This window comes from Culex pipiens, chromosome 1 (genome assembly GCF_016801865.2).
Source record: "Culex pipiens pallens isolate TS chromosome 1, TS_CPP_V2, whole genome shotgun sequence".
NCBI classification, from domain to species: Eukaryota; Metazoa; Arthropoda; class Insecta; order Diptera; family Culicidae; genus Culex; species Culex pipiens.
The window spans coordinates 121,485,087-121,627,246 of record NC_068937.1 but is presented as its reverse complement, the minus strand read 5'-3'; the positions used below and the strand labels follow the sequence as shown (position 1 = coordinate 121,627,246).

The 142,160-nt window shown below is 39.1% G+C and overlaps 11 protein-coding genes across 21 annotated transcripts in view; 5 read left to right on the top strand and 6 right to left on the bottom strand.

The window, feature by feature from the left end:
• The window catches only part of LOC120423834 (LIM and senescent cell antigen-like-containing domain protein 1), a 19,202-nt gene extending 3,585 nt beyond the window's left edge, over window positions 1–15,617 (top strand). For 2 of the 3 annotated variants that reach the window (XM_039587779.2, XM_039587778.2), the window contains 4 exons: window positions 14,086–14,202; window positions 14,263–14,827; window positions 14,889–15,030; window positions 15,091–15,617. In XM_039587779.2, coding sequence (XP_039443713.1) covers window positions 14,099–14,202; window positions 14,263–14,827; window positions 14,889–15,030; window positions 15,091–15,293 — 1,014 coding nt within the window. In that variant the 5' untranslated portion in view covers window positions 14,086–14,098 and the 3' untranslated portion in view covers window positions 15,294–15,617. Of the gene's footprint in view, window positions 1–2,642; window positions 3,262–14,085; window positions 14,203–14,262; window positions 14,828–14,888; window positions 15,031–15,090 lie in introns of those variants that run through there. The other variant, XM_039587777.2, reaches the window with a different exon arrangement.
• Window positions 15,618–15,661: 44 nt separating this feature from the next.
• Window positions 15,662–23,839, bottom strand: LOC120423835 (N-acetylglucosamine-6-phosphate deacetylase). The gene is made up of 5 exons (XM_039587780.2): window positions 23,676–23,839; window positions 23,165–23,548; window positions 18,979–19,472; window positions 18,596–18,917; window positions 15,662–15,987 (listed from the first exon to the last, which is right to left on the bottom strand). Exons 2-5 carry the CDS (start codon window positions 23,361–23,363, stop codon window positions 15,770–15,772), a joined length of 1,233 nt encoding a protein of 410 aa, XP_039443714.1. The 5' UTR covers window positions 23,364–23,548; window positions 23,676–23,839; the 3' UTR covers window positions 15,662–15,769.
• A 3,217-nt stretch (window positions 23,840–27,056) lies between these two features.
• Window positions 27,057–28,579, bottom strand: LOC120423851 (uncharacterized). Its single transcript, XM_039587802.2, has 2 exons — window positions 28,404–28,579; window positions 27,057–28,344 (listed from the first exon to the last, which is right to left on the bottom strand). The coding sequence occupies exons 1-2, from the start codon at window positions 28,467–28,469 to the stop codon at window positions 27,100–27,102; spliced, it is 1,311 nt and encodes a 436-aa protein (XP_039443736.1). The 5' UTR covers window positions 28,470–28,579; the 3' UTR covers window positions 27,057–27,099.
• A 7,808-nt stretch (window positions 28,580–36,387) lies between these two features.
• On the top strand, window positions 36,388–48,336 carry LOC120423829 (troponin T, skeletal muscle). 7 transcript variants are annotated; one of them, XM_039587758.2, is made up of 14 exons: window positions 36,400–36,499; window positions 39,738–39,781; window positions 40,593–40,640; window positions 43,322–43,339; window positions 45,063–45,213; window positions 45,365–45,580; window positions 45,643–45,861; window positions 45,927–46,019; window positions 46,091–46,171; window positions 46,272–46,350; window positions 47,136–47,260; window positions 47,395–47,430; window positions 47,674–47,703; window positions 47,896–48,336. In XM_039587758.2, exons 2-14 carry the CDS (start codon window positions 39,759–39,761, stop codon window positions 47,938–47,940), a joined length of 1,164 nt encoding a protein of 387 aa, XP_039443692.1. In that variant the 5' UTR covers window positions 36,400–36,499; window positions 39,738–39,758; the 3' UTR covers window positions 47,941–48,336. The 7 variants fall into 7 exon arrangements, with proteins under 7 accessions (XP_039443700.1, XP_039443701.1, XP_039443692.1 ...); XM_039587757.2 differs by lacking the exon at window positions 46,272–46,350 and adding an exon at window positions 46,877–46,955 and having other exon boundaries at window positions 36,405–36,499; XM_039587769.2 differs by lacking the exon at window positions 43,322–43,339.
• Window positions 48,337–55,190: 6,854 nt separating this feature from the next.
• LOC120423852 (peroxisomal membrane protein 11C) lies at window positions 55,191–59,963 on the top strand. Its single transcript, XM_039587803.2, has 5 exons — window positions 55,191–55,541; window positions 55,782–55,964; window positions 56,176–56,357; window positions 59,356–59,424; window positions 59,495–59,963. The coding sequence occupies exons 1-5, from the start codon at window positions 55,482–55,484 to the stop codon at window positions 59,715–59,717; spliced, it is 717 nt and encodes a 238-aa protein (XP_039443737.1). The 5' UTR covers window positions 55,191–55,481; the 3' UTR covers window positions 59,718–59,963.
• A 2,550-nt stretch (window positions 59,964–62,513) lies between these two features.
• Window positions 62,514–116,870, bottom strand: LOC120423819 (uncharacterized). 3 transcript variants are annotated; one of them, XM_039587741.2, is made up of 10 exons: window positions 116,248–116,870; window positions 108,159–108,695; window positions 92,274–92,412; window positions 78,947–79,341; window positions 75,260–76,051; window positions 73,062–73,179; window positions 72,769–72,922; window positions 71,989–72,702; window positions 65,754–71,917; window positions 62,514–64,528 (listed from the first exon to the last, which is right to left on the bottom strand). In XM_039587741.2, exons 2-9 carry the CDS (start codon window positions 108,174–108,176, stop codon window positions 71,464–71,466), a joined length of 2,784 nt encoding a protein of 927 aa, XP_039443675.1. In that variant the 5' UTR covers window positions 108,177–108,695; window positions 116,248–116,870; the 3' UTR covers window positions 62,514–64,528; window positions 65,754–71,463. The 3 variants fall into 3 exon arrangements, with proteins under 3 accessions (XP_039443675.1, XP_039443676.1, XP_039443677.1); XM_039587742.2 differs by having other exon boundaries at window positions 116,535–116,870; XM_039587743.2 differs by lacking the exon at window positions 116,248–116,870 and adding an exon at window positions 113,925–114,057.
• A 2,110-nt stretch (window positions 116,871–118,980) lies between these two features.
• LOC120423832 (endoplasmic reticulum metallopeptidase 1-like) lies at window positions 118,981–123,766 on the top strand. The gene is made up of 7 exons (XM_039587775.2): window positions 118,981–119,268; window positions 119,348–119,405; window positions 119,480–119,544; window positions 119,605–121,464; window positions 121,521–121,732; window positions 121,795–122,080; window positions 123,146–123,766. The coding sequence occupies exons 1-7, from the start codon at window positions 119,260–119,262 to the stop codon at window positions 123,311–123,313; spliced, it is 2,658 nt and encodes an 885-aa protein (XP_039443709.1). The 5' UTR covers window positions 118,981–119,259; the 3' UTR covers window positions 123,314–123,766.
• Window positions 123,767–123,919: 153 nt separating this feature from the next.
• On the bottom strand, window positions 123,920–127,026 carry LOC120423833 (endoplasmic reticulum metallopeptidase 1-like). The gene is made up of 4 exons (XM_039587776.2): window positions 126,870–127,026; window positions 125,294–126,793; window positions 124,704–125,228; window positions 123,920–124,647 (listed from the first exon to the last, which is right to left on the bottom strand). The coding sequence occupies exons 2-4, from the start codon at window positions 126,749–126,751 to the stop codon at window positions 123,982–123,984; spliced, it is 2,649 nt and encodes an 882-aa protein (XP_039443710.1). The 5' UTR covers window positions 126,752–126,793; window positions 126,870–127,026; the 3' UTR covers window positions 123,920–123,981.
• Window positions 127,027–127,820: 794 nt separating this feature from the next.
• LOC120423841 (50S ribosomal protein L27) lies at window positions 127,821–128,527 on the bottom strand. Its single transcript, XM_039587789.2, has 3 exons — window positions 128,368–128,527; window positions 128,138–128,301; window positions 127,821–128,076 (listed from the first exon to the last, which is right to left on the bottom strand). Exons 1-3 carry the CDS (start codon window positions 128,423–128,425, stop codon window positions 127,873–127,875), a joined length of 426 nt encoding a protein of 141 aa, XP_039443723.1. The 5' UTR covers window positions 128,426–128,527; the 3' UTR covers window positions 127,821–127,872.
• A 5,656-nt stretch (window positions 128,528–134,183) lies between these two features.
• On the bottom strand, window positions 134,184–141,521 carry LOC120423826 (DNA damage-binding protein 1). Its single transcript, XM_039587755.2, has 5 exons — window positions 141,322–141,521; window positions 140,805–140,953; window positions 135,189–137,727; window positions 134,934–135,123; window positions 134,184–134,869 (listed from the first exon to the last, which is right to left on the bottom strand). The coding sequence occupies exons 1-5, from the start codon at window positions 141,380–141,382 to the stop codon at window positions 134,392–134,394; spliced, it is 3,417 nt and encodes a 1,138-aa protein (XP_039443689.1). The 5' UTR covers window positions 141,383–141,521; the 3' UTR covers window positions 134,184–134,391.
• Window positions 141,522–141,589: 68 nt separating this feature from the next.
• Window positions 141,590–142,160, top strand: part of LOC120423828 (cysteine and histidine-rich domain-containing protein morgana) — a 2,189-nt gene continuing 1,618 nt past the window's right edge. Inside the window, exon 1 of the mRNA XM_052707592.1 lies at window positions 141,590–141,710. The gene's annotated coding sequence lies outside the window, so the exon portion shown is untranslated. The remainder of the gene's footprint in view (window positions 141,711–142,160) is intronic.

Sequence of the window (142,160 nt, the reverse complement as noted above, 5' to 3'; positions counted from 1 at the left end):
ACTGTAATATAGTATTTTAGGAAGTTCAGAGGCTTCTAGCGTTTTTTTTTCTAAAAAAATATTCTCCCTAAAAGAGCACTCAGCTAGCAAAATCTAAACTTAGAAATATGTACCCTCCCAGTAAAGGCTTATGAAATGATCTCAGTTGAAAGGTTCTCCAAATCTCTGAATTGCAAATGTGACATCCTGGAGCAGAACTGTTAATTTCTAATAAAACACTAATTGAGTTGAATTTAATGTTTAGAGGCATATTTTCACTAAATCCCACATAAACGAAAACCATTTGTATGTCATGAAAGCACTTCAATAAGACTTATCTATGCGCGTTTTAAGCACAGTAATATTTGTGTTAGTTTGGAAAGTTAAAAAATTGATAGTGTTATAATATTACCTCAATTAATCCACCACCAGTCGCGTATTTTGACGTCTCTTACAAAAATCCTTACAAAGTGAGTACAAAGAACACGCACGCGACTGCTGGTAGGTTAATGTTGGAAATTCTAAATTATGCTAAAATGAGGTGAAAATTCTACAAAGTGTGTACTATTGCAAATATTCTGGTAGTTTTGTACCCGACCCTCTCCAATGAAACTTTTAAGAAATGTTATCCTAGGCCTATATAAGCTATTTTTGTGCCATTGTACTAAAAAATGACGTTTGAGAAGGGCGTTAGTTATTTAAATATTTTTGTATTTTATAATTTAAAAATTACTGTATCTCGAAGCCGTTGCATCGTATCAAAAAGTGGTCAATGACAAACATGTAGGAAATTTGACGGGCTTTCTGAAAAAAATACACTGAAAGAAAAATACATGCCACTTCTATGACATTTTTTAATTTTCAAGTTTAATATGTAAATTTTAAGGTGATTTCACGATTTTTTTCGTCAAATTTTTTGAGGAAATAGCCTAAGATGTTAGAAAGAGACTCACGAAAAATACAGGATGGTATGTCTCTCCTAAAAAATACAAAAATCTTTTACTAAAACTGTTTTTTTTGAGTGGTCTAAACGTCAAAATTTTCAAAAACCGATAGTGGGAATCGATTCTCCAGACAATTTTACATAAAAGTCTCCATATTGACCATTGTCTTATGTCCAATCTTTGTGAAGATACAGCGGGTTTAAAAATAAAAATGCTGAAAAATTGTTTTTTTGGTGGTTTTCGGCTATTTCTTTATGACAGACTTTATTCTTCAGTCTCGAAAATATTTTTACCAGAAAAAAAAAACGAAGTTGACTTTATAGCTGTCGGCCACCATTGCTAGTACCAACCCCTAGTGTCTTTCTTTTTATCTACAAGGACTTCGCCGCCTATTTTCAATACTTTTCAGCAATTTTTAAAAAATAATTGAAATCGTATATATATATGAAACACGTGGGGTAAGACGGCCACCCATGTGGGGTAAGACGGTCAGTGCTATAAATTAACTTAATAACTTTGCTAAATCCACCCAAATACCTACATGGTTGGTTGAACAGACTTCTCTGAACATCATTACTATTTTGGTTGAAAAAATCAAGTTTCAAATGTGAAGAAAAATGCTGTTTTAAAATTCCATATTTTGGCTCAGTGAATTTCATATTATTGCGACTACATTTTATGAAAAACTGTGAATTTTTACTACAAAAAAAAAAAACACAATTTGATGCAAAATAATTGAATAATTTCGATTAGAATAAGTAAATCAAAATTATGTAACCAATTTTAAATTAGTGATTTTTATGAAAAGTTTGATAGGATTTCATACTATTCAATGAGTTTTGCTGTATCACAGTAAAGAATGTTTTCGAAACGATAGTCGTCTTACCCCCAGCTCCCCTACGCCTTAGTTTTGCCAAGGTTTAATACTAATAGATTTGGGCTCCCTGAACACGCTCCAATCGACAGGGTTGAATTTTAATGAATTTTCTGCCAATAAATAAAATCATAAATGCGCACCCCCTTGTTTTTGCTACCCCCACAGAAACACGTGAGTGCGCATAGTTGCTTCAGATAATTCCATAGCATTTATACCCAAAATTTAGTTTGTTATTTATTGCTACAAAATTCACTAAAATTTACATCTGTCGGTAGGAGCCTGTTCATGTAGCCCAAATCTATCATACTAAAGTAAATGAAGCGTTTACTGACATCAACTTCAAAAATGTGGAGTTGTGTAATTTTTCTCACACGTTTACAAAACGTTTTTTTACGAAAACAAATGTGCCCCCTGATTTAACAAAACATTTTCAAATGAGGTGTAAGCCTTAAAAAATATTTGCAGCAGCCTTATTTAAAATTTATTAATTTTTATAATTTTCAGAAAACTTTATTTTTGAAAGATACGTTTATATTTTGCACTCGAAAGATTGAAATTTGGAACTTTTTTGGTTGAAAACGCATGGCAATTATCCATAATGCCTCAAAAGTCAACCAAAATCACCCCATTCGACGATTCCCTGCAAGCCGTCATCGTATTTGCACAACGAGAATTCGTGCCTGCAGCTTTTTTTCCCTACCTTTATGATGCGCACCGCCTGAGCGCGCTTGATCCATCCGCCATCCCCAACCCCAGAGGGTAACGAGATAGAGAGCCCCAAGTGAAACCTTTCAGGTGACGACTCGCCACCGCCAGTTGGTCAGTGGCACTCGGTTCGATTGGTCACGATAATCCTCTCGAAAAATTTCGGTGAAAATGTTGGAATTGCGCGTCGCCACCGATGATAAGCAACAATTGATTTGGCAAACCGGTTTAAGTTACTTGTGGGGAAGGTCACGTGTTGAAGGTATTTAGGTGTAATTGGTCAAGTTTTGGACTACAGCAGACATGATCCGCTTCATGGTTTGAAGAAACGATCAACCGAGCAATGAGTGAGCTAAAGCTACAGTCGCTGGAAAACTCGAGCCTGTACAAACGTCGCACAACGTCCAGGGAGAACCTTCTGCAAGTCGCAGGCGGAGAACCCTTCCGTCGACCCACCACCCCCACGATGGCCGAGCGTCTCTACCAGAACGGACCGTCGATAAGAAATCCCAACGCGACGACGACTCCGCCGCTGTACAGCAACATTGCTGATAAGCACTTTTCGCCACAACAGCCGAGTTCCAGTGCACTTTTGGCGGCCGACGCCATCGTACGGGATTTGAGCAGTGTCAACTTGGGATCGGGAAGCAGTACAGGATACCAGAACGTTCCGTTGCCTTTGGCCAGTTCGACGCCGGTCCGCAGGAAGATGGAACTACGCGAGCAGTCCGGCCGGTCCAACGTGGAAGTGATTGGGTTAGTGTGGGGCGCTAAAGGGTTGTGGTTGGGTTGGGCTGGGTTTTTGTTTTTCTGCGAAGTGTGCTCGAAATGAGCAGTGAAAGTTTGCGCAAAGTCAGCAAAAAAGTGAATCAACGTTTTTGCATTTACCTATCGTGAAATATACCAATAAAAAAAAATCTAATTCGATTTGTGAAAAAGCCAACCCGTTAAACTACAGTGGCAAGTCCTTAGTCATTTAAAATGTTCACCACAATGATGAGTGATGCAGAGCGAAAAAGAAACTGGAAATATGGCGGATATACCAGAGAGCAAATAAGTTGCTAATGGTGTTTGATATTTGCTTACAAATGTGTTTTAGATATGAGGTCACCAACTGAATGTTAATGCTTTTCGATATAAATTGCCTTAGTAAATATTATTCATCCTTTATTTTAAGAGTATTTTCAGAAAATTTCTTCAAATGACTGCTGAATTTAAAACTTGTTTTATTTTCATTCTATCTTTAAAGTGATTTCAATGAGTCTCGGGGTCACACAAAAATGAAAAAAAAAACCCTTAAAAACCTGATACATTTAGGGTTTCAGTGGTGATGGTAGCACTCAGTGAACTTTCAAATTTTTTTATTTTTTTTTACAGACGGGTAAACACAGGATATTTTTAAAACTTCCAGATTTGTTTTTCCAGTTTTATGCAAACTAGTGGCAGTAACATTTCGACGATCATGTTGCAAGAAGTTACGAACAAGAAAATCGTTAAAATTTATAAATGTTGTTATGAGCCGTCATTTAAATATTTTTCAAAACTGTTTTGAGGGCTTAAGGACAAAAATTTTTTACTTTTAATTTTTATATTTATTGATCCAAACAAACTGAGTGCCTGTGTTGACTAAATCGTATCTGGGGTGGAAACTCGACAAGCGGGACCCGTGTACATGACTTAGAATGGTTTTCAAGACGTTGATTTTGAAAAGTTCTGGTCTATCAGGTGATGTTTTAGGCCATTTGTAGACTCTCGAGGTCGGTGGTTTTTGAAACCAGATTATTTCCGGATAGCTGCTGAACGAAATGTGGCGCTATAACCACGTATATGTACTTTTTAATCCGGCTGAAACTTTTTTGGTGCCTTCGGTATGCCCAAAGAAGCCATTTTGCACCATTTGTCCTAAAAATTTTCCATACAAATTTGGAAGCTGTCCATACAAAAATTATATTTGAAAATTCAAAAATCTGTATCTTTTGAAGGAATTTTTTGATCGATTGGTGTCTTCGGCAAAGTTGTAGATATGGATAAGGACTACACTGAAAAAAACGATACACGGTAATAGAAATTTTGGTGATTTTTCTTTTCACTTTTTGTCACTAAAACTTGATTTGCAAAAAATGCACCGTTTTCATGTTTTAGCCATTTTTAGGTAACTTTTTTTTTAATAGTAGCTGTTATTCATTTTTTTTAATTAGTGTCCATGTTTGCCCACCTTTAAAAAAAAAAAATAATTTAGAAAAGCTGAGAAATTATCTATATTTTGCTTTTTGAACTTTGTTGATATGACCCTTAGTTGCTGAGATATTGCCATGCAAAGGTTTAAAAACAGGAGGGCTTCGAAAACAGGAAATTTATGTTTTCTTAGCTTCATCCACACAAACCAACATTTTCTAATGTCGATATCTCAGCAACTAATAGCCCGATTTTCAATGTAAAAATATAGAACATTCGTGAAATTTTCCGATCTTTTAAAACACAATATTTTCATTTTTTTTAAATCAAGACTAACATTTCCAAAGGGCGTAATATTGAATGTTTGGCCCTTTTGAAATGTTAGCCTTGGTTTTAAACAAATATTTGCTGAGATATCGATTTTAGAAAATGTTGGGTTGTTTGGATGAGACTTAGAAAACATCAATTTTCTTGATTTTTAATCATTGCATGGCAATATCTCAGCAACTAAGGGTCGTATCAACAAAGTTCAAAAAAGCAAAATACAGAGAATTTTTTCAGCTCTTTTTTTTTATTTTTTTTTTTTTCAAGAGTGGGCAAACATGGGCACATATTTAAAAAAAGATAAATGCGACTATTTTCCAAAAATTTACTTAAAAATGGCAAAAACTTGAAAATGGTGCACTTAATCAAAATTTCACTGGAGCAATTTTAATTGCAAATTTAATTTTACATATTTTACATCGAAAAATGAAGTTGAACCATTTTTGCGACCAATATTTAGATTTATTGAAAAAATCAGTATTGATTCAAACATTTATAACTCGGTCAAAGATTTTATGCCCGTTTTGGAAATTTTTGAAAAGTTGGCATTTGATTTCCCCTAAAACCTCCAAAACCTCCCTACAAACATCTATACCACTAAGGTGACGCAGGGATCCTTGCGCACTTTAGATAGGTGTTTACTAACATTCCTTCCGTTCCCCAAAGGATAGCTTAGACCCGGCAAGGACGCCCTTATGCCCTGGGTAGTATTACACACTCATCAAAAGATGAAGACACAATTTTTTTTTACCGTGTAGTCCTTATCCATACCTACAACTTTGCCGAAGACAACCAATTTCTGTAATTCTGTAATTTTTCTGTAATTTCGGAATACATTCGTCCGGCTTCAGCTGAAGATTCATGCTGTCCCATGTTGCATGTTCGAGTTTAGACCTACGGAAAACCTTGCCGCGAGGAGAGGTGAGTGAACCTGTACACGAGCCACCTACGACATAATTCCTCGGGCGGCCCAGGTCAACTCGAAGTTACCCCAGGCACCCCCAGTGCAGGACACATTGGGGGTAGAAAGCGGATAGAATTTTCAGTGAATACAATAGTTATGACAATATAGGTTCATATAATCCTTTTTCCTTGATCTTACCTTTTGACAATACCAAACCTAGCAATATTACTATTGCATCTTACCATTTCCTTTTGATAGTGTCAACCTCAAACCTTCATCCACTGTACAATTAACGCAGAATTTCCACTATATCCTTCTTGTGGAATCGTCGTCTACTTTCTTCACCTTGTTATCACTTAACCACGACGCGATATTGTTCTCACATTTTATTGAGCTTCAACGATTGTTATTCACGCACTTATAAAAATACTTGTTCTGTTTTGCGGCTTTGTCCACTTTAATTTTGGACATGATTATCTTTTCACTGTGAAATACACACTGTTGGCTGATACAATGACTTTTTCGGTCATCGTATGCTCGCAAGGTACATGAAAGAGAAATAGAGAAAAAATGGGATTAGTACAATGTAAAATAAAATCGAACATTGAATAACAGACTAACACATAAAGAAAGAATAAAGAAACCTTTCTTATTGCAACTAGACAGAACTACCAACTACACAGAAAAAAATATGTAAATTTACACAGCACGTAATTACTGTTTCTTATGTAAACTCACTCAATGTAATGTTGAAATATGATGTAAAGAGTAAAAAGTCATGGAAATTACTCCAATGTAAATCTAAATCTAATGTAAATCATGAATCTAATGGAAACGTTGAGCATGGAAACTCAAATCTGATGAATTGCTACCCGTGTTCGGCTTCCTGTAAATTCCTATTTAATGTAAATCATATATCCAATGTATTTCTGCCAAACGTTGACTTCAAAACTACCCGAACTAAAAATAGTTATATTTGGTTCTCTTTCTATCGCTCTCATATTTCGCTTGCCCACTGCCTGAGCCTCGACCTGAACAAGTTGATGCTTTAGCCGCTCGTTAATAAAATGCGAAGATGGCTCAGTCGGCAGCGGGTAGCAGCAGTAACACCGAACATCCTACCCGTCGTCCCTTCGATTCCAGTCCAGTGTCATTCCACTTGTCCGTCGACAAGAATGCGTCCCCTACCTGTGAAACATCTTTTTAAAATCCGAATTTCCTTTTGCTGCCCACTTCAATCATTTTAAAATAGAACATAGGCCACACCCTTTTCCTACTGCAATCCAAGTCGAGCTTCTCATTCCCATTGACCAATCAGAATTAGTTGATTTGAACTAATGTAAATTCCAAAAGTAATGTAAATTCCAAAACAAATGTAAATTTTCAAAACTAATGTAAATTTCCAATGAATCTAATGTAAATTTCCAATGAACCTAATGTAAATATACATCATTTATCATGATACCTTTTGGTACATGATAAATAATGTAAATTTACAGAAATATTTTTTTCTGTGTATAACGAGAAGTTTACTAGAAAATAACTGAAGTTGTGAAATATGGGACAAGACAAACAAACTTGAATAGTTAACATATACATATATTAAAACAGATTGAACGTACCTTTAATCATATAAACAGTTATACCCAAATTTCTTACCAAATTATTTTCAGCAGTTACATTTCTACAATAATGTATTGCGATTCCAAGTTAGAATAATTGAGTAGTTATAGTTTGTGAGGTAAGAGACAAGTTATAGCAATAGCAAAATAAATAGATGGATTAAATTTTATCTTAAAAGAATAGGAAAAAATTAGCTTGTTTTTGAAAAAACCAATGCACCAAAAGCAAACATACAGCACGTCACGTTCACACCGTATGGAGTAAATGTGATAAACTATATGTCCACATTCGGGGCACCACCTTTTTCAAAATACAGGAAATGATAGAAGGAAGACCCCATTCAGTATAGTGGAAGATTTCTGCAACACCTTGGATTCGGACCAGACATTTTGTCTGAAATAAGAGAGAAAGACAAATATTAAATTGTGGTATTATCACTAAATCCTATCATCCTTTCACCCCCCAAGACATGGTCTATCCTTCGTGCCTTCGTGTCTTGGGTGATGGCGAATTCTACCTTCTTCAATGATCTTCGGACCACCTCCAACTAGAATTCACAACAGGACCTCCCTCGGCTCCAGTTTACAACATGACAGCGACGAGAACACAGCCGAATGGGAGTTGACAGTATCAAATGCATGCTATACCCTTTGCTTTGCTGGATACTTACTAATAGCAAAGGGCGAGAGTCCTGCGACTCTCAGCAATCATGAATACTGCCCATTTGCCACTACAACTTTGCCGAAGACAACCAATTTGTTCAAAAAATTCTTTCAAAAGACATAGATTTTTTAATTTTCATATATAATTTTTGTATGGACAGCTGCCCAATTTGTATGAAAATTATATGGACAAACTGTGAATACAAAGAGACGAGTTGTTCCTTTTAATTCCGCTATATATTTGTAATATCTTGACAGATACGTATTTCGTCTACTACTTGCAGACTTCATCAGTGTTCTGTTCTCGACTGAAGGTTCATCGCTGGTGTATCCGTATTTGTAGTTACTGTAGGTACTACCTCCTCGTTCTTCTTTTGTGCCTGTATAGGTAACAGCTTAAACAGCCACGTTGAGCCGTTACCTGAATCCTTGTTGAGTAAACGTTTGTTGCCTGCCTTGAAGATTTCCAAACTTTCGGCGACAGCCAGCTTCGATGGGTTTGTGATGTGTCTTAAGATGACCGCGTCGCTAGTTGTGATGTTATGTTTTTCCTCGATGATGTGTTCGGTTACTGCTGACTTGAAATGGGGGACAAATCCTTTCCGTATTTCCTCCTTGGCAATTCTGACATATGTGTTTATATGCTCATCCAACCTGGTTTGCAGCAATCTCTTAGTTTGTCCAATGTAGCTCATATCACAGTGGCCGCAGGATACCTCGTAGATGCCGGGTTTGCCTAAAGTCGGTATGGGGTCTTTCGTTGAACCTAAGATGGATTCCAACTGGCTGTTTCTACTGCTGAACACTAAATCGATGCCAAATTTAGCCAGTTTTTGTCGTAATGGGCGTGTTATCCTGTAGTCGAATTCTACTGCTGCTCTTCGTAGTGGCTCTACTGATGGCGTAAGGGTTGTGAGTGAGGTTCTGTGGAGTTTTCTTTCCTTCTTATCGATGATTGCTTGGATAGTTGTTCTGCTGTAACCGTTGATATCATCAAAACCAAACCTGGAAAACATTGTTATCGACATCGAAACTGTTATCAATGCTAAAAGCATCGACGAAAAACAGACAAAACCTCCACCGCTCCTTCCAGCACAAATCAACAGCGTCAGGATGACGGTATCCAAATTAATACGAGAAGCAACAACAAAACACCAGGACAACGCCGAAGTACGAGTAGTGAAGGAACTCAAGGAGAAACCCGTGTACTACCTAAAAGCGGACAAGGGAAACCGGGTAGTAATCATGGACCGGGACGAATACGACAAGGAACTTCTTGAGAAACTCGGAAACAGGGAAAAATATTCACTACAACGAGGATACCAGCTAAAAGATATGGTCAACAAAGTAGAGAACACCATCAAAGAATGTGCAGGCTTTTTGAAATCGGTTGGGAAAACTGCAAAATCGTTGAGAGTACCGAACCCAACTCTACCAAGGATTAAAGCACTACCTAAAGTGCATAAACCAGGCAACGAGATGCGAGAAATCATTTCAGCAGTGGATGCCCCAACCAGTCGGATCGCAAAGTGGCTTGTCGAGGAATTCAAGAGTATGCCGAAACCCTTCCCGAGCCGTTCGATCATCAGTTCGCAGGTGTTCACAAAGGAGCTCTTAGAGTCGGGACCGATAGCTGAGGATGAAATAATGGTTTCCTTCGACGTAACAGCATTGTTCCCAAGCATACCAGTAAACAACGCAATAGGAATTTTACGGGATTGGCTGCAATCACAATACGAGGGAGAACCATGGAGACAAAAAACGATCCAGTATATAACATTCGTCAAATTATGCATGGAACAGAGCTACTTCCAGTTCAGGGATTGCATCTATCAACAGAAGATGGGAGCATCGATGGGTAACCCACTGTCACCGTTCCTGAGCGATGTTTATATGGCAGCTTTGGAACACGAACTACAAACCAAAAACCTACTACCAGAACGTTGGTGGAGATACGTAGATGACGTCTTCTGCATCATCAAAAAGGATTCACTAACAACGGTACTGGACACCATAAACAGTGCACGCAGGAGCATCAAGTTCACTTACGAAATGGAAGTCGAAGGAAAGTTACCTTTCTTAGACATCCTGATCTTAAGAGAACCAGGTTGCCCATCTTCGTTTTCTTTCGAGATCTACAGGAAGCCAACAAACACCAGAAGAACAATCCCAGCCACGTCAAACCATTCATTCCAACATAAGATGGCAGCATATCATTATTTCATACATAGGATGACAACTTTACCCCTCAGCGAAGCAGGAAAACAGAAAGAATTGGAGTACATATTTGAAACAGCGGAAATCAACGGTTACAGCAGAACAACTATCCAAGCAATCATCGATAAGAAGGAAAGAAAACTCCACAGAACCTCACTCACAACCCTTACGCCATCAGTAGAGCCACTACGAAGAGCAGCAGTAGAATTCGACTACAGGATAACACGCCCATTACGACAAAAACTGGCTAAATTTGGCATCGATTTAGTGTTCAGCAGTAGAAACAGCCAGTTGGAATCCATCTTAGGTTCAACGAAAGACCCCATACCGACTTTAGGCAAACCCGGCATCTACGAGGTATCCTGCGGCCACTGTGATATGAGCTACATTGGACAAACTAAGAGATTGCTGCAAACCAGGTTGGATGAGCATATAAACACATATGTCAGAATTGCCAAGGAGGAAATACGGAAAGGATTTGTCCCCCATTTCAAGTCAGCAGTAACCGAACACATCATCGAGGAAAAACATAACATCACAACTAGCGACGCGGTCATCTTAAGACACATCACAAACCCATCGAAGCTGGCTGTCGCCGAAAGTTTGGAAATCTTCAAGGCAGGCAACAAACGTTTACTCAACAAGGATTCAGGTAACGGCTCAACGTGGCTGTTTAAGCTGTTACCTATACAGGCACAAAAGAAGAACGAGGAGGTAGTACCTACAGTAACTACAAATACGGATACACCAGCGATGAACCTTCAGTCGAGAACAGAACACTGATGAAGTCTGCAAGTAGTAGACGAAATACGTATCTGTCAAGATATTAAAAATATATAGCGGAATTAAAAGGAACAACTCGTCTCTTTGTATTCACAGTAATGCATTCTGCTAAAACGCTCAACCAAACCACAATATATGGACAAACTTATGATGCTAAATGGAATTGTTCCTTTAGCAAATTTCAAAAAAATCTTAGGGCAAACGAGTTGTTTATAATGTATTTTTGTTAGGTTTATTGGAAAATCTTGTTTGTTTTACTAATTCTTATAAAAAAATAGTTTTTCAACATTTTGTGTTCGAAATTTGTAATTGGGTTATTATGTTTGGTTCATTCTGTGAAACAATTTTCTGTGGAATGGAATTGTAGGGATGGTTACAAAATCCTTTATGCACTTTGTGCTCGCGATAAAGATGATCACTGATTAAAAGAAGTTTTTTTTTGTAGAGATGGCAACTTCTGCTGCAACATTTTGGATTTTGTTATGAAATTAACATTTATAAAAAAAATTAAACATAAGAAAAAAAAAACAATTTCGTGACTAGTTTTTCTCATAATCAAATCATAAAATCGCCTATCTACAAACTTGAGAAGTCAACGAAAAACCAAACCAGATGCCTTTATTAAGATTTAAGCTCTCTTTTTGAAGAAATTTATGATTTGCCTTAACGTTAAGACTTCAACAATTGCCATGATTTTTCGTTCAAAGAAATAAATTTGGCGCCCCTATCAATATTTGACAAAATTCCTTCTACAAGTTGTTTAGAATAGTGCCCTACACATGCTGATTCCTTTTGGTAACGATTAGGGGAGTTTGGGGTAATATGGACAGTGGGGGTAATTTGGACACCCCTTTAAAAATCACGTTTTCTTGGGATATAAAGTGAAAACGGCAATTTAAGTGATAAGGCTAGTACTAGTAATGACCTAGGAGTATGGACAAACCAAAAAAGTTGGAATAATTTAAGTAGTTTTGGTATAATGTGTAAAAGTTTCCAAAGGCCGGTTGGCACTGCCTTAAATTCTAATATTTGAAGGTTAGGAAATAAGGTTTTGCAGGGGTTATATGGCAAAAAAGTGGACATTTCTTGTTTAAGGGGGTTGCTTGGACGATGCCTGAGATATGTACGTATAAAAATTGTGCATTTTATCCATTTTTATCATCAAAAATCGCAATTTATGATAGAATATGCTATGGGGGTAATTTGGACATGGCTCGTGGGGTAATTTGGACATACCTGAAAGTCTACCTGTCAGGCAACAAAAAAGCAACTTTCATGGTTGGATGAGTTTTAAAGGGATTTAGATAAATTTAGAGGGATTTAATATGTCAAAACAATCAAAAATGAATGTGAGCAATGAGAACTTTCACAAAACCCCTATTTTTTTAATTTAGTTAAATTTATTCCAATATTCGAATTGATGAAAATCTGATTACTGTACATTTGACGTTCAACAAGACTCTAATGTTGATTGCTTTTAACTAATTTCTTTGACATTTCTAATTTCTATGCTGGTTCACAATAAAATTTAAAAAAATGAAATTTTTAGGCTAATAAATTCTATATAAAGATTAATTTATATAAACATAAACGATACCTTAATCACGAAAAACAAGTATAGTGTGCCTGATCCAGAATCAATGTTTAAATCATTTCAGTATTAATGATTAAATTATGTATACCGTCATCAGGGGTGACATTGGGTCTGGGGGGTAAGATTGGGTCATACAAATTTCAGCATTTTTGTATGACCCAATCTCACCCCACGACCCAATGTCACCCCCGATGACGGTACTACACTGAACTATTTGTTATCTTCCTATTGAATTATAGTTCTATCACAAAATCATTATTTAAACCTTTGATGAAATAATGTGAACAACACTTCAAAATATAAAGCAATTACAAAACCAGGTTGAAGGATAAAAAACATGCTCAAAAAATCAAATGTTAAACTTATTCTTCAACATGTGTCCAAATTACCCCACAAAAGGTGTTCATATTACCCCACAAGGTATGTCCGTATTACCCCACAAGGCATGTCCAAATTACCCCACAAGGCATGTCCAAATTACCCCATAGGGGTGTTCATATTACCCCCACACAAAAATGTGGGGGTAATTTGGACACCTTTTAATTTTTGCGATAAAAATGGGTTTTTCATCAAAATTTATCGAAATGAATGACATTTTTCCATCAAATATGGTCTCTATTATCCTCTGGTGTCATCCACATTCCTTTAAAATATCCATACAGCCCGTAACAGAGCAATTTCCTTAGGGTGTCCAAATTACCCCACACTCCCCTATCTCATTCCTTGCAAAGTTATGGAAATCGTCATTAAACAATGATTGCCAACTAGAACGTTAATGATTGTACCACTCAATTATATAAATTTTGATACACATTTGATTAAGACCAAAATCCTTTCAGTGGCTTCAAGAAGGCAACAACCGGCACATGCTGATTAATTTTGGTGCAGAAATTCGTTAAATTGAAATCAATACAGAGCATTTAGAGTGATGATCAATTTTCTTCGAAAATGATCAACGGCTTAAGCCTTAACCCTTTCAGGCCTGATGGGTCATATATGACCCAAAAATCAAAATTTCCTAAACTGGCCTATAATGTTGTATGGTCATTAGGATCATTTTCCCATCATTAACTATTTTTTTTTGAAAATTCAGGCCTGAAAGGGTACTTAGTGACATGATCATAGTCAAAAGTGTAGTTCATACTTCTGATTTTTTTTAAATTTTGATTTCAAGAAATATAAAACTGATAATACAATTTTAATCTTTTATGTTCGTCCCTCTAATCAATCGATAACAAATCCTAATCAATTACCTTAACAAATTCTAACCATGCCCTTAAAACAATGCTCCCTTTCAGAGTTTCCGCCAACATGTCGCTCGGCTCGATGATGTGCACCCGTTGCGACGAGGGCTTCGAACCTCACGAGCGGATCGTCAACTCCAACGGGCAGCTGTGGCACACTCAGTGCTTTGTGTAAGATAGTTGTTTTTCATTTTGTAAATAAGGTATCTTTAATGGTTAAGTCTGTTGCAGTTGTGCCCAGTGCTTCCGGCAGTTCCAGGATGGTATCTTCTACGAGTTCGAGGGTCGCAAGTACTGCGAGAAGGACTTCCACATCCTGTTTGCGCCGTGCTGCAACAAGTGCAACGACTTCGTGATTGGGCGCGTCATCAAGGCGATGGCCGCCAACTGGCATCCGGATTGCTTTACGTGCGAGCGGTGCAGCATTCCGCTGGCCGATTCGGGCTTCATCCGGAACCAGAACCGGGCGCTGTGCCACGACTGCAACCGGAAGGAGAAGGAGGTCGGGCTGGGCAAGCACGTGTGCAACAAGTGCCACGGAGTGATTGACGATGCGCCGTTGCGGTTCCGGGGTGAGGTCTACCACGGGTACCACTTTAACTGTACCTCGTGCGGGGTCGAGTTGGACTCGTCGGCCCGGGAGGTGAAGAACCGCACCGGGTACGCGGCCAACGATATGAACGAGCTGTATTGTTTGAGGTGCCACGATCGGATGGGAATTCCGATTTGCGGCGCGTGTCGGCGTCCGATCGAGGAGCGCGTCGTTACGGCGCTGGGAAAGCACTGGCATGTTGAGGTGGGTGGTTCGGTGATTTGAAGCTGTAAGGTTTTCTAATATTATTTTTTCCTCTCTGTAGCATTTTGTCTGCGCCAAGTGCGAGAAGCCGTTCCTCGGACATCGCCATTATGAGAAACGTGGTCTGGCTTACTGCGAGACCCACTACCATCAGCTGTTTGGAAATTTGTGCTTCGTTTGCAACCAGGTCATCGCCGGTGATGGTGAGTTCTTCATACATATTTGTATTTTTTCAACTTCCAAAAACTGTCTCCATTTTCCAGTCTTCACCGCGCTCAACAAGGCCTGGTGCGTGCACCACTTTTCCTGCTCGATCTGCGACAACAAGATGGACCAAAAGTCCAAGTTTTACGAGTACGACGAGAAGCCGGTGTGCAAAAAGTGCTACGAGCGCTTCCCGAACGAGCTGCGGCGCCGGCTGCGCATGGCGCACGAAAACACGCTGAAGAAGGTTCCGGTGGCTTAAGGGACGCGAAAAAACACACGATCGAAACATTTTTGAATTTCTACACTGGAATGCCTTACTAATCCACTGTCGAGACGAACGGAACTCACCAACATGCACAAGTCGTAGTTTTTAACCAATTGTAGATTAACTTGCAGTTACAGTGTCGTGCCTTGAATTTTTTTAATCTCGAAAAGAGTTTTTCTTAAACATATATTTATAGGACAATATATTAAACTTTCACCGAAGCGTTGTTCGAGTATTTTTGTGTAGGCTAAAAAATATTATTGTAACAAATGTGTCAAATGTTAGCTTCTAATACTAGAAATACATGATTTAAATTAACCCAAATCTACAAGCTGCTTATTAATGATAAGAACAAAAAGAACTACCTGTTTTAAAAAACTTTTATTTATAAAATGCATATTACATCAGATCTCTCACAACATTTGTTCGCAATTATTTTTAAAAGGCACACAAGACTAGACCTCTTCCCATCAAATGATGTCGTTGGTTCGGTAGTTGGACTTTAGGCTCGATCCGGACTCGTACACGCAGTCGCCGGCGATCCACGTCGACAGCACCGTCAGCGAATCGTCCAGCACGACAAAGTCCGCGTCCGCACCGTACTCGAGCGTTCCCTTTTGCTGCTCGATTCCGAGGCAGCGAGCCGGATGGAGGGAGGCCGCCTCCAGGGCGTACTCGATGGAGCAATCTTGTAGAAAAAGAAGCAAAACAAAGTTTTTTAAAAGTTACACCACAAAAATCCCGAAGGCATCGAACCGCTTTCTCGATATCCCGCCAGAAAATACTAATTCTTTACCAGAGCATTGCTCCACCAAAACCGGAAATGGATTTTATTTATATTTTTTTATTTGTCTCAAACTATGTGGAGGCCTTCCCTATGACCAAAGAAGCCATTTTGTGTCATTGGTTCATTGGCTGTTCATACAAAAATGGTACGTAAATATTCGAAAATCTGTAACAATTTCAGGAATTTTTTGATCGATTTGGTGTCTTCGGCAATGTTGTAGGTACTCATGAAACTATTGGCACTACGCCCCCCGGGGCATGGCCTTCCTCTAACGTGGGATTTCTGCTCCAGCGCCTCTGACGAGACAGGAGAAACCGGGACCGACGTTTTACTTCACCATCCGATAGAAGCTCAGTGGATAAGGCGGGAATCGAACCCGCGTCTCATAGCATCATCGGGATCGGCAGCCGAAGCCGCTACCCCTGCGCCACGAGAACCACCAGGTACTCATGAAGACTATTAAAAAAATGGTACGCGGAAAAAAATTGCCGATTTTTAAATTAACTATTTTTTTACAGAAAATCAATTTCCCAAACAATTTTTTTTCCTTCAGTTTTCAATGTAAAATCAAATTTGCAATCGAAAAGTTCTCTACAGATCTTTTGGTGTGCACCGTTTTTACAGCCAGATAGCCACTTAAAATTTAATTTTAAATGAAAAATCCCGTTTTTCGATTTTTTCAAATAGTGTCCTAATTGTTCATTCTTGAAAATATTTTTTTCGAAAAGTTAAATAAAAAGGCATATTAAGAGACATTGAAGGTTGGACCTCTGGTTGCTGAAAAACAGCGAAATAAAAAAGAAACGAGAAAATTTAAGTTTTTTAAGTCTCATCCAAATATTCCCACATTGGTCCAACATTGAATTGTTGGAAAATGATTTTTTTTATTAAAAAGGACCAATAAGCTAAAGTTTCAATTTTGAGTCAGGGGTATTCAAAACACCCAGAAAGCAACAATTAAATTTTGTTATGGGACCTTTAAAATAAAAACTCCAGATTTGTAAAATTTTATGATCTTTTTAAAAAAATATTTTAAGCATTTTGGAATCAAGACAAACATTAAAAAGGGGCCAAACATTCAATATTACGCCCATTTGAAATGTTAGTCTTGATCCCAAAATTTGTAAAAAAAAATTTTCGAAATGATCAGAAAATTTCAAAACAAAATCATTTTTTAACATTTTTGGATAAGACTTTAATAACATCAATCAATTATTTGCTGTTTTTCAGCAACCAGAGGTCCAATCGTCATTGTCTCTTAGTCAATTTTATTGGAAATTTTCTGAACTTTTCGAAAAAAAAAAAAATTTGGGTTGGACAATTATAGACACTATTTTTTAAATCAAAAAACGAGAATTTTTCAGTTAAAATTAAACTTTAAGTGGCTATATCTTGAAAACGGTGCACTTATTTCGATTGCAAATTGGATTTTACATTAAAAACTGAAGTCAAAAAAATGGTTGGAGTAAAATTTCTATTGTTCCAAAAAATCATAACCCGGCGGCAATTTTTTTGTCCATACTATCTCTGGCTTAAACGCTGCGGTTTTTTGTTCCCAAAGACAGGTTAAAAACATTTCAAAAGTAAAAAAACCTGATTTAGGGAAATTTTTTTTTTGTGAAATAAAGTTAATTTGAAAACCGGCATTTTTTTCCGTGTACCTATTTCCTTCTGAATAGTCTTCATCAATACCTACAACTTTGCCGAAGACACCAAATCGATCAGATAATTTCTGCAAAAGTTACAGATTTTCGAATATTTACGTATTTACAAAGTTTGAGCCAAATAAAAAAAAATACAGAAAATAAAAATGGTCGAAATCGGCGGATTTCGTATAGAGAACTGGTCATATGCTCAGAGAGGAGATAATCTAACGAAATATCAGCGCGGCACTCTTTTAACCTGCACTACCACAGTTTGTCGTCAATTTGAATTTGGAATGGTGGAACTTGCTGTGTCTTTAATGTTTTGTAAACAACAACATTGCAAAATATTGTTAACAACATTGATAAGCAGTTTAATAAATGATCAAAACAATGCCGATTGTGAGTCAGCTGATAGCGACAGTGCCATTCGCGGTACTAGCCGTCTCGAGTGAGAGGGAGAGCAAAATAGAGAGTATTCAGTAGCGATTGGCGTGAAAGTGACAAACGGTAGGAAACGGTCAGAGCAGTTTTGCGTCGCGTTCGATTTCTGCTCGGTGCAATCAGGGCCCATGAATATATTTTTTTTAGATCTTAAATTAAACGAAGTTTTTTTTTACTGAAAATGTGCCAACAACTAGTTTCAATTAATGTTTTGGAGTATTTTCAATGTCTCTCTTTGTTACTCTCTTAAGAACTAAATAGATGAGCGCTACTTGCTCCTCAAATGTGATGATTTTTCGAATTTCGAAAATATTTTTTACAGAATAACCATAAATTATCCCACAAGTTTCGTTTTTGCAAACAAATATAATAAATCCACCTGACAATTTTCAGAAAAAAAACAACTTCAACTCAATACTCACTCGACGCTTTCTTGAAGAACCGAATGCACTCATCCATGGGGGCAATGCTGCCGCACAGAGTGTCCGTTCCGGCGACATACGCCCGACCCGCGCGCACCTCAATGTCAAACTGTCCTATGCGGTGGCGACCATCATTAAGGCCCATAGCCGAGATGGCATCCGTAACGAGAATCAATCCCTCGGGGTGCGTTTTGTAGGCGATTCTAAGCGCCGCCGGGTGAGTGTGAACACCATCGGAGATGATGCCAAAGTAGACAAGGGCATTCGGCGGGATTTTATCGGTCGTGAGGAGGCCAACTAGTCCGGGATCGCGGTGATGGAACTGGTAGATAAAAAGCGTTTTTGTTTAGGGTGATTGGCACACAACACGTGAACAAACTTACCGGCAACATCGCGTTGAACAGGTGCGTAATGAGCCGGGCTCCGTGCTGAACTGCTACCTCACCATCGCACAGGTTTGCCATTGAGTGACCTACGGAAACGGTGATGCCTCGATTGCTCAACTCACGAATCACTTCCGAGGCTCGTTCCTTTTCCGGTGCCAGCGTAATGATGCTGATGTTTTCGAGCGATCCGTACACATCCAGCGCCGTTTGGAAACCCTGGTCAAACTCCTTGATGCACTCCGGGGGGTGGGCTCCCTTTTTGTTGGTGTTAATAAACGGTCCCTCCACGTGGCACCCCAGAATGGTCGCCCCATGAGGACCTCCGGCTCGTTTTGGGATTTTTGGCAGCACGGTGTGATAGGTTTCCGGCGGAGAAGTCACCAGAGTGGGACAAAATGAGGTGACACCGTGGGCCAGCAAACCCTTGGCCACCTTGCGGACGCCGGCCTCAACGGAATCGACGTCGTAGGAAAAATCTACGCCGTAGCCACCTGTGAAAAGAAGGAATTAGCATTTGGTGTTGTACAAATTATCACTAAAATATTTTACACATTTTATTAAATAACCTGGATTTTTTTTAATTCAGCTGAAGGCAATTGATACAGATACAGCAAGTATTGTGGTAGGATTATTCTTCAAAGTAAGATTGTGAGTAGGAGAGTGCTCCAGATTCCTACATATATTTCTACCTTTGCCTCTGCTTTGAAAGTTGCACACTTACTCACTGTCTTTCGTGAAGGGGATTTATAAAGCTCTTTGAATATTATTATAATTGTTAAGCCTAACTGAGAGGTCTAAGTTAAAGCTGTGTTATTTTAATAGTAACCTTTACTCAATTCACCTTGAAAATGTCATATTTTAGAGCCACGAGGTTTATGATGTGATTGAGATACAGAAAAGGAACAATTCATAGTTTTGTTGGTCCGTGCCGGGGATTCCATTCTCGATATTTCGCATACGAGGCGGAACATTAACCACTGACTGAGCTACATGGTTCTGTCTATTTTTTTAGAAGCTCTTAAGTTAAAACACAGCCAATTATGTTAAATTGAAAAATCAATTAAAAAAGTTATGTTAACATAAAGCACTTGACATTTTTGGGCCGAAGAAAAAAAAATCTTTAAATATATTTTTTTTTTCAAAACTCGCTCGCTCACTCATCGCCGATCAAATCATTGCCGAATGAAGCGCACAATCATTCGTGAGCAAACGCGACTCGCTAGCTGCCAGCGATCTAGTCAATCGCGTTACACAGCGATACAAACACTTTGTGAATTTATCTGTCTACTCAAGGCCTGCTCAACATTTTCGGCAAAATTTTTCAATAATAATTGTTATTGTCATTTTCCATTTTTTATGAATCGGTTATCAGATGACCAGTTAACATAAGTTTGATCAAAATAAAAACAAAAAATTACAAGTAGTACATTCATTCAAAAATCAATCTGACCCGCGAACCGGACCAGTTTTCACATTAAACTTACATACAAACGACTTCGGAAAATATTTTTCTAAATCATCAAAGTCCGTTGACCAGAGTAAGAGACGAATATGCTCAGAGAGGTGAGAATCTAACTAAATATGGCAGATAATGGCATGTAAGGCTACCAACTCTTGATGAGCAAAAATCCGTACACTTTGCCGATATGACACCATGGTATAACAAAAACTGTCAAGGAATTATTTAGTTGAATTTGGGATTTGGGAATTAAAAAAAATGTGTTGTCCCATTAGTCCCTATTGAAATTTATAACATAAAGTAAAGCACATCAAAAGTTATGCTTAAAAAAACTGCTGCATATCAATTTCACAATTTGCAAAAAAGAGTGGTTTTTGCATGAAAACCAATATTCGAAAAACACATCAAATTTCCCTTTAAATGACATGTTCTAAAAAAAATTACTGTTGAGTAACACAAAATGTCAGAGTTTTTAAAACTTTTTTGTGATTTTTTCGATGCAAAATACGTTTTTTTCGGAATTTGGGTACGCCATCAATTCGGGCGTCCAATGGTCCAATTTTACATAAAAGTCTCTTGGACACAAAATTTCTATCTCATCACTGTTTCATGCTGCAAATTATTGAAAAACACCTCTTTTTTTCGCATGTTCAAAAATTAAAGGGGTCGTTCCACCCCTCCGTCACGAGATATCAAAAAACGGACGTCGGATTCGTGACCGGGGCCCCTTAGGACAAAGTTTCACGCAAATCGAAGAGGGGTCGGGGCAACTTTTCCCAATTTCGTGTGAGTTGGTAGAAAATTACCCATTCACAACAAACTTTTTTTTGTAAATTAAAATTTTCACAAGCTTTAGAAAGCCTTTGGATCTTTTAGTATGTTAAATATGATTTGTAACGAATTTCTAAAGAACAGTTACACAGAAAAAAAAGTTGAATTTTGGAATGTTGAAAATTTGGTAGGTTGAATATTACCTCTTTTTTGAGTAATATTACATAAAAATGTGTAAAAATGTGAACCTGATAAATATTCACAAAAACTGATGAAAATTCATCATTTTCTGGGGTAAAATTTATCATTTATTTTGCCACAAAATCTGTCACCATTTCCTGATGAATATTACCATAATTTTTTTTCTGTGTATTGATAATCAAAAATCGATTAAAACTATCGAAGTTATCCATTTAAAATCAAACTGAAAGTTAAATCAAAATGTCTAGTTAGCAAAAGCTTTGGCCAAATCAAAAGTAATTCAATTTAAATAAAAGTTCTTAAAATTCCGTACAAATCCTTATTATGCGAAAAATTCCGTACAAAAACTCCGGCCTGTAAAAAATCCGCGAAGAGGGTCGAAAATCCGTACGGTACGGAAAAATCCGTACAGTTGGTACACAGAAAAAATAATGTAAATTTGGAAGCTGTAATTTTGGAAGGTTGAATATTACCTCTTTTATGATGTAATTTTACCTCAATTTAGACCGAAAAAGTGACATTACACCAGAAAAGTGGTAAAATTTCACATTTCCAGAGGTAAAATTACACCTTTTTTCTGACAAAAAAGATGTACCCCTTCCCAGATGTAATATTACCATGATTTTTTTTTCTGTGCTATAGCCTTAGCGCATGGAGCAAATTGATGTTGTGTTATCATCAAAATTGCAAAATATTTTTGATAACATTGATTTCAGCAATTTAATAAATGATCACAACAAAGCCGATCACAGACTATTTTGAGTCAGCTTTGAGCGACATATCGCACAGAAAAAAAAAATCATGGTAATATTACATCTGGGAAGAGGTACATCTTTTATGTCAGAAAAAAGGTGTAATTTTACCTCTGGAAATGTGTAATTTTACCACTTTTCTGGTGTAATGTCACTTTTTCAGTCAAAATTGAGGTAAAATTATATCATAAAAGAGGTAAAATTCAACCTTCCAAAATTACAGCTTCCAAATTTACCTTATTTTTTACTGTGCGCAATCGACCTCTCTGGAGAGCAAATGATCGAAAGTTAGAATGGAATGTCAATTAATAAAATTGATCAATTTTTAACTCTCTTCTAGAAAGTTTCCTCAACCCGATAAAATGTTCTTGTCGATAAGATATTTTATGGGTTTTGATTCAAGGAATAACTTTGTAGGACATCGCAAAGCGCTAGGAATTGATCTTGAAAAGATACAGGTTATTTTTTTGAGCATTTTATTAAATTTTTCCAAAAACGTAAACTCCAAAAAACATTTTGCATCTTTTTGGGATCAATTTCTAGCTCTTTGCAATGTTCTACAAAGTTGTTCCACGGAAACCTAAGAAACCAAAAAAATGGAAAACTTGATAGGGATTTGGGATTTTTTTTCCAGGAAGATGTAAAAAGTTACAATTCTTCACAGTAAATTTATTAAAGTTCCATGCTAACTTCAGATCAAAACAGGAGCAACTAAACCTTAACCAAACGAGCTCAAATTTTCAGGCTTCAGGGTTATAGTAATTTATTTTCAATTAAATTTGTGTTTTTATTAGAATTTAGCAGTTCTGTTCCAGGATGTTACATTTGCAATTCAGAGATTTGGAGAACCTTTCAACTGAGATCAATTTATAAGCCTTTGAGAAAAAACCCTATCTATGGTCATAGTAATTTAAAAATACGATTGAACCACGCTATTGTACATGTTCCCTTCTGAAACTTAAATGATTCCTTGAAAACAAAAAAAAAAAACCTCACATACCATTGATCTGCAAATCGATGAAACCCGGCGCCAGGATCGCTCCCCCGCAGTCCACCTGCACGTGCGCCTGCTGCTTCTCGTCGAAAAACACCTTCTCCGGGTCGATCACCTTCCCGGCCCGCACCCACAGATCGTCCACCACCAATTGATGGTTTCGCAGCAGGCGACAGTTCCGAAATTGGGTTAATTTTAAGGTCATGGCTTTCGCTTGCTGGCTTGCTCACTCACTCGCATTCACTTGAACAACTTTTGTTATTGCACTATCGTAAATGTGAAGATTAGTGATAAGATAACTTGGTTGTGATTCCTCTGTTTTTATTGGCGCTAATCGATAGCACTTCTGTATATTGTGTTCAATATCTCTTCACTCAACTCAATACCAAGCTGGAATGAACTCAGACGGAATTAACTACTGAACTGAAGGCGATGGCCAATTTTGCATTTGTTTTATATAAATTGGAAGGTCGCACTCGCATATGTATGCTCTCCTAGCCGACTGACTGGAGCTCACTCAATACTGTATTGCGAAGAGTAAGTCATCAAGTGCGATTCTCGTTCTCCTGCTGTTTTTCGAAGTATGTTAAAATGTTGATAACAAAAAGTGTGTCACTGTGCGATGATGGGAACGAAGAGCGATTCTGTTGCCGATAAGGAAACAAAAACTAGAATAGATAGGCCCACACTTTACGGTTTAGAACGAAAATCAGCTGATCGTGTTACGGAAGAACCGCACACAAAGTACGATAAGTTACGATTGATAAAACACGGCTCAATCCCGCAACAACAGCGGGGTGTAAATACTCTTTGTGTGTAAAGTGCTGGGAGGACTCGACGATTCTGTTTACCGACGAACGCTTCTCCTCATACCTACGACTTGTTCGAGGGGGTGAAACATCGTGCTCGGCTTCGTCACTGCTTTACAAATAAGGCTCTCACGAACACATGCACGAAAGCGTGGACTTTACTTGCATTATGCATTGCTGGTATTAGGACGCATAAGTACATGTTTTGGCTAAGATGTAAGCAGGTTAATATTAATATTATTGTATTTTAATATTAAAACAAAACAAAAAAAAAACAAGTAGGGGAAATATGCCCATTTTAAGCCTAATAAGCGATCGTGTTTGAATGATGCTGGATAATCTGGATTGTTCCTTGAAATTCACTAAAACCAAGTACACCAACCAGTAGAGAAACTTTTTGTGTATATTCCTGTTTATTTTTACTTTTGATCAAAGTTATGCTATTCCTTTTACAAGCATTTAAAAAAAATGTTTCAAAAATGCATTCTATTCAGTCGAGTGCATTGGGCCACGCCCATTTTTCTATTTTCAGCATAGTTCTTTTTTTCTTCCAGCGCTCTTTTGGGTCTGCTTAGTGCTGCCAAAATTGATGAAATTTTAAGCGAACACTCACGAAAAGTAGCATTTATAGCGAAAGTTTCCTGGCAGCACTTGCTCACTCCAACAGGCGCTGCACCAGCATGTTGGTGATGTTGGTGGCCACCCTTTGTTCTTTATTTGCCTTCGCTTCTCGCTCGGGTTTCTTCAGCCTTCGATTGGAATGGGTATTCAAAATTCAAACGTCAGAAGACTTAGCGCGTTTGTTTTTTTGATGGTGCTTGCTAATTATTTAGATTTTTCGGGATTATTTTTCAAGTGAGTGGCTAACTAATGTGCAATAGAACTTGTTGCCGGTAGTAGGAAGCAATTTTATATCTTAAGCGCTTTGAAATCGTTAGCGCAAGTGAAAAGATATTGATGGCGCCTTTCGATAAGGGGTTACATATTTGTAAATCGACAAAAAAGTCAGAGGTTGGTGTGAACACACACTTAATTTTATTTGAAATCTGTTTTCATGGCATTAAAATATACATTTTCATCTATTATCAAAACAAATTTGAAGACATTTGGTTGTATCATTGCCGAGATATTGCTATTTGAAATTAGCAGTTTCAAAAAACGGGGGCCACGATATCTCAACACTGCCTTGACTAAATAGGCTCCAAATTTTGGTGAAGACTCGTTAAACTGGTCCTGTTTGCATGACGAAGGCCGATTTTCAAAAAACTTATTTTAAAAAAAGATAAAAATATTTTTTTGTTTTTCATTTTAAAAATTGTTAGTTCTTGATTTTGTATTTTTTAGAAATGCAAAATTTCAAAAACGGGCTTCGTCATGCACACAAGCTAAGTCTTGAGAGTCTTCACCCTGAATTTCAGCCATTTTGGTGCATTCCATCTCGAGATATCGTGGCACCCGTAAATCAACTCGATGTTTCGAGAAAAACGCTCAGAATGTTTAGCAGTCCGCTTTGCGCACGCCAAAATGTTGATCTTAAAATCGTCTCTAACTCAGTTTAATCATGTAATATCTTCATGAAACTTTCAGGGGTAATTGAAAATCATCTTTTTAGTGGATTAATCAATTTTCTGTTATATGAAATTTTGTGATTTTCTAAATGTATATGAAATTTTGTGATTTTCTAAATGTATGTAACCCCTTAAGAAGTTAACCTCTCATCTTGCGTGTGGATGTGTGTGCCACCAAAATGATGAGAAATGGTCTCGCAAAATAGAAATTATGATCAAAAGTGCATTAAATTTGATCTTTTTGGCCAGTAAATGGCATAAATTTGCGTGCTTACTCGAGGCGGTGCTGTTGCTGGTAAGTTTATAGCCTAAATAGTATTTTTGGAGCTTTAATCGAGCATCAAACTCTCCATATGACGAAGATAGGTGTTTGATTAGAAAGGGTATATTTCCCCTATATTGTAGCAAAAGATAAATTTATCCCCTGTAACTCAACCTTCGGGTGCGATTAAAATATTCGTCAAAAATTAATTCAACAAAATTTTGATCTTACAAACCAATCAAAAAGGAAATAATCAATCCTGAGCCGTATTGTTCAACAGATTTTGAATTGTGGTAGAAAAAATCTACCGCGGTAAATCAAAATCACTTCCACAATACAGTTCTGGTTTATGCTTCTCCATTAATGGAGTACCTACCGGATTTGAGTAAGAGAAATGACAGTTCTGCCATTAAAAAAATACAATAAAATGCCAGTGTCCTAATGAAAATGTGCAGACAAATTGTTGGTCTGTGTCTTCAAAAATCATTGGAAAGAAGAACTCTTGTATTTTTTTTCTGTTTGAGTGCTATTTGCATTGAAAATCTATCTATAGTCTACAGGTGTAAAATTTTAATATACTCTACTGTCATTCTACGCCAGGACCAGGACCAAACCATGCCCCTTGACTGTTAAAATTATGAATAATATCACATTCGAAACATTTGGTCTTTTGAGCAAAATACAGTTGAGCAATTTTGAGGAAATCCCGAAAATACGGTCATTTTCAAACGGAAGTTTACGGATGCGGATGTGTATAAGTTTACCGCTGATGGCCAGCATTGGAATTATGTTCTTAAAATTAAAAAAAAAAAAGCTTTCTAGAACACCTGGAGCTCCACCTTCATTTTTATAAAGCTTTTGTTTTTATGGCACCACTTGAAGGCTGGAATCGAAAAAGCTTTTGCCGGGCGCCATCGATTGCTTAGACCCACAACCCCGTGCGAAATGTAAAGCCTGATCGGCCAAACTTTATTCAACAACTGATCGGGTCCTACATTTCTTACAGAGTTATTTCTAACGATCCAACAAATCTTTTTCAAATTATGAAATTATTTATTTTTCACACTTGCAAAACTGTAAAAAATGCAGGGATATTTTCCGGTTGCAATTCAATTTAAGATTTTTTGGCCAAATATGTGTAGAAGCTAGTTTTTCTCTGTTTAAAAATAGTGACATTGAAGGTAAGCAGCATAATGCTTTATCACATACAAGAAAAAAGGAGATGTTCGGATAAATTTACTTACAGTTTACTATTGGCAGACAACTTTTATTCAATCAGCTAAACCTTACCTTACACACTCCTTACCGATTGATATCTTCCGACGTCAGCGTCATCGTTTCCTCCTCGCTGTCACTGGACACCTGAACCACGTTCATCCGTTCCAACGCTTCCTTCGACTTCTTGTTCTTTTTGTTGCGATTTTTCTTCTTCTTAGCGGCCGACTTTTCCAGTTCCTCTACCGCATCATCCTCCGGAATCCACTGTTCTGCCCCGCTTGCGACCTTTGGCATGAGAACGGCCGAATTCTCCGCTAACTCAACAACACTTTCATCTTGCTCCATCGGTTCATCCGCCGGCTCGTCTCCATTCTCTTGCTGTTCATCTGCCTCGTCAATTTCACTCTCCACTTCCGGTGCTTCATCTTCTTCTTGGTCATCACCCTCGTCCTGGTTGGTTTTGTCGAGCTTAAATCGCTTCAACCGGATGTGCAGCCGATCCTGGGCTAGAGCGGTGATTTCGTTCAAGCGAATGCACTCGCTAAACCCAATGGGAATATTTTTCTTCCGCTTCTCGGTGTCCTCCTGGATGGCGTCCTTAATTTTTTGCACGATCGTTCGGGCCCGTTTAGCACCCTTGGCAGCCGTTTTCAGCAACAGATCAGAACTTGTAAGTGTGATCCCTCCCAGGTGAATTCCACAAAGTTCCCCGTACGAGTTCATTCCAAACACAATCTTCGCTTCCGCAACTCGCTCTTCCAAATACGTCGGATCGGCAACGGCCAGTTTGCCTTTGTTGAAAATTCCGTAACTGACGCAGATTGGAAAGTGGTTGATGCCGATCGGAATGGGATCCCGCTCGTAAATCGTATGAATCACGACTTCCTCACCATTGAGACTAACATCCGGCCGTTTAAAGTGGGCCAGCGCCGTCAAAGCCGCAATACTAGCGCAATCAATAACGTTCCCCTCGTGGTTCAACACATTTATGTCCACCCGCAGATTCCAGACCTTCTCGTCCGCCACCAAGCAGAGCGATTCCAAATCAACGCACCCCGAGTCCTTAATAGCTCGTTCCAGGATCCGATTCAGCTGCACACCGACCTCGGACATTCGGCCAGCCTCGAAGTGGGGCGCTGCCATCGGCCCAAGTTCTACGTTGATAAACAGCGTGCCCTCATTAGGTCGAGTTGCCCGCGGCGTAACAACCTCACAGCTGACCTGGGCCAGCACGCGAGTTTCTCCCAGCGACACATGTACGCTGCCCCACTCGGAACCGAAATTTAGCCGGAGCTTACGGAACTCGTCCAACGAACGACCGTCAACGCGCTGCAAAAACGACGAAGGTTAGTGATTGATTCAGAGGGATTTTCGGTCGAAGCAATTACCACTGACTCCAGTACCGCTTTTTGAACGAAGTTCTTTTCGCTGATAGATATGACGCGTTCTTTCATCGTAAATCCACAAAATTATAATAAAGTTTTAAGAAAAGATTCGATGGCCATACGAACGTGCAATATTTTTGTTTACATGAATCGCGCGTGTCGTAGAGAACTGTCAAAGATACGCCGAAAGGAAAGGGATTCCGACAGTTGACAGAACATCGACCAAATTACGTCAGAACGAGTCTCATACACTGTAACTGGAAATCGCACTTGGCTGAGTTTGTTTTCCCACTTTTTCGTACGTTTTTTTCAGTCCAAAGTTACTTCAGTTGCGAATTCACTCAAATCTGATAGATAACCCCTTTACTCATTTGATGGTATCAACAGCCCCACCAATTTAGTGTTTAAATTTCGCAAATGTTAGTGCGCGATTGAGGTGGAATGACCCATATACTAAAGCTTGCGCAGGAATCTGGTCAAGCTGGGAAAATAATCACGTTACTGAACAAAGTGCCCAAAATTCGACATTCTGGGTAAAATGTACGGTATTAGAGTGTAACAAAAATGATTTTTTGGCGGACATTCAAGGGCTGGTTCCGGTGGGCGTACTGATCCCAAATCCCAAATATGAGCTTGATTGGACGTAACAGGGAGCTGGCGCTCCGCCCTTTAATTTTAAATGGGATTTAAACCGTAAAAATATTTTTTTTTAAAAATGTTTATTTTTGTGGCTTTTTGGCCACCAATGCGTTTACCAAAAACATCACTGGCGTGTAGGCCAGATCCTGCACATGTTTTGATATACCTCAAGCCGTTTCTTGACCTCTTTTCTTGGGAGATGCGCTGGTTGGTCACTTTTTCGTTTGATACTTTTTTAGTTTGTATGTACCCCGTTGGTTGGTCAAAGTCAAATTACAAAGTGACGAACTGTCACTTTTGACACGGCGATCACGCACACTATTTAAACAAATGTTTGAGAGTGTGTGTGAAATCCGTGTAAAATGGATGTCAAACTAAAAAGTGACCCCATTCGTTTGACTACACATGGTGTCAAACCATCGGGGTTTAAGTGTATAGCAAAAGGGATACCCTATTCATTTGCGTCCAATTTACGCCGTTTTGAAAAGTTACAATGTAAATTCAAGGACGGAACGCCATCTCGTGTTACGTCCAATTAAGTTCATATTCGGGAATTGGGCTCAGTACGCCCGCCGTGAATGACGCAAAAAGTTATTTTATTTCAAACTAGTGCAAACAGTTTTATGCAAATCCAAATATCAAACGCGTAGTGAGTTAACAATGCAATGGCCATGATGAGTTTCCAATCGTTCAAATTAACCGTTCAATTGCTTATTGATGGACTTGAAAAGAGATTCACGTCTACTTGTCTGTGGTAAAATACACTCAAATGTAATAAATATTGCCTTAAAACCCATTCCTGAGTGTAGTCATGTTACTCTGTGGTAAAGTCGTTTTTGACGGAAACAGAGTGATTTTGGTTAAAGTTGTGCATGATTTTGGTACAAAGAAAACAAAGTCACCCCTACCAAGTAACGTTCAATTTTTTTTTCTGCCAATTTGTAAAACCCAATCTCACTCCACTTTCAAAAATATTATGATAATGAATCAATTTTACAGCGCAAAGTTTAAAAACGTGCAAAACAACGAAAAATTGTCTAAAAAATATGATAAAAAAAATAAGCATAGTAAGTAAAATATTAAAATTGTGGGTTTAAGAATAGACTTAGCACAATGAAATAAAATAAACAAGACAAATGTTTATAAAACGCTTAAAAATAAGAGAAGAAAAAAACGAAAGAATTTAAAAGCCGGGTAATCAATATCACCCCAGCTTACGGTACGGTCACTTTACAGTCCAGAATCCATTTAAGATTTAAATATTGAGCTAAACATGTCTAAAGTATTGGTCCAATCCGCACAAGACGATTTGTTTTTTGAACACATTAAAATTCAAAATAAAAGATGATGTCAAACCATCGGAGTATACACCAAAATGTGTCAATCGGTAAAGAGACCAACCACCGAGGTTTGAGTGAAATTGATTTTCCAATAAAAAAAGTTCTGTTTCATGTTTCATGGTAACAAAATAGTGAAATTGAAAACGTATTCAAAAAAAGCATGGCGCTCAAAAGCGCATGTTCTCAACAAGGCTGCCGAGCAAGAAAACGGAAAAATAAATAAAAAGTTGCTGTTTGTCTCTAAAAATAATCTTTCGCAGTTTTCTGGAAACTAAACGTTGCCTTCGCATATTGTGGACCCCATTTGCTGCTCACACTTTGAGGTTATGTACAGCGCCAGTGTGTTCCACAAAAAATGGACGACACCCACTTGTTTTTCCAATTCATTGGGGTTTTTTTTCCAAACGGAAATTCGACACACGTTGCGGCGCTACAAATTAGCAAACAACCTAGAAATGTTGGGCGAAATTTACTAGACCAGAGTGTGTCCCTTTTGGAGGAGGTTGATTTCTGGCTTATTTGAAAAGTGAATTACACGCCTCAACGGAGGGACATGACAAATTTTCGCTCGACTGCTGCAATGTGGGTAAATATTGTGTGGAAAATCTGATTTCAGTGTTCCAAATCGTCGAGAATATCCTCCCGATCTACGAACTTGCATAAATAAGCAGTGTAGAAACCCCTCTAATATATACAACACATCGAGTCGCGCACGTAAAACGCACGAAATTTCTCATTCCTTCACGGTGACTAAGAGCGAACGAGCGAATCTAAAATTAAAAATAGTACATAGAGCAGCCGCAGCCAAAAAGTTTTACAGAAATAATTTCGTTTTCTGGTTTGTGTGGACGTTTCATTCGCTGTGTGCATAAGGTGGGATCGTGTGTGCACTGAAAGCATTTTCAGTATGAATTTCATAAAAGATAACACAATTATTAAATTTTCAGTTTTTTTTGGAACAATTTATCTGATTTTTGTAACAATTCTGGATAAAAAAAAAAACAATATTATTTCTTCAGTGTGGCCAAATGCACATGAGTCGCACAAAATAAGATCACTTCAGATCGAGTGATTTGGTGGTTTGTCAGAGCCAAAATATTGGCTCAGGTTGGCCCCAGGTTCAGATGCTGATCAATCAAATCCTCACGTAACCTGTCTTAAGAAGATTATGCACTAGAGTGTAAGAAAAATGCCTTTTTGGCGGGCATTCAAGGGTTTGTTCCGGTGGGCATACTAAGCCCTAATCCAAAATATGAGCTTGATTGAACGTAACAGGAGCTGGCGCTCCGCCCTTCAATTTTAAATGGGATTTAACCCGTAAAAAAGATTTTAAAAAATTTACTTTTTGAGGCATTTTGGCCACTGAAGCGTTTATTTTCGACATCATTGGCGTGTAGGCCATTTGATTTTGCCGGGGCCGATGATAAACTTTGAAGGTCTGTACCGAGCTCCAGGGTGCTCCAAATTTCAATGTTATATATACCAAAAGATGCGCAAGGATCTGGCCTACACGCCAATGATATTGAAAATAAACACTTCAGTGGCCAAAATGCCTCAAAAAGTGACATTTTTGAAAAAAAAAATTACGGGTTAAATCCCATTTAAAATTGAATTGCGGAGCGCCAGCTCCTGTTACGTCCAATCAAGCTCATATTTTGGATTTGGGCTTAGTATGCCCACCGGAACAAACCCTTGGATGCCCGCCAAAAAGTAATTTTTGTTACATCCTATTATGCACCTTTACCAAAAATCATGAATTTCTGAGTTCAATATCCCACTTTACGATTTTTTGAGTTCAGGTACTACAAGCATAAAAATTGTTATATGGGTTGAACTACAAAATTCCTATGAAAAGTGAGATATTGAACTCAGAAAATCATGATTTTTGGTAAGGGTGTGCACGGAAAAGTGAGTGACCTGTAACTGAGCAACTCCTTCCGAAATCTGTATCTGTATCTCGAGAAAAAACTTTTTGATCGACTTGGCGCAATGATTTCAACCATCTACACATTTTCTGATATAAAATGGCATAGTCTGGGACACTACAAAAATTACTGCATACTTCTTTTTACTTAAAATATAGGAAATGTTGATAAAAAACACAGCCAAAGTTGACCCCTAAAAAAATTACATTTTTAAAAACATTGGCAAAGTCACATAAAACAAGTAAAACTTCCAATCCATAAATTTTCCAAAATTTTTAGAGTTCTTCTTTCCAATGCTTTTTAAAGATCAAAAATTGGTTGGAAATTGATTTTTGGCGATTTTTTAAATCGATGCCCGTCTAAAGGCGGGGTTGGGTTGTAGAGGGTTAATCAAAAAAGAATTACCCGCTTTTAAATTTGATTTTCACAAAAAAAAATCACAAACAAAAACAATTAAAAAAAAGAAAACATTTTAAAGCAAATTTAAACCAAAACTTTAATTTAGATTTGGTCCATGTGATGTGGCTTATCCTGAAAACAAAATTAAATAAACGAGAATTTTCTTTTCTGGACATAGATTTTTTTTAAGTTGCTGCAAAATGAAGGCGAATAAGAAAACACTTGCAAAATTTATTTTTTCTTAGTTTTAATTCTTTGCAACGCCACATTCAGCAACGTTTCAAGTTACACAATGTAAATGAAACAATGCTAAAGTGCAAGAAATCGGTGCATTTTATCGAAAAAACAATTGTACTTTTGATTACAAATTCAGTTTTTCTTTTAATAATATATTTTGGGTACATTTTCAATATTTCTAAAAAATTTAGTATTTTCAATAAAATCGTGTCCCTGTGAAAATTATTTGTCCATACTTATCTTCAACTCATAAGTTCCCCTTTTTAGTCAACTAAAACATATAAAAAATGCGGCTTTTGAGAATTTTTCTTTCAAAAAAAAACAATTATTAAAAGAATTGATTTGAACTAGTAGCAACGATATCTAATCTCTGGACTATCAAACATCACACCGTAATGTGCCAAAGGTTTCATGCATCGCATCGGTTTGGCACCATCAAGATGAGCAAATCTTTATTATCTTACCGCTATTTTTAACCCAACCGTTCCCAAAGAACGGATTGGACACCCACACTTCGTGGAAGCCGAAACGCGACCTGCTTGTGCGTTGACCATGTTCAAGATCCCCACTATAACCGATGTTTGCAGGAAAATAATGTTTCATGCCTCATCGTTCAATGTATTTTTTCACTGTTTCATATTGTCTAGCTTTAGATTTTTATGTTCATAAACTATTCTAATGAAAAATATTTTAAAAAAATCTTATAGCCAAAACCTGTGTTTCATACGTCCTTTTTCAATCTGCCTAGTTACCGGTATACAATCTTTTTGAAAAATAACCTTACAATTTGAGTTTTAAATATTGATATAATATTGGCTGGTGCTTGGATACCCTACATATAGTTTAATAATAAAATCTTTGAATATACTTAGTTTTTGTGAAGCCTTAGGAGGTTGCCTTCATCAGGTATACCACGACAAATTCAAGGATTTTACCCCTCTTTTTCTACAGCAATAATACAATAACTCAGAAACATCCCACCAATTGACCGATTATGCTTGGACGACCACAGCACTACATTCTATGTCATGCTACGTTGAAGATGAACATTTGTGATATTTTTAGTCCGAACAATTTGTATACAGTGGGAGGTTTTGTTGAAACTGCCCCAAAAACCTGAAGGTATCCCAAGCAGTTTGTTCGTGTGAAATTGAGTAAATGTGTAACACGCACACGTCACCAGTTTTTCTTTCCCCTTCGTTAATTCATTTGCCGTATCGTAGGATCAGACGAGTCGAGTCAAGACAACATTGAACCAAATAATATTAAATATTTTCTTCTATTTGACATCGAAATTGTGTGTTATTTTGGTTGTACATGAGCCACAATACCTAAGAGAAACGCACAATTGAAATTATTATTATCCACTACATGGGTATTCTAAAGATAAAAATAAATTTTCTGTTGAGATTTACCGCCATTAATCATCAAGTCCGAAAACAAACAGACATCCAAAAATTAACGACAAACGTAAGTTGCAACTGCACTTTCTGCGAAAGTCACACGGCAGCAGCAACTGACCGACATGAATCAATACATTGTCAAGAGTGACTTTCTTCATTTCACTTGCACTCAGCTGTTGGGCGGTGGGTGACCAAAGTACGAAGAACTTTAACATTTAAATGCTGGCCGCGGGGCAAAAAAAAAAAGTTTCACATTTCCAATACACCCACGCGCGTGGGTCCCTTCGGGCGTTGGTAACTTCCACCACGAAATACCGACTCTGTTTCCAATAAATAAATTGTGCAACCAAGACCTGGGTGTTGAGCCAGAAGCAGGGCTAGACGACAAACGCACCAAGGAGGTGTGAACATTGTACTTCTGATTGACGGCACCTTAAAATGGAGAATTTTTTTTAAAATTTTGTTTGGGAATTCAGTTGTTATCATTTAGTGTGTACTTGCCGGTTGAGATACTCAAATGTCATCAAAAATAACTTAATCAGAAATATTTATATTGAGCTCAAATCAAGCAGAATTTTAACACGCTTAACATTTTTAAATCGTTTCCAGCCCATGCATTGTTGCCTTTCATTACAGGCGTTTAAATGGGAAGAAAGGCCGTAAGAGCAATGCCGTACCGCCCCTATTAAATGTTGCTCCAGAAATCATCTGAAGTTTTTTTTTAAAGCGAAAACCGCAATGAATTACCTAGGTAACAAACAAACTCGCAAACTTGCATTCAAAGCAAAATACAGTCCAGACTCGATTATCCGAAGGCCTCGGAAAAATTTCACTTCGGACAATCGAAACTTCGGATAATCGAATCAGGAAAAAAAATGTTTTTCGTTGTCTAATTTTTGATTGTCAAGCTTAGGTATAACCCATAAACTATGCTAAAATGATTTAGAATATATAAATCCAAGATGGCAGCCAAAATGGCGGTGATGCAATATTGAAAAAATGTATTTTATTTTTTAATAGGCAATCAACAACTCAAATTTGACTAAAATTGGGTCGTAGAACTCAAATTTTATGTTAAAAAAAGAAAATGAAAAAAACGAAAACGATTTTTTTTGTTCGTGATTCGATTATCCGGAGTCCCATACAAACCTTCGGATAATCGAACTTCGGATAATCGAAACTTCGGGTAATCGAGGCTTCGGATAATCGAGTCTGGACTGTATATACAGGCCGACGCTTCTGCAAAAAAAGCAGGCAAACTATCAAACTGTCTGTTGTTTGTTTGTCAAAGTCTAATACCTCCTTAAGGCACTACTTAGATTTTTGATTACCACATCTTACACGCTCATTTTAAAAAAAACATTTTCGAGTTGTACATAGTTAATCATTATTGAACATGATACGTAATTAATTTGAAGTTGACACTTTGAGGTAAATTTTATCAAATTCTGAGTAAATTTCACCAGCACTGCGTGTGACTCGAAGAATATTTACCTAAATACAGATGAAAATTTGCCTATATCGAATTGAAAAGAAAACTTTAAAAACTCATTCCTAACTTTGTTCGATACGAAGGAATGTGAGTGAACAATTCTTGAAAACATCAAAATTTCGAATCAACTTGTAATTTTAACATTGAATTACAAAGGAAAAAATGAAAATAACCTGCAATGGTCAAATGCCACTATACCCAACAAACGGTTCAAGATGTATTCGATGCGTATTTTTTTTCAATAAACCACAAAACATGCACCCCGCTTTATGCACATGTTTAATCTACCACACCAGCAGCACCTTCAGGAAAATGGGGTAATCCGTTGGGGCAGCCACTGACCATTTCCATCTGATGAGTTTTCCTCGCTCAAAAATTTTCCCCAAAAAAAAAAAATCATTTCATCCTCACTCGAAAGCTTATGTACTCTCGTTAAGTCGCCCCCCGTTTCTTATGTACCTTCGAGATCTTTTTCTCCCGAGCACGATCCACAAATACACCGACCCAAGCGTGTACGTTGGTGTTGGTGTGCGAGGAAAATCGGGGAAAATTAAGACTTCAGAATCGGGCAGCTGGTTTTCCTCGATTCAGTCATTGCTGGTAGCAACACTGAGTTCGACGACGGCCGCCGGATCAGTGCGTTCTTCCATTTTCTTGTAGAGCAGTAAGTTGAAGTTGGATTTTTGCCTAACCGAGGGGGACCCCCTTTGGTGGGTCTCTTTGGAAGTGCCCTCCCCAAATAGTGAAAGTGTGTCATTTCTGGTCGACACAGATCGGGGGAAAACTGTCGTAAACTTCCCTTCTGTTTATGCCGGAATTCTGTTCAAAAGTTGTACCAGAAACCAGATGAAAAGATGAAAAGTTTTGCCAAAATCATGCCAATGAACAGTGAAAAGTTATATAACTTTAGAGATTCGAAAGTGCCGCCTGAAACCTGTTGATTTTTGTGGAAAAAAAAATACGCTTAAAGGACTGAAAAAAAGTTTTGTGAGTGAACTGAAATTCAACAAATGGACCGATGGACCAAATTTAGTCGCAGCCGCAGATCGTGTGCGCGAGATGCTAAAATTAGCATGCTTTCGGATTTCAGCAAGATTTTCTTCAAAGATATGCGACCGAAGCGCCACCCGTGTGCAAAGTTTTTCTGGTTGGAATCGTGAAAAAGTTTTTTTAACGCAAATTATAGCAATCTTCAAAACTTACTCAATAAACAATAACATTTTGTTGAGTTGAACAAGAAATCGTTTATATTCAGAATATTGATGCAACCAATGGAGCACTTCCATTCGAACAGTTTTTGCTTTTTTTACAATGTATTCCTTATGGAAGAACTGTCATTTCTACCACTCGAGTCCGATGTTCCATTGGTAACCTGCTTCAAAAGTTTACAGATTTTTAACACTGTTAATCGTTGGAATAGAACTCAAAGTAGTATAACGGCTGTCTTTAAAACATTCAATTAAATGTTTCCATATTGCTTAAAATTTAACGAGTTGAAATTTTCTATAACAGATAAGACACAAAAATAATTGCAACACCAATTGTATCATTTAAAATTTTATAAAACATTCAAGTCATATTTTTTCACTTTATGTTGTATTTCTTGCTATTTCTCTGTAAGCGTGTAGCAGTAAGTTTCTTTTTACCAAAAGTACACACTAAAATTTAAATACTTCAACAGTGATTGTTTACCTATTGAATTTCTTTATTTTGATTTAGCTAGACAAATTTAAGGGTGAATTTATATGAATTCTAGCTGTTGATGTTGTTTAGTATATATTCAAGACTAGCTAACTTTTTTATCAAAAGTTTATCAGCATAGAAAACCCATGGTTAAAAATCTTTATAAAAAGAACTCTAGAAATATTTAATTTTCTAATAAATTTGCAACATTATGACACATCTGGAAAATCTTGGAAATGCAATCCTGTTACTCAATTTCCAGATAACCAAATGGCCGTACATTCCTGCCCATTTCGCTTACGTGACACACACGCCGGATTAAGTAATACCCGATCTGATTAATGTTCGCAGGACGGTTGTCGCCAGCCATCGCCCACTCAAGTCCGACGTTGAAAAATTTTCCGAACGCAGCGAAAATCTCCTCGTCACGAACCGTGAATGTGGTAGTGAGCGATCGTGAATCGCATGAATGCCCCAATTTGGCTGGCAGCCCAGACCACAAATTGTTGGAAAATTTTGCTCTGCCTCTTGCATTGCAGATTCACGAAAAACGCCAATATTTATAGCCTAAATGGATCGTGAGTACAGTTTCACTCTCGAACACACGCAAACACTCTTGGGTACAACAAAAACCCGAAAATCTGGGAATCAGATTTCGGCCATTTTTCGGCCAACTCGTACAATTGAAATCAAAATACAATCGCACAGTTCGTTTGCTGTGAAAATTTGTGACCTATGAGTTTTGTTCGGCTAAAATTAGACCAAATCGCGCACACACACACAGTCACAGTCACGCCTTTGGGGAGCAAATTTTGCTCCACCTTTGAGCGCGACTGCAGCCAGGGCGCGTGCGCCGTTTTATGAAACCGGTGGTGGTGCGCTAAATTTAAATTTAAACTTTTAGCGAAAAAGCTGCTCACGCCGGTGGTGCGCGATCGTCAAATTTCGTACGTCGTCGTCTGGTTGTGGGCACGCAATCACATTAAAAATAGTATTTGTGAGTTTTTTTTCTCCTTCGTTGAAAATTTTAGTAGGACGAGGCAACGGTCTCGGTTTTTTTTTTCTTCAATTTCGAATGTTCCCTGTGAATGAAATTTCCGAGGATACACATTGCTTCGCCCACCAACCGTGTGTGCAACTTCGAGCGTGGGTGGAGTTTTATTAAGTAATAATTTGGCATCCTACACTGTCGACGATCGCCGTCATACAGATCGGATGGCGAGTATTTCAATGAATTTCAGGCTATTTAACGGATGTCATGTAGGCAAAACACTTAATCATAATTCACATTTGACATATTTCCATTATTCAGAAAAAAAAAATCTTCCCCATTATTTAACTGACTAAGCGTGAGCTCAGTTCATGTGCTAAACTACATGGACGAAGTTCTAGCAGGATTCTAGCAGGATTCTAGCAGAGTTCTAACAGAGCTGGATATTTTTACAGCTATCTAGCAGAAATGTTCCACCGTTCTAGCAGGATTCTGACAGAACCAGCTCTGCTAAAAATTTTCGCTTCTAATTCCAAAATTGTCAAACTTACGGACAAAACCCTGCAACAATCTGGTTATAAAAATAGTCAAATATTGTTGTAAATTATTTTGTAGACAGTACTTTATCAAATTAATCAAAAATTATGTCGATAGTTCCCGTAGTTTTGAAGATACCAAAACAGCACAAACAGTTTTCGTTTACGTTGGACCTATTCGTCAACAACAACAGTGGTAGTGTTGCTTTGACGTTATTACATCGGCACAAATCTGACAGTTTTCCCAGTTTCCATCAAATTCAGCAACCCTTACTATTGTTTTTTTGCAAGCAGTAACATAGCCAAACTGTTCGTCAGCAAACGTCAAATCGATACAAATTCAACAAATCACTTTGCAAGATTTGTGAATAAACCTGCTTGCCAACTTCTAAAGGATTAATTAATTATTTATCGAGCGTTCAATATTAGCCTTTCGGAAGTTGCGTGTTTTGGCGTTTCATAAAAGTGCCCTTACAAAGTGAACTAAGTACACGTATACGACTGCAAGTGGGTTAAATAACAGATGGGACCACATGTTTTCCCCCTATGCATAAAAAATAACATATTTTGAAAAATGATAAAAAAATACATTATTGTTTCTCCCGATCGGTTCTTTCGACTTTTGAACAGACACACTTTTCACTTTCCCACCTTCAGCACAAATTGTTTAACTTGCGTCCTCAATTTCCCAGGTTTAGCCACACCCCACCACCATGTCTGATGATGAAGAGTATTCGTAAGTATGGCGGTGCCCGTACAACTTCACCGCACCGATAACTTGAATCTTTTTTCACTTTTCCTGCGAAGACTGCGGAGTTGAAAGTCACGTTTTTGTTACACTCCACCCACTGTCTTATTACACCGTTGCGCTAAAAATCGTTCAACCGTTTCGTTGTTTTTTGTTCACCAGATTTTTGTCCTTACCTTTTTGTGTACCAACGTTTTGTCTTTTTGTACCAGAAAAAAAAAAGTCACTTCCCGTTCCCACTTTATCGCACATCCACACCTTTTTACATTATCTCTTTGTTATTTGTTTACCGTTTAAAATGTTTTGTTTAAAAATAGCTTCGATCCCAGAACCCCAAACAGGACACGCCCAAGTGCACAATACTAAAAATCGATTAAATTTTAAACAGTTTACCTTTTGTATGCCTTCATTTTTGCTGCTTCGTTACTTGGTTTTGAATAGCGTTAAGTACTTTATGGACACCCCTTTGTTTTTTTGCCTCTTGTTACAAAGCTTATATTATTTTAAGGTTTGTTTCCCCAAACGGAACTTTTTTTTTCGCGATGCTCATGCCAATTTAAGCAAAGTGTTTCAAGCAGGTTTAGGTTTTGTTTCGGTTCAACGAGAGAAGATTTTTTTTTTTGTTTAAAGGACCACTCCACCAACGAATGAAAAGAGTGCGAAAAAACTATTTTAGAAGCGATTATCTTGCCCCACCGTACCCGCCCCCCATTGGAGAAAAAAATAGATTGATTTGGATTCAAAATTCTAACTTGTCCCGGCCCCCACCATTTATAATCTGTTTCTAAACGTTTTTTAGCTCTGAAGAGGAGGAGGAGGTCGTCGTCGAGGAACAGCAGCAGGAAACGTAAGTGCAGCCGGCACGGTTACAGCTGGCTTGTTGTACAGAATTTACAAAACAAATACTAAACAGTGATTAGTTTAACTAGACGGACAATATTTATTAGGAAAAAACTAAGCGACGTAACCATTCTTAGCTGTACATATTTAGAGACCTTTAATCTTTTATCAATGTCTATATTCTACATTTTAATTGTTTCTAAAACACATGCTGCTAAATATGCGCTATTTTTCTTCTGATTGGCAAGTAGAATGACGTTTTGATTAGGATTAGATTGTAGTAGATCGCATCCATTCAATTTTAGTTGGGTAAATACGGCAGCTGGCAACACGGTTGGCACTTCAAATCAAGTGTAAATTTGCGTAGGTTTGAATATCTGTGTTGAAATCACTTTGGCTGTCAAAATGCACGCTAAAACAATCTAAAATAAGTAAGTTCGAATTCGATTAAATCTGATTCAAATAACTCTTAAATGAGTCTTTTTTCCTGAACAAAAATGACATTTAAGTTTATTGTTATGCCATTATTGGCTTATATTGCCAACTGTCGAGCACCTTTTTATGTATAACTAGATTAATGGATGTATAAGATCACGTCAGAATGCTTTCCTCAATTAGAATACCGTTCAGTAACAAGATAAATCGAGCGCTTACGTAAGTTATCGCAGTTGATATTTCTCGATTAAATTTTCAAAAGGTCCTATCTGCATAGGAAACCCATGAGGGATAGGTTGTTTTGAAAATTTAATCTAGATTTTAAAACCTTTCCTAGACTAACTAAACTCCAACTCCGACTTACTATTTAAAGATAAAATTGTAAAGGTTACCATATCCGTTAATGCTTAAAAAAAAAGCAGTTATAAAAACTAGCTTAATATAGCTTTCCACAAGACACCCACACAAAACTACTAATAACAACTTTTCCAGTACTTTACTGAGACCCTAATCCCACCGTACACCGAAACGGAATGAACTTTCTCTAAATGTAGCATATATTTTCTCTTCTTTTTGCAGGAAGTAAGTGCGAATTATAGCAAACATGTTTTGCCCCCGTTCTTTCCTCTTAGAATATTATGTGTGTGAACTACCGAAACAGAGAGACAGCATTGCAAAAATGTTTATTTTGATAATGTTAGGCCCTAGAATCAGTCCTTTAAATCTGCTAGAATCAAAGAAAAAAAATCGCTTACCATCGCTAAGGGACCACCTCAAGTGAAACAGTTTTTGACGGGTTTGCCAGAATGCGGTAGACACAGTTTTGTGAAACGAAGATTTTTGTCGGTAACATTTTTATATTTTTCCATAAGGTTTTTTTTATACGTATATCCTTTTTTGCGCGATCGTCATAGGTGGCGCTGGAAAATTACACCATTTATTGCTCAACTTTGCTTCGAAATTCAGTTAATGGTTCAAATAGTTAGTTTTCCAGAACGTCACCTAATCTTTTTTATTACGATCAGCTTTCTCGGCTTAAGAAAAAACCTCAAATAAAACCACCGAGCATTCCGCTTTCAATTAATTTTACCTTTAATTGTTATTTTTCGAGTCTGTTTATCATTTTGACAAGCAAATAATTTTCCAAAATGGTTTTCCAACACTGCTCAGTTTTTGCTTTTCACATTTTTAATTGGTCAAAGTTCGTTGAAATGGAACTTATTTTGGATTTGAACACCGCTTGTCCCTGCTTCACCAACACTTTTCTATTTTTTGCTTACTGTTTTTTCTACAGCCGTTTAATTTTTCATCGCAGCATAAAATGGACTATGCTGTAGGCTTTCAATTCTCTGTTTCCTTTTGGTTAAAAATCCTAAGTACATTCTTCTGTCGCTAGAGGTTGTGTAGGAAACCTGTCTGGTTTTTTTACACTAAAAAAAATCAATCATGTTTTGACGACATTTTAATGTTCTCCTGTAAAATTCAATCTTAAATGGTTCCTCTCTCCAATCTGCACTTATTTCTTCGAAGAAAATCTCTACTTGTACATATATTCGTACATAGAATACTTATTTTATAGCCAAATAACCCTAACCCATGTCTTTGTGTGTTTTGTAAATATAGGATAGCTAGTGTAAATAAAACTAATAACCATGGTACAATGCGTGACAGTGATCTATTGGACGCTTTTAACCCTCAAGCTTGCAGTAGAACTTGCCAATGATGATCAAATTGTTTCCTTATCCCAAAATCTTGGACATAGAAGGTGTCGATAAGATGAAGTCATAACTGAATGTGCTTGTTTTACCAGCAATAAGGGATAAATAACTCAAATCATCCATCACTGTCACGGGTTGATCGGTGTTCACTCATTTTAGTATGTAAGTTCCAACTGTACGGTTTCACACCATATTGTTCAAAGAGTACCTATACTATGCCAATTGTTTTTTGAATCAAGACACACTGTTAAAAAAATGTTTTTGATTTTTCCCCTTTTATCTATTTTTTGTGTTCGTTCGTCGTGCCAACCTTCAATACCGGACCCAACCCAACATTTTCACCAACCAAAAACGTGTGAAAAAAAAAAACATGATTTGTTACTACCACCTCACCACCTGTGCGATCGTGAATCCCCGGACATGTAAAAAAAAAACATCCATCAATAAAAAAAAATCACCACTACCCACTTCTATGTGTGTTTCGACCATAAACCACTATAAAAAAAAATATCAAAATCACTGTCCGTAACCGTAGGCCAGCAGCTGAAGCTAAGTAAGTGGAAACGACAGACGAATTTACACACACACATGCTCTCACAAACACACACACACAACTAAACCTACGCTGCATACAAGTACTCACACGTACATCATACACACATGTGGCCCACTTACAAAAGCCAGGCATGCAAACATTTGGTGCTTGACTAAACAATATTCTTTTAACTCAAAAGTGCGCACGCATCAACTAACTTCATTTTGCATAACAATCACTCATTATATAGGAAATAACCGAGATTGACAGATCGTCGCTTGTGTGCTATCTTGTGACACGTCTGCTCTGTAAATAGATAGGAATTGTCATAGGATAGCACACACGCGACGAGACACATACTGTGGCTTGGTCAGCTTTTGTCTGGTGTGTCGTCGTCCTTTCGATGGTTGTGTGGATCTATCAACTTCCGGAAAGCGGCCATCTTGTTCGTCTCTTTTAGCATACAAAAAAAAACTTACTTTTCATACAAATTTTGCTCTTCTGAGATTTTTATTTTTGTTAGGCGTTTAACTTTCTTTCGCATGTCCTTTTCAAAGGAATTGAATCTTCTGAATATGAATATCAAACACATTCATTTAGAATCACTCAAATTCAATCTAAAATTTCTTGAATTCAATGTCAAGCTATTTTGAAGCAAATTTAAGAAAGTAATTCATGAGATTAAAAAAATACGTTAAAACCAAATCAAAACTTTCCAAGTTATCACGCACAATCAACAAAGCTCAATGAAAATTGGGTGAAATTCACCCAAATCATATTTCTCAAAAATTCTCCGACTTCTCGTGAGAATGTCCGATTTTGACAAAATATGAGTGATTTTGGATGAAGGTGTTGAATGTTAGTTTAATAAAACAGAAAACAAAAACTCTTGATTCCTAGCTTTACTCGCGAGTTATAATCGCTTTTAAATATCTGCAAAGGTCTGTAAAGCGATACGATTGATAAGCTTCGTTTAAACCACAAAACATCTTTCTAGCATCCAAATATAATTTAAAAAAATCTGCATCTCTATCATTTAAAACAACCCCACCTATGACATTCATTTGATATCATTTAACCCTCGAGCATACAAAACTTGTCCTTTCCCATTCCCAACCCAAAAACCAAATCGCGTTTTTGTTATAGATCAATATCCCTGTTATCAAAAGGTGTAAAAATAAATAATTTTCATTTGCGCCCAAAACCAACCATCTGTTCGTTTCAAACTTTCCTATATCCGTTTTTTCCCCCGTTTCCGGCGGTTTTTGTTGTTGTGCTACTAATTTTTGTACGTACCTTTTTTGGTTTTCGAAGAAGAAAAATAAACATTCACAAACACAAGCGCTACGCTGGCAGTATGTCCGGAAGTGCGCCCATTTTTTTGTGTTCTTCTGTACATCTCTGCGTGTGTGTCTGTGGCTTTTTTTCTGGTTACACTGTAAATTGGATGCGGAAATGCAGCCATTTTTACTCCTAGTTTTTAACGCACGCTCATAAAAAGGCATGTGTCTGAGTTGTTTTGCTCTTATTTTATCAAAAAATGTCTGGGCTAATTTAAATAAAACTTGAGAATAACTCTGAACATGTTTTGTTGTGATCGAGCGGAACACGACAAATCGCTTATGAAAAAGACAAATTTTCCCACCATGTGGTAGTCCGAAAGAAAACTGTACTGACTTTGCTTTTTTCCTCTCGCTCCCTTTTTCTTTTCCACGAACCTTTTTGTGGCGTTGCTTTTCAGGGGAGATGATCCCGAATTCATCAAGCGCCAGGACCAGAAGCGCTCAGATCTGGACGAGCAGCTGAAGGACTACATCAATGAGTGGCGCAAGCAGCGAGCCAAGGAGGAGGATGAGCTCAAGAGGCTGAAGGACAAACAGGCTAAGCGCAAGGTGGGTTATTGTACCGATTGGGCTAGGAAGCAATCAGCGTGTAACGAGAACTGTCAAAGTTGGTGAAGGCTGTCATGTTTGCACGCTTATGCTTAATTGCTAAGACTCGTGGTATTCTTGAGCTATACTGAGTCCATGTTTCTAACCCTAGGTTTCTCGTGCCGAAGAGGAGCAGCGCATGGCTCAGCGCAAGAAGGAAGAGGAGGAGCGTCGTGTGCGCGAGATTGAGGAGAAGAAACAGCGCGAAATCGACGAGAAGAGGCGGCGTCTGGAGGAGGCCGAGAAGAAGCGTCAAGCGATGCTGCAGGCCATGAAGGACAAGGACAAGAAGGGCCCGAACTTCACCATCACCAAGAAGGACAGCAACGTAAGTTGGGCCTTACCGGTGACCACACTTGAAACTCAAAACATGCTTTCGTCTCCCAACAGTTCGGCATGTCCAATGCCCAGATGGAGCGTAACAAGACTAAGGAGCAGCTGGAGGAGGAGAAGAAGATCTCTCTGTCCTTCCGTATCAAGCCCCTTGAGCTGGACGGCTTGAGCGCCGATACCCTGCGCACCAAGGCCACCGAGCTGTGGGAAACCATTGTCAAGCTGGAGACCGAGAAGTACGATTTGGAGGAAAGGCAAAAGCGCCAGGACTACGATGTGAGTTACTCTTTAACACGTCCAACTTGGTCAGTACTGATCAGAACTCTCTTCCCCTACTTTAGCTTAAAGAGTTGAAAGAAAGACAGAAGCAGCAGCTGAGACACAAGGCCCTGAAGAAGGGTCTGGACCCAGAGGCTCTCACTGGCAAGTACCCGGTAAGGATCATCATAATCGACTCTACCAACAAAGCTGAATCAAACCTAACCATGAAATCTATCTTCAACAGCCCATGATCCAAGTCGCCTCCAAATACGAACGTCGTGTCGATACCCGCTCCTACGATGATAAGAAGAAGCTGTTCGAGGGTGTAAGTATCGTTCAAAGTTTTGCCAAACCTTTTATACAAACAAAAATCTCGGTGGCAATTATTATACTGATACCAATTCTTGCATCTTACAACCTAAAAGGGCTATAGTGCGTATTACCTTGAAAAGATGGACAAAAAGTGGGCGCAACGCCAAGAGCTCTGGATGGCACGAACCAAGTGTAAGATAGCTGTTCGAACCCACACCCGGAAGCAGATGTTGATCTTCGTCTTATGATTAATTGATTTGAATGATTTTTTGTAAGCAATGAAGCTTGTCTTTTAGCTGTCAAAGGCTACTCATGCTTACACTATAAGTTGAAATTAGTCAATTTTGATTTCATATAGAAATTATTAGAAATTTAATGGTCGTTATATCCTAATTTATTAAAACCTTAATATGTAGATCAACACCTGTTCTCCGGAACATCGTGTATCGTTGCCCTGTAAAAGTTGCTAAATCTATTCAATGTTCCACACGAAAAATGTCTCCTCCACGATTCTGTATCTAACTGCGCCAAGAAAAACAATGTCTCAAAATGTGCCACCACCACACGCCCACGTTACGTTACTGTACGAATCACGCAATTCTCACGCAACTCTCGTGTAATCTCTGTATTTTTCTGTCTATTTTCTATGTCTTAACAAAAAACAAACGTGCAAATTCACAAACACATTTCCACACCTCAACCGACTGTGCTCGTGCAGGGCTTTGACACTCTGAACAAGGAATCCCTCGAGAAGCAATGGTCCGAGAGAAAGGAACAGCATGTCGGTCGCCAGAAATGTAAGTATCCCCCAATCCCTGCCGAAACCTCTGAACGCACAACTCTCGCGACCTTCCGTGCACATTCATGTAAAACTACGTGTAACTTGTTGTACGTTTAATCGCCCGCTGTCAAGCTGTCTACGCAAGTGTAAATGTTTGAATTTGTTTTGAATCCCAACTTATTTTTCTCCCCAACAGCCAAACTGCCCAAGTGGTTCGGAGAGCGACCTGGCAAGCGGGCCGGAGACCCAGAAACCCCCGAGGGCGAGGACGAAGTCAAGCCCGACGATGAGGAGATCGAGGAGGTGGTCGTAGAGGAAGTCGTAAGTATTCGTTGTCAATTAAACTGCACGGTGAAGTAAAGTTGGTCAAATTTGATTGAACATGCTTTTGCGTGTAGATATTCCTAAGCAGATAACGGCAATTGACGGTAACTTTTTTTTACCTTTCCACACAGGTCGAGGAAGAGGAGGAAGAGGAGGAGGAGGAAGAAGTAAGTATGATGGGTTTTTTGAGTGTACTTGTGAAATTTGATTAAACCTTGAATTAGCGAGTGAAAAGGAGAAGGGGTTTATGATAGTTAAAGTTTGAAGTGTCCCCAAATGGCCACCGGTAACCGGTTCCGGAATGTTAACATTCTTTCGTGAACAAGTTCGTGGTCCAGCTTCAAATTTGCCCATTCTCCTATTAAACGACTTCAAGTAACGGTGTCCATTTTTATTCTTTCTTTCCACAGGAGGAGGAGGAAGAGGAGGAAGAAGAAGAGGTGAGTTACTCTAATACTCAATGTTTGTTTCAAACAGCTACATCTATGTAAATCGGCAAAAATCATGCGTCAAGAAAAGAGAAATTGCTAATTTTGAGCCTTTTTTAAAGACTCACCAATTTTGAGCTTGATTCAATGATTCAATATTTTGAACAACTTCTAATAACATTTTTTTCATCTCTTTTTCCACAGGAGGAGGAAGAAGAGGAGGAGGAGGAAGAAGAGGAAGAAGAATAAACTAAAATTTTCGATCATCAACGGTTTCCTTTTAGAGCTATTGATTAAGTCGGGAGCATTATTTTTCTACTACCATTTCCATACTCTATTCCTCCAATCAGCAAGAGTCCAGCAGGAAAAGAACAAGCAAGAACAAATGATAATCATGACGGTGATGATGATGACGATGTGAAAGTGAAAGGACACATGGTGGTGGGTGGTGGGTGGCGGCGGCTTTGGCCGTTGCTGTCCCTCCCACCGGAGGCGGCAATACCAGCAGCAACAGCTAAATCTACAACTTCTAATGATTGGAATCATCTCAATTAACATCTTTCATGAACTTTATTATTTTAATGATTATTTTATTATTTAAAATCTCATTATAAAAACAAAATAAAATTATTTATTATAAACTTATACTTTGCTGGACCAAACGGTGTACCGACAAAATTAAATGTCCGAAATTCCTTATATGACTTATATATGACTTTTTCGTTTGCAAGGGGAATTCTAATAAAATACAAATTGAATGGAATTGGTTTTTTTTATTTATTTTTTTGGTAAAATTTAGCGTTCTAAAATTATAGTAACTTTTGGGTGCATATATGTTTTCGCTTTCTTTTCTTTTTTATTCATTTAAAAAAAAAGATAAAGATGTCATTTTGAGTCCCATAAATATATCAAAAAATTTCGAAAAAATTAGAAAAAATGTATTTTGGGAATCCAACGTTTAGTAATAAAAAGTAAAATAAAAAAATCGAATTTATTTTGGCGTGTACCTTTTTTTCCGAAATGTCCTAATCATAACCCACAACTTTGCCGAAGACACCAAATCGATCAGAAAATTCCTTCTCAACAATGAAAACCCGACCATGGTAATTTTTGAGAACATTTGCTAAAATTGCGCCTTTTTAAATTGACTGTGGCTTTTTGCTGGAAGTAAACGCAAATATGATGCAAAATTACTTCTTTTGAGATATGGAATGTATGGACAAAGTTTCATCTAAATCAAAAAATACAAATTTAAAAATCGCGGCATAATTTGCGAAAATGTAGAGAACTACTCATTTTTATTTTTGTCTGCTTTTGGAATATTTTCAGTCAGAATCAGTATGCGATAAATTTGTGTATGTCCCACGACTATGAATGAACGTAATTTGTTACAAATAAAAATCTGATGAGTATGTGTAGATTTTACTCAAAGCTCTAGTATTGTTTATCCAACGAAGAATAAAATAATTCATTCAGAAATCGTCCGTATGTACGCTGATAGATAGGATATAATTAGCAAAAATGTGTTCAAATAAAACAAAAAAGTAATGCAGCTGTTTTATAAAACAAACTCGAAACTCAAAAGGCTGCGTACATAAGATATTATTGGCATTTTTCTCCGTGCACGACCCTCTGCTTTCTTTTGGTCGATGAGGCACATTCTGATCGCATGTACAACTCCAAGGAAAACGTCAAAGACACATGACTGGGGCGTCGAAAGGTTTTTCACGGTGGATGTCACGGTCATTTTCTTAAAGTTAAGTTACCCCTTATCAACTTTACCGAACCAAGTCAAGATGTTGGCTACATTGGACGGTTTATGTTGACATCTTCGGTCATCTACTAGACATATAACGGAAATTAATCACTTTTAGCTACTTTAAATTTGTCAACGAGATATCTATATACATCAACGAGCCAGTCGTGACTGGGAAACGGGTACACTGGAGTGACGATGGGTGGAGCTCACATGCCAGATTTGCAGATTTTCAATTCTCAATTCTCATCACTTTTGCCGTTTTCCGCTATTAAATCAACTTTTTCAGATGTATCAACAACAGGGTGGCCACCAATTTTGGATTTTAAATTTCCCGGTTTTTTCCCGGTTTTCTCCAGAGGCCTGAAGGATTTTTTCCATATAGTTTTCAATCAAATTACAATGTTTTTTTTATAGACTAACGTTAGTATCAAAATACTTTTTGAACGCATACACAACGTATACATTTGGTTCAATATTTTTATTTCTCAAGAAAGCTTCCAAATTGAGTACAAAATGTAAGAAGCCGTTTTTAACAGTTTTTAGTCCAAATCCTTAATTTCCATAATGCTTGTGATTTATCATCTCCATGCTCCACAATTTTTCTTAACTTAAAATCAATAAAAAAACATTTTGTATTATTTAATACAAAATGATTTTTTATTGATTCTTAAATTTTTAAGAATTACATAAATTATTACTGGAAAGCAGGAAATAGCATTTACAATGTTGGGTATGAGTATGGGTAGGAAATATTTGCAAAAGACAACAACATTTATGCAAATACTCTTCAGTTTTCTTTGAAAAAGCTTTTGTAAATTCAAGAAGAACGATTCTTCCAGAGAAAAAGTGCCATATATTTAAACAATCGTTAACTTTTTTTTTTTTTTTTTGGTAGGGTGGTCCAGCCGCACATCGTTGATGTTGAAACCTCTAAACTGGGCCCTCGTCCTGTCACGTCCGTCAGTAGTCTTGTCGTACATTACAACTAGAATCAGATCTGCCAATGAATTAGTACACTTCGACCAAATAAACACTGACGCTGTATGGATCTGACTCTAGAATAAATGCACAGTTGTGTGTTATTCATAAGTCCAAAATGTTCAATTATTCATATAAGTCCAAATATTCATTTGCTAGCTACTTTGGATTGAAAATCTAAATTTTAATCTAAAATCCTCTAAACTAAATGTTCAAAACTAAACGTTAACTGTTGCAGTACTACTTCTATCAAAAAACAATAAAAATTTGTGAACTGATATACAAATAGGATAGAAATCGCGATTTGAAAAAGAAATGACCATTTACGTCAAAAGATCCGTAGTTCCTCGATTCGCAACAATGGTCAATACAACCATAATCCGAAAACCGTTAGTTCAACAGATCAACGAATTTTGTCCGATATCATTACATTATTGATTGATCGAGACTCTATGGACAATTTGACATAAAAGAATGCCTAGTATTCAACATCAATCAAAGTTTATTGACAGCATTACTCTAACTTAACAATTGCAACTAAATTTATCATCAAATAGATTTGGAAAGCATACAGATTTATTTTAAATGCTAATGCTAAGCAACAAATCAATTGTACTATCCTGAAGACCCAACCTAAATCCCACATTGTGATAGTGAAAAAGTCACAGAAGCAGCGGTGTCTTGTGCAATTGTGATATTTTCACTATCGGAGAACTACCTAGTTCACGAAGACAGCTTATCGGTCAACGCTTAAGCCCTGGGGCTGCTGCTAATGCTAAGCAACAAATCAATTGTTCTATCCTGAAGACCCAACCTAAATCCCACCTTGTGATAGTGAAAAAGTCACAGAAGCAGCGGTGTCTTGTGCAATTGTGATATTTTCACTATCGGAGAACTACCTAGTTCACGAAGACAGCTTATCGGTCAACGCTTAAGCCCTGGGGCTGCGGCAAAGCGAGTTCTCGTAGCATGAAGTGGTGTCCATAGTGCTTATAAAAAAGAATGTATACCCAAATTTTAACTAATGCACTAGGATCAAATCATGCCCCTTGACTTTACAAGGCCCAGGGATTTAAACAATCGTTAACTTAAAACATTTTCTGCTAATCTGTTTAGTATCTTCGGCAAGGATTTAGGTATTGATGAGATGATTTCTAGAAAAAATGTAACTGTCAAAAAAAAACCCTCTGAGTTGGCCTGTACTTCAACCCCTCATCTTGACTCCCAGATCGCGCAAACATAAACATAATTCTCGATACATCCTTTGTATGAGCCGTGCCAAATTTATTGAAAAAAAAGAAAAAATAAACATGTTTGGATGTTTTTAGTGCGTCCATCCCGGGAATTCCCGGGACAAAAATCCCGGGATTTTTCCAAAACCGGGAATTCCCGAATCCCGGGATTTTCTATAATTTGTCCCGGGAATTCCCGAAATTGAAAAAAACATGTTTTGGTCTGGAAATTCAGATTTGGTTGTGAAAATAGTAGATCAGTGGAATACTAAGTAATCGATAAGATGCATTAAAATAGATGAACAGTTGAATACTTAGTAATCGATAAAAGAATTAAAAAGTGTATTAGGCAAATATCAGCATTAATTTGGCTTTTTGGGAAAAAATATTATAGTATGAATTAATAGGTCCGCAAAATGCCTAGCGCTTTAAATTTTTTCTCTTTTATTTTTTTTGAAAGACTGGATATATTTACGTATATTTTAGATTTTTAATTTGAAAAACCAATCTCATATTAAATTATTTTTAAATCAAACACCGGCAGCTGGGGCAAATGTAACGAATAAAGACAGCTATTTAAGTAAAAAATAATTGCATAATGAATTGGATGACTTCGGTTAAAACAGAAACAGAACAAAACAATCAACAAACACCGACTTCCAAATGTATTGCTCTAAAATCTCCTGTACCTATTCAGACTGTAGTCCTGATTTTCCCTCGGTTGGCGGTAGTAACTTGAAAATAATTTGTAAAATATGTTTTATATAAAACAATGATTTAAAAACTTATTAAAATTTTATATTGACTGGCATCATTTTATTTGCTGTCGTTTTTTGTTTTTTAGACATATAAAAGAATTTTTTAAGTTGTTTTAGTCATGTCATATAAAAATATATGTAAAAGAAAAAAAATATAAAAGACTTATGTAATTTGATAAGCAAATCAAAAAAATTGAATCACATTGGACTTAAAAATTGTACTTGATTTATAATCCAAATCACCACAAAGAACAAAAAAATACAATTAATAATATCTTTTTTAGGCTATTTAAAAACTGTCATCCTTGTTTAGATTGAAGTGCAGATTTAATATTAATTAGCTAATTCTATGATTTAGAGCTTGAAAACATAACAAATATAATGAAATCATAGATTTTATTACTGATGAAAAAATTTCCCGGGATCCCGGGAATTCCCGGGATTCCAAAAATATTTTTCCCGTTTCCCGGGAAATTCAAAACCCGGGAAAATTGGACGCCCTAGATGTTTTTAAATTTTTGAGTAACACAGAATGGTAAAAAATAAATTGACCGTGCTACGATTTTCTGAACAACACAACCGAAACAGTCAAAATTCAGTTAATCTTTTTTTACGGAATTTTTAGATGAGAATTAGGCCGTTGCAAATATTTTTCAAAGTTTATGTCTAATGATTGGAAAGCAACTGTACGCCTGTAAAAGGCATTTTAAAAAGCTTTTTTCATCCAAATGTTGAAACCTAGGCTTGTAAATTCAATTTGTATATTTTTTTATTATTTACAAGCACAAAGTTTCATAGCAATTTGTCCTTAATAATTTGTTTGACAGGTACAAATTTTATTTAAAGTTTTTTTCTCCCCGCTTCAAAATTGGCCCGAAAAATCAGGGGTCAAAATTTTTTTTTTCAAAAAACTTCAAAATTATAATGAAAATTTAAGTGGAACCAACTGAAATCAATTTTAAATCCATTTACCAGCGTTCAGAATCATTTTTAGCATGTTTGGGTTGATTTAAAAATCATTTGATTTTTTGAAAATTTTCGATGTTTATTATTTTTTTCGCTAAAATTTATGTTTTCGTCAAATTTTACATTATTCGAAAACTAATGATTGCAAAACAATTGAACTAGTGTAAAATGCATTTTAAAACACTTTTTCCATGCAAATGTTGAAACTGTGGCTTTTTATTTCAATATTTATATTTTTTTATTTTTTTCCGAGGCCTTCGGATAAAGTCGAGTCTGAACTATATTCTTATTTTTAACGGCGCACATCAAGCTAAGCTTTTTGCACCACGATTTTCGGTACGCAAATTTTAGTATCTTCGAAATTATGGGAACTATCGGTTATTTATTCCCTAAAGTTACTGCCTAGAAAAAAATAAGGCAGATTTTGACTCTATTTACAATCATATTGTTGAAGGGTTAAATCCTAGGTTAAATCCGTAAGTTTGACAATTTTGGAATAAAAAGACAACAACTTCCTTGGCTGCTGTGCACCCTCAAGTTGATATTGATAACATAATAAAACAAAAATAAATTGTTTATTGTGCTTATGAAATTCAATACTTATTGAAATAAGATTTCAAAAATCGTAGCGCTGAGTAAATTTTCTATTGAACCGCGATCTTGATCGGAAAAAATGTAGCTTATCAACATTTGTTTTTTAAACCGGGTCCGGTGGTATTCGTAGTTGCTTCTCCCCCCTCGCCAAAGAAATATATCATGGAATACTCAACAGAAGTAAAAAAAAAACCAAAGCGTAGTAGCTTGAGTCTATTACACAAATTCAAACATTATTTTCCCGAATTCTTCATTTAGAATAACTAGAATAATATTCTATTAGAGAAAAGTATACGTTGAAGTCATTTAAGAGGAATTTGTTGAATTTTAACTAAACTTAAAATATTTTCCCGGTTTGTCAGTCGAATTCCCGAGTTTTTCCCGGTTTTCTCCCGGTGGAATAAATTCCCGGGTATTTCCCGGTTTTCCCGGTTTTTTCCCGAGGTGGCCACCCTGATCAACAATGGAGAGTTGCTTGCTCGCTTTTATTTCGACGCCGTCGTGCTAACTTGTCGTACGTCGCTTTTTTACATTCCGAGAAAAACGCGTTTTAATGTTTGACCTTGAATAAACAAAAACGAGAGCACGCGAAGTAAACAATAACAAACACGTTTTGTGTGGTCGATCATTCTGTGCATCGTCCGGAAGTTTGGTTGAATTTGGTTGCCGGAGTCCCGAGTTATAATTACAAATGTTTACGGTAGTCGAGCTCGTACTTGTGTCAAACGCGTTCTGACCTGAAATCCCTTTGGCCAGTTGTCGCACTTACATCAATTTTCAGGCTGTGTCAAGATAGCACGACAAGATTGAAACTTTTTTCATATGAAAAGTGACAAAAATGCACGGAGTTTTTTACTGTTTTCGTTGAATATATCAGGATTGAAATCGAATTTTGGGGATCTGTGAAGGTCAAAAGGTGTGGCATTGTGAGCTGCACATTCTTAACTCAAAAAGTTTTTTAAACCATTGATATTGCTTCAAGTTAAATTTATTTGCGTTTTTGTGATGTTCCAAAATTTGCCATGTCTGGGTTGATGTTGAAATAGATTTTTTTTTTTGATTTTTTTTTTAATTTTTCAAGAATTTTCATATAAGTTTGCTTAAAATTTCACGGGTTGCGCGACATCGTGACTGATTCCCTCTGTTGAACGACACTCACTCACACCAGCTCGCACGGCTAATCCTTCATTGACAAGTAATATCCAACGGTACGTACCGTAACATTCGTGGTGGTGCATTTATTATCAATGAGGTGGTAAACATTTCTGGGCAAAGAAATGTGACTATTATCCTTTTGCCAAATCAGTCGTTTCGCGGTGGTCTTCAGGTTCTCAGGGTAGCTCGTAATTATATTCGCGGAATTATTTATGGTATGATTGTACGCAGAAAATAAGTTTTTTGTGTGTGCTCTGATGAAGTTGTGACCTTTTGATGCAATCATTGTTCAAACAAATAGAACTACACACTTGAGTGAGACTAGCGACAACAGAAAAGCTTGTCAAAATGGAAAAAGCAATGAACGAGATTTGTGATATGCTGGATACCTACACTGGACGGGACAAGGTACGTAGCACAGGTTCCACGTAGCCTGTCGAACCCATACGAGTGGGGGAACCACTTTCACTTTCGCTCAAATTCTACACACATCACTTACACAACAAAGCACAAACTCAACAATGCTGCAACACGTTAAACGAGATCAAGTTCAAACAAGACAACAACTAAAGAAAAAAAAAACTAGTTTTGTCGATGATCTTCGTCTTCCGGGTTCGAATTTAACCTTTATTTTTATAATAATTTCAGATCGTGCGAACACTATGCTACACAACCAAGCTGGCCGCCGGGCTGTACGTGAACAAGGATCCGGATTTTTCGAAAAAGTTGGCCATTTTCAGCTCCAAAATGTCCCAAACGAGGGCCACCCTCCGGTTGTTTGACGATTTGCCAATGCTGGCGTACTCGCTGAACTATGGAACCGGCGCGAAGGTTTGATTTTTTTTCTTAGCTTGGTTTGTTCTGCAAATCATCGCCTAAAGTTTTTAGCAAAAAACAAGCCTGTGGGTTGAGCATAGCTCAAATATTTTTAATTCTTTATAAACGTGTATATTGACAGTTCTGGCTATTAGCTGTCACTGCACGGAAAAATTAAAATACACATATTTTTACAAAATTACAAAATTCAATCTATTTTCTCTAGGAACCGGACCGCATTATGGGATTAATCGGGTTCATTACAAACATGATCGATCACGTCTACTACCCGGTGGACAAAATCTGCTGGATGATCGAGTACAAGCTGCTGCAGGTCAAAAATCCGGACCGGTGGGACACAATCAATTCCGTCTTCTGGGTCGCCTCAATCTATCTGAACCTGATGAAGTGAGTTTAATTAAACATTTTTGTTGTTGTTGTTGCCATTATCGGCTTTGGCGATTTTATTAGTAGCCGTTTATCTTAAAACCTGAAAGTCGGGTGCGGATAACAGTTCAAATCCGGGGACAGACATAATCTTATCTCGCGGGGTGTCTTAAGTGTCGTTTTGTCGGAAACGGAAAAAGAGCTGATGGAATTAGTGAGCACGCGCCGTTTCAGGCAAAAAATAGACGCTCGAAATGATTGCGGCTAGTGCGTCCATCCCGGGAATTCCCGGGACAAAAATCCCGGGATTTTTCCTAAACCGGGAATTCCCGAATCCCGGGATTTTCTATAATTTGTCCCGGGAATTCCCGAAATTGAAAAAAATATCATATTTTAGTCTGGAAATTCAGATTTGGTTGTGAAAATAGTAGAACAATAAAATGAATTAAAATTTGTATTCAGCAAATCTCAGCATTAAATTGGCATTTAAGGAAAAAATATTATAATTTGAATTACCAGGTCCGCAAAATGCCTAGTGCTTTACATTTTTTTCTCTATTATTTTATTTTTTTGAAAAACTGGATATATTTACGTATATTTTCGATTTTAAATTAAAAAAAAAACAATCTCATATCAAATTATTTATAATCAAACACCGGCATCTAGGGCAAATACGTACAAATGTAACGAATAAATACAGCTATTAAAGCAAAAAATATTTGCATGACGTTTTGGATTACTTCGGTTGAAACAGTAACAGAACAAAACAATTTGTACTTCTAAATGTATTGCTCTAAAATCTCCTGTACCTATTTAGACTGTAGTTCTGATTTTCCCTCGGTTGGCGGTAGTAACTTGAAGATAATTTGTAAAATATGTTTTATATAAAACAATGAATTCAAAACTTATCTAAAATTTTACATTGACTGGTATCATTTTATTTATTGTCGTTGTTTGTTTTCTAGCTGTTTTAGTCATGTCATATAAAATATATATAAAAGAAAAAAAATATGAAAGAATTCCAAAGTTTTTTTTGAATAGGTCCTATAAACATATGGAAAACAAAAGCTTATTGGACCTTTTCAAAAAAAAGAATTATGTAATTTGATTCGCAAATAAAAAAATGATTAATCATACTGGAATTAAAAATAGTAGTTGATATAAAATCCTAAACACCACAAAGACAAAAAAAAATTCTTTTAGGCTATTTTAAAACTGTCGTCTTTGTTTAGATTGAAGTGAGGATTATAACCATTTGATATTATTAAGCTAATTCAATGATGAAAACATAACAAATATAATGAAACATAGATTTTATTACTGATTCAAAAATTTCCCGGGATCCCGGGAAATCCCGGGATTCCAAAAATATTTTTCCCGTTTCCCGGGAAATTCAAAACCCGGGAAAATTGGACGCCCTAATTGCGGCTTGTTTGCTCAAACCACCTCAAACTCTGCACTCTGACGCGAGCTCAAACAAGAGTTGAGTATTTTGTTTGAACTGTTTGCCGAGGTGTAAATATTTGATGGTTACAAAATGGCAGTAGTTTCGTTTTACTATTTACATTAGATTCATTCATAAGAATCGACATCGGCTTCCGTTCCAGCGAACTTTGAACAGAACTGACTGAGACGAGGACCATATCGCAAGCAAACGACGCTACCAAAAAGTGTTGATAATTTCACGATAGATTAGAGCGTGGGTGATAATGATGAAAAGAATCTCGCAATGCAAAGGTCTGCTGACATTTGATATCGGACATTTCGACGCCAACATTTCAAAAAGCATCATGTACAAACCATGCGTTTTGAGAAAAACGCATTTGAATGTTGAGATCCGTTTTCAATTCCCATTTTAATATAAAAGCAAAATAAGATGTTCTGATAATAACAAACGATGAAAAACGTTGCTTTCATTGATACTTGATCATCCAAATTCAATAAAACATTATTTCCGTCGTTTTATTTAAGAAAAACAAACATAACTTCTTTTGAAATCACCAACGTCTATATCACCCTGCTGTCATTGAGGGGGACGCTTTGTTATGATTCGTTTTTCTTCGCCGAATGTACATGGCGCTTTGTTCATGATGCTTTTTTTTCGTCACGAGGTTTATGTAGTCTTTTGTTTGACAGGTTGACAGGGCTATATAAACAGGGACTGCTGATGGCAGAGATTTTGTTTATGTTACTTTATTTAAAATCATGATTAAACAGACTTTACTGAAGTAACTTTTGCTCATTTTTGGTGGAGAGGTAGCTTATTAGGAGTACTTTTAGAATATGCAATAACCCAGAAAGTGTCAAAATGTACATGATGCCTTTTGAAATGTTACCATCGATTTGTTACCAAGCGTGCCGCTTTATCGATTATTTTATATCACTTGATTAAGCTTCTCTAATTAAATTAATCACTGGAATGATAAGTTTTATCATAGATCAAATGAAGCTTCTAGGCCGAACAAAATCATTCAAACATAAAGGAGGTACTACACTATGACAAACAAACAAACTCGCACTTTTTCGTGATTGACAGTTTGCCAAACTCGCAAACTTGTTTGCGGCAAACTCGCGAGTCGCAAACAAAGCAAAATGTATGCATGCTGACGTTTCTGCAAACAAAGGCAGGCAAACTGTCAAAAAGTGCAATTTTGTTCGTTTGCCGTAGTCTAATACCTCCTAAAGGCTTTTAAGACGATGGTTTGTTTACATAAATAAATTAATTGAAATCATGTTTTTGTCGCGGTTTGCTTAAAAATGGCCCAGCACTTGGTTTTGAGCATGATACTGTGACAAGAAAATATTCCTTTTGAGCTTGATAACCATAATTTTAAGGGGGTCAAAAACTTCTATAACTCTTTCTTGGCCCGCTGCATAGTTTTGTTTTTTTTTTGGCTTCCTTTCTATCGTAATCGTTGTTCAAAAAAATTATCATTGTGCTCTAGGATCCTACTCAACTTTTCGTAGCCAGCTTCTTATTGAGCTTAGCGATTTTTTTAGCATAATTTTACTTTTTCAGAACGATTCGAAGTTACACGGTCATGGAGCAGCACAAAACGCACATCAACAAACCGGAAAATGAGTCTAGGTAGAAACTGCAATCTGGCACTAACTCGAAAATTAGCCATATTTATCAACAAAACATCTTTAAATTCCAGCCACGCCCTCCGGATGCTGCACGTGAAGCAACGCATGGAGCTCATCTCGATCGTGCGCCTCTCGCTTGACCTGGTGCACGCCGGAAGTACCCTCCCCTCGGGAATGCTCTGGGGTGGCCGGTTCGAGTCGTGGCAGGTCGGCCTCATCGGCACGGTTTCTTCGTTCATCGGACTGTACCAGTACTTTGCCAAGAAGCGAATCGCCGCGGCCAAGAGTTCGTAGTTTCTGGGGGCACGTACTTTCACAATCAGCATTTGCAACGAGTGATTACTAGGATAAGGATAGCTTTTGTACAGCTTTTATGTAGAACATAGCTTATGAAAGATAATTTTGTTGAATACGTTGGACATTTTATGTGCGGGGGACAAAATTAGCAGCAAATTGGGATAAGGGATAACGAAAATTGCTTCTATGAAATAAACGATTTTGTAAATAAATCAAATAAATTTAAATGCTTGTCTTTGTTTATTTTATTTTATTTATTTTGACGTTTCCAGCAAGGTGTAAAAATATTAACCACTTAAACAACGCTTTTTAAACAGCCGTAGCCCAGTTAAAAAGCAGACAAACATCAAAATACCAAAAACATTTTTCAAACTTTTATGTTATTTCAAGTCACAATTATAGAAATATGAAAAGTAAGCATTGTAAACAAATTTGATTAACTCGTTATTTTTCGTTCAGCCCAGTTAGCGAGCAGCATTCGGTGACTGGGCTACGTTCTCTGCCCAGTTACCGGACAAGTACTGTATCTCAATTTTTCATCACCTTAATTTTGGCTCTTCGGTTTAAAACTTCCAAATCATTTTAGAGCTTATTTGGGGTTGCTCAACGACTCGAAACAAGACAATCAAAATTTTTTTGTTGGTGATATTTCCAAGGACTTCGGATAATCGAGTCTGGACTGTATTTCATAAATTCTAGCAAAAGCCAAGTTCAAAATTCTCTGTTTGTGTTTGTTCCTGCTTTCCGTTTGGGACCAGATTGCGACTTCAAAAAACTGTCCACGTGGTTTATGGATGGTCCCTTTAAAAACTGAGAGTTAACCACTTTAAATAAGTATAGGTTCGTCCAAAACAGCTCGTTTCCAAGTTATTTTCCTTCATATTTCCTCAAAACCGAACATATTTTGAAATTGTGGTGCTCACCTAATGCGCCAACATCTTGGCGGATTGTCAAACTAAGACACACACAGACACACGGGTGGCAGCCACGCGAGGACGCGAGTGCAAAGGGCCGCAATAGCAATAGCGTCTGGAACCGGAATCGTGGCCAAGCAGGAGAGACCCCGAAAACCCGAAGTAGGTTCCCACAGAAATCAAATCGGGTTTGTTGAAATTTCAGTTAGCATCGTATGGAAATTGCAAGATTTGATTTGTGTGACGATTTTCAGTTCGATAGACGGCTAGAATAGTTCTGTTGTTCTCGAGCTGGTTCGGTTTTGAGAAAATCTGAATCATTTTTTGGTATTGTGGATTTAGCTCGTAGCTGGATTTTCTGGCATCTTCTCACGGTCATTGGAAACGGTCGTGGATAGACCTAGGGGTTCCCAGTTGGAGTGAAAAAAATCAATTTATAGAAAAATTATGGATTAAAATTTTGCTTTTTTATCACATCTCCGACATCAGGAATAATTGTTTGAACATGCTCGCAATTTTTTTATTCGGTCGGAAAAATATTATTTTTCTTGAAAAAACTTTCATTTTTAATCACATGATCACCCCTAATTCTGGCTCGATGCCGCCATCATGCGACCACGAGCTCCGTTTGTTTGTCAACAAAGCTACAGCTGGATGGTGAGACGAAGTGAGGGGGGAAGAGATTTTGACATTTTTATGCCCGCATCTGGCCCGCCGCCTATTTCGTCGGTCACTGAGCCGCCGGTCGTTTCCAGTGACCGAGTCCAGCTAGGTACTGATCGTACAATATGTGACATTTGTCAATCTGAATTTTACACGCTCGTCTAAAAATAGGCAAGTTAACCCTCTACAACCTAACCCCGCCTTTAGACGGTCTTCGATCTAAAAAATCGCCAAAAAACAATTTTCCAACCGATTTCTGATCTTTAAAAAGCATTGTAAAGAAGAACTTTGAAAATTTGTTTGGTTGGAAGTTTAACTTGTTTTATGTGACTTTGCCAATGTTTTCAAAAATGTCATTTTTTTAGGGGTGTGTTTTTTACTAACTTTTCCTATATTTTCAGTAAAAAGAAGTATGCAGTAATTTTCGTAGTGTTCCAGACAATGCTTCTACGCACTTTTTTGCAATTTAAATGATGATGGTGCCATTCTATAGCAGAAAATGTGAAAAACATACAAAAAATTTAAAAAGTGACTGTAAAAACGTGAAAAAATTAGATAGGCATAATGTAATTATATTAGATGGTAGAATAGGCCAAATACTAACAAAAACAAACATAAACTAAACAAGATAAATGCAAATTAAAATACTAAAAATAAAACAAGCAAAACATAAAACAAGAGAAGTAAAGTTTTTCGTAGAACAAAAGTAGCTCAAAATGACCTCCTGAACAAGGGAAAATAAAAATTTTCGGAAAAAAAATTTGGGCGATAGAGGGTTAATAAAAATGCAAACCGTTGAAAAGCGGAGGCTAACTAATGAAGGACCATGTGATATTTCAACAAAATAAAAGGCAACAACTTCCAAATTTGAGAGAGTAGCTTATAGAGCTGCTTAAATGTTCTGTCCGGTTTGTTTTATTAGTTTTCCAGTAATAATCATAGGCTCAGGTATAACAATGTCAATGTTGTCTTTCTAAATTTCCATTTTTATTTGATTGCACTTGCATCGGCCTATGGGCTGCGATATACAGTGTGTGTGTGTATTTGTTTGGGGGTGTGTGTGTAAAAAGTGAAGTTTGATTGTTATTGGTCTCTATCTCGGCCGCTATTGATTTCTTTTTTTTTTTTCGTAGCCTATCACTGGTCGATTTGGCCAGTCTATTTCAGCTTAAGTACGTTAGTTTGCAAGAGTTTTCTTGTTGTTTTTTCCTTCAAGGGGCCTATTGGCGTAAAAGATCCCCAGAGTTTAAGTTTTACTGCAATGCCTTTTTTTTATTGTCACACATGCAATTCTCCACAGCTGCACGGGAAGTCTCTTTTGTTTGAGTTCCGATTAAATTGAGTTTTAATGACAGTTTGGCGTTTCAAAACAAGAGAAAGTTAGTTTTTTTAATATGGAGGAATATTTTACTGTGGGTGTGTGCTATGTTGTTTTCTTCAAGTTTTTCTTACGTATGTCCGGTTGTTACGTTTACGGTTTGTCTTTGTTTTTGTTGTTGTTGAGTATTTGTTTGTTCTGTTTGTTTTGTGATAATTACGTGTTCGGCTATATATGAATGAATATAAATAGTTTTGTATATGTTTTTGCATTTGATTATCGAAGCTGAAACTCGTCTGTTTCGGTATTTTTATTCTTTTTTTTACTTTTCCATCGTCACAACTTTTCACACACCTGCTAAATAATGCATGCCTGGGTGTGTTGTAGAAAAAGTCTCTCTTACCCTTTTACTGGTAAAATGTTTCATTTAGCTTTCCTCCCTCGACTATTGGTCCTACGTGAATTTGTCGCACCCCTTTTGTGTGCACTCGTTCTATGTTTTATTCCCACTTTATATCTGCTATTGAGTTGTCCTTTCAGCAATAAGCATATTTTGATGTATACTAAAATTACGAAACGTGGCAATACTTGCAGAGTGCCACAACCATTGCGACGCTTCGTCAACTTACTTATAGCTTTAAACATTGGTTATATTGCTTTTATGTATAAAATATAATCTGTTCTATCTTTTTTACGCTACAACATCGCAAGTTATCCTTAACTCTGCTGAAGTGATTGGTGAGCCTTTCGTTAGGCATTCACACAGAAATTACCTAATTAAAACGATTTTCAAACGTTATAAAACGTTACATTTTAAAACAATCTAATCAATAATATTAGCACCACAAACGAAAAAAGAAATCTTAGCAATAAAATGTTACTTTCCCCACTTACAAAGCTAGTTACGTTTATAAAATAATAAATAAATTATTGCACAACAACACCGATGGAAAGAATGTGATAGTTTACACTTAACGTGTACAATTAAAACTAGGTATTTTATAAAAGTAATATATAAAACAATATCGTATGAAATCAATTCTGGTCGAAAAAAATCTTAGTAAAATGTACAAATCCTGCGGGATTGTTCTTATAATTGCTACAAACTACTATTAGTACGTATATTATGTATATTGCTCGGAATGGTATAAACATTTTGCTTTTTCTAAATATGTCAGTATTATTGCAGCCCTGTAAACCGAAATGAAGAATTCTTCATGTAAACTGATCGTAATAATAACCATTTTTGACATGCATGGTGATGTAGCGGTCAATCAAGCCAAACCACCACTCCTGTCAAAAAAGACAAATTGCACCGAACAAATGGTTGGGTTATAAGCTCCGGCATTGAAAACAAAGTTGGCATCGATTTGTGATGGTGTTTGAGCAGTTTGCGAGAGCGGTCATCTGACAGTGAATAAGGATTTTTTTTCAATTCAGGCAAAACAATTACAATGTATCAAAGACAAAGTCTCGACTTTTTTTTTGATAAGGTCCTATAACGAAATGTAAACATTGAGTGTATCCCTTTCACACCTTATGTCAATGTCCATCGGAATAAGCGGGATGCTCGATGTTTACATTTGTTTATAGGACCTAATAAATAAAAGTCTAGAAGTGTAAATTGACGTGTGCAAGATAGACGGTTTGTTCACCTTTAGCATTTGACCAATTGACATTGTTTTGCTTAATTTATTTTTTAATGGAATTATTTTTGACAGCTTGAACATAAGCTTAATTTCAATTTTTGGTCAAGGCCGAAGCTAATTAGAAATGAGTAAATGTGAAATCTGTGCGATTTGAGTAAATTTCACTCAAATCTGAACCGTTTACTCATTTTCGTGTAGGATCGATTTCGACGAAAACTGAGTGATTCGAAATAAGGGTGTAGAAAATTCAGTAAGTGTTACAACCTGGGAGGGAGAAGCGAAGAGGACTTCTTATTCTTATTCATTTTCTTGTTGTTGTTTTTGTTTTTTGTGCAAGATAATTTCTCTTCCCATATACATTTCCAGTCAGTCGTCATCTGCCTTTCTTGACAATTCAAATTTTCTTGCAGCACATTTCAAAACAGTGCTCAAGATCGTGCATGACTCATGTGATGCAACTTTCTCTGCCCTTTTTTTTTTTATTCATAACATATTTTTTTAGGTCCTCTTCCGTGCTGAGACCAGGTTAGGACCGGGAATCATGAAAGTTACATAAAAAATAATGATAATATTTTTTCAAACAAATGACAGCAACATGAAACCGATCTGAGTGGGTCTTGCTGAGTTTCAACTGGATGCTGAACTCGTTGAAGATCCTCCTCAGCTCAGCCGAACTGTAGAGTACCGCCTTGCCTTGTCCCTTCGTGACTCCACAGGCGTGGGGGAGGGAGTTAGTATTTTCTTTGCTGCTTCCTGCTTGTCGAGAGCGATCCTTCTGTTTTTAATCCGGAACCGCGCCCGACAGCGGAGGAACTGCCGAACTTTGTTTTCCATCTTTTCAATTCTGGTTGCAATAAAATGCAAAACCCGAGCTGTGGAGGAAGTTAAGTGAATTCGCTGTGACGTGATCATTCTTCCGAGATGCCGGTTTTGCAGAGTGATTTTTTTTGAAAAACGGTGGCTTACGAAAACGGTTCCGCTTCCTATCTATCCGTGTTAACCTCCAGCTCGCCGTTTTTCCCCTCTTTGTTCGCATTTTCGCCCAGAGAATTTGCGTCACTTCCCTCAAAGCTCGGGTTCTACTGAAGGAACGATTTATATATTTTAACACATTGACTACTACTACTACCAACTTAATAAGTCTTAGTTTAAGCACATGTATGTATGACATAACATTGTTTGATTTATGGTCATAAGGAAATATATCTCATGAAAACATATTTTAAACTGAATTTTAATAAAAATTAGCAAAAATCAAATAAACGTTTATTACATATTTTTGGCCTCTTTTGCATTTAATGAACGGTCTACGTCCAAAAATACATTTACAAATTAAAATACTTTTTTAAATTTATTTTCCTTCAAATACAATACTGCTCAAACCAAATAAGAACAGTAACAAAAAATGAAGGCGGCTCTCACTGACAGTTCGCAAGTGGATGACACTGACAACTAGGTGTATTCTTCTCCGCCCGACTCAGGTTACAACTTATGAGAAGGTTGCAAAAATAGTAAACATTGTGTTTGAATTTTCTGCGTACACTGAAACCCCGATGGTTTGACACCAATTGCTGTCAAACGAAAAAAAAACCGCCGGGGGTTAAGTGAACGCTTTTTGAATGAGCAGAAATATTCGATAGTTTAAATTTGTTTAGACAGGCGTCGACAGGCAAATGAAAACCTTGTAAAATTCAACAAATTATTAGTGAAATTGATGTTTGATTAAAATTCATTGAATACTTCAGTTCAAATGACCGCGGACAAACTCACCTTTAAAGATGTTTCTCTGATGATGGTTAAAATTTATGTTTTACTCTTTTTGCTTAAAATCAACATCTATGGTTTTTTTTTTGTAAAATAACATTCAATCGGAGTTTGAGTTTAAAATTTACATTTTTCCGTGTCGTTCTGTGTGCGAATTGCAGTGTTTTCATGTAAATTTATATGTAAAACAATGTTTATTTTTTCTGGTAAATTTGGAAGCATAACCGAACATGTTAAAATGAACCATTTGGAACCACTAACCAAATTTACCAATTATAATTTGGTTGTTATAATGAGAGCTATCTTTTCTTTTCCAAACATTCTATCTACGAAAAAAGGTCACATTTGGTATCAAACAAACAAGGCAAGTTTTGCTTTTTTATATAAAACCATTTTCAATTCACTTTTAGTTTACAAACTTACGGGTTTAATTTTAACGACCTTTAACCTTGCTGTCGTTTGGAAGTATTTTTTTGTTTTTTTTCTCCTTTTTTCACATCAACACCAATTTAGCGAATTACGCGTTGCAGTAAAATACATTCATCGTCGGTGCGCTCGACGCTGGTAATTAAAAACATCAGTCCCGGAAAAGCGATTTTGTTTAGGATTTATAAAATAATGCTATTCTCACCTTTCGTGTGCACAAATAGCCCCAACTGTGTTTAGTTTTTGATAGATAATGAGAGCGCGCGCGAGCGGTGTAATTTTTACTTTAGACTTAAAACAATTCACTTAAAACGGCATTTGCCTCGTGTTAGGTTTATTATCGTACTTGCAGAGTTAGTTTTTCCAATTCACGGAGTATTTTCCAGGGACTCTCCCTCTCCTGTCTGTGTTTGCTGAAACTATAAGGCTTTTTAGACGAAAATATACCAACACATTCAAACCTCGGTGTGCCACAGAAGTTGGTTTGTTTGCATCAGAAATCAGCTTTCTCTTTCTCCCAAAAGATGTTTATCATGCGACTTCCAGCTGTTTTTTGACTGAACGTCCGACGTCAGTCACCATTTGTCCAATGCACCAAGTGATTTTTCGGCACTTTTCGGCACCCTTCGCAAACTTCAAACCATACAAATTTGTTGTCGGATCTTTTCCGGAAGAGATCCGGAAAAAGATCCGGCATCAACTTTGTATTGGTTGGACGTTTGCGGAAGGTGCCTGAAAAATCCCATCAAGTGTCTAAAAGTGAACTGAAAAAAGTGTAATGCTGATGGAGCACCCGATTCGAGTGGTAGAAATGACAGTTCTTCCATAAGGAATACATTGTAGAAAAAAGCAAAAACTGCTCGAATGGAAGAACTCCATTCTCAGTGTATATTGGCTGGCAGCATATCGAGCGGTCAGTCAAAAAAAAAACAAAGAAACCAACTAGAAGTCGCACGACAAAAAACTTTTGCTAGAAAGAGAAAGCAGATCAGATGCAAACAAACCCGCAGCTGCCATGTAAACATACTTTGAATGTGTTGGTAAATTTCTGACTAGAAAGCCTTCTTGAGAAAGTCGGTCATATTAAAAAAAAAAGTCAAATGGGATTGACCCAGATCATTTTTTAACTCTTATTCAACTTTTGCTGGCTATGAAGGGGTTGGATAATTCTGCAAGTCCGGAAATAAATCCTTTTGACAATTGAAACAAGTGATGTGGAATAAATTCACTTTTTTTAAACATGGTTGTGTGTTTACGTCTTCTTGTAAGTGATGATGATTTGTGGAATGATATTAGAGAAACGTTGCAGTTAAATATGTAACGGTTATTTTTAAAGTTTTTAGTTTTCTATTTAGTGTTGTTCCTCGGATTAAATCCTTATCGAATAATTATTTTTTTCAGTATCTAGATCATTGCTCGATCATGTAATTGGTGTATTTTTTGAATAAATAGCTATAACTGTCATTTCATTGAAACAGGCTAGGCACATTTTCCTCTTTTTTACAATATATGTGTTTTTCATTGATAGTTATGACTGTTCTCTAATCAAATATTTCCACACGATCAAAGACCACGGTTTTTTGTTCTTCTGTTCGTAACGGTTGATCCAGTCGTGTGCGTATTTCGGTAAATCAAGCTCGATATTTTCAATGTGCCCAAATTTTTGAAAAATGGGCAATAAAAGCGCACTGGTTGTCTATTTTCTTCTGGTTTAAGATAAAAGGGAATGCTCGAGTAACTGGGTTGGGGTTTTTGAAAAATATATAAAATTCAAAGCGACCCTGTATTTAAAAAAGATTTTTTAAAGAGGAATGTAAAGAGATTTGCAGTTTGGAATTGTTAAGGTTAGTCAATAGAAACTCGAGATGAACCATTTTTGAATCAGTATGGCGCATAGCTTGTTGCGAACGATGGCAATAACACTGGAATGATGTGGGGATGATGCAGATGTCAACAGTGCGGTGAAATTTGCTGCTCAAGTCTTTGTGAAATTGTCATTAAGCTTATTGTCTTCATTTCTCAGTTATGGGCATTCTCTGTCCTTTTGTGTGTATTAGTTGTTTTCTTCTTTTTAGGTTATGGCTTAGTAGTAACCAATCAAGTGTAAACTCATTTATGATTGTTATATTTATATTTTTTATGTGTTTGAATCTGCTATAAATTACTGATCCACAGTGATTGTTGTTGTATATTATTATTGAATTCATATTTGTAACCTGCTTTATAAGGTTTCCTTACTTGTATTTGCTGTATAAAAATATAGACAAGTTTCTGTCGTATGGTCGTACAGAGTTATGTGTTTTTTTTATTGTTTAAATAGTTTTAAAATCAGTTTGAGTTGGGTCCCATAACAAGCTGTTCTATCTGTATTTGTTGGCAAATTTGCAACTAAACAGCAAATGTATGGTTGAAAAAAATAGTGCATTGCCACATTAAGCCCACTAAAAGAAGTACGGCTGATGTTAGATATATTAATTCAAATCGAATATTTTTCTGTCAGTTTATCGTTATCAAACCAAAGCGCTGTCAATGACATATCAGAGCGAAGTCTTCAAAGGGGTTAGTATCAGAATTATGCTTTTCCTTCTGTGATTTGCTTTTTCCTGAACCTACTTAAAAATGTGTTGGAAATCCATATGTCATATTTTGGGGATTTTTTTCTGATTTGGATGATTTTTACTAACAGTGAAGGAGGTTTCAGAATATCACAAACAAAGTCGCATTTTTCGTGTTCGACAGTTTGCGGCAAACTCGCAAACAGAGAAAAATGAATGCAGGCTGACGTTTCTGCAAACAAACAAAGCAGTCAAAATGTACGAGTTTGTTTGTTTGTTTGCCATAGCCTAATACCTCCTTAACAGTGAAATTGACCCAACTGTTCGGTTTTCACGAAACTGAGTGATTTTGTAAGTGCGTGTAGACTGACATTACCATACTTTTTTAAGTGGATTATGAACGGCTCAAAAATTGTTTGTTGACCAATGTTTGGACGACCTTCCTAAATGAGGCATTACAGTTTACTAATCTTTTTCAACCCGATTGTTTTTGCGCGATGAACACAACTACACTGAACCCCCGATGGTTTGACACCAACTTTACACAGAGCTCACACTTACTACCAAACGTTTGGTTTTTAAACGTATGTCCCGTGTTAGAAGTGACAGTTCGTCACTTTTAAGTTTGTAACCAACGGGGTACAAACTAAAAAGTGTAAAACTAAAAATTGACCAACCACCGGAGGTTAAGTGTATTGTGCTGAAATGATTTTACACGGTGCAACATATTGTTAACGCTAAGAGAACAATGGAAAACGATACATTTTCAAAGTAAAATTGCTGTGGTGAAAAATCTCTTGCACTTATAAAAAAAACACTCAAAACGTTACACGCTAAAATTGCTCTAGTTAAAATACGGATAAAATAGTTTCGGTAAAAGGTGATCAAAATAACGCAGTTTAAAAAAATACAAAACAAATACCATTAAAAAAACAGCCCCACAAAAAAGTGAATCGTGCCAAGATAAAACTCAAAATCAAAACGAGTAAAACAATGTGCGGATAAACAGATTTTTTTGTTTGAATAATATTTTAATAAATTATTACCGGAAGTGGTACACCGTTCCGGAAGTGTATCTTGTTACAAAAAAAGAGCGAAGCGATAAATGAGTATAATAAATAACATACAAAAAAACAAGCCAAACTAGTGTTTTTGCCCACGATTAACGATGGGTCATGATCCTTTGTGTTTAGATATAAATGCATTCTATATATATGTAATAGTGCTCACTAAATGCAATCGAAAACGAATATTTTTTTTCGTTACCCCTTCGGTGGTGGTAACTGTACAGAAACTATAAATCATACTACAAAGAAAAGATAATAACTAAGAGGCTCTTCAAGAGACTACCGATCTTCCCTATCGTTAAATAGTGCCTTCCTTAAACGCGCTGCCGATAAAGAAAAGTGTATAATAAATAAATAATAAATAAACGCCAAAAAAGGAGCAAAAAGTAACAAAAACAAAAGAAATGTGCGGAAATCGCTTACGCTGCTGCGGCATACAAAAATTTAACTTCATTTTTAAAAATCATTTTTAGCGACCTTTTGTCTCTTTCTCTCCTGTTGCGCTGCGCACCCGCGGTGGGAAGCGAACAGTATTTTGTTTCATCCTAACTAAAAACGGTATTGTTTCGCTTACAAGCCTGGCATTCCACGTTTAAAATCGTATATAAAAGGAGCCGTTCCTCACTTTTGGTTTTCTCTCTCTTTCTATCTGTGTTGGCTTGGCCGTTTTTTCTTCTTCTTCTTCTCGCGATTTTTAGGTTGGGTTTACTTACTTTTCGATACTCTTGTGTGTGTTTTTTAAGTTTCTTTCTCTAAACCAGGGAAGGTTTCCTTTAAAACAGCATTCCGCTTAAAAGTAATCAAAAATGGGTGCTTCCTCCTTTTGTGGCTTTGAACCTTGATCTTGTGAGAGCCGATGGCGTGGTTGCGTTCTTCCGAGGACCACGTTGGTCGCGGGGCACTTTCCCTTGACAATCCGTAACGATTTCCCTTTGGAGAATTTGTTTTACGGAGGTTTCTACTCTCTAAGCAAGGTTGGCACCGAAACTTGGCGCCAGTAGTCAAACGTGCTAATGTCGTCAAGCTGGTGCTTTGGTGGCTCCAGAGGGGATCGTCGCACGGATCTGCGGATGTGTCGATCGTTGCCTTCCCGGTGGAACTCTCTTTGTTGGGAGGACATTTCAGCGTCGGAAATGTCCCAAAAAGCTTCCACTAAAAAATTAACGGGATGTGTTTTTTGCGCCGAACGCAAGACCCGCCACTCTCGCGACTCTTTCGAGGTTAGGTGTTCAAAGCACTTGCTGCTTGTGGGAGGAAGCACGAACCGCGCAGGTTTCCAGCACTTGGGAATTTTGGACAGGGGGAGCGGGGAATGATTTAACGAACAAAACGCCTTCCGGCGACAATCAACAGTAACATTTAGGAAAAAGGATAACAACACACCTTCTTACAGGCCGCCGCCAAACTGTTGCTGCAGCTGCTGGTGCAGGTTCGCCGGGCCGTGGCAGTTGACCGGCGAGGAGTCGGCCGAGCTACCACTGGAGCTACTTGTGGTGCACGACGGCGAAGGCGACTGGGGAAGCGACAGCGACGAAGACGAGGACAGGTCCTGCAGGTGGCCAACGTTGTACAGCCGACGGTGCACGTCGGAGGTCGGCGGAGATTGTTGTTGCTGCTGCTGAGACTGGGACATGTGATGGTGGTACAGCATTTGCTGCTGCCGACGGTGAAGGCCGCTGGAATCGATGCTGGCCGGCGGAGACTGTTGCTGTGGCTGCTGCTGCTGCTGCGGTCCCACGCCGACGATGGTCGTCGACTTGGAGTTGCGTGTCAACGGTTTGTGGTTCTGGAGCGAAGCGTCCCGGTTATGCTGGAACTGCCAGCACGAGCGACAGAAGTATCTGTGTCAAAAAAAGGACATTTCGCGTTAGGAAAAAATAAAATTGAGAATAGCGTTTCGAACCCAACTCACCTGAAGCACACAATCTCTCGGCAAAAGTATGGTCCGTGTTGTACGCCGCACATCGAGCACAGCGAGTCCTCGAGGTACGGATCCACCTGCAGCTTCTTGGTGAACTTTGCCGTCTTGATCTCGATAAACGCGGCAACCACGGCCTTCATGTACGAGCGCGAATTGTTGAACGTGACCCGAGCCGACCCCAGCGGGTACTTGTACTTGTCCGTGTCGATGCCAACGTACACGACCCCGTCGAACAGATCGTTCATGATCTTGGCCAGCCCCTCGGCCGTCAGCTGACCGTGCAGTGCTCCGACGAAAACGGTCTTCGTGGGGTCCAGCTTCTGGGAGGTCGACTTGACGTAGTTCGAGTCGGCAATGTTCCACGGAATCACCTCGACGTCCTTGGACTTGATGCGCTTCGAGGAGATCTTGAAGTTAATCCGGGCTCCCGCCATCGACACCGACTGGTGCTGCTTGTTGACCAGAGCCTGCTGGCCCGGCGAGAGCGGAACCAACTGCATGTCATCGTTGCAACTGCCGTTACCGCTGGCCATCATTCCAGAGTTGTTGTTGTTGCCACCCCTACCGCTAGAACCGCCGTAGCCGTTCGCGTCCGAATAAGTGCAGGCCTGCAGCAGCGCCTTGACCTGTTTGTCTGATTCAAAGATGATGTACACGTAGCCTTTCGGCTGTGTCGCCTGCTGTTCTTTGCCTGGCCATTCGACTCTAAAGGACAAACCAATATCAAAAACCAAATTCCCAACATTTGATTCAACCTAAATGAAAACCTACTTGATGGAACCGAACGGCTTGAAGATCTGCACCAGCGACTGCTCGCTTATGTCCCAGGGCATGCCGCCGAGGAAGATCTTCGACGAGTAGGTCACCAACCGGTGGGACCGGGGCGGAAGCACACCGCTCCACGTGCACGTCGCATCGTAATGAGCTGTAAAACGAAGAAGGGGTTTCAGACTCTCTCTCCTCACAGGAAATTGAATCAACGACGTGATGCTTGCTTGGCCCTTTTGCGGTGCGGTCAAAAGGAGTAGGCAGTAGGCAAGAAATAAAAGGCGGAAATGAATTACCAGCTGATGAACGGTGAAATCGTGCAATCCGGTCGAGATTGATATCGTTGCCGCTTCCACCTCCGTTGCTGCTACCCGATGACGAAGGGGGAGAGTTCTGCGAAGACCAGCTCTTGATCTGCAGGAATAGGTTGGGAAATAGGTTATTTTAAATGTTTGTTTTAACAATGAGCTTATTTAATATTGTATTAAATACATTTTTTAAATTGCAATGTTTGGAGTTTAGCAAAGCTATTATATCTAGTATTTTGAATCAAAATGATCTTTTCTATTTGTTATCAAAAAGTATTCTTGCAGGTTTTTATGGCAGAAAAAGCTCCACAAAAATTGAGCTTGATCATACAATGTGTACGTTTTTGTGTACAGTTGGGGCGACCCATAACAATAAATCATTGGTAAAGTTCTTTTATAACGTAACGCAAAAAAAAAAACAAAATTTCCATACAAAATTTTAAAAAATAATGTGTGAAGCGTAACACGACCTCCGACCCCCCCCCCCCCCTCTCTCCCCATCAACTGCGTTACGTAATAATAGAACGCTCCCATTACATTTTGACACACAACAACAATGTTTAGATCGGAGCGTTTGGTGCGGTATCACCTTTCATCATCTCTTTCGCGAACTGTGGTCCGTGCTCAGAATCCTCTCTGCGGTAAACACATCGCAGTAGGGCTGGCCGCTTCAATTTTTGAACTACATTTTCGGTGTTCTTGAATGTACTGAAATTTGTACATTATTGACAAGAACATTGTTTCGACAACGAGAACGAGACATAACCCATGATAATCTATACAAATTGATCAAAATGATGTCCGGATCAATCTTGTTACTCATCAATAGGAAGAGGTAATTGACAAAAAGACAAAAACTTGCAGAATGGATACAGGGTGGTCCAACACGAAATAGTCTTTTTTAAATTTTGAAATTAAATAACAATATGAAATTAAATGATGTATTTTTTTTTTTTTTCAAAATTCGAGGGTTGGAGATAGTCGAGTTCTGTCTTTATGAATCGATAGAGCGTTAACAATCGATGCAGTGTGATTCTGAGCGATTTTTCTGAAGAAAAATCATGATGAATTGTAATATTTACGAAGATGGAAGAAAAGCAAAAAGTTTTTTTTTCTTTTTTAACGTTTTTCATCTTTTTGAATTTATTTAAAAAATATAAAAACCAACTTTTGAAATTTATATTTTTTTTGATCTTTTTTTATTTAAACTATATTTCTTCATTTTAATTTTTTTTTTTGATTTTTTTTGTGATTTTATATAAGAAATCATATTTTTCTCATTTGAATAATTTTTAATCAATTGTCATTTTTTTAATTATCTGAGATATAGTTTTAATTTTCGAAAAATATTTTTAATTTATAATAATTTTAGACCTTTTAAATTAATTATTCAAAAAAAAAAGTTCTTTGATCTTTTTGTCTTCTTTTTATCTACAAGGACGAAGGCGCTGTTACCATAATATCACTCAGAATTTTTGAAAATAAAAATCAATTCATCACAAAAAAAGGTTTTTTTTGTTTTCTAGTTTTTGACATAAAGTTTGAGTTCAGCGACTACATTTCAATAAAATTTGAATGGTTAACCACCACAATTGTTTGCCAATCAAATTACCAAATCCATTTGTTCAATGTTTCATCACCGCCATCTTGGATTTGAAAATTCTTAAGGAGGCATTAGACTATGGCAAACATACTCGCACTTTTAGATAGTTTGGTAGTTTGCCTGCTTTGTTTGTTTGCAGAAAGGTCAGCCAAAAAAAAAATTGTTTAATTTTTAAGAAATGTTTAAATTTTTCCCTATCTTATTTTTGCCCATTGCTGATACTTTTTAAATCATTTTTAATGGATTTGTATTTTTTTCTTGATGTTTTCATTACAGTCCAGACTCGATTACCCGAAGCCTCGATTGTCCGAAGTTTCGATTATCCGAAGTTCGATTATCCGAAGGTTTGTATGGGACTTCGGATAATCGAATCATACAAAAAAAATATTTTTTTTTAATTTTCTTACTTTTAACATCAAATTCGAGTTCTGCGAGCCCATTTTAGTCAAATTTAAATATTTCATTGCCTTTAAAAATAAAAAATACGATTTTCAATATGTTATCACCGCCATTTTGGCTGCCATCTTGGATTTAAAAATTCTAAATCATTCTCAAATATATCGAATTGACACCAAACATTTACCTGCGAACCCCCGTAGTTGGGCATCAGCTGGTTGAACTGTTGATACTGCTGCTGCAGTTGGTACTGCGATTGCTGCAGCAGCCGTAGCGTGTTCAGCGCTTGCAGATTCTGCAGCCGCTCGTAGTCATTGCTGGAGAAGCCACAGCCTGCGCCGCCACCACCATTGTTGCTACTCTGGCCAATAACGCCACCGCCGTTGCAGTTCCCATTGGCACCGTAGGAAGATCCACCTCCTCCTCCCTGTTGGTAAAACGAGTTCAAACTCGACGACGCCGAAGACGACGGCGACTGTTGCGTCTGGCCGTAATGGGAGGAGCCGTTCGAGCCACCTCCATTCGAGCTGTTGTAGTGACCATTTTGTTGCTGTTGATGCTGCTGCTGTTGGCTGATGGTGAGATAACTGATCATGTCCAAAATGTTGGTGCTATCGAAATTGGCCAGCAGGCTGGCATCGTTGTCGGGCGGTGAATTGGAACGTGACAGCGACGATGACTGATTGGTGGTGCTGCTGGTGCTGAAGAGAGAGGACGAGCTGGTCGGTTCGTAGCCGTTGTGATTCAGGTCGCCGATCGTTGGCTGCTGCTGCTGGTTGCCACGGAAATATCTCGCGCAAAGTGCCGCCGCCGTGGTGGAAGACGAAGAGCTCGGGGAGGTCGGCAGCGGTGAGCAGTCGTAACTGGTGGCCATATTGCGCTGCAGCAGCTTCAACGTCTCCGAGGTGAGGTTGCTTGTGCCATTGCTGTTGGTGTTGTTGTTGCCATTGGAGGACAAACCGCCGAGGTCGCCGTCGAACTGGGAAATTGCAGAACATGAAGAAGGGGTCAAACATTAGGACAAGTGTCTATTCATAAAGCAATCTTCGGCAGAAGCAACAGTCCACACAATCCAGAACGAAAACTATTGCCAGCAGCACCTTGGCCCTGGCCAGATGCCAGCCCCCCCAAAAAAAGAAGCGCCTAAAACTTTTTTTCCCACAGCAAAAACGGTTGCCAAACCGCTCGGATAGGGCACTTTTTAATCACCTTTCCGTTATTTTCAATTGACTTCCCATTTTCTCTGTCTATACTCTGCAATCCCAAAAGTGGCACTTTTAATTGACTTGTAGAATGTGTGAGCGCAGGATGGTGGCGTGCAAAAAGCAAAAAGATGACTCGACCCACCCCGGAAGGATGTTCATCCGGAAAATTGTACTTCCGAAAATATCGGAGGACAAACTTGTTTTTTCATTGATCTGTGATAATTGATAATATTAAAAGTTTGAATGGTCCTATGTTTTCTTTTAATATTTTAAAGGCATAACGCCGTGATTCGAAATCCGGAGCATATAATGTTTGTTATAGTTGGCAAACAATCTTGTAATAATTGTACAGGAATTTTCAAGATGAACCATAATAGTAGTTTATGCAACAAGTTGCAAAAAGAGGATTTTTTCAGAACGAGTTGTACATTTATCCAACGAGGTTCACCGAGTTGGATAAATACGAAGAGTGCTGAAAAAATCAAGTTTTGCAACGAGTTCCATACAAATTTTTTTGCAATTCCGAAAAACATCCATTAAGTGCAATTTTAAGTCAAATTTTCATGTATTTTGTCAATAAATCGTTTAAATCAAAAAAATGCTAAAAAGCGTTACTTTTCGAAACAAGTGCTGAAAAGTTCAACTTTTCAGCACCCATTTTAGTGCTGAAAAGTAGAACTTTTCAGCATTTATTTTGAAAAGTGTTGCTATTCGATTATGTTATTTTTGGTACAGAAAAGTAGGCTATTTCGTCGTTCAAGAATGACAGGAAAAGTAAGTAGTTTAACGACGGAATTGCAAAAAAATACATTTCAAGAAAATACATGCAAAATGTGTCCTATCTAACAATTTTTGATTAAAATTATAAATTGAAATGACTTCAATCCTCGAACACCCCGGGCAGTTGGGAATAACAAAACGGAGGTCAATTCAATGAAAAGTCTTGATCAAATATCTGATTTTGTTACAGAACATCATGACTATTGGTAATGAGAAGAAAAAATAATAACATCCCCAAAACTTGGGTAAAAATGGTTATTGATTAGATCTTATGAGAGAATGCCGAAGAGTTAGACAATAAAAACTCAAGTTATGGCACATGGAAAATCATTGCTCGCGTTATTCATGTGATACCACGACTTTTAAAAATCGGTCATAACAAAAAATCAAGTGTCCATAACCCAATTTGTTATTACATACTTTAAATTTGGCTTGTATGGCTAAAACTATGGGAAATTTTTGACCAATTTTATCAAGGACATGTTTTTGGCCATGAAATATGGTCTTTGTACCAAAACTTTTATAAAAAGTTAAAAAAAATAATGTTGATTTTTGAAATTATTGATATACCATACCACCCAAGGAAACCAAATATTTGTTCGAAAATTTTCTAAGTGTGCATAACGAAATATTTTATAATTATTTTATATTGCTAAAACTTTGGGTATTTTGAACTTTTTTTTCAAGTTCACTATTTTGGTTATTCGCTCACTCAGATATTTTGCCTGGTCTTTGTTAAATTTAACATTTTTTCAAATGTTCAACAACATTTGTAAACCGTCAGCCAATATTTACTGATTTTGTTCAGCATTTGAAAATCTGTAATATTTAAATAGAACCAAGCAAATATTAAAATTTTATAAATGAGCTAAATATTTTTTTATACAAATCTCTTTTATTACTTTGTGTTATTATAACAGCTAATCTGGTTGTTTTAATAAAAACTCCTGACATCCTGACAATAACCGAACTTGAACTTTTCCAGTTATTTCCACCTGCTCGGGGTGCGGTACCGCTGCCGTAAGTTCCACTGATCAAGACAGGAATTCAAGAAAAGTGAAGATTCAAGTGGCACGTGGCGAGACGATCGGAAATGGGATGTTTTCAAAGATTCTTCGTATTTGGCGAGAGCATTCCAGTTTTTATTTTCAACTTACCCTTTGATCCACTCTAGAATCCATACATTTTGCTTAACAACGCCAATCTTACTATTTACGCGGTAGAGTGTTCCCTTGGTCGTTCGCTGTGAGTTGTGGATTGATTGCTTATCTAATGAAGGTTCGGCTGCTTATTAATTTCTCGACGCACGTTTAGTGACATGATGGAGGCAAGGGCGTCTATGCGAAGTGTTCCTACACCCGCTACAAATTTCCGGCGCTTGCGGAGGAAGAGTAGTTGTATTTGTAGTTGTATAGAAGTTCGTGCAAAAAAAATATGCACGCGCGTGTAAAGATAACGGAGTTGACAGATGATCGAATCCCCTTCACCTAGCGCTCACATGTGCTTCAGGACCAAGTTGCCTGCATACATATAGATTTTCGAACATTTACAAACCATTTGTGTGTACACAGAAAAAAATCAATTCTCGTAATCGTGAATAAAGTTCACGTATGTGAGAACCACGAAGGAATTTATTCATGAGTATGGTGCATTTGCACTATAAACGTGAATATATTCCTTCGTGGTTCTCGCATTCGTGAATTTAATTCACGATTTCGAGAATTGATTTTTTTCCGTGTATATTGTCTGGTTTCGTTGGTCATAGCGAAGCCCCTCACAAAGTTTAAGCCTAATCGAAAATTACAAATCAAATCCATTTCTAATTTGCGTGAAAATTGCTCATATTTTTTTTTATCCTGTAACTGTTTGAAATCTCTTTGAATACTCACCCGAAAGTCATCGAAGCTGCTCTTGTGCAGTCCTGCTCCGTTCCCGTAATAGGTTGGCGATTGGCCACCACCACCGGCGCTATGGCCACCGCTGCCACCACCTCCTCCTGCGCCCACCAGTTCCGGCGAGTTGAGGCTCGAGCTGGACATGGACAGCCCGGAGAAGCAGAACGGGTTGGTGCTCGAGCTCAGCACCGACGGCGACGAGGCCGAGTTGGGGCCGCTGCCGGTGCTGCTGAGCATCGAACTGCCGCTGTCCGGACCGGTTCCGGCGGGGCTGCCGTACTTGTGCTGGTGGTGGTGTGAATGGTGACCGCCATTTCCTAGCAGGGACGATGTGGAGGTAGACTGCGACGATTGTGACGAACCCAGCAGTTCGGAAAAGGACACATTTTCTGAGGGAGAAGAAAGAAGCAGTAAGAAATCCGTCAGCGGCCATCGCGAGAGTGTGTTTTTGAGGAGTGATATGGGGCTTATTTTTAGAGTCTGTGATTTTTTTAACGAGAAAATTATCTTTCCATCATCTCTTGCAATGCTGTGCAAAGAGGTGGAAAAACGGTTATGCTTGTCGTTGTATTAAATGTCTAATTTTTTTCGGCAAAACAAGTTTTCAAAGTATTAACAAAACAAGACTTCTCCGTTCAGACTATCGGAAATTTGTTGAAATTCGTTGCTGCAGAAGAAAGTTTTCATCACCACCAAAAATCAATCCACCAAGTCTGAAAAGGTCTTCGCCCGATCTGCCCACACTCACACTAATCTTCGTCTCTTCGTAATGAAGTTTCGATGATGGAAGTAGCTGAGCTGGGGAGAGCTAAACTATGTCCGACATGACTATGCCCACTACACTTCCTCCTCGCCGGATCATGAGCACGTGTCTTCTCCGTCCGAGTTGTGTGTGTGTCTGTGGATTGACGGTCGGCCAGACGCGTTATTAGTCGGAAGACACGATTACCCAGCCATGCGAGGACAGGCAACAATTCTAAATCTGTTGCATGCAAGAAATCTTCCCCCGATGCACTGGAACTGAACCGAACTGAACCGAACCAGCTCAGGGGCACAAGAAGCATAGCTGTTTGGTCATTTACGGTTAGTTAGGCGCCGATTATGATGGTATTGAACATTTTTCACCTTTTTTTCTTGATAGTTTTCTTTTTGCTAGACATGAGTGTGGACTTTTTAAGGGGATACATACAAGTCAAAACGTTTTGAAAAATAATATAATCCTCCGTACTTACTTTTTAGTTGCTCTTTTTCATGCATTACGTTTTAGAACACCTTCTGTTAGTATAAGGTACTGTGATCGGACACAGAGGGTAAATCTCGAGATTGAAAAATAATTATTGGAAGAAGTTATACAGGGACATCTTATTCTCGATTATCCAAAGACCTCGGGAAAAAAATCACTTCGGAGCACGATTTTTTGTTAGTTGTCTGATTTTTGATTGTCGATCATTTGTATGACCCCTTAACTACTCTAAACCTATTTTAGAACGTTTTAAATTCAAGATGGCAGCCAAAATGGCGATGAAGAAAATATTGACAAATTGCCTTTGGTTATTTAATAAGCAATCAGCCACTCAAACTTGACTTAAATTGAGTCACAGAATTCGAATTGAGGTTAGAAATAAGAAAATACAAATATATTTTAAAAAAAATTGCAATTTTATTATCCGAAGTCCCAAACAAACCTTCGGATAATCGACTGTAAGTCCAGACTCGATTATCCAAAGGCCTAGGCAAAATTTCACTTCGGATAGTTCAAACTATACCAGGCAATTTTATTTTTCGATTATCCGAAGTTCCTTTAAAACTCTCGGATAATCGAACTTCATATGATTGGAACTTTGGATAATCAAGGCTTCTTATGATCGAATCTCGAATATGTTGGCCAAATCAGCTCTTATTTGGATTGAAGGTTCCATGTGCATGATGAAGGTCGATTTGAAAAAGAATACAGCCCAGACTCGATAACCCGAAGCCTTTATTATCCGAATCGAATCATGAAAAAGTTTTTTCGTTTGTATTTTAAATTGCTAAATTAATCTAAATCTAAATTACTTTAGATCAGTGTTTAGGTCACATTGCGCGAGCTTCAAAAAAAGACAACGAACATATTTTCTTTCCGTGGGTCGATTAGCCGAAGTGAAATTTTTCGAGGCATTTAGATAATCGAGTCTGAACTGTATCTGAAAATGTACTTTTTTATTTTTAGTATTTATTCTAAGCAGCATTAACATATCGAACCAAACATTTCATTTGGGTACAAAACCAAAACGTAGTCATTTGGGATTATTCCACCATTCCATTCATTAGTATAGTCCCTACAGGCTCTCCAAGAATCAGATTGATAGCAAACAATTTCCTATTGAAAAAAAAAAACAGAAGGGCACATAACAATATTCACTCCAAACCAACAAAAAATGTTCAAGTGTGCCTTTTTCTTTTTCGTTAGTTATTCGTAGCTGAGGAACTTTTTGTGTTATAAAGTGAACTTTTCGTACATTCGAAACACTTGTTCACTTCAAAGTAAAGTTTTGTAGGAAAAAAAAAAACTTCGTCGAAATACAATATTGAATACGGTCCCGCGGCTGCCATTCAGTATACTTTTGAAGAATTATTTTATGTTTCACTGACATACCCTCTCTACACAATTCAATCACAAAACTTCACCAATTATCAAAATTTCCACTGAATTCCACATTATTTTTAACCAAACAAAAGTGCCCATAAACATCATTCAGAACGGCAACCTGGTGACAGCTCTTTAGTGCCCTTTCTGTTCTCTTTGAAATTGCATTTGAAAAGGGCCCACTATGAACAACAGTTGGAAAGTTAAAAGGGCCCAATAACGAGATTTTTTTTAATTTTGAGTTTTATTGCGAAAATCAGCTTAAATTAAGAGGCATTAAAGCAGACTTGAGGATAATTATGTGTTTTATCGTATCATCAATATAAATACCATCAGTCAAGCATATTTTTTAAATAGGAATTGAAACAAGTTGTCCACATCGCAAACGATTTTCTCGAATCGCCGTTTTTGGTTTTGTGCCCCAATGAAATGTTTGGCTCGATATCTTGGAATCCTGTTAATGAACGCCTCTTATTTTTAAGTATGTTACGTAAAATTTCCCGACGAATCCGATAAAAATATTTTCAGGCATAGGCTCTTTGGTCCAGACACGATCAAAACGCCATTCTATGTTTTTATACGACTTTTTCAAATGTAAGGTTGGATTTTTCAGTACTCAAATTAATAAAGGTAAAACCGGTTGAAATGTCGCGGAGCTATGATTTAAAAAAAAAAAGTTTTTTTTTGCAAAAAAAAACGATGAAAATGGCAATTTTTTTGGATACTTTAACACGGCATCGGTCCCCCCAGTAGCCAAACAATAAAAAATGCGGGTCTTATTATTTTGATCAAGGAACCATAGAAAAAAAAATAAACCGATCGGAGAAACTTTTTTTTTGGTTTGAATTTTAAAAATCGAATTTATCACTTGATTTAAGTTAAGACTAAAATGTTTTCAATGCCAATCTGAGTGGAAATTGCTCTATCATTTAGGTGAATCGAACGAAAATAAATAGCATAGCATAGCATAGCATAGGTGTCCACCCGTAGCTACTACTTCGTTATTGACCAGGACCCCCAAACATTGCTCCGTGGACCACAGATGAAAAGTAGGAACCAATCATCACCCCTTCGCAATTTTCAAAGATCCCTATCATGCTGATCAATACCGACGCCGGCCACGACCAGTGGTAAGACACGGGGAAGTGGATGGGAATGTTAGTCCGATACTTGAGTGATGGGACCGCCAAATCGACTGCGTCTCCGACAAAGTATCACATGAGTTTTGAGGGGTTAGTAAGATGGGTATGAGGTCAGGATTCACTGTGGTAGGTGATGCAACCATAAGCAATTTGTTGATCGGTTGAAATTTTAAAAATCTTAGGCAGCCGGCTGCGGAAAGATAGCAATTGTTGGAGCCAACTGAAACAGTGGATGGTCGCACCTTTTCCACACGCCACTGGACTCGCGGTTGACAGCCAAGTCTGTCAAGCCACGACTGTCGTGACAGTGCATTTAGCATGACGTACAGTTGTCACCAAGAGAAATAAAATCATTACAGTTTAGATAGAGAACAAACAACACGCGTTTTTATTACTTGGACAAGTCTCGTCCTTTTAATTGTTAATTTAATTATCTTTGTGCCCGCGTACCACCTCGGCCACCGTGGGTACGTTTGGGGCTACAAAAGTGGCGACTCGGTGATTGTTTTGACCGAGTTTTCTCGGTCGAAATTTCGCCCACGCGGAAAAGTTTTCTCCGGGGAAGATCCGGACGCGAGATGGACGGTGCGTCCTCCATGGACCAGCAGCCGGCGGGTCAGCAGCAGCAGATGCCGGGCGGCGTTGCGCCAGTGGAGCAGCAGCCGGTGCCGGACGGGCAAGTCGCGGCGGGGCAACAGCAGCAGGCGTTCATCCGTTCTCCACTCCATCCTCCGCCAGAACTTCAACGCTTGCTGGAACAACAGCGAGGTTATGTGGACGAGATGTTTCGGCAGCAACACGAGGTGGTCAGACTTCAGCTGGCACGGATTCAGCAGCAGCAGCTGGAATTTATGCAGCGCCAAGGCCACATTCTGCGAAACATCGTCGCGGCGGTGAACGAGCAGGTTTCGTCGCACTCGGAGGCTCAGAAGTGCGCAAAAATGAGCCACTCGGTGGGCAACTGCAGCAGCGAGGAGGTTAGGTTCGAGCAGCCGGAAAGCAACAGCGCCAGTTCGATCGATGAGGGTGTCAACACGGGTAGTGATGGAGATCGCCGTAAGTTTGTGCCGATTGTAAATAACAAGTCGGCTCGTGTAAATCTTGACACGGGATCTGCCACCACCAAAGCATCGACCGGAACGTGGCGCAAAGTCGGCTGTCAGCCGATGTCAACATCCGTAGCGGAAGCGGTTGCGGCCCAGCTGGAGGAGGTTGACGGGAAGTTTTACTACGAGATGACCGTCGGCGGGTGGACATTCGTTGGTCTGGCCCGGGCGACACGTGAGCAGTTGTTTGGTTGCGACACGACTGACGGTTTCGGACCATCGCAGTTGTCGAACGTAAACATCTCGCAACAGGGTGGCAACTCATCTCCAATCGGTGGTATTTTCAAGGCGGTGATGAAGGTGGACTCCGGCTGTTTGAGCAGTTTCGTCGACAGAGAGCTGGCAGCGGACGTGGTACCTGGGTTCCGGAGTGCGGAACGCCGAACAACCGCAAAGTATCGACCCCTGGATGAAGTGCTGAACCAGCTCAAGCAAGATCTGTTCTTCTCACCCGTGGCCAGTCCGGAGCGTTTACTGGTTGTGCGGGAGGAAGGTGAGCGGCTCCAAGGCAAGTACAAATCTCGTCGCCAGTACAAACATCAACAACCAGGCACGACGGCAGTGTTGGAAGCGTCGCAGCAGCTGACTGAACTTAAGCTGGCTGGACCGTGGATGATTTCTGGTCTCCTTGATGACCCGCTAGCAGTGCGTAAGAACAAGGCGGGGAGGACCATCACCACAATCCACATGCAAGTGCTGGGAGGTTATTTGAAAGCGTACAAAAGCATTTGGAATCCACAGGGTCTCGGCTGTGCTTCACCTTCTGAAGCGATTTTGGAGCGCATTCGAACAAAATTGGAGTTTGAACCGCCACCATCATCAACGTCATCAGCTCTTGCAAGCGAGCGAACGAAGCGAACTCGAATGTTTGCACGACATGATCCGGTGTATTCGAAGTACATTGACAGCAAGAGGCAGCGGTCAACAGGTGTGGACTATGATCGAAACAACGATGTGATGGCCGACCGACGACAGATTGAACCACATGCTGCCCAGCCACGCAGTCCAGCCGTTTGGGATCCAGGACCAGGAGCCTGTGAAGATAGCGGTCGCAGCGGCCAGGAAGTCCGGAATGTTTCTGGCGCTCGGGCTTTGGCTATCTCAACAACCTCTTACCAACATCACGCTCACCCCAGCAGTTCGTGTCGTCAAGGAACGGACCTGCGCCATCGGTACCGGTGCCATGCTGTTCTTCAAGGTTGAAGAAATCTGCAGTGGTTCGACCCGTACCAGTTCAATTAAAGCGGGGGGATGTTGGAGCCAACTGAAACAGTGGATGGTCGCACCTTTTCCACACGCCACTGGACTCGCGGTTGACAGCCAAGTCTGTCAAGCCACGACTGTCGTGACAGTGCATTTAGCATGACGTACAGTTGTCACCAAGAGAAATAAAATCATTACAGTTTAGATAGAGAACAAACAACACGCGTTTTTATTACTTGGACAAGTCTCGTCCTTTTAATTGTTAATTTAATTATCTTTGTGCCCGCGTACCACCTCGGCCACCGTGGGTACGTTTGGGGCTACAAAAGCAATCTATAGATTTAAATATAGTATCAATTCGACCGTGATTCTCCAGAAATTCTTCGTCGGCGTGCCTTCCGATCAACGGTGATGTAGGAAGGGCTTCATTAATTAAAATGATTTTATATCAAATATTCATCGACGTGCCTTCCGATCCTCGATGATATGGAAAGGACTTAATCCAGCAATACGACTTGCTTGTCTCAAAAAACAAAAATCGGATCGTTTCTATCGAAAACTATATAAAGAGAACAAAAAAAAACTCATCGGCCAACGAACGCGCGAACTAAAAAAATGAAAAAAGAAGAAGAAAACCAATCACCCCATGCACTCGAACAGCGACACAAAAGAGACGGAAAATAATACGAAAAAATAGGACTGCGCGTCCCCAAAGTGAACCGTACGAAAATAAATTACAAAAAAGGGAAAAAAAGTAGTTCAAAAATCTCAAAATTTAGTTCGTTGTAGATATCTTTTTTATAGGGGTAACGCCTTAACTCAAGCCCAAACGGAAGCAGTCTTTGAGTGCTCGATTCTCTCTTATCGGAAAAGTGTAGAGAAAAACTGCATAACTATATGCTAGAAATAATAACTAGCAAGGGGGTAGACCTGCAAAGGTGCACAACTCTGCTGGCCAGCGGGGGCAGCTGCTGCAACAGATACCTCACTAATGGATCTGTATGAAGAAATGAATGAAAAATAAAAGAAATATTGTTGTTTTTCTTTTTGTTTTCAAGACGAGCACAACAACAAAGAGGACTGTGACCATATGAGCGTAAAGAAAGAGTAAAAAGCTCACTGCTGATTTAGAGCCAATATCGGACTCAGCTAAATTATGTCATTCGTGTTGGGCACGCGTCAGCAGGTTCGAGCAGCGTGATCCGCGTGGAGCTCTAGTTTTGTTCCGAGAAATCTGCAGGCTAATGATGAAAGTTGGACAGTTGGACCATTTCACCTGCACAAGTTTCGATTCACAAGTAATGTTTAGCGTTTCCCTTCCTCTTAACTGTCTGGATGCTGAAAGTGAGACTTGTATCCTGCCATGTTTTACACAGACAGTCGCCATGTCGTCATACATGACAAGTTTTTTCTTAAGGGGAAGAAAAAGATTTCTAACCACAATTCGTCGTCTCCAATTTTCAAACGCCAATCTAGGTCAAGATTATCAAATCCATTGGACCCTCAAACCCTTCCGTTTGTATCTAATTCCTACAATTTCCAACCAAAGTCTGCCAACAAGTGCTGCTGCTGCAATTGGCAGTAACAATATTTCCTTCTCTCGCCCAGCCACCAATAAATAATGCGCCAAAATGGCGAAACGACATTAAGAATCGCTTGGAAAAACTCAATTTTTCCTTTCTTGGCAACATCATATTAGGAGTGTGGAAAGAAACTTGTATGCGCTGCCTGCAATAATTGGTCGTTTGAGGGATTTTGAGGATGGTGGGGTGAAACAACAAATCATTTAAATTGAGACAAGTGCCATCTTGAGTGCGTTAATTGCGGCCCGAATGCAATGAAATGATGGCAACCTAACAATGAAGCGGGGAGAAATATGGACCCCTTGCGTTCAAGGATCGCAATCTCCTTTTGAAACTTGGAGTTATTGCTGGAGGAACTTGTGTGCTGTTAGTACGTACAATGATAATTTGAACACAAAACTGTATGGTTTTTTTCAGAAAAAAATATTTTAAAAACTTTTAAATCAAAATTTTAAATGTGCGTTATATTGAATAGTTGGCCCTTTCTATATGGTAGTCTTGCTTCAATTTTTCAAATTGAGCAATTCTCTATTGTCTACAAAGTCATGGTAAGATTGCCTTTGGGCCTTTGGATGTTACATAATGCCTAGCACTTTTCTAATGCGTCATTACATTAAAATGCAATCAACTATCACAAATGTTGAAGCAGTCAGGCCTACTGCGTAAAGTTTGCCGCAGAGAGGAAACGTTGTGCAGCGTTGAGCCCAAACATTCTTAAAATATCTTCGATTACTAACATTGTTGGAATTCGAGCGAGAAGAAGGAAAGCATTTCTCGCTCGCGAACGAGGGAGAGAACTTGTAGTACTTTTCTCTTCTCGCTCGCGCTCGCATTTTCGTTCGCGTTCTCGCTCTCGCCGCGAGCGCTCGCGAGCGCCTCGTGCTAGCCGTTTGCCCCAAGCTAGCAATTTGTTTATCAGGCTTATGAATACGAACCAGGCGATGGTATAGAGGTGTAACTTCAATCGCTGTGTTGTTTTTTGTTCGTTTCTAAAACGTTCAACTTCTCGCGAACGGGCAATTCTGGCTCGCGAGAAAGCCCGTTCGCGAGCGGAGGAGAGCACGGGCAATCGGTGAGTTTCTCTCGGCAGCTCGAGACTCGCGGCGAGAACTCGAGGGAGAGAAAATTTTCTCGCGAGAGCGCGATAATACCAACACTGATTACTAAACAGTTCATTAGTCATTCTTTCCAATAAAGAATACTAGCTTTCCAGTTAGCCAACCAACAACAATTCTCTCAAGCTTTCAACTTTAGTAAACACCTCTTTTACGCTTTTCACTAATCACTCTTCCGTACCCACATACAATTTTTCCTTTTCATGATTTCTTTTAATCCAAACGCACACAATTCCACTCTCCCTCCTTCCTCAAGTATTTTTTTTTTATTTTCGTGTTTTATTATTAGCCATGTAATTAATTAATTAATCAGTACAATATACGCGATGCCTTCGTTTTTATTGCCGCCGGCTCGAGTTTGCCCTCCTCGACCATCATAAACCACAGAGCCCCCCTCGAGGGTCTTCGAAAGACCAAGGGGTCCGCGATGATGATGAGTAAGAGATCATACGTGTTGTATGTTGGCCGCAGGTGCGCGCGCACACGAGCCGGACCCTCATCATCGCTCATCTACACCTGGTCACTTCCGTCACGGTTTGGTGACTGCCCGTATCAACACGACCGCTTCTTGTTTATTTGAGTGGCCCCCTTTTTCTCAAAGCTTTTCGAACAATTTCTTTCACCGGCGGTTTTCTACACCTTAATATTCCGGTTTTTTTGAAGAGGCACTTCCTCCTCTCAAAACAAGGGGCGCTTCTCCCTCCTTCATCAGAAAGAACTAGTTAGAGAGTAGCCGAACATACAGACATACGCGCTCCGAGGATCTGCTCCAGTGGGCGTCGCGTCGTGGTGGTTTATGAAGTGGCGGCCAACCATCCGGAACCGCCGTGCTCGCGAAAGATTTTCGAGGCCACGGGAGGCGGGTGCAGGTTCAGGGAACCCATCTGACCATCTCTTCCAGTCGGTAATGAGAAGTTTGCAGAAGGAGGGGGGGCCAGAATGTTGATGACGGTTGAGTCTCAATGCGAGAAATGGTTCTAATTGGTACCGGCTGACCGTGATGGGCACGGGGCTGAATTTTAAGGTAAAGTTCTCTGAGTAACTGTTTGGGAAAAAACTGTTCTGAAGCACCGTTTTGAAGAGAAAGCTCCCATTCGACTTTTTTGATTTTTTAAGCCGAAGATGGTTGGATGTTTATGTTTCAACTTATGCAAAAAGCTCGAAGTTTTATTTAAAAAAAACGTTACTTAATCCACCTTTAGGTGGTTGGTACATTCCTCACATTCATAAAGTTAAAACATTGCACAGCCTCAAAAAAATGTATAAATAACACTTATAGGGGAAATTCTCGTATGTTTGGCAGGTTAAGCACTCGCTCCTAACTCCATCCAATTTGCTAATTTTCACTATTTCAACAACTAATTTCGCAAAACTTTTGATAGAAACTTGCTTGCTCACTTCTTATTGAGCTATTTATCACTCGAGTTCAGTTGAAAACACTTTTAATTCGCTTTAATTGAATGTCAAAGTTCTGACCTGCCAACATTAGAGGCACGCTGGAATTAGATGCTGTTCCCCTACTTATACAAAATATCTAAGACCCGTCAAAAAAAAAAAGTGTGTTAAAACCACTTAAGTACGCATAACTTTTTATAGGGTTGTCTGATTTTCAATCTGTTGGACTCTTTGGAAAGACCTCTTACAACGTTTGAAAGGTCTTTTAAATACCTTTCTAAGAGCGTACGGCATGACGGGTTTTCTTACAAAAACTACCCCTTTTACAATCTTCCGAAGTTTAGCCAAAGTTGTGATTCTAGCATAACTTTTGAAGTACTTTTCTAAAATTCATAATATTAACTGGGGTTTTGTGGGACCCCTAGACGGATCGAATGAGTATAAAATGGTACAAATCGGTTCAGCCAGTCCGGAGAAAATCGTGTGCATATTTTTCGGTGTGCGGACTTACGTAAATTGATTCTGAGTCGATAGGTATACGTGAAGGTGGGTCTATGAAGTCGACTAAGGGACCTCCCTTCGATTTGCGTAAAACTTTGTCCTAAGGGGTAACTTTTGTCCTTGATCACGAATCCGAGGTCCGTTTTTTGATATCTTGTGACGGACGGGCGATACGACCCCTTCCATTTTTGAGCATGCGAAAAAAGAGGTGTTTTTCAATAATTTGCAGCCTGAAACGGTGATGAGATAGAAAATTGGTGTCAAAGGAACTTTTATGTAAAATTAGACGCCCGATTTGACGGCGTACTCAGGATTCCGAAAAAACGTATTTTTCATCGAGAAAAACACTAAAAAAGTTATAATAACTCTGCCATTTTCCGTTACTCGACTGTAAAAATTTTGGAACATATAATTTTGAGGGAAATTTAATGTACTTTTCAAATTTACATCGACCCGGAAGGGTTATTTTTTAATTTAGAACAAAATTTTTCATTTTAAAATTTCGTGTTTTTTTCTAACTTTGCAGGGTTATTTTTTAGAGTGTTATAATGTTCTACAAAGTTGTAGAGCAGACAATTACAAAAAATCCATATGGGTCATTCCAGGTCAACTGAGTACACTTTTGGACTCGACCTTCACCGATTTGGACCAAACTTGGAGGGAACATTTATCTATTGATAGTTAACAGAAATCCCAAATTTGGTGCTGATTGGACCATCCCTCTATTTTTGGCACCGCCCTCTTTTTTGGCGATTTTCTAAAAAACTTTTTTTTCCTTTTAATCATAACTTTGCAACTATTTGAGCAAAAGACTTTCTACAGGTTGCATTTTATGGAAAATTGTCCAAGGAATTCGATAAAAATAAAATTTTAACCCTTAAATGCCCACTAATATTATATTTTAACGTTTTAAGAATAAAAATTCAGTTTTGACCAATTGATTATATTTTTATTTTTTTTATTTTATCGCCATCGTGTTCCCCGGACAATTTTACATAATAATCAATTCAGACTTCAAACTAAAATGAACTATTGACGAGATTCAGCGATTTTACTGAAAAAAGTTTGATTTTGCACTGCACTCTGTCCTATGAATTCAAATCCGAAATAAGTTTCTCACATATAAAAACCGAATTATGCGAGATTCATTCCTTTTTGTTGAAAAGTACATCATGAACTTCCGAGTGCTGCGCAAAATCAAACTTTTTTCAGTATAATCGCTGTATCTCGTCAATAGTTCATTTTAGTTTGAAGTCTACATTGATTATTATGTAAAATTGTCCGGGGAACACGATGGTGATAAATTAAAACAAATAAAAATATAAGGAATCGGCTAAAACTGAATTTTTATACTTAAAACGGTAAAATATAATATTAGTGGGCATTTAAGGGATAAAATTTTATTTTTATCGAATTCCTTGGACAATTTTTTATAAAATGCAACCTGTAGAAAGTCTTTCGCTCAAATAGTTGCAAAGTTATGACTAATATAAAAAAAAAAATTATAAAATCTCCAAACAAGAGGGCAGTGCCAAAAATAGAGGGATGGTCCAATCAGCACCAAACTTGGGATTTCTGTTAACTATCGATAGATAAACGTTCCCTCCAAGTTTGGTCCAAATCGGTGAAGGTCGAGTCCAAAAGTGTACTCAGTTGACCTGGAATGACCCATATATGAACATTACGGGTTTGCTTATAAAAATCACGAGTTATCGCGATTTTACGAAAAAATGTTTTGAAAAAGTTACTTTTGCGTTTCTCTTTGTTTTGTCGTCCATGTCTATCACGGGTGACGATGAACGGGCATGATCGACGACGACCAACTTTTTCAAAACTTTTTTTTCGTAAAATCACGATAACTCGTGATGTTTACAAGCAAACCCCTAATGTTTATATATCCAAATTTTTGTAAATGTCTGCTCTACAACTTTGTAGAACATTATTAAATTTCTCTTAAAATGACATGTTCCAAAAGTTATTACAGTCAAGTAACGGAAAATAGCAAAGTTTTTAAAACTTTTTTTGTGTTTTTCTCGATGAAAAATACGTATTTTCGGAATTCTGAGTACGCCATCAAATCGGGCGTCTAATTTTACATAAAAGTCCCTTTGACACCAAATTTCTAACTCATCACCGTTTCAGGCTGCAAATCATTGAAAAACACCTCTTTTTTTCGCATGCTCAAAAACGAAAGGGGTCGTACCGCCCTTCCGTCACGAGATATCAAAAAACGGTCCTCGAATTCGTGATCAGGGACAAAAGTTACCCCTTAGTACAAAGTTTCACGCAAATCGAAGAGGGGTCGGAGCATCTTTTCCCGATTTCGTGTGAGTTGGTAGAGAATTACCCATAAAGAAGTTCATTTTTCGAAAGATTCATGATCATTGAGGTGAGGAAGGCAAAAAATAAAGAGAGCTGTTACAGAACTCAATACAAAAAAGGGACAAAATCTACCAACTCTCCAAGAGTTGTCAATAATGGCTTATTCAAAGCAGAAGACAGTTCAAAAAATTTTAAACTCTCATTAATCACAGTTAAAAAAGAGATAATCTGATAATCGAAACTTCGAACAATCGAGGCTTTATAAAACAGCTAGCTTTAAGATTTGGAAAGATTTTTTTTTAAATCACATTTAAAACACATCACTTACCCTCGATCGGCGACGGCAGCACCCGGTTGATGATTTCATTGTGCTCCAGCAGCAGTGAGTTGATCGAGTGCTTCTGCAGAATGTCCGGCCCGGTCAGGGATCGTGCAATGTCTGGACTCGGCCAATCCTTGAAGCTGGTCTAGAGGTGCGAGAGAAAATGGAGATGGATATAATTTCAGTAACAATGATACTGTGTGGCTTTTGACGATTAATTATCACAGACAAACAGATAGAGGATGGACCTTTCTTCTTTTAAATTGTATATGGCCTTGCATAAATTCTCACGCAAAGGTTTGATTGCAGCTCTACAGAAACCCCCTGACTAGAAAAAGGACGCAGCCCCGCCGGCCCAGGATGTGGCTCATCGCTGCGGCTTCTAACGGAAAATCACGCGGAAACCGGAAGCCGCCCATTGACGGTGGCCAAACAATGGCCAACCTACCACAGCGAGGCGGCACATTATCTTTCCCTCAATCAAGCGCCGTGCAAAAGGTGCTTATGACGTGTGGATGCGTAAAGTGGGGGAGTTTTCCACGTGGAAAAGCCCTGCTACTTTGGCTTGAGGCAACCCACCATAACCAGGATGAAGAAAAAAAACGGATGCTGAGCTGCTGACGGTTAGTCAGAGAGAAAAAAGGAAAAAAAGTGGCTTTCATTAAACCTGCGAAACAATTGCAAACTGTAACATTTAACTATGCAATGAAAAAAAGGCTGGTGCCCACCCTGAGGGAAAGGCTTTGGCGCTATTTCACAGTTCATTAAATTTTCAACTTCCTTCGTCACGAGTTTTGTAAGAACAGGATGCGAACACCGAGCGCATCGCACGACTGCTGCTGAAATTGTGGAACAAAAAGATGCTCATTCACAATTTGTTTTTAATTGGCAGCAATCACCATCTAGATGGTTAGGATAAGGGGTTTTCATTATGTGTACACAGAAAAAAATAATGTAAATTTGGAAGCTTTAATTTTGGAAGGTTGAATATTACCACTTTAATGATGTAATTTTACCTCAATTTAGACTGAAAAAGTCGCATTACACCAGAAAAGTGGTAAAATTACACAGTTCCAGAGGTAACATTACACCTTTTTTCTGACATAAAAGATGTACCCCTTCCCAGATGTAATATTACCATGATTTTTTTTTCTGTGTAGCAAACAAAATAAAAAAAATCAGCTTTTTGGCTGTGGTGGCACAATAAAAGAAGAAACCTCCCAATGTTTATACATATTTGAAAAGATAATTGATTTTCCTAAATAGAAATGATATGTAGAATGAAAAATATTGTGCCTGTGCACAGCAAAAAAAAGGCAAATTTGGAAGGTGTATTTTTAGAAGGTTGAATATTACCTCTTTTATGATGTAATTTTACCTCAATTCAGACTGAAAATGCGACATTACACCAGAATAGTGGTAAAACTACACATTTCCAGAGGTAAAATTACACATTTTTTCTGACATAAAAGATGTACCCCTTTCCAGATATAATATTACCATGATTTTTTTCTCTGTGCTTCCCCTGAAATGAAAATGTAACGTGACGAAACAACATCGTAAAACTGAACTCTTAAAAGGCACACCAAGACAATCGCTATAGTTTTTCCAGTTTTATTTTTTTCAACATTTGCTTTTCTACACATTATCACAAATTGAAAAACGAATCTTTTGCTCCTTGAACTGAACGAATTGGTTGAAATTTGAGCTTTTGCCATGGCATATTAGCCTGTCCCATTTTGACGTCATGTCGAGGAATTTCAGGTGCTCACTTCTTAAATGATAGATTATGATGTTAGGAACAATGTTTTCTTTGACAAGAAAAAATAATAAAATACTTTCTCGCACACCCTAGTCGATTTAATGAAAAAAGTAACTTTTTTTAACAAATTCTCTAAAATCGCTTGGATTCAATACAAAAACTGATTCGATCTGGTGAGTATTATCTTCAAACGATAGGTTTTTGTCCATAGATTAAGATGCACTATCAATATTGGACCAAAACCTAAGTTTTTGGACTCTCCCAGGCGGATTTATGTCGAAAAAATCGCTCATTTAATTTAGGGTAGCCTATTTTTCCCAGTAAAACCAATACATGCAACTTGTAGGAAATTTCATGACGAACATTTTTCCCTCTAAGAAAATGCAATTTCGACTCTCCAGAGTCGAGATATTTGAGTTTTAGTGAGCAAAAAAGTGCTAATTTTCAAAATTTCTTAGAATTCAGAAGCAAGGCCTACTAATTACACGATATTGCAAGCATGTGTCACAAAGGTCAGGGTATGTTTTCTTATAGTAATTTTGGCCGCTGAATCCGAATCTGAAATCAAATTTCGTGTAAACAGTGATGTTTTTTAGCTACACCCTTTTGGAATGTTATTTGCGTGTTTAAATCGCTGCAATTCAAATTGCTTGCAAGTTCGGTCATACTTTTCTCGGTTTTCGTTCCACTTTGGTTGATATTCTACTCACAGATGGTTGGTTGTATCATTTTCGAGATATATCTATTTGAAGTTAGCAGTTTCAAAAAAACGGGTGCCACGATATCTTAACGCTGCCTTGACCAAATCGAAGACTCGTTAAAACGGTCCTGTGTGCATGACGAAGGCCGATTTTCAAACAATGTTTAAAAAAAAAGATAAAAATATTTTTGTGTTTTTCATTAAAAAAATCGTCAGCTTTTGATTTTTGTATTTTTTTAAAAAGCATAATTTTAAAATCGGGCTTCTTCATGCACATGGGATATTTCTTGAGAGTCTTCACCCTGAATTTCAGCCAATTTGGTGCATCCCATCTCGAGATATTTGGCACCCGTAAATCAACTCGGTGTTTCGAGAAACCCGCTCAGAAAGTTTGACAGTCCGCTAAGCGCACGGCAAAATGTTGAGCTTAAAATCGTATTCATGAAACTTATTCACTATGTGTCATGAAACTTTCAGGAGTGATTGGAAATCATTTTTTAGCAAATTTTCTGTAATATGAAATTTTGTGATTTGTTACCCTTAAAATTTATTAAATCCACTCAAAAGATGATTTCCAATCACTCCTGAAAGTTTTATGAAGATATTTCATGTGGGTCACTCCAGGTCAACTGAGTACACTTTTGGACTCGACCTTCACCGATTAGGACCAAACTTGGAGGGAACGTTCATCTATTGATAGTTAACAGAAATCCCAAGTTTGGTGCTGATTGGACCATCCCTTTATTTTTGGCACCGCCCTTTTTTGACGATTTTCTAAAAAAACTTTTTTTTAATTATAACTTTGCAACTATTTGAGCAAAAGACTTTCTTCAGATTGCATTTTATAGAAAATTGTCCAAGAAATTCGATAAAAATAAAATTTCAACCCTTAAATGCCCACTTAATATTATATTTTAACGATTTAAGTATTAAAATTCAGTTTTGACCGATTCCTTATATTTTTATTTGTTTTAATTTATCACCATCGCGTTCCCCGGACAGTTTTACATAATAATCAATCTAGACCTCAATTTAAAATGAACTATTGGCGAGATACAGCAATTTTACTGAAAAAAATTTGATTACATTTTGGAGGATGTCATCCAAAACAGTTTTGTTTTTACACAGATATTGGAGACCTGCTCAAAACGTTATAAAGGCAATGAACCCTACCATTGTATTGCATCAGTTGGAACCAAAAAAAATCCTAAACAAAACGCATGCCGGGTTCACCTGTTGAATGTGTTGTTGAAAAATCCCGGACATAATCCCAAAACATACCCAGAAATATAGAAAACCGAGAGATTTTTTCCATTTATTGTTTGCTCCTTTTCACGCTTCCTGAAACCGTAAGTTTGCAAACAAGTACCATCAAGCCAAAAGCAATTGGAGTTTTTATATGTGTGTGCATGTGTGCTAGTACTTCACAAAGATAAGGGGAGGGGGGAAGAAGGAAAAGCTGTGCATCGTGTTTGCTCTCTTTTTTCACGTCCCCTTGGAAGTTCTGCAATGGCCATTTCTGGTAGACACACACACACACTTTTTCACGAGCACCAGGACGGTGACCGTGGCGCCACCCATGGTCTGACCGTGGAACTAGATGGCAATGGATTTCCCCATTAATGTGCTCTTGGCATGAGGATTATTCGAGTGAGCATTAAATGAACACGTGTGCTATTCTAGGGCAATCAAATTATGGGAGATTTGGAGTAACTGAAACAAGCGTGTTTTTTTCAACGTTTTTGACAAAGCAAAAATAAAACTTTTCCGAAACCATTTTTTTTAAATAAGTAACTCAAAGACATTGTAAAATCCTCAAAGGACACATTCTGCGCCCTCACAATATCTCACACACCTCTATTTTCCCCCAACTCACTAAAAGGACTAAAAGGACCATCCAAGTCTATCGAAGCGCAGAGCGCACACATTTCCGCCGCTAAGGTCGGTTTGGGATTCCTCTCTAGCATGGCATACCGGAATCGGCAGTGGTGGGATAGGATCTAATTCCCTTTTTCCCCACAGTAGAAACACATACACACACACATACTCGCACAGTTCGATTAGATTATCGACATTAGAGGCATTTTTGGGCTGCCGAAACAAGCCTTTGGCAATGCCAAGCGCTTCCGTTAACCCGGAAGGTTTCTTGTTGGGTAACATTGCAAGAATCGGTTAAATTAGTGTTACTGAGGGAACAACACAATTCAAATGTTTAACTATTGTTCATATTTCAGAGCAAGTAGCTTTGATCGTTTGACAACATTGGACACAAAGTTGATGAATTTTTTATCTAAGAAAAAATACAATATTCTCGATTCAGAGTTTTCAACCAATTTTAAAACACCATTAATTGTTGGAAAATTACCCCAAATAATTTCAACCACCTGGTTTCAGAGCATCGGAATGAAACTCCGGAAAAGCAGTTCATTATCGTTGTGAGATTCCCATACCCACTTTGCACCCTTGCGAGGTTAATCCAATGCGGCCAAAGGGCCGGAGTGCGTGCTTGGAGCTAAATTTAGAATATTTGCGGAAATTCGAACGCGGTAGAAGCTTCCCTTACTTTAGGTTGGACATGCTGCCGTTTGGATCCTGTTTCGCAAGAACAAGGTCTCTAAAATTTAGAATCTGTCCTTTTAAAGAAAAAATGTTTTGATTTGACCCCATTGTGGCATGGCTACAGGTGGTTTAGTCCGACTAACAAATTTGATGTTGAGTGCGCAAACTGCAGTGGTAACCACACAGCAAATTAATGGATCTGTGCCAAAAGGGCAACAACGACCATTTAAAATATATATATATATAATGTGAGCAGGTTTCAAGCTTTTCTCGATAATTTGTAGCTAAACAAACCTTCCGTAACAGTGCTCAATTATACAAAACTTTTGCTGAACCGTATGAACACCAGGGTTGATTAAACTTGGGCAGGTAATCATGACCTGCACAACTAGGATGAGCCAAAACTAGTCCTAGGTCAAAATAGTCCAAACTCATCACGTCATAGAGAGGAAATGCAAAAACATAAAAAAAAATACATCATGATGACGACCAGGCTGACATTTGGTTGGCTGGTTTGCCGGCTCAAAATAGTTGCTCACAGCGGAAAGTGGGGGGGGTTTCACAATGCAGAAATGTGTAAGAGCACGACCAAGCCAGCAACAGTTTGCCGCAATGTCAGTTCAGGAGACACAGAGAATGTCAAATGAACTTCCTTCTTTTGTCCTGGCCGGGGTCCCGCCGTGTCGCGGCCACCCCCAAACGCAGCACACAAACAAAACTATTCTCTCGAGGAAAACTAGTCATGATGTTACAAGGGGTGACTCTTGTACTGCTATTGTTTCCAATAAAGACGTTCTTGTGTGGATTTTTTCGCTTCAACTTCCATCAGAGACAAGAAAGTGTTAATTCCGTACAAATTCAATTCATTTGAACTAAACATTTCAGTCTTTATCAAATTTCCCGGATCCGATTTGTAAAAAAGTACGTAATTTGTAGAATGCCGTCTTTCAATTGATGCATTATGAATCAATATTTTAATGTTTTTTTTTCTAAAACAAACATGGCCGATTAATGGCCGCCAGTGAATTGCACCTTTCAAAGCTTTAAGTGCTCATAACTTTAGACAGGGTTGTCAGACTTCAAAATTGATTTCAATTTATTTTTGTACCTTTAAACGGATTCTGAAACTCAAATAAAAACACAACTTTAAAAATAGTTTCAGTGCAGTTTCTTCCCGCAATTGTGGTGATGGTTGGTGAAGCAGCAGCGCCCAGGACGTCCGGTCTTTGTCAATTGACGAGTAAAGAAAAGCCATCACCACTACTGGGCGCGCAGCGGTTGATGGCGGAAAATTGTTGTGGGGGGAAGGTGAAAGTGAATGAGTATGACAAATATTTTAAATAGTTTTTTTTTTCATTCTCTGTTGTCACAGCAAAACAAATAACTTGCACAAACTGCGCTAGGATAAGTTCTATTGTTGTAGTTGTCAAGAAGCTCCCGGTGGAGTTTTGTTTTGTTTTGATAGTTATTGGATTTTAACAAGGTTAGTTCTCTGGTATTACTCAATGAAGAAAAAAAGTGGCATAAAAAGAATTACAATAATATTGGTTAAATAATTTTAAATGTTGTGAACTTGATTCAAATCCTTCTCATAGCAGCATTACTCGAAAGGCACGTCGGCTGAATTTTTAAAAATTACTAATAAAGTCTGAGATTATTCAGGCTGCCAATCCGGATTTCCTTTATTAGCTCATTACGTGCAAGTATTTCCGTTTGCCTTCTTCTGTTCAACCCATATGTAGTTGAAAAAAAAACACACATGGGGTATTAATTCAACCCAGAATATGACTCCCCCGTAAAAGCGCATCGCTATTGCAGCTGCAACATGTGCAACATTCAATGTTTCCCACATACACACACATGAGATGAGAGGAAAAGCAACAGGATATGTGCTTCGCAGCATCACCAACCGGAAAAGCTTTTTCCTCCTATCGGACTCGTGCACCACCGAGGAAAAGCGCTTTTCCTTCTCAAGTTGTTTGATGGTTGTGAAACGGCAGCTCGGTGTGTGTAACAGTACAAACTTTCAACTCACCCACCGTCTGTGTGGGTGTGTGCATTTTTCGTGAGTGGGTTGAAGCTAGTTTTCCCTCAAACAGCTGCTACTTCCAATACAACACATATACTCATATACAGATAGTTGGGGAAATATCTCTGTCCTCTTTGTGACACTGAACTGACACAGGTGGTAATCTCTGACAATAATTTTGCAACAGGTAAAATTACTGTGGAATCAACTAAATATTAATTGAAAATAAATCTTTATTTTTAAGTGAATGCTTTTATGCGTTATGCATTTACAAATAAAACTGAATAATTTTCCAAGAAGAAAACAGCATCAACAGCCTTCATTCCATTCATCAGGGGATGGTTCAAGTTGATACCTATACATGACACAATTCTAATAACGTCAACCGAATGGAGAGGTAACTGAATCTGGTAAGACGGCCCGTAACAGCCGTGGCGAATGCACTCGTTTCATTGCATTCCAAATGGTGGTCATAGCACAAAACTATTCTCAGCGTTGTCCTTTGACTGAACCGTGCACAGTAGCTACTTTGGGGTTATGAACCACACAAAAGACTATAAGCTCTGTTTAGCTAATTTTATATAAAAAAAAAAACATTTATAATCAAAAGCTAATTTAGACGACCATGCAGTTGTTTCACCGATTCTGAGACATTCAAGATGGCGTCCAATATGGCGACTGGCTATGAAAACCAACACAAAAGCCTTTCTATATGAAACCGATTGCTCGATTTTAACTAATTTGAGGTCGCTGAACTCGAATGTTACCCCTAGAAAATTTCAAAGTATTCTGGGAATGTGCAATCCAAAACGGTGGGGTTTTCCATACAAATTCCTATACAAAATTGCTCATACCGCTCCTAAAGTTTTTTTGAGGCCTGATTGTGACCAGAAAATTGCAGTTCTGCATCTCAAGCCACCCTGGTGTAGACAGGCAAAAATGATATTCAAGATCTATTAACCATATCTGGTGAGCATTAAAATTGAATTTAAGAGTATAAAAATGTTAGCTTTTTTTCTCTGTATACAGGAAAAATCCGATGGTAAAATCGCATGCAAAAGCATGCACATCACCATTGTGAGTCGCTTGATATTAAACACTTGATGTACATTTTTTTTACCCAAAATATGCAACCGACGGGATTCAAACCTAGCACTCACAGAGAGGACTGGCGCCTTAGCCCGCTCAGATAAACGCCTATACAGCATTTCCCCACGAAAACAGCATGATTCGAAAAAAAAAGTTCTCGGATCGGGCTCAACATTTTTCAGGGGATTCCTTGGTCGAAATAATTAGACCCGTATTTTTTTTTGTTTGGCCGTTAGGGTGACCTACGCCGTGTTAGGGTGGTCCAAAAAATGACAATTTTCGTCGATTTTCGTAAAAACCACTTTTTTTCAAAAAATCATATCTCCGCGCCATTTCAGATTTTAGCTACCTTGGGCGCAAAAGAAAGGTAATTAGTTTGGCTATTTGGGAAAAATAGTAAGAAGTTCCAAAAATCTAGCTTAACATTTGAAAAGGTCGTATGAAAACTTAAAATGCTGTTTCGAAGGTCTCGGGACCAAAGAGCCTATGTCTAAAAATATTTTTATCAGATTCCTCGGAAAATTTTACATAACATATCAAAAAATGGTGAAGTTATGTTTTCAATACTCTGAGATACGATTTTTTGAAAATAAAAACTGGGTTTTTCGACGCGCCACGCGCAGAAATGGGAAAATGACGAAAACGGGAAAAAATCGACTTTTTTCACTAAAACTGCGATAACTTCAAAATTTCAGCGATGACCTATACATGTTAGGGTACCAAAATTACCAAAATTGAAATACGCAACTTTTGGTACCCTTACATGTATAGGTTATCGCTGAAGTTTTGAAGTTATCGCAGTTTTAGTGAACAAAGTCGATTCTTTCCCGTTTTCGTCATTTTCACATTTTGCGCGTGGCGCGTCGAAAAACCCAGTTTTTATTGCTCGATCGGAGAACTTTTTTTCGAATCATGCTGTTTTCGTGGGGAATTGCTGTATATAAACTTGATATTTCGGTCAAGTAATTTTCCCACAGTGATGTGCTGCGTATTTCTGAGTGAAATTATACATAAAATTTCATTAAATAATTCAAAGTTATTTTACATCCAAGCCTTTTACACGCAGCTGGGTTACTACCACAGATAAAAAAAACAAAATTAAAAAGAAACGTTTGTTCAGTCCAAACTGTATTATCCGAAGGCCTTGGAAAAAAATCCACTTTGGATAATCCAATTTTCCGATAATGGAACCAACAAATCTAGAATTTGTTTTTTTAAAAGGTCCTATAAGCTATGGTGTTTCATATGTTTATGAGATCTATTTAAAAAAAAAATAATTACGCTGCAGTGATTTAGATTTTTTTTTTAATTTTTCGATGTAAAATCAAATTTGCAATCAAAAAGTACTTTAGTGAAATTTTGATAAAGTGCACCGTTTTCAAGTTAAATCCATTTTAGGTGACTTTTTTGAAAATAATCGTAGTTTTTCATTTTTTTAAATTAGTGCACATGTTTGCTCACTTTTGGAAAAAAAATTTGGAAAGCTGAGAAAATTCTCTATATTTTGCTTTTTTGAATTTTGTTGATACGACCCTTAGTTGCTGAGATATTGCCATGCAAGTGTTTAAAAACAGGAAAATTGATGTTTTCTAAGTCTCACCCAAATAACCCACAATTTTCTAATGTCGATATCTCAGCAACTTATAGTCCGATTTACAATGTTAAAATATGAAACATTCGTGAAATTTTTTTGAAAGGTAAATAAAAAACCACCAAATTTTTTTTTTAGTGTAGTCCATATCCATACCTACAACTTTGCCAAAGACACCAAAACGATCAAAAAATTCCTTCAAAAGAAACAGATTTTTGAATTTTCATAAATCATTTTTGTATGGACAGCTGCCAAATTTGTATGGAAAATTATATGGAGAATTTAATGATGCAAAATGGCTTCTTTGGGCATACCGAAGGCACCAAAAAAGTTTCAGTCGGATTAAAAAACACAAAAAAAATGGAATGGCCGAAATCTGAGAGAACTACTCCGATCTTTTTTTGTCCTGGTTCGATTATCCGAAGTCCTATACAAACCTGCGGATAATCAAAACTTCGAATATTCAAGTCCGGACTGAATACCATAAATAACGTTGTTTTAAAATTTGTACTGTATTTGCAAACTTTTTTTTTTAATTGGATTTTGCATGAAAGTACTTTTAGGTACTGTTGATGTTTAGAGCAATCTTTTATGACAAGTTGTGTATTTATTTCAAACTCTCCCCATTTTACAGCGCACACAATAGAGTCGTCTATCCGCCAATGCAAGGCATTTTATGATAATAACTTTATGCGCTTTTGAATTTCCCTAGCCCTGCCTCCCTCTTCCCCCCTGCGATTTCCCACACCGGGAAATGAGCCTGCCTACTGTGACGACGGTGACACACAATGCATGGTTGGCGTTTGGCACGGAGGTAAAAAAGGATAGAGTTTTCCCACGGCAACGAAGGGGGAGGAGGTGTGGGACGATTGCAGTTGTTGCATGTTACACTCTGTCAAATGCACACTCACACGGACTTTGCAGCGACGACAATTCTGACGAGGTGGTGAAAAGCTCCGCCGGGGCATATTGTGTTTGGGATTTTTTGTACCTTCTACGCTCGTCCCCCGTCGTTCCGGTTCCTTACCCGCCGGAACAGCACCGACAACTGATAGAAGCTTGACGCGAATGGAAACGGATGCTGTTACTGAAGCTGGAGCAGCCGTTTGGCGAAGATTGGCGTTTGGGACAGCCGTACCGGATAGGTAATTTCAATTATTTAATAAGCTTTTCCAGGTAATCTGGGTAAAGTATTACTTAGCACTCAACTTCCAAAAGAAAATCAAAAAGTGGTCGCCTACTGCGACATTCTGAGATATCATTCTGTTCAACGGTTGGTAAATTTAAAAAATCAACTTCTGCCGTGAAAGTTGCTGCTCAAAAAAAAACTTGCGCCAAATACTCCAAACATTTTACAACATATAACCCCGTTGAAGTCTCTTTTCTTGGGGCAGATTTGATAAGTTACTACCTACTATATGTGGACAACGCAACCAAAAAGAAAAAACGCCAGAAAATGACACGAACATGCGAGCTGGTACGCTTTTCGTGGATTTTGTATAAATTTTCACGCCTCCGTGATTCGAGAGCTAATTTAAAATGGTGATGCTTTTCTGTCCAATTTTATATTTTATTTTTATATTGCAGCCGCCGAAGAAGCTGGCGGTGGTGCCATACCGCGGAGCGTGATAAGTCAAGTCAAAGTGCGGTTTTAAGGGGGCCACCACACCACTTGGGGCAGCTAGGAGACTTACGTAAAGTGCCTCCTACTTCCCTCCTCCCACACCTTCATGTGTGGCTTTTACTGGACACTGCTGTGCGGATTGGGCTGCTATAATGCGGCGGACCTGTCGTAGAATAAATTTCAGATTTGGGCATGGCTGGGTTGAGTTTCTACTTTGCAACTACGCACGAAGGAAAGTTTCGAAAATTTTATCAGTTTGTGTCATATGAAAGTAGGTTGATTGTTTAGTTTGGAACAGTAACATCTACTCTATTCAATCAAGTTACATTGGAAAATAAAGTTATAAAGTCCATTTCAAACATGTTTTTTTTTTTGTAGATTTCACAAAGAATGAATAACTTAACATGTCTGATATTTGGCACAATGTAAGAGGGGCTTTTAAAAAATGTATTTAGAAAATAAAGGAAAACGATGGAATAATGTATATTTTCCTCAAAATGATGAAAAAAAATGATCCGGATTTTTGAAATTTTCTATTCTATTTATTCAAGCGTGAACTAGTTCGCTCTATATGATCACGAATCGTCATGCAAAACACACCTGAGCAACTCTCTACGAAATCGGCCGATTTCGACCATATTTATTTTTTGAATTTTTTTATTTGGCTCAAGCTTTGTGGGAGCCTTCCCTATGACCAAATAAGCTATTTTGCGTCATAGGTTCACCCATACAAGTCTCCATACAATTTTGGCTGCTGTCCATACAAAAATGGTACGTAAATAATCAAACAGCTGTAACTTTTGAGTGAATTTTCTGATCACCAAGTCTTCGGCAAAGTTGTAGGTTTGATTTTTTTTTTTTTTTGGAGGGTGATCCAGCCGCACATCGTTGATGTCGAAACCTCTAAACTGGGCCCTCGTCCAGTCACGTCCGTCAGTAGTCTTGTCGTACATTACAACTAGAACCAGATCTGCCAATGAATTAGTACACTTCGACCAAATAAACACTGACGCTGTATGGATCTGACTCTACAATAAATGCACAGTTGTGTGTTATTCATAAGTCCAAAATGTTCAGTTATTCATATAAGTCCAAACATTCATTTGCGGATAACTACCTAACTTGAATTGAATACAAGATTTAAAGCAACCTATCCGAAAGCTACTCTTATCTCAAATCCCCGACATTTTAATTATTAACGAAAAAAAACCTTTCTTTTAAAACCTGTCTGGCTTCTTTTAAAAAACAAAAAAAAATAACAGTTGATATTTTACAAGTCGTAAATTGAAAAAGAGACGACCATTTGTTCGTCAGAATTCCAGTAGATCCTCGATTCGCAACAATGGTCGATACAATCATAATCCGACAACCGTTAGTTCAACAGATCAACGAATTTAGTCCGATATCATTTCACTATTGATTGATCGAGACTCTATGGAAATTTTGACAAATCAGAATGGTTTTTATGGTACTTGAATGAAAATCACCGATTCTGATAGAATTACTTAATTCACTGTTACTAATTTTGTCCCTAAATAACTAAAGGCAAAGTATAAAAAGTTGATATTTATAGTTAAAATCCTAAATTCTACAAACACTATTTTTTTAAACCCGCATCCTAACCTGACACCCACATTAAGATAGGGAAAAATCACATATGTAGCGGTTCATTGTACAAATGTGATATTTCCACTATCAGAGAACCTCCTTGTCTCGATGACAGCTTACCGGCCATCGATTAAGCCCTGAGACTACGCCAAAGTGGGTTCTCGCAGTATGAAGTGGTGTCCATGTGTAGCAATGGAAGCTTCAGCAATATACTGAACACTTCGATTTTAATTCCACATCGAATCAAATCATACTCTTTGCCAAACAAGCATCAAACCTATGACACTCATTATGACAAAGCCCAGGGAAAGTTGTAGGTATTGTTGAGAACTATTGAGAAAAAAATAGGTACACGGAAAAAAATTGCAGATTTTTTAATCAACTTTTTTTTCACTGGAACTCAATTTCCAAAAATATGTATTTTTTGATTTTCGAGATTTTTTTATATGTTTAAGGGGACAAAAATCCACAACTTTCAGGCCATAGAGAAACATGGTCAAAAAATCTTCCGCCGAGTAATGAATTTTTGAAAAAATAATGATTTTTGGAAAAAATCAAAATTCATGCAAAAATAAATTTGATGTTATTTTTAATGTAAAATAAAATTTCCAATCGAAAAGTACTTTACAGTTTTTTGATAAAAGGCTCTGTTTTCAAGATATAACCATCGAAAGTTTGATTTTAGCGAAATATTTGCTGTTTTAGATTTTTAAAAATAGTGACCATGAGTGACCATTTCTGAAAATATTCAGAAAATTTGCATTGAAGATTGGACATCGAGTTGCTGAGATAGAACCGCTTTAAGAAAAAGAAACACGAAAATTAAAGTTTCCAAAATCTCACCAAAACAACCCATCATTTTCTAATGTCGGTATCTCAGCAACTTATGTTCCGATTTTCAATGTTAAAACATGAAACATTCGTGAAATTTTCCGATCTTTTCGAAATAAATATTTTGAAAATTTTTAAATCAAGACTAGCATTTTAAAAGGGAGTAACATTCAATCCTTTTTTTTTTAATTGGCTAAGTCACATAAACCAAGGCCAACTTCTAACCCTAGAGTTTTCTAAAATGTTTCAATGCTTCTACAAGATCAATGCTTCTACAAGATCAAAAATTTGTTGATAAGTTGTTTTTTTTGGCTATTTGTCTTCCTCACCTCACTGAGGCAAGGCTATAAAATCACTCGAAAAATGAACTTCTTAAATACACCTCCTAGATATACCTTAACGTATACCTATCGACTCAGAATCAAATTCTGAACAAATGTCTGTGGGGATGTGTGTGGACATGATTTTTGTCCACACGATTATCTCAGAACTGGCTGAACCGATTTTGGCAGGATCCGCCTTATTCTGATCGTGTTGAGGTCCCCTAAGACCCTATTTAATTTTATTCTGTTTTGTGAAGTACTTTTAAAGTTATGCCATGAAAAAGTTTTTTTGTAGCTACAAAAAAGGGTGATTTTTGCATAACCTCAAAGGCCGGGTCTTTTTGCTTACGCGCGAGAGTCCCGCAGCATGCGTATCGCCTGGTTGCCCAGTGCTTAAGCAGTGTCTGCGTCTCTTCTGGGAAAAGTCTGTATTAATTATGTTGCTTAATATATCATTTTGTCTCGACAAAGATTTACACGAACTTTTTACTGAAATATAACAACTCATAATACATTGTTTACTAAGACTAGGGGGACAGCATGCATTTCCATCGCGCACCTAATGTTGGCATATCAGCACTTTTAAATTCAATTATAGCCCCCCTTTTCTTCTTTATTTTGGAGAGTTGGTAAAAAAAAGAATTGAAAATTGCTGTTATGGTAAAAACAATAATTATGAAAATGAAAAAAATAATAAAAAAAATAAAAATAAAACTCTTAAATTAATTTGTAAATACAACCTAAAATACAACATGAATGTGAGGAAGGCATCAACCACCTTACGGTGGATAAAGTAACGTTTTTAGAAAGAAACTCGCCTAGAGGCGGAGTTGAGTTGTAGAGAGTTATACGCGTTATACTACGTTGCCATGCAGTTGTTTGTTTTACCTTTGATATAGAAACATCAAATTACCGTAGATTATGATGGTAGTATTAAATTTACTTCTGTAATTCAGTAATTTCTGTATGTCAGTATTTAATTTACTCACCACAAAAGCATCAGTATAAACGAGACACGTGTGACACTTACGAGAATCAAGAGTTAATAAAATCAAATTCAAATGGTAAACAGAAAAATCAGTGAAGAAGTACAAATCAGTAGAGCAATATATAAACAGGAGAGAAAGCTGGAAATGGAATGAAGAGAAATCCCGTTCTGCGATGTTCAGGTACATCCACAACAGTTGACTCGACATGCTGCGAATCAAAACAATACCGTCTGCAATCACAAATTACTTCCCTTTCCCACATTGACGCGCCCCTTTCTTTTAGCCGTCTCAACTCTGACCCTCGCTGGTCAAAGTCAAGTTGATCCAACAGCACTACGGATGTAGTTAAGCTCCTCCCGGGATGCTTCTCGCCTGGGCGTCAACCGACGAGGTACGATCAGTATTTACTCATCATAAAAAAATCAAACAAAGTATTTCATTAAAAAGAAACTTTGTTTGAAAAAAAAAAAACAGCCACAAAGGCAAAGAAGCTTCAAATTTAGGATGAACAAAAAAAAAGACAAAAGTTTAGTTTATGGAACGTTTTGCAGCTTATTTAAATTTATTTTGAAAATTATTGTCTTGTTTGCCAATGTTCAACAGTAAAAGGTAAAATTTGTCAAGCTAGACAGAAAAAAAAAATACAATCACCCAACACCTTCACCACTCCCTCCCAACGCTTTCCCACGTGAGCCGAGACACGTGCCCAAATGTAACGAAAACATCGTCACTTCACCCACGGCGGCAGGCACGAGAAGAGGGGGCGCGTAAAATTAGACAACTCACCTGTTGCAGCGAGGGCATCTCTCCAACCCGGTACAACGTCAGTTTTCCTCCGGGTTCTGCTGCGTATGTGTGTGTGTATATGTTGTACGTGCTCACACTTTTCCTCCCTTTCGCTTCAAGATCAAACTCGTCCTTTTGCTGATAATAAGAGGGAGTCTTTCCTCTCTCACTCACTTACTCACTGGTTTTGCGCTTCCTCTCTCTCTCTCTCGCGGTGCATAAACTTGCTCACACTGAACCGTCAACACGTGTCTTTAATGTTCCGTCGGCGGCGACGTTGCCCTTAAAGTTTTTGGTGCGACCGCGTCGTCGTCGTCGTTGTGGGAACGGAGGGCTCAAGGCCTCGAGGCCGATGTGGTTCTGCAGATTTTCCACCCGTCGGAACCCGTCTGCCTTCCTTCGGTACTTTTTTTCTCCTCGCGAGCGCTCGAGAATGTTTTTAATTTGCTCTAGGAGCTTTTCACTTTCGTCCTTTGCCACACTCTCTGGTTCCCCACTCGAGAGTCAAAAGTGGAAAAAAGAATCCTTGTCGCCACACTGGAAAAAAAAAGAAATAAAAAAAAGTCATGTTAGAGTCACGGGGCAGACACACGCACTGGGTGCAGGAGGAGAATTCGAATTCTAACACTCGGAAAGATGACGATGCGGTGAGAAGTTGGATACGCATCATCAACTCCGGTGGGGCCTTGCTTCGGCTGAGAGTGACACTGCAAGAATATGGCCTTTGCTAACATTGGTCTCTTAACTCATCATTATATATGTAGCTGAAAAGCCTGACTACTTTACAAGTTTTCTGCAGAATCGGGAGAATACGATTTAATCACAGACAAATGCACTTAGACATTGAATTTTTATTGAAGGCTCTAATTTGTACATATATTTTTTTTAATTTAGTCTAGATAACATTATCTGTTGTTGTTAAAAAAAAGCATACACGAAAGAAGTAGTAGGTGTTAGAAAAACTGAAACATCCAAATTCAGCAACATTAACTAAGCGTCAAGTGCGTCAAGTGCGCCAGCTGCAGTGGGAGCCACACGGCAAATTTTCGTGACTGTGAAAAAAAAAACGATGAAATTTTTCTGTACTTTTCCCCAAGAAGTCTTGCGAGTTAATCTATTTTGCATTTTTTCTAAAACCCTCTCGTCCACTTGTCTATATTTGCTCATAATTTACATATGATTCACTCACTCTTTCTCTCACCAAGATTTGCCGCCGACTATCTTCGTCCGCTTGTATGGGAAAACGCAGGCTTTTTCGTGTTTGAGGCACAAAATAGCCTTCGGGGGGGCCAATGCAAAAATCTTCAGACTTTTGTACGCCGCGCCGCCGTTCGGCATCTGCTGCTGGTTATAGGGAGAACGTGTATTAATGTTAAACAGAGCAGAGTGACGAACGCGAACACCGTCCGTCGTCCGTCCGACGTCGTCGTCCTGCCGATGCGAGAGAGAAAATGTTCACAGTTTTGTATGTGTGTTTGTTGAATGGGGGGAAAAACCGCTGAGCGAGAGCAGGGAAAACTCGGAAAATTTCCGTCTTCTCGGCGAGAACTAGGCGTGAAAGCACGTTGTCGACGAGGACCGACGGCGGCACACGAGAAAAGATGTACCGGTTTCTGGGGAAAAGTATTGCAGTTGGATGTTTTTTGCTCCATGATGAGACCAAAATCAAACATTAAATTTGGGTGCAAACACTCTAAATATTTTTTAAAGCTTTTGTACCCTACTTTCAAAATCGCTTTTTTTTCAAAAAACTTTAAGTGTAATTTAAACGGCTTAAAACCTGTACTTTTATAAGAAAAAAACTGTAAAAACAACACCAAGTTTGTATTGTCCCGAAAAGGCCGATGCAAATATGTTTCAACGATCTTGTCCCTCGGATCTGGGCGGAGTCGAATAAGGGGGGGGGGATATAAATATTGAAATAACATGCCATAGTTTCAACATTTAAGTTTGTATTTTTTGCAATTAGGCCGTTGCAAATATTTTTTGAAGTTTATGTCCCTCGACTCTGATCAAAGTCGAGGGGGGGGGGGGGGGGATAAAAAAAGCTAAAAATTTGAAATTATAGGCCACGGTATCAAAATTTGAATTAAAAAAAGAGTTTTAAAATGCATCATACACCTGTCCAGTTGTTTCGCAATCATTGATTTCCAAAATTTCTAAATAGTGACGAAAATGTTATTTTTGCGAGAAAACAAAATTTTTGCTGTGCTCGTCATTTTAATTTTATAAAAGTTCAAAATATTTTTAAACGAGTCCAAAAATGTTAAATATGATTATCAATGCAGAAAAAGGCATTTAAGATTGTTCTCAGTTGATTAGACTTCTATTTCCATTGAAATTATGATATTTGTTTGAAAAAAATATTTTTTTACCCCCTGATTTTTCGGATCAATTTTGAAAGAGGGGGGGGGGGGGGGGGCGACATAAACTTTGAAAAAAATTTGCAACGGCCTTATTAGTTTTCAAAAAATGTAAAATTTGACAAAAACAAAAATTTTTGCAAAAAAAAACTTTTTGCGATAGGGCAAATATACCCTTTTTATTCAAACACCTATCTTCGTCATATGAAGAGTTTGATGCTCGATTAAAGCTCAAAAAATACTATTTAGGCTATAAACTTACCAGCAACAGCACCGCCTCAAGTAAGCACACACATTTATGCCATTTACTGCCAAAAAGATCAAATTTAATGCACTTTTGATCATAATTTCTATTTTGTGAGACCATTTCTCATCATTTTGTTGAAAACACACATCTGCACGCAAGATGAGAGTTTAACTGCTTAACGAAAATCGTCATCAATATATTTTTGCATGCGCTAACGTTTTCAAAGCTCTTAAGATATGAAATTGCTTCCAACTAGCAGCAACATGTACATTTGAACATAAGTTAGTCATTGACTTCAAAAAAAATCCCGAAACATGTAAATAACTAGCAAGCGCTATCAAAAAAACAAACGCACCAAGTCTTTTGACGTTTGACTTTTGACGACCCATTCCAATCGAAGTCAGAAGAAACCCGAGCGAGAAGCGAAGGCAAATAAAGCACAAAGGGTGGCCACCAACACCACCAGCAGCGCCTGTTGAAGTGAGCAAGTGCTGCCAGGAAACTTTCGCTATAAATGCTACTTTTCGTGAGTGTTCGTGTGTGTTGTTTCATCACAATTGGCAGCACTAAGCGGACCCAAAAGAGCGCTGGAAGATAAAAGAACTAAGGGACCATCCATAAACCACGTGGACACTTTTTTGTGATTCTGTTATCCCTCACCCCCCCCCCCCCCCCCTCGTGGACCATTGTCCATACAAAAATAAACTTTTTTGTATGGATCGTGGACAATCGCCATACCCTAGATAGGCAAAATGTAATGATAGGAGGTGGTAGAATAGACCAAATAATACCAAAAACAAACATAAACTAAACAAGATAAATGCAAATTAAAATACTAAAAATTATACAAGAAAAACATAAAACAAGAGAAGAAATCGATCATTTTTGGACCTCTCGATTCCCGGGCAATTCGGTCGAGACTCCCGGGACATTTTAAACATATAAATATTGCGCAATTCCCACTAACTTGGACTTCGCACTAATTTATTGCTATCGATCGCACTATTGCGACTTGTCAAACTGGCTTGGAATATTTCAAATTTTCTAAAAAATGATCAAAGCGAGCCGATATTACTCGCTTGTTTTTTAGCTGTCAATCGCAATTTTGAAGTGCGGAAGTCTAGTTTAGTGGAAAATGCGACTGGAAATGAAAATAAACAACAGCTGGTTGCCTAGTTTTTCAAACTCATGTTGTCAAAAGTGCGAGAGAAAAGTGCGGGCCAAATCCAAGTTACAGTGCAAGGATCAATATCAAAGCAAATTTATATAAACTAATCAGAAAATTATTTGGAGAATCCTTAATTGCTTCGAACATTGTATGTGAAATGTTCGATGTTCAAGTTCTTCTCTTATCTTCTTATTCAGAAAGTGTAAATTTTAAATTCCAATAATTATAAATGAAAGCAGCTAAAAAATGTGGTCCACAAATGTATCTTAAAGTAGCAGTTACATCCCAGATATTAAATCTCGAGCATAGCAATACTCATAGTCTGTTTATTTAGTCCCTAAGTTAATTTGGCTGTATCAAGGTAATTTCCATTTTTTATGTTAATAAGTCATTTTGTGTTTCACGTCTACCACAATATTAAATTCTAGAGATTTTTTTTAAGCTATTGCCTTTTATAGGACCTTTTCAAAAAAAAACTCTAGGATTATATTTTCGGGGAAAAAACTCTGGCGATCTTTGTGAACTTATTGTCCGCCAATTGTGAACATTCGGGATTTCCGGATAACTGTAAATTTTTCTTCAATGAATATTTATAATTGACATTATAAAAAGGAAAAAAAAAATGTTTTAGTCGTTATTTATCATATTGCAAAAATCTCGATACAAGGAAATTATATATTTTTTGTAAACATGTTAAACTTAAATTTTGAGTCCCAAAAAGCTCAAGAAACGATCTTGTATTTGCAGATTCAGAAAAAAATCAAAAGGTACTTATACTGCCGTTCTACGCATAATTGTCCCATGTCAGTTTTGGACGATTTTGACTTTATGACATTTTTAAGTTTAGTTTGATGTGTACTTTAAGAAAAACACATAAAATCTGGTACTTTGTTCGGAAACTCATTGAAAACAACACCAAGTCTGTTTGTCCCATCGTTAAACTTCTACGCATAATTGTCCCACCAAGTATTTTCTTACACGGAATCAGTTTTACTAAGCATTATGTCTTGTTTGTCAGTTGTATAGCAAGATAATCACAAATAAGGGTGATAAACTGCTAACTGGGGCGATTAGGGACACATAGGGCGAATAGGAACCCACGGGACAATTATGCGTAGAAACACAGAAATCGGTAGAAAAATTTCAATCGCGTTTTTCTCAGTTGCACTTTTTTGAACATGGGACAATTATGCGTAGAACGGCAGTATAGTTCCTCAAAATAATAAAGATACTTAAAATAACGTTTCATAGAATAAGTATGAAAACATTGTATGTAATTTCACTTAAAAAAAAATATTGCTTTTCCTTTTAAATTGTTGCCACTATTGGCATAGTAAAAAAAACTCCCGGGTCCAGGGAATTCCCGGAAAATGACCAAATTCAACTCTCGATTCCCGGGAATTCGAAAATCTCGAGAATCGTCACCCTCTAGCCAGGTATACGAGTTGTCTCCCTAGAGAAAAAAAAAACATGTCTCGGTAGAGTCGCTGGTCGGCCGTTGGACTCACAATTCAAAGGTCGTCAGTTGGAATCCAGGGGTGGATAGGAGCATAGGTGTAAAAAAAAGTTTGGATTGCCTCACCGTTTTCGGACTCCTAGTTTCAATAGAGAACGCTCAGGCCATGCTGTTAGAGCGAACAATTTATTTAATTTTATGATGATTTAAGTTGGGTTTCATTAACCTAATTTTCAAAAATGTCTGTATTTTTTATGAATTTTGTCAGAAAAAAGGTAATTGATTAAGTTTAGAGCAAAAAAGAAAAAAAAATAATGTGCAAAAAAAAAAAAGAGAATCAACTTATGAAAAATATCAACTAGATGAACAGTGGTATTTCCAAACATCAGACTATTGACATCACCACCTGCCTTTTCTCGACATCGTCATCGGAACCAATTTTCCGTCGGAGGAAGGTCTCTTCAAACCGACCAATACTGGGCGTGTTAACGTCGATATTTAAAAAAAAATCTTTGCCAGAAACACTACTTACATCGCGCATATTTATCAAATAACTGTAAATATTTCGCACAAAAGGCTTTTCAAGTTCAACACACAAACCGTCACTGCCTTAGAACTGAACTTTCTTTTGTTTTTTATTCTCGTGGTCGAAGAACCTTTTTTCTAGTTATTGTTTCCCTTTCGTCGTCGACGTTGTTGTTCCTTTCAACGACTCTTCGCTTTTTTCTATTGTTTCACCCTCCTATAACGCTATTGAACGTTTGTCGTTCTCCCCACAAATCCCTCCTCCACTGAATTCCCGCGACTGCTGACAGCAGCCGGAATCACACTTTAATAATCCAAAAAAGAGTCCGAGAAGGAAATAAAGTAGAAGAGAGAAAAAAAGGATGCAAACAGATAGTTGGAGATGGAAATCCTCCTCGTCAAGAGCATCGGCTCTTCCTCAGATGATAAAACGATTGCACAAGGCAGCAGCAGCGGGGGCTGCGGAAAAAAATAAATGTAAAATGTTCGACGAAAATGCAAAAAAAATCACCCTGGTGCCGCCACTAAGGAATGTACTCTCCACCAAAGTTCTTTGCCCGCCACAGTTGTACGATGAAGCACCACTACCGTCGCAAAAGGATGCTGGAATGGTGGAGGATGTAGAGGGAGTCGATTTTTCACGGTGAAAAATTAACGATTTCACGGCATTGAAATTTGTTTTGGAAAGTTTCTCGAAATTCTAAGGGGAAAGCTCTTCAAAATTCATAACAACTGCAAAAAAAATCAAGCCGCATTTTATTTAGTTTTTTTTTACAAAACTAATACAATACAAATTTAAAAAAAAAAAATATTGGAAAGAAAAATTTCAACCCTTTTAATAGAAATCATATACAAATACACAACATATTTTTACGCAAGTAGGGGAAAGTGGGGCAGCAGTGGAAAACAAGCTATGGAAATGCTCGTTATAACCCATTAAAAATGTTAAAACATCTGTCGGATTTTTGTATAATCATCTTACTCCAGGTCTTGACTGAGACTTTGATAGAACAAGTTTTTGAAAAATCCTGTTTTAAATGTAAAAAAATGATTTTAAAATTTTTGATTTTCCGTACGTTCTACTCAACTAGTGGGGCGAGACGAAGAACCCGTTGGGGCAAGAGGAACAATGCATGAAATAACATGTCTGAAGTTTTTTTTTGAAAAGGTCCTAAAAACCAAATTTTCATTTTTTGCTTTTTGGGTGTGTTTGAATACCCCTGACTCAAGGCGGTTCTAAAAACACCCAAAAAGCAAAAAATGAAAATTTGGTTTATAGGACCTTTTCAAAAAAACTCCAGATGTTAATTTGCTAACAATTGAACTGTTATCACTTAGATACATCAGATTTGAATGTATTTGAAACGTTTCATTAATTTTTAGATTTAAAAATAATATTTTACTAAAAATTTGATTGTTTTTACGGAAAAAAAATATTACTTAGATTATAAATAGTAAATTTTTATGATATCACTTTATTTCGTATGGACAATTTTTTTTAACAATTGTTTATCAGTTTTTAAGTACTTTTATGCATTTATTTCACAATAAAATATGTTGTTGCAGCAATTCGTATTTTTTTTTTCATACTAAAAATCCATATGGTGCACTTGCCCCACCTGAACATGATTTTTTAAAAGCTCTCAACAAAAATAACCAACAGTTAAATCATACTTTATAATAGGTGCAAGTCATTGGTAGGGACGCTTCTGATTTAGGAAAAATAGCATCTTGATAAAATGAGCCTTAAATCGAACCCTAAGCCTTATTTTGTACTTTCCAAATATTATAAGAAAACAAAAATTTGAAAAAAAAACTTTAGCGTAGTTTTAAACTTAGTAGTTTTAAATTAGGGGTCATACTAAATCTCGACAGTAAAAATACGACGACGAAAAAAATATTGTTTAATTTCAAAGCACAATTTCGACACTTCTATGAACATTCAACACAATTAAACAACATATTTTTAAGCAAGGCCAAGCATCCAGCCTCCAAGGCCTTGGGATAATCGATTCTGGACTAAAATAATATGATAAGCAACGCGGGAAACTGATAAAAAATTGTTTAAATTTATTTTTATTTGGCCTAAGTAAGGAATGAAATAGGCATCTTACAACGAAATGCATCACCTATAGGTACCAGCAAAATTTTAAAGCACACTGCAATCTTTCACAGCAATCGTGAAATCGTGAAAAACGCCCATCTCCACCAGATCAGCTCTACGAAATCCAACAACAGTTCGTCCTTCCGTCGCCGCCGACTACTGCGATGACATGTACATATAATTCGCAATATGCCACTGGAACAGAATTTTAATCAACTAGACCTACCGGCATTCAAGCTTCAAGCTCTTCTCGCTAGGATGTTTGAGGTTAATTCCACTTTTGTCCTGATTGTCCTTGCTGTGCTGCGGCCTCCGTGTGCATGTGTGCGTGCCCGGTTGCCGAAATCTCACGCAGATTCGTGCCTCGAAACACTAATTACGCGAATGCACTTAAACTATTACTAGCAGAAATCGTCCTAAACTAAAGTAACCGAACCACTCCTCCTAACCTAACCGATCGCGCTTCTTCCGGCGCCCGGTTCTAGTGCCGGTTGTCGTCCCGTTCGTACACACCTTTTTTCGCGAAAAAATGCCGGCTTCCACGGTTTGTTCTCTGCACGGGCACCACACAATGCGGTTGTCGTCGTCGTCACAGTGTGCTGGGGTCCTTCCTGCCTCGTGTGGTCACTTGTTCCGTTTCCGGAGTGCGTCTTCTGTAACCGTTCACACACACACTCACACTTTCACGCGCGTACTAACAAACGAAACGGAAAAATAGGAAAAAATTCTTGGCCTACTGTGTTTTTTACTAAGCACTGTTAGTAGATTGCACTAAATTAATTTCTTCCGCTCAAAGTAGGCTTTGTCAAGATTCCGTCCGACTCGTCCAAGTGACTGTGAAGAACTGACCGATGCTTCAAAACCTTCCACGGGAAGGTTGGTCAGAAAATCACAGAACCATGACGTAGTTGAGAGAAAGATCTGATAACTTTGGGTGTGTTGGTGAGAGAGATGAGAGAAACACTAGAGAGGAAAACAGGCACACATGCTTACTTTTCACACACGCACGCAACACAAAAGGAACTTCCGGGGGAGACGTTAAATGACGTAGTGAAGAAATTCTCTGTGTTATGTGGTTTCCATAATTCCACGATTAAAATCATATTTAATATGAATATAGATATTTTTACCGAGATTTTTACTCTGTTTTTTCTTGAATTTCGAAGGAAATATAAGAGCATCCAATTTGAAAAAAAATATTTCAAATCCATGGCGGTCACAAATTATTTAAAAAGTTTGAGACGTTAAAACATGAGGGGTTATTAATAATTTCAAAATTTTGCTTTTTAAAATGAAGGGAAAGCACTACACTGTAATCATGTGCCATAATTTGGAAGTATTTTTTTAATGTTGATATTGAACCGGTTCGAGAGAAATAAATACAGTCAAGACTCGTTTATCCGAAGGCCACGGCAAATTTCCACTTCGGATAATCGATACTTCTGATAATCGAATCACAAATCACAAATTCCTACAGAGCTGGATATTCTTACATTATTCTAGTAGAAAAATTTGGTCCAATGGAAGGTCCAATAAACCAAATTTTCAGTTTTTGCTTTTTGGGTGTTTTTTAATATTCCTGACTCAAGGCGGTTTCAAAAACACCCAACAAGCAAAAAACTGGAAATTTGGTTCATTGGACCATTTAAAAAAAAACTCCAGAAATGTTGCACCGTTCTAGCAGAATTCTGGCAGGCCCAGCTCTGCTAGAATATTTCGTGACTGGATAAGCATGACCCGTAAACTTCTCTAAAGGTGATTTTGAATTTCAAAATCCAAGATGGCGGTGATGAAATAATGAAAAATACATTTCAAAATTGAATGGGCTTTCAACAATTCAAATTTTACTAAAATTAGGTCGCAAAGCTTGAATTTTATGTTAAAAGTTAGAAAAGTTGTTTCCGAAGTCCCATTCAAACCTTTGAACAATCAAAACTTCAGATAATCGAGTCTGGACAGTATCAGGATATGGAGGAACAGCATAGAATTAAAATTTATTTTCAATTCAATTCAAAAAATCACTTCGCGGCCCTTCTTGTCGATTTAATTATGTTTTGTATTAAAATTAAAGTGATGCATTTTTTTAATTGTTTTATTTTTACCGTTGTACATAAAAAGCAGTCCTATGCTAAAAAAACTCTGAAGTTATATAGAAATTTTTTAATCCAAAATGGCGAGGACGAAGTATTATTGAAAAAATGCATTTTTTTTATTTAATAGGCTATAAACAATTCAAATTTGACTAAAATGGGGTCGCAGAACTCGAATTGGATGTTAAAAGCAAGCAAATAAAAAAAAATATACAAAATAAAAACGGTTTGTGTTTAGATTATCAAAAGTGTCATAAAAAACCTTCGAATACCGTAAACTGGGGTCAATCGGGGCACATGGGGCGTATTGGGACAGCAGTTTTAACCAAGTTGGAGCACAATATTTTGATTTTTCTGATTGGTTTCGGCTAGAACAGACTCAGGCCAACAAAATGTATACATCCATTTCCAAATTTAAAAGCTTTAAGTGCTCTAAAAACTGCTGTCCCTATTCAGACTGTAGTCCCGATTCACCCCAGATTACGGTAATCGAACTTCAAATAATCGAAACTTCGGATAATCGAGTCTTGACTGTATGTGAAAAATAGTAAATACAATTTCAATTTCAAAGAAAGAAGAAAAAAAATTAAAAAAACCAAACCGAAACTGAATTTGATATGCTTTCAATCACCCACGTGGTCCAGCTCGTTCCATTTCTACTGGTAGCGTCGACGCCAAACGTCATTGCACATCGCCCTTCATTTTCCCGGCGAGCGCCGGCGTCGCTAACGGAGAAAACATCTGTTTTCTGTTTTGATCGCCGTTTCGCAGCATAAACAGGCATGCTGCGAGTGTGTTCGTGTGAAACAAACACAAACATCATCGAAACATCAGAGAAGACACGTCAAAATATTCTGTCGCAACATACTGACAGTTCTAAGTGCAGAAAATTTTCCTACGCGTATCGCGTAAGAAAAGTTGATGAGTGATTTTTAAAGAGAAATCATTCAAATAATTTCTTGCAATATATTTGTGCGAGTGTGCTAGTTATGATTCGTATCATTTGAGAAAAGTTTTGCATGTAATGTAAAATGGTTCAATGTTTATAGTCAATACTTTTTACAACAGTAAATAATTTCCTTATCAGTTTATCTTTCTTATCAGTAAACCACTGAACCCGTGAGAAAGGTTGCAATAATCCAACGACAATGTTTCAGGTAAGAACGCTTTATCAATATGATGCGATTACATAAATCAGTTTTATCGAACTTTCCCCCACCCTTTCTTTTTTGGTAGTCGTCCACCGCGCCGAACCGGAAGGTGGCGAAGGGAAAGGTACTCGATCCGGACATTGGTAAGAAACAAACGCCAAATCACTTGGCCTATAAATAATAAAATATCACACGCACCTCTGCGAATTATTTATAGATTATTCAAAGGTGAAAAGCGTGCACAGCATCTCATCCTGGTGGGGAATCGGTGGAATCGCAATGGTATTCCGTTAAATGCTTCGGGAGTTTGAGCGATTTTAATAACTTGAAATTGTATTGCAGATTCTTTTGATCGGTAATCTAACCAGCTATAGCAATTCACATTTGCCGGATGCACTGAGAAACTCACATCTCGCTTCCTTCCCAAACGCATTCATCGCCGAACGCGCCTACAAGGACCTCAAAATCTTGAATGATTTTGGTCCCAAACCAACTGGAAGCTACGCAAACGAGGTGTTGGCGGTGGACTTTTTGCTGCGCGAAATATCCTATATTGAACAGCTCAGGAACAAGAATCAAAATCTGCAGGTGGATAAACAAATTGTGTCTGGGGGTTACGTTGGCGTGTACATGAACAAATCGGCAACCAGCGTGTACCGGAATGTACAGAACGTCATCGTTAAGCTGGCCGGCAAGAACTCGGATCAAGCTTTGCTACTTAATTGCCATTTTGATTCGGTAGCTACTAGTCCTGGAGCAAGCGACGACCTGTCAGGATGTGCAGTAATGCTGGAAATATTACGTGTAATGTCTCGTCAATCGGAGATCAATCAAAACTCGATTCTGTTCCTATTCAACGGAGCTGAGGAAACGCCTCTGCAAGCTAGCCACGGATTCATCACTAAGCATCGCTGGGCCAAAGAAGTTAAAGCCTTTATCAACCTCGAGTCGGCAGGTTCCGGAGGCAAAGAAATGCTCTTCCAAAGTGGTCCCCGCAATCCCTGGCTCATCGAGATGTACGCCAAAGCCATCATGTATCCGTTCGCGCAGGCAGCGGCCGAAGAGGTCTTCCAATCTGGCGTTATCCCGTCCGACACGGATTTCAGGGTGTTCCGCGATGCCGGTGGCGTACCCGGAATGGACTTTGCGTACACGGCGAACGGCTACCGCTACCACACCAAGTACGACTCGATCGATTACATCCCAATGGCGGTTCTGCAGCGCACCGGCGACAACATCCTGTCCCTTACCCGCACGATGGCCAACTCGGACAAGCTTGGCCAGCAGGGTCAGAACCGGGAACACACCGTCTACTTCGACTTTCTTGGTCTCATTTTCATCTTTTACTCCGCCGACACCGCGTTCATGATAAACCTGTCGGTTGTTCTGCTCTCCATCATAATCCCGTTCCTGTCGCTGGCCAGGCTAGGATCCACGAGCGGAAGTCACGGCCGGCAGATTCGGTCGGAAACGATGATCGGATTTGTGGCGACTTTCCTCGGAGCCGGAGTTGGTGGGGTTGTATGCTTCCTGCTCGCGTACCAGCTAGATCTGCTGGGCAGTTCAATGTCCTGGTACTCGTCGACGAACTTGGTGCTCGGAGTGTACTGCTGCCCAGCGTTGCTCAGTCACTGTATTGTCCACATGCTGTGCGGGAATGTCTTCGGTAGCAAAACGACCCCCCTCAGTCTGGCCCTGAAGGTGCAGGCCCGTCTCAACGGCGTCAATCTCTTTTGGGGCATGATCACGCTTGGCGTCACCTTCACCGGCTATCGCACTGCGTACATCTTCATGATTCTGATCTTCTTTTCGCTCCTGTCGAGCACGCTGATTTCTATGTTTGCCGTGCAAAACTCCGTCCACAAGTGGCTGTTCATTCACATGTTCTTCCAAGTGTTTGCCCTGCTGTGGAGCACACAGTTCTACCACATGATGCTGAACCTGTTCATTCCGATAACGGGCCGCATCGGGGCCTCGATAAATCCAGATCTGATCATCGGCGTGATGGCCAACTTTCTGACCCTGCTCGCTTGCAGCTACATGACCCCGCTGCTGTTTTTGCTCAAGAAGGTAGACAAGCTGGTGGGCGAGCTGGTGGCCATTACGTTGATCGCGTTCGTCCTGGCCTCGTCAACGCACGTGGGCTTCCCGTACCGGGATGATACGCTGCGGTCCCCGTCCGTTCAGCGGCACTACATCACGGTAAGTTGTGTGGTTCAAACATCATAACCGGCTAAACATTTCGTTTCACTTTCCAGCACACACTTCGCACATTCCACGACTACAGCGGCGGCATCCGAAAGACCGATTCAGGCTTCTTGCTACAGGAACTCGACCGCAACGCGAGGAAGACCATCGAGGGCATCGCCATGCCGGACAACATCACACCGATGAGGGAGATTCCCGCCTGCGAGACGGAACTGTTTTGCGCCATTCCGTTCTACTCGATTTGGCACCAGGTGCTGTTCGAGTAAGTTGTGTACGAGTACTCCAGATGACCTAGTTTTTCTACAGCACTGATCTCGTTCGCAGAAACTACTGGATTCCGGGACCGCAACCGTTGGTCCACTCTTCCGTGCGGTGTCTGCTTCGTCGCAAGGAGCAAACAGCTCGCCACGAGCACAAACTGCAACTTCAGCTGCAGGGTGACCATCAAAGCGCACTGGTAATCGGACCGCGGGCAGGGACTACGCTGCAGGGTTGGGACATCGTTGATGAACTAGCCGATCCGATCGAGTTTAACGGCCAGCGGGGCTACTTTGTGCTGATAGCTACCGGCAGCAACCCGGGACCGATGAACATTACGCTGCAGCTGAAGGTTAGTTTGGCATAGTGGTGATTAGTTCATGTTTTGTGGTTTCGAGAAATTATAATTGCAACATGGAGTTAAAGCTTCTGTGAAGTTTACCATGACAGCTGCTCTGCTTTTAATTTCTCGATTGACTGATGCACCGGACAAAAATCCGACAAAGAGTTTGTACTGATTTGACGTTTGCTGAGGGTGCCGAAAAGTTTGGTTATGTTACTGCTAGAGCACCTATTGATTTTGCTGGCCGGACAAAATTTAACCTCAATCTTTTTCGTGTACGTACACGCAATACATGCGCACGTAGAAACCTCTATTGTTGGAAACGGGTTATCATTAGTACCCATAGGCCGTTTATTTCAGGGGATCTGGTTGAAAGGTCCGACTAAAAACCCATGATAAAGTGACCGTGCGAGATTCGAACCGAACCGTCGTTCGAACCCTTACCATTTGCTTGAAACGTGGATCACTGTACCTCACGGCTAAGCACCTATACTTAGCATAATTTTTCCGATAACTTTCTTTTTGATTTCTAATATTTATTAGTATATTTTAATGCAAACGGGTAAAACATAAACACAACCTCATAGATCTAGGGTTTTTTCTCAAAAATTATTTTCCCTAAAAGAACACCCAGTTAGCAAAATCTAAACGTAGAAATATGTATCCTCCCTGCAAAGGCTTATGAATTGATCTCAGTTGAAAGGTTCTCCAAATCTCTGAATTGCAAATGTAACATCCTGGAGCAGAACAGTTAAATTCTAATAAAAACACTATTGAATAAAAAAAAAGAATAAACACAACCTTATTTCGGTGCGTCTGTCAAAAGACTGACGTTAACTCTTTCCTGTCGTCGTTCGATCTGTCAAAATCTACACGTCTACGCTGTTTTACTCAATCATGGCCATGTAACATTAGAAATACGAATCGCCATGCCTTATTACATTTATTAAATGACTTTCTTGGCGCATCTCTTTAGGGATGACCCGCAAAATACACTTTAAACAAGTTTTTATCCAATGAGGATGAACATTGTTTTTTTACACGTTATTAATTTTATCCTTTTTTTCTTTCTAGCACGAAATCGCCAACTACGACGGCCCGCTGGTGGACATTACCGTCACGACGACCTTCTGGGAGCATCAGAAGCACTTTACGCCGGTGTTCAACAAGCTGCTGACGCGCGTTCCCAGCTGGGCACACGTGGTGCCATCGGTTGCGGCCGTCAACGGGTACACGTTTTAGGGTGATTTCCTCCCCCTTTTTCCTAAACTGAGCTCAGAATTACTATTAAAATTTGAAGAAAAAAAACTTGTTCCACAGCTAGATTTCCAATTTTCAAGCAATACGCGCAGAACTAGGTGATAAGCTAAAGTGTTAAATCTGGATCATCTCAACTTGATATTAAATTATTCCTTTAAATTAATGAAGCAATATAAGCGCACGGTTTTGATGACCCCTTACTAGAAGTAGTAATGTACTTAGTGCTACAGATATTAAACGATGCACACGAAGGCGTGTTGCCTTGAAAGCAGTACGAACAAAGCTTAAAGTTAGTTTGAATACACTAAACTTTATTCACTAGTCGGTGATAAGACCAGTTTCTCTTATAGGATAACCCCTTTCTCTAAGCATTCGAATTTCGTTGATAAATCCAAAACCGCTAAAAGTATAACTTACAAGCTTTTAATTACTAAATATCGTCTGTGTTGTGTTTTGCATTCCGAAATTCCGTTACCCCTGACAAAACCCTCACGTGGCCGCGACCTTCTATTGACCCAACAACCTTCGGATTCGGTCAGATGCGGAACGAGACGTTGGAAAAGTTCCGGAAGCGCGATTGACCAACGATTGTGTGGCGACCTAGTAAGTTAAAAGTGTATGGTTTATTGTTCGAAATAAAGTCTTTTTGTTTAGAAAACATAAATGTTCATTACGGCTATCGACGGTATCACATGGGCCCACGAGGGGAATTTGTTGATAAGTTTTGTAAAATCTTGAGTATGTTTCTCGTGGTACTCCCAGAACGTTGTCACAATGGCAACATCCGCCAACAAGCCTTCGTAATGCTTGTCCGCGTATTCAAAGTCCATCGTTACATTCCAAGGCTCTCCTGGCAAGCCGTGCGTTATCAACGCAAAGTGGCCCAGTTGACCGTTGAACACGGTGGCAGGAACTTCATCTATCAGACTCCACCCGACCAGCTTCACTCCCGGCTTAGGTCCAACGATCAGCGATGACTGGATGCTGCCCTCCATGGTGAACGTCAACCGGGTTCGGTTATCACTAAGCTTCTCTCTGCCCTGGTACGCTAACGTGACCACATCGTCATCCGCGGTCGGTTCCGGTCCTGGCAGCCAGTAGTTGTCAAACCTAATCTGGTGCCACATCGAGTAGAACGGGACCGCGCAAAAGATCTCCGACTCGCACGTGTTCATCTGCCGCATCGGAATCACCTCCTCGGGACTGGCCACCCCGCGAATCATCCGGACCGAGTTGCGGTCCATCTCACGGAATAGGAAACCTGAATCGGTGTCACGGAGTAGCCCACGCTCGTCATGGTACACTCGGAGGACGTGCTGGAAGGATTGAATTCAAAATCAAACTGAGCTTGTTAAAGACCCAACAAACTCACCGTAACGTAATGCCGCTGAACGGTGGGCGCCTTGGCGCTATTATCCCGGTACGGAAAGCCAACCTGGGTGAAGCACGCCATCAACAGGGCGATCAAGATGAAAACCGTCAAACGCGAGATCAACTCGGAAGCCCTTTTAAGCAGCTGCACCAGCGGCATCATGTAGCTCCCGATCAGCAGCGTACACAGCGCCGCGATCGATCCCACCAGATATTCCGGATTCTTGGCACCTCCACTACGGCCCGAAATCGGCACAAACAGCTTCATAAACATGTGATAGTACTGGGTGGCCCAAAGCATCGCCAGCAGCTGGAAGCCCAAGTGTACGGCCAACCACTTGCGGGTCGTGTTCTGGAAGCCCATCACGGCGATCACCAGCGAAGACATGACGGACACCAGCAAAAGGACCATGAAGATGTACGCGCTGCGAATGCCGAAGAAGGTCAGCGGGATGACGAGCAGCGCCCAGAACAGACTCACGCCGATCAGGCGCGATTGCACCGTTTGGGACAGGTTCAGTGGGGTCTAATTGAGGTGGGGAGATACAACTGTAATAAAGGAGATCACACACTTCTTAACGATTAGCGTACCTTCTTATCGGCAAACACCTTGTTGACGATGACCTGGGCGAAGCAGTGACACAGTAATGCCGGGCAGCAGTACAAACCGAGGATGAGATACGGCGTGGAAAACCACGTTAGGGCACGTCCCATCGCGTCCAGCTGGCGACCCATGATCAAACAAGCGATCAGGCTCATTACGGTCCCCAGGACCGTAGCTAAAAATCCGTACACGGCCTCTTTAATGATGGTCGCTTCTCCGAGTCGTCGAACGGATCGACTCAAGCCAAAGTACGGCATCAAAACGGCAAGGATCGCTACCAGAGAGTTGATCGTGATGGCCGCATCCGTTGAGTAGCACACAAAGAGCAATCCCAGAAAGTCGAAGAACACGCTGTAACCTTTGGTGGTTTCCTCGTTGCCCGCGTTGGCCAGCTCGTCACTGTTGACCATCTCCCTCGTAAGGGCCAGAATGTTATCCCCAGTGCGCTGCAGAACCGGCAACGACAGGTAGTCGATGTTGTCGTACTTGGTGTGGTAGCGGTAGCCCTCGATCATGTGCGCAAAGTCCATGCCGGGCACGTGACCAAAGTCGCGGAAGATCCGAAAGTCCGTATCGGATGGAATCAACCCCGATTGAAACACTTCCTCGGCGACCGCGTGTGCAAACGGGTGTCGAATCGCTCTTGCGTACACGTCAATCATCCACGGATGCTGGGGACCACTCTGGAACAGTACCTCCTTTCCACCTGATCCTGCAGACTCGAGATTTAGAAAAGCGCTGACCTGTTTTGCCCACGGGTGCTGAGTTATGAAACCATGTGCCGCCTGCAGCGGAGTTTCCTCTGCACCATTAAACAGGAAGATGATCGAGTACCTATTTCGAACCGGTTGCCTCGAAATCACCCTTAAGATTTCAAGCATTACGGCCACACTAGCCCCGTCGTCGCTAGCACCAGGAGAACTTGCCACACTATCAAAATGAGAATTCAACATCAAAACCGGATTCGTTCCGTTGTCGTTCTCACCGGGAAGCTTCACCACCAAATTCTGCACGTTCCGATAAATACTGGTCAGCGGATTGCCCATAAACGCAATCGGATATCCTCCCGTCACAACCTGATGCTCCACCAGCACATCCTGATTGCGATGCTTGCTCGCCCGGATCAACTCAATCTCGCGCTTCAGATAGTCCGCAGTCAACTTTTCGTTCGCCCCACTTCCGGTCGGCTTCGGCCCAATGTCGTTCAGTACCTTCAGGTTCTCCCAGGCCCGCTCTGCGATAAACGCCCCCGGGTAACTTTCCAAATCGGCCCTCGTCAGCGCGTCCGGCAAACTGGTGAACAGATAACTGGACACGGTTCCACAGAACAGCATCAACACCACGCCGAACATGCCGAGCTGCGAGTCCAGCTGGTGCAGGTTGGGCTGCTCATCCTCCGGCGGCGAAGCCGACTTCACGACTTTCCCCTTTTTCTTGTCCACCATGGTTCCTTGAGATGTACGAACTCAACTGGCTCGTGGTTCGCTCTGAAACGAATGAGTACATTATTACACTCTTGTCTTATCAGCGAGATATGATAGCAACAAAGAAACGGTTAACTACCTGCGTTTATCTCGATAACGAGAGTTGAACAATCGGAAAGGATTGTGTCCCGCCGATGGGGTAATCGACGTGGATTCACAACAGCACCCTTGTTGACGATGATACCGGCAAGTTTGCTGGCTTACCAACACAGAGACTGCTGTGTTTGTGTAAGAGTGGTCAGATAATGACCATTCGTTTTATTTACAAGACTGTCCCATTTGAAAGTATGGAAACATTTTTTAAGTTTAAAACTATTAAATATTGATGCAACATAAAAAGTGGTGGCTGTCGTGAACGGAGACTTTCTTTCATAATAAAAACACAGATATTTAGCAGTTAACAAACAACACGTCTTATTCCACACAAATCAACCACAAAACTGATTTGACATTCTGCAAATCAGCCAGCCGCGCGTTCCTCTCGCTAGCGAGCTCAGTGAGCAATCTTTCACGTTAAGGCTAGTATGGAGATCGGAAGGAAAGGGGTCAAGAAACAGCTTTACGAACAGCAGAACAAAGGAGAGGGAGCGTTTTATTGGGGCTTTTCTTCACCCTCTCTGGCTTGCTTTCACTGCCGCTGCTGCCCATTTGAAATTTTTTTTGACCGATTCCTTCCGAAGTGCATATACCGCTTTAGTTAACAAGGCAATTTTTATAAAGGTGCACAGGTAGTTTTTTTTTGCTGTCAACATGGATTGTTTGTTTTTCAATAAAATTATTTTTATTAGGTTTTTTTTTATACTGGAAAACTTGGATTGTTTTGAATATTTATCAAAAAGTCGGCAGAAACTCCAGGCAACCTTTGACAACAGTCAAACATTTGTTCTGAACTTGCCATGTGACCATTCTTCTGCGGCCAACTCTAGTTATAGACGCCCGCGACAATAAATAAAACCAGGAATGTTTAAAACATTTAAACAAATTTAAAAGGAGCTTTCTCAATGTCGTTCGCAAAAAAAAACACCTAAACCATTTTCTCTTACTACGAACCCAAACAAACAAGCTCCTCTCTACCTTTATTACTACAGTTCCTCCTTCAACCGGAAGCGCTGGTGCTGGGGCGGTGGCACAACGTTGAAAAACTTCTTGTAGATCGTCTGGTTCTCGCGGCCGGCGTAGATCCGCTGCACCCACGTGTGGTCCCAGTTCGGGTCGAGCTTCTCACACGTCACGTACACCGTGCCATGTTCCAGCGCAAAGATGGTGCCGTTCTTGCCAAAGCCAACCTACAACAAGCGGAGCAATTTTGTCAAAGAGACATCCCGAATATCTGCTAATGTTACTCACATTCAGTCCCGGGTGGAAGCGAGGTGTTCGCTGGGTGGCCAGAATCGTACCAGCGGACACGGTCTGGCCGTCCTGGACCTTCCAGCCGCGGTGCTTCGGTCGGCCGTGATCCTGGGGGTTCTTTGTGCTGCCGCCGGTTTTCTTCGACGCAAAGCGAACCGAAACTGTGGGCGGAAAAGGAGGAACGTCAATTAATTAAAACGCGATTGTTTCGGAAGACACCAACTTACCTAGCAGCGGAAGCCTCCTCAGGGAGCTTTCGATTCCCAGCAGGAACTGTGATTGCATTTTGTCCAGAAAGATGGTCTTTTCGTGTGGTGGAAAACCTTCGTGCGTCGATTTACGTAAACAGTATTTTGAAGAACGCTTTGACGTTTCTCGCTGCACGCTTGTGACAGGGTTGCCAGGCCATCGATTTTTTTTAACTTTATTTACCGTGTCACGAATCTTGTTTGAAATTTCCCGTAAATATAATTTATCTTCGCAATTGGGTACTAAAGCCCTATGTCAATTTTTATGTACAACGGTAAAAAACACGATTAAAAACCATTTCTAATCACTTTTTTTCATTTTAATGCAAAAAAAAAAAAATTGACAAGACAACATTTTTTCAATGGATTAACTATGGTCCCCTTGGAACGAGCTGTCAAGTAGGAGCTTTTCTGTCAAGAAGGACCGCGAGGATAATTTTTCAAAATTGATTTAAAAATCCATTTTAAACTCTTTGTGGTCGTACAAAGGGTCATTGTACTCAGAAAAATAAGCTTTATCACTGTAAAAAATAATATCAGCAATCCAAGCTCCATTTTAGGACCCAATTGTGTAAATTTTACCAAAAAAAAAGCTTTTCTTATTTTTTAAGTTTTTTTGTTTACTTTTTCCATAACCTTTTTGTTATAGGCTGATATGCAGCTCGGAAGGAACGCAAAACTCCTAGCAAAAGTCCATAGAAAAAAACGCCCAAGAAACGGTCAAGGAAAGGGTCACGAACAAGGGGCTGGAAACTCTTAGAACTTTACTCTAGTATATTAATAAGTATACTTAAATAATTTTAGTATACTTACTCTGTGATCACACCCTAACATGAATCATCTTGAATAAAACGTCATTGTGACGTCTATAAATGTCACCACTATTTTCTTATTAAATTGTTTTTTTTTGTTTCTGCCAAACCTAACCAACAAACGACGGAACCGGCAAATCGAGGAAAACTTCCTCCAGGGCGAACGAAAACGAAATCAAACCGATCTTACTTTTTTTCTGTCGGGTGTGACTTCTTCCAGCGACGACACCTCCAGGAAGATCAACATTGTAATCCACCAGGGCAATTCACTAGTCTCGAGACCAGTTCCGACGCTAGGATCTCTTTCGATGTGGCGACTCTTGTTGGCCTGTGGGGCGCTTCCGGCGATTACATTCCGGTGTTTTTCGAAGAGATTTTGCAGATTATGCGCGGGTACGGGGACTGTGCGAACCCGTTGCGGGAATGGTTTTGGGGGAGGTTGTGGTGCACCGGTTACTCGGGATTGTGCAGGAAGCGATATACCACTCGTTGTACCGGCAGGCCAGTTCGGTGCTTCCGAGAGGGACTTAGAGTATCATATATGGCGAGGAATCCGACGCGAGTTGAGCGGTTGCAAAAGTGAGGGACATAGCGTTTGTAGAGAAGAAGATGAAGGATCTTAACGGGGCCGTTTTTTGCAGCTGGGATTGAATTTGGACGAGTCGGATGAGCTTTCTGCCAAATCCATACAAAAAAATCGATGTAACCTATATGTTCAGAAAAACTTTCTCAAAGGCTTGGTGAACATTCCAAAATTAATCAACTGGACACTTGATCCAGAACCTGCTCTCTATCGTATTAACAATTTCTCAACAATCAAGAATTTTTCATGGACAGTGAACATCCGGTGGGCTTACTTTCGGCACTAGGAAACAATTGTTGTCTGTACATTCAGTCCAACGGCCTCTACCATGATTGTAGGACCACAACCGTTGTTCCGAGGCAAAAATCTGCGGCGAATTGATGGATAGGTAAACCTGTCCCTGTCCGAGGAATTGTCTAGCCCACAGCCAATATTCGCTAAAATCAATGCTTGCTTGGTTTTATTTAACTTTTACCGAAGAATATTTGAATATTTGCTAAGTCATGCAAATTTTAAAGCTCTAATGTAAACATAAACACACACAAGCACCAGAACTGTCAAAGCCAAGAAGCGTAAAGTAGCGGTGGAAATTCGTGGTTCGAATTTCGTTAGTATACTTACAAGTATATTAAAATAACGTAAGTATACTAAGATTTATTAATTATACTTGGAGTTTCCTGCCCCTTGGTCACGAAAAGATTTTTCTTAAGCGGTACGCAGCTGAAAAGTAACAGAAACGGAAAGATTGCGTTTGACGTTTCTTCGCGCGGTATGTAACGTCATGATTCGAATTCCCGGACGCTTCGAAACCCGGACACTTCATCTTGTTTTATCAATTATTTGAATATAAGTTAGCATTATGAATGTCAAAACTGTGTTATTTGATGAATTCCAACATCAACTTTCATTTAAAGTTTGTTTGAACGCTGTAGTTAATGCCAAAGCAATTAAATACAACAAAATTATAAGTTTACCAAAAAGGCGAAACATTTCACTTGAAATATTTCATAGGCGTTCGAAGCACCGGGAAGGCAAAGCAGAAATTTATGGTTTCGATTTCCTTAAATTTTAGTAAATTTTTATATAAACTATTGATTGTTTTGATGTTAACTGCTTATTTAAGACCTAAAGAATGCCATTCACTAACATTTCAGTCCAAATTTGTGCGATTCATAAGTAAAATCGAGTGTCCGGAATTCGAAGCAAAAGTGTCCGGATTTCGAATCAGCTTTTATCAGTGTCCGGGATTCGAAGCACAACAAGTCATTTTAATTTTAAAATTCTGATGAAAAATTGTTAGAAAAGACATATGTTGCATGCATTTTCTTGAAACTGGCTGTTTATACTACATCCTGATGATATTTCTACATTTCCAACTTATTACATGATTTTTTGCCAGCTATAACAAAAATGATATGCTACTAAGTTCCGGATTTCGAATCATGACGTTACTTGTTTGTAATATGTTTTGAAGAAAAAATCAAGGAATTGTAATTTTCCATTTTGAATGCGACTGATAATTACAAACGTTTTAATAATTTTAAAACTCCCGCCGAATCTTAAAAAGCAGAATATTGAAATTAAATAGGAAGATTTAGTTTTTTTGGTCGAAATGGAGTAAAAAAAAAGAAGTTGTCTTTAAAGATGTCGGCCATCGTGTCACCAACTATTTATTGCTAGTACCAAACAGCTACCTCTGGATTATGAGTCCCCTGCGCTGTCCAATTGATCCACACTCGAGGGTCCAAAATGAAGTAAATCGGAGTGAAATTAAACTTGACAATAATCATACAAATATCTATGTTTTTTTTTTGTTTGATTGCCATAAGTCCACTGCGACCATTTATTTGATCTATTGTCGACCTGCTGATCTATTTTTAGATCTGCAGAGGCTGCCAATTTGCTGTTCTTGGGCATTTGGGGAACAAAGCACACGCGCTATTGTTGAGCAAGTGTGTTGATCTGTCCACACGCCGTAACATTTTTCCTTTCCTCTGTGCTGTTGTACTTTCCATATGTGTCGCTAGAACTGAAGTGCACTTTTTTATTACGCTACTTAGGATGTGTTCCCAGTGAAATCCCAAAAGCCCGGGACTCTTGCTAAGCAGTTTTTTTTGTCCCTCCAAGCACATTTTGCGGTTGGGCCCAGCGCACTCCGCAGATGCAAATATACAGAGCACAGCCGGTCCTCGAAACATGTGAAAAGTACGAGGAAAGGTGGTGCCAAGCCATGTGGGTTTCAAACCACGACCTTCCGTTTATCAAACGAAACCTGTAACCAATAGACCACAGGAGCTCGGCTATCTATGTTTTTACTGAAAATACAATAATAATCTGAAATTTTGAAATCAAACCAAACAACAAATTCAAAAATATGAAAAACAAACATTTCAGAAATTTCAAATAACATTTTTTTTAAATAATAAAGAAAATCTCAACATAAATCTGAAATTTGGAAATTCAAAATTAAAAAAATGCAGAATTGAATAATAATAATAATATTAAAGTTTTTATAAATTCAATAGCTCAAAAATGTTCAAATTCGAAACGAATGTACAAGTCTGATTTCAAAAAGTTTGAAAATATAGAAATTCGTAAATACAAATTTCCGAAAACCTCGAAATTATAACAATCTAAAACTCTATTTCTTCCAAAATTCAAAAAAAAATTTAGAGTTTGGAAATTTAAATTTTAGAATTTAAGAATTAAAGAATAAAAGAATTAAAGAATTAAAGAATGTAAGAATGTAAGAATGTAAGAATGTAAGAATTTAAGAATTTAGGAATTTTGGAATTTAAGAATTTAAGAATATAAGAATTTAAGAATTTAAATATTTAAGAATTTAAAAATTTAAAAATTTAAGAATTTAAGAATTTTGAGAATTTAAGAATTTTTAAATTACCTGATTTCCTAATTTCCTAACTTCCTAACTTCTTAATTTCCAAATTTCCTAGTTTCCTGATAACCTAATTTCCCAATTTCCTTACTTCCACACTTCCTAATATCCTAATTTAATTTCCTAACTTCCTAATTTCCTAGTTTCCTAATTTAAAAATTTCCTGATTTCCAAATTTCCGAACTTCCTAACTTCCTCATTTCCTCATTTTCAAATTTCCTAACTTCCTAACATCCTTATTTCCTTTCGTATCAATTTCCTAATTTCCTATAATTATAATTTCTTAATTTCCTTGTTTCCTTATATCATAATATCCTAATTTTCTTATTTTTCATATTTTACTAATTTGCTAATATCATAATTTCCAAATTTCCTAATTCCCTGGTTTCCTAATTTCCTGATTTTTGATTTCCTTTTTTCATGATTACATAATTTTTTGATTTCCTTATTTCATAATTACTTTTTTTTTAATTTTAGTTTTTCTAGTTTCAGAATTTAAGAATTTCTATTTTTTTGTTTTTTTGAAAAGAAATTTTCAATTATTGATTTCTTAATTTTGTTCATAATTGTTGTTAAAAGTTTTTGAATAAACATTTTGAATCTATTTAATTCCGATTTAATTTTAACTTTTGAATATTTTTAATCTTTTTATTTTTTCCTCGAAAGAACCTCAAGCGCGCACACCGTCAATCGCGCTCATACCGAACTGTCAACTTTTCTTGGGGGGGTCACGAAAAGAACACGCAACATTTCTTGACCGCGTTCCTTCCGATCAGCATACCGTACTTCAAGGTAAAAAAAAGTCAAACAAATCTCAATGTTGATCTTGGTCGGAAAATGTAAATATCTTATTTTCAAATGATATTACCAAAAAACCATTAAAAATGGCTGTCAAAAATAAAATTAGTTTAAATTCATTCCATAACAGCGTATGTTTTGTGGCCCAACATATAAGCAAACAATATTCCTAGTAATGAATGCTTCAGAAATAAATATTATCCTTGACATGAAATTTACAGGCAAGCTGATTAGTTCAATATGAACAGTAGATGGAAATGGAAATTAATAAAATCAAATCAGGTTCTCCAATTATTATTTTTTGTATAATTTCAAAACATTGGTGCCAAAAAAGTTATGAAAATGTATACTTCTGCTTGTATTTCGGGAATTCCCGGGAAATTTATTTTTTTTTCCGGGAAATCCCGGGAATTCCCGAGAATTTTTTTCCCGGGACGGGAAATTGGACGCTCTACCTCTGATCAACGATGACTATGGAACCCAGTCACGAAATATTCTAGCAGAGCTGGTTCTGTCAGAATCCTGTTAGAACGGTGGAACATTTCTGCTAGAATGCTCTAAGAATATTCGGCTAGAATCTTGCTAGAACATCGTGACTGGGAAGGACTGATTTTAGCACTGCTAGCGACAAAAAAAAGACTCCTGCAGAGCAACCGCGTTGCTCAAAAGGAACGTTCGGATGTGCCACAATATCGACCAAAATATATATGTTTACGGGAAATATTTTATTTTCTCATCATGAGAATAAGCTGTATGAACGAAAGTATTAGAGCACAAAGGGGAAAAGTTGTTCATCCAACTTACCTTACTATTCCATCGGTATGAGGTGCTACCTTCTGAAAACTTTACCTCATTCCAGCTTTGTTGATCCTTACTCAACAAACACACAAAAAATAAACGTTTTCCTCAACTTTCTAATGTATCCTGGTCAGGTCCTCGACGATTTTGATGATGTCGTCGACGTTGGCCTCCTTCTTGGTGCCTTCGACGTCGATCTGCAGTCCCAGGGCGGCCTCGTGCATCTTTTCGCGCGTCAAATCGAGGAAACTCTCCACCAGGTCGCCGTCGATGAAACCCTCCGAATTTTCCGTCTTCATCTCGGTGTGGAAGCTGCGCCAGTACGTATGATCGATCCGACCGACCGATTTGATCGTGTTGGTGAGGTTTTCCTGCAGCTTGCGTAAAAATTCGTAGTAATCGGGCGGGATCTGGGTGACGAGTCCGATGGCACCGCTGACGGTTCCGAACAGGACGCACCCGCTGGTGGGCGTTGTCCGCTCGCCAATGTTCTGCATAACGAGCGAACCGTGCCGGAACACGTTGACCATGTCACCGAGGTGGAACTGGGCCACCTCGGGCATCTGCTGCCGTTCGTCGTCCGTGGTGGCCGCGCTGTTGGAAAGGCAATCTAGGTTAGTGATATGAGTTGAGGAGGAAAAACGCTTGCTTAACGGACCTGTCCTTGAGACAGACAAACAGATTGTTGCTGTTTTCGGCCCCGAGGAACGCATCGTCGTCCAGAATCTCCACCGCCGTCATCCACTTGGGCTGGTAGTCGCGGGCAATCTCCTCGAAGCTGCCCTCCATCTGTTTGTACTGCAGTAGCGTGATGGACCGCATCAGGTCGCCGACGAGGATGAAATCGCCTGAGGGGAAAAGGATATTCTTTGGTTTTGCAAATGTTCAGGAGGGAAAGAGGCGCTGAACTCACCCTTGGTCTTGCAGTACAGCGCGAGCACGTTGTTAAAGTGGCTGCACTCGAGGCGCAGGTCTTTGTCGTCGGTCCACTCGTACAGCCGGACCGTTGAGTTGATGGTGGCGAGAACGCGGCCGTTGAACTCGACCAGCGAATAGCAAGCGCCCTTGATTTCCTTCTCGCTGACCTGCGTCAACGCACCGTCCGCGTAGTGGTAGATGATGATGCGGCCCACTTTCGGTTCGCGCTCCTCCGGATTGACCATGGCCGTGCCGACGATGTAGTACGTGGCCGGATCGTTGCCCAGTTTGGCGGAAATCAGCGACAGGACGTACTCCGTTTGCATAAACTGGTGCGCGTGCAGCACTTCGAACGTGTTCTGGTCGATGATGAGCAAGTTGTGGACTTCGACCTCCTGGCCAAACTCGGTGTTGCTGGCGCCGGGCTTCAGCAGACCCATGTTGCTTGATGAAGTTACGTTCGAAGTTTGCGTGGAGGCGCTCTGTCGGGACGGAGTTAGTCCACTCGAGTCTTGGATGTCCATACGAACGGTGATTACGCCAAAGGTTTGCGATGCCTCCTGGTAGGCGATTCTTCGCGGGGATTCGCCCAGCGGAACGGTCCGGATGTGCAGCTTTTGAATTTCGTCGATCGTTCCCAGAATGACCGAGTTCTTGGTGGCCAGCGCAAGCGAATCCTGGTAGGATTCGGCGTTCAGCGAGCACATGTGGTTGACCTCTTTCAGGTTGACGTTCGAAAAGACCAACTTGTGGTTCGAGCTGTAGATGACCGTTGGGCGGTCCGAGCAGGCGAACACGTTCGTCGTCGAGAGTGACCGGAACGTCTTCAGGATGGTGGGCTGCGTTCCGAGCGTGACCTTCTTCTGGTCGGTTAGCCGGTGTGTCGTTTTATCGACCACGAAGTAAAACATTGAGCCATCGCCGAGGGCACACAGCAGATAGATGATGCCCTCGAAGCACGCCATCAGGATCGACCGCGGGATAATTTCACCGCCGAGCTTCTCTTTGTGTACAAACTCCAGGTTTGGCAGGCGCAGAATACACGCGGAAATTTCCGTCCAAAGACCAACGGCGACCAGTTCGGACCGCGTTGCGGGTTCGTCCAGGGGAGAAATGTCCAGACAGGCCACCTCGTAGTCCAGCGTTACGGTGCTCTTGTGGACCAGCTTGCCAGCTTCAATCTCGATGTAGTAAATGTCACGGGCCGTGGCGCAAACCATTTGGCAAGAGTTGCACGCGACCACGCCGATGCGCTTATCATCCGGAGGCTTCCACTCGCAGATCATCGACTTGTTGTCGCACGAGATGAGCCGCGCCGTCATCGGCGTCACCTGGATAATCTGGCCAAAGTCCACGTTGGCGCAGTAGAACGTCTGCTGGTCGCTGAGGAAGCCGGGAATCTCCGTTTCCTCCACTTCCTCACCGGAAAGCATCAAAATGCGGGTGTGACCGACGAACGAAAGCACCAGCGTGTTGTCGAACGGACTGTCGTCGATGCCAACGCGGAGCGCCCACATGCCCTTGATCCCGGGGAGATCGATGCAAGCGTGCTCCTGGATGCCAATTCCGTTCCGGATTATACGCAGCGAGCCCTCCTTGTAGCTGCCCGAACAGGTGATCATCTGGCCCTGACCCTGCCGTTCCAAATCCACGATGCACATGTCGATGATCGGGGCCAAATTGGTGAACGTTTCCATCACCGTCACGTACGCGCCACTAGCCGCCGCGGTCGTGTTCAACTTGACCAGCTGCGAATCGCCGTGACGGGACCCGATAAACAACACTCCGTTATCCAAGTACGTAATACACTCCGGGATCGTAATCTCCCCGAGCAGCTCGACCTTGATGTCCTTCACCGTCAGCTGGCCGCGGGTGTTTTCCTCCGTCTCCAAGAACATCATAAACAAATGACCAATCATATTTCCCAACAAATACCGGAATCCTCTGCTGTCAACCCGGGCGTAGCAATTAATCGTACTCTGCTTAATGATCGCCGGCGCAACCGCCACGTAACTATCGCCGTCGTGATAAACGACCGACTCCTGCCCGATCACGATCGCCCCTCCAAGCGGCGTCGGCACCGGAATCAACATGGTCGCCTCCGTCTCCACGTTGTCCTGCTTCCAGGCGATCTTCGTAAAGTCCTTATCCTTCAGGTTGATCTCGTGCGTCTTGATGTGCCGCCCGTTCAAATCCTGATGAATCACGATCAACGTCGGATGGGCCGTCCCGTACAGAAACTCCACGTCCTGCACGTGCATCTCCTCCATCCGCAGGCTGGTCGCCTTCAGCTCGTGCGTGTCCCTGTCCAGCGGGATGATCTTGAACAGACCCTCGTACAGACGCATCCCGATGACGCGCGCCTTCGGATCGATCACCGCCAGGATGCCCGTCTCGGCCGGCTTGCCGACGCGATCCGCCACGTTGCCGTGCGCCTTGGTAATGATCTCGATGTCGTCGCCCTGCACCTGGCAGGCCAGGATCATCGCGTTGTAGCGGTGCGTCAGGATGAAGAGCAGGTCCTTTTGGGCTTCCTGCGTGGGGGGGGATACGATTTAGATCTCAAGAGTATCAGTTGATCTAATTGAAGTCAGGTGAGATGAACGAAGTCAACTGATTGCAACGTATGATTTAAACAAGTTATCTATCGCCTAAAAACAATAAAACTTTATTTTTGATGACATCACGGGACACATTAAATCAAACAGAGAAGCTACAAAATGGAATGCCCTGTGCAGTCCAGTCATCGCGCTATGCATAGCACAGTTCGTTCAGTGGATAGGAACACTCAAGAACAGAGTGAGCGGGACCGTTATGTCCATTCCTCGAAGAATGACTGGGCACTGCAATCTAGACGTCAAAGCGTCGGAGATCTGACATGTGTTCGAACTGCTAAGCTGACAGGGTTGATCAGCTAACAGCGGCTTTCGTAGATAGGCAGACGCAATGGAATCCACCAGGAGAGTTGACGGAGCACAAAGCAAAGCAATCCACTTTAACGACCAAAGGGGCTTTTGTGGTCTCTGTTGCAAGTTTCTGCTCATTTCTAGGCGTCCGAAGGTTATGTGTGGTGAGTCACCCAACACCTCTTTTACGCAACTGGACCGACTTTTTACTTCCCCATCAGAAAGAAGGCGTGATCAGGTAAATCTCGTCTTGAAAAATGGGATTGAACCCAGGCCTTACTGGGGTTTAGAGGCTATCACGCTAACCACTAAACCACCGGAGTCGACGGAGCACGCACCGGATGAATCTTCGTTGCACACTCTCAATCCGCACCGTACTGTTTTTGTAGCAGGGACTCCATACGGCAGAACAGTACTCCAGCGTTGAACGGACCAAAGCGCTGTAAAGAGCCTTCAGACAGTAGACATCTCAGATGTCACATCTGTAAAGCCTTTTGCTGCACAGAAGATGAAACCTCATCTACAACAAAATCGTAGTAATATGGCGAATCTGCGTTTGTAAACAAGCAATCTATCCCTTTTGCTCAGGTGACAGTTCACGTCAAGTAAGAGGGGGATAGACTGCATGTTTACAAACGCAGATTCGCCCTATTGAACTGCTACTACGGAAAACTTCGGTTGCTGCGATCCCTATTTGACGTCAAAGTAACAAAGTAAACAGAGGCAAACGTGACAGACGCAACATTCTGCGATTTCCTTCGATGGCCCACCTTTTACCCATACACAGTTTTTGTAGCATAGAAGGTTTACGAGCAGATGTCTTTCGATAATTCTTGGGTCGTGTTTAGAGAGTGTCCTGTAATCTTACTCCACTGCCGTGTATGCCCGTCCATATCTTCATTATCTCATCACAAGGCGCTCTTACAAATCCTATGTTGAGTATTTTTGTATCAATCAGATTGTAGCAATTATTCAACACATATGGTTAAACCGCGCGCAGATTCTCGTTACTTTTGATCAGATTTATCGTATGCGGCCTAGAGTGATTCCATGCGAATGCGTACCGATAATGAAGATGGCCGACCGCCATAGCGTGCTCTTCGTCACAGTTCCATCGTGGGCCTCTCTACTCGAACGGCCGTTGCCGTACAAACTACAAATTGTCAAAGGAAACAGATTCAACCAGCAAAACTGGCAGTGTTGCAAGCGCAAAACATACGCGGCTTCTTGGAACGTTTGAGATGGGAACCACTAAAGTCTTCTTCCATGCGGCTGGGGATTCACCTCGTGTCAGTGATTTGTTCACTATATCCAACAGATCTACTGCATCCACGTCAAGAGCATCCATTATGACCCTTTTTGTGACATTTCGAACTCTAGCACAATCCTTAAGTGACCGCACTGTTTCCTTCAGCTTGCTTAGCGTGATTAACTCAAAATCACTCATCAGCTCATCTAGTTCCGCTTCTCCGCTAACAGGCGTAAATGTCGTCGGTGGAATCCTTTCACACTCCGAACAAACGAGTTGTCCATAAGCCTAGCCGTTTCAGCATCTCCTCGTGGCTTTCCAAACATTATCTCCGTTGTTGGCTGTCCTCCAGGGTGAATCCGCTGCAGCTTCTGATTTCACTATTGATTGACGAGTTCTTTGATTTGCAAAGCATTGATTTCTGCAATGTTTGTACGCATCCCAATCACTGGCCGCCTTGGTGATCTTAATCTTTCGGTAGGCGTTGTCTCTCACGGTTTTCAGCATTTTAAGATGATCTCGTAGGTATCGAACGATTTGGGTTCGAACAAAAAATTTCCTGCAATTTCTCTTTAGAGTACCGGCTCCAACTTGTTGCCTGTTGCGTTCGGACAGGTGAATGCTGCTTGTTCCGAGTTGCATTGTTAATTTGATTTTGGTTAATCATTTTAACAACGCCAACGCTCTCGACACAGTTCTCCCGGGAGATTAATGTGGCGCAGATCTGGTAGTCAAACTTGACTGGATTGCGTTTCCTGTAAAAGGTACTGCCGGAGCACTCGGTGGGGTTGACAACCATGCGGTTTGTTTCACACCAGTCCGCAAAGATGTACAGTTCCTATTGGAGGGCTTGAGCGTCGGCTGCATTATTCACTTGACCAGTTCCAGTTTTGCGATCGCAATGGCGTGGTTCAGCTTGTCGAACGCTACCGACAGGTCGGTGCGATCTGGCAATGAAGCTGTCGGTCACGAACGTCTTCGCTGATCCGGTTTTTGCAGAAGAAGAAAACTGGAGCCATGACCGCTAGTACCGTTTATCACCTTTCTTGTGTACCGGAAACATACGTGCTTCCAGAGCTTCGGAAATGATCCAATAGAGAGGGATAGATTGAAGAGACGATTAAGCGGCTGTGGGAGCCCGTCAATACATTTTTTAAGGACAATCGATGGAACTCCGTCTTGATGGATAACTTGAGCTTGGCTACGGCTTTCAGAATCTTGGCGCGATCGATTGTAATGCGGTTCAGGGCCAGGCCGTTTGAAGGGACATTGCTGGCGGCTGCGGTGACTTGTACTGGATGCAGATCTTCAAGCTTGAAATAGATTTTAACGTAAACTTATCGAAGACAGGTTTGATAAAAATTTCAGTGAATAACAATCTCAAAAAACTCAGTTAATCTAAACGAAGTCAGTAAAATGCACAGTCAGAAAATCTCTAAACTAGATTCAAACTCACCGCCGGCCGGAACAGCTTCATGACCGCAATCTTGCCATTGATGCCGACCTCCTTGATTGGCCGTAGGCCCTCCGGCGTCACCAGGTAAATCTCCAGCCGGGAGCTCTTGGCCACAATCAAATTTAGGTCAGTCGTCGACGTAAAGTTGCCTGCAAAACAAAACAAAAAATGCATCAAAATTAGCCATGCAAATCGATTCGCAGCCGGTGTCAACGCCAAATGCCCGTGTGCAAATCCCGTTCGATTTGATTGCTTCCTCCTGCCCCTCCGGGGCACAGTCAACAAAAACAAACTGTCCGTCGTCGTAACACGGAAGGAAGCACCGTCGCTAACCTCGAAAAAAAAACACTGACAAAAATAGTAAAGCAGACCAACAAAAAACTGCAGCAGCAGCAGCAGTGACAGAGCAAGGGGCGAAAAAAAAAACCTAATCCAAGCAACCATCTTCTCGTCCGGATCTGTCAGGTCGCGCGACCTGGGGAAAAAAAAAACGCGATTCCAGCACCCGCAAACTCACCCGTTACGCAAGCCGTGACCGCCGTCGGCTTCTGGGCGGTCACAATGTAGTTGTGGGCCATCGCTCGGCACGGCTCGACACGGTTTAGTTGACCAGATTTTCACGTTTCCTTTTCGTCGTCGCGAGACTCTCGGTCGGGTGCGCGATTGTGAAACCGCGTCTGACATTTGCACTCTGAAAGTTGTGCGTTTTTCGGCGGGTGTTTTTACGGGGGTTTGCGGGTTTTGACAGTTTGTTTTGTGCGAGTGTGTGTGTTGTGGGGGAAAAGGGCGGGATTTTTGGCTCTAATCAACTTTGAGTAAGTTTTTATAGCGAAACGTTTTTCGACCTTCAGCGCCGCTGTCAAAACGAGAGTTTAAATCCCCTGCTGTCACGCTCAGCGTGTAGTTCGACGGTAACATTTCAAAAAGCATCATGTACATTTTGACATTTTCTGGGTTATTGCATATTCTGAAAGTACTCCTAATAAGCTACCTCTCCACCAAAAATGAGCAAAAGTTACTTCAGTAAAGTCTGTTTAATCATGATTTTAAATAAAGTAACATAAACAAAATCTCTGCCATCAGCAGTCCCTGTTTATATAGCCCTGTCAACCTGTCAAACAAAAGACTACATAAACCTCGTGACGAAAAAAAAGCAACATGAACAAAGCGCCATGTACATTCGGCGAAGAAAAACGAATCATAACAAAGCGTCCCCCTCAATGACAGCAGGGTGATATAGACGTTGGTGATTTCAAAAGAAGTTATGTTTGTTTTTCTCAAATAAAATTACGGAAATAATGTTTTATTGAATTTGGATGATCAAGTATCAATAAAAGCAACGTTTTTCATCGTTTG

Coding starts and splice junctions, on each gene's coding strand:
- LOC120423835 (XM_039587780.2), bottom strand. CDS start 23,363: ATGACCTTAAAATTAACCCAATTTCGGAACTGTCGCCTGCTGCGAAAC. Junction 19,473..23,164: donor CATCGATTTGCAGATCAATG/GTATGTGAGGTT, acceptor TTCTTTTCACAG/GTGGCTACGGCGTAGATTTT. Junction 15,988..18,595: donor GTTCTTCAAGAAAGCGTCGA/GTGAGTATTGAG, acceptor TTTTTCTACAAG/ATTGCTCCATCGAGTACGCC.
- LOC120423851 (XM_039587802.2), bottom strand. CDS start 28,469: ATGAAAGAACGCGTCATATCTATCAGCGAAAAGAACTTCGTTCAAAAA. Junction 28,345..28,403: donor AAGCGGTACTGGAGTCAGTG/GTAATTGCTTCG, acceptor TCGTTTTTGCAG/CGCGTTGACGGTCGTTCGTT.
- LOC120423829 (XM_039587758.2), top strand. CDS start 39,759: ATGTCTGATGATGAAGAGTATTC. Junction 45,862..45,926: donor AAAAGCGCCAGGACTACGAT/GTGAGTTACTCT, acceptor CCCCTACTTTAG/CTTAAAGAGTTGAAAGAAAG. Junction 47,704..47,895: donor AAGAGGAGGAAGAAGAAGAG/GTGAGTTACTCT, acceptor CTTTTTCCACAG/GAGGAGGAAGAAGAGGAGGA.
- LOC120423852 (XM_039587803.2), top strand. CDS start 55,482: ATGGAAAAAGCAATGAACGAGATTTGTGATATGCTGGATACCTACACT. Junction 56,358..59,355: donor ATCTATCTGAACCTGATGAA/GTGAGTTTAATT, acceptor TTACTTTTTCAG/AACGATTCGAAGTTACACGG. Junction 59,425..59,494: donor AAACCGGAAAATGAGTCTAG/GTAGAAACTGCA, acceptor TTTAAATTCCAG/CCACGCCCTCCGGATGCTGC.
- LOC120423819 (XM_039587741.2), bottom strand. Junction 72,923..73,061: donor ATTTCACCGTTCATCAGCTG/GTAATTCATTTC, acceptor TTCGTTTTACAG/CTCATTACGATGCGACGTGC. Junction 72,703..72,768: donor AAGCCGTTCGGTTCCATCAA/GTAGGTTTTCAT, acceptor TTTGTCCTTTAG/AGTCGAATGGCCAGGCAAAG.
- LOC120423832 (XM_039587775.2), top strand. Junction 119,545..119,604: donor GAATCGGTGGAATCGCAATG/GTATTCCGTTAA, acceptor ATTGTATTGCAG/ATTCTTTTGATCGGTAATCT. Junction 121,733..121,794: donor TGGCACCAGGTGCTGTTCGA/GTAAGTTGTGTA, acceptor TCTCGTTCGCAG/AAACTACTGGATTCCGGGAC.
- LOC120423833 (XM_039587776.2), bottom strand. CDS start 126,751: ATGGTGGACAAGAAAAAGGGGAAAGTCGTGAAGTCGGCTTCGCCGCCG. Junction 125,229..125,293: donor AGGTGTTTGCCGATAAGAAG/GTACGCTAATCG, acceptor CACCTCAATTAG/ACCCCACTGAACCTGTCCCA. Junction 124,648..124,703: donor TTCAGCGGCATTACGTTACG/GTGAGTTTGTTG, acceptor CAATCCTTCCAG/CACGTCCTCCGAGTGTACCA.
- LOC120423841 (XM_039587789.2), bottom strand. CDS start 128,425: ATGCAATCACAGTTCCTGCTGGGAATCGAAAGCTCCCTGAGGAGGCTT. Junction 128,302..128,367: donor GAGGAGGCTTCCGCTGCTAG/GTAAGTTGGTGT, acceptor TTCCGCCCACAG/TTTCGGTTCGCTTTGCGTCG. Junction 128,077..128,137: donor GCTTCCACCCGGGACTGAAT/GTGAGTAACATT, acceptor CGCTTGTTGTAG/GTTGGCTTTGGCAAGAACGG.
- LOC120423826 (XM_039587755.2), bottom strand. CDS start 141,382: ATGGCCCACAACTACATTGTGACCGCCCAGAAGCCGACGGCGGTCACG. Junction 137,728..140,804: donor TGAAGCTGTTCCGGCCGGCG/GTGAGTTTGAAT, acceptor CCCCCCACGCAG/GAAGCCCAAAAGGACCTGCT. Junction 134,870..134,933: donor TTTGTCTGTCTCAAGGACAG/GTCCGTTAAGCA, acceptor CCTTTCCAACAG/CGCGGCCACCACGGACGACG.